Raw genomic sequence first — 121,358 nt, forward strand, 5'->3', positions numbered from 1 at the left:
AAAGTTTTATAAAGAGATGTATCTCCGTAGCCACCATGGCCGTCATGGATCGACCAATCGTGGCGCCAGTCTGTTTTGTGGCACAGAGAGACAAATCTGTGGTACGGCGCCGCTCCTCTATGCCTCAGGGGGGAGCCCCTGGCCCTGGTCCAGTTCCTTCAGCAAGTGACCCGCTGCCTCATATGCTCTGCCATTCAGACATGATGTAACACAGTGGCTTAGTTGGCAGAGTTTAATGCAGATACCTCACCTACCGAGATATAGCTGGCCAGCATCTCTTCAATCGGAGGCATCTGTAGCAAATTAGCTCAAAATAAATATTAATAATCAATCATTACTTGTTCATAATTCATAATTAGTTATGAATATTTAGATCAGTTAATAGAATTAACTTAATGTAGTAAAATTAATAGTACAATCAATTAACCTGTTTGTCCCGTGAACACTCATTGTTAATGGTTTATTAATTTTAAGAAATATTCATTTCCGGGGTGAGGGAAATGTTTTTCTTACTGTACAGTACTATTCAGAATAGGTAGTCAAAATAAAAAAATCATAAATTAAACTTGATTGCAAGCAGAGAATCAGAACCAAATATGTATTGTGCACAAGTTTATTAACTAAATCACGAACACACCTAATCTAAAATATACACATTCGCACAATCACACATACATTGGTAAACTAGAAAGTGACAGGATGAAACCGTAAACAGGGAATGAAGCTATGGAAAAGATTCATCTAACTATGAAAAGAACCATCAGCTTATTATTTTCAGATCACCTCATTAAATGTATACTTGCATGGCCTTTGCAGTGAAAGCATTTCGTGAAGTTCCTGAAGAAGGATTTTGATGGTTCCATGAGTCTCAGTCGATTTCTTCTGCATTGAATGAAGAAATTGTGATGAACTTGCATGGTTTGTTTGACTTTGTTCACATGGCTGGAGTGCAGATTGTGGCCTGCCAGCCCTGGGCTGGAGAGGCCACGCAGAGCAACCAGGAGAAGGGAGGAAGTCGAAAGAGTTTATGGTTGTCCATTCAGTGATGGTAAAGTTGCAGTTTTCTTCTGAGTTGGAATGAAGAAATTACAGTCTGACTCTGTTGGGAGAGTCAAGCTATGTGGTCAAGGCTGTGGTCAAGGCCTGCCGGCGCCCATGGGCCCCGGTGGGGGTCCCCACAGACATCAACCCGAAGAAGCAGCAGTAGAAGCCAGAAGAAGAAGAGAGAGGGTTACTAAATTTGTCTCTAATAAAGCCTGAGAAAAGTCCCACCTCTCCACCTTTACTTGACCAATGAGAAGGGTGGAATTTCCAAGTGGGAAAATTCCTCTGCTGGCGATTTATGGATCTTTGTTTCAAGCGTGCTCATTTGCATGTGCAGCTGGATTGATTGCTGATGAAGAAACCATGAAAGATTCTTGTAATACTAATATGTTGCGCAGCTATCGACATATCATTTACACGATCATTTCAATCTTCAAAGTACCAATTTATAGAGACCAAACATGGTATAGGTGAGGTTACATTGACCGTTGGTTCTATCATAAGATACACAGTATCAAAAAAATTATAGAATTAACCCTCATGTGGTGTTCAAAACCCTATAACACCTGTGGTGTTCCCGGTCAAAAATGACAGGCCCATAAAAAAAAGCTTATAAATCACTCATTATACCATATTTTCACCCAATCTTGGATTCAATCTTTTTGTCAACTTGTTCTCTTTCAATTAGGACTGGTTTTATATTTCTGTTTGCATCTGATTAATCATGGGCCTCATTTATCTGAGAGTAGGCATCTAATTTTTTGAGTAAAAAACAAATAATTTATGAGTAAATTTGGAAATATGAAAAAAAAAAATGAAAAAAATGGCTACTGTTGATCACACTAGTCTACTCTAATATTTCACCAGGAATTTTGTTTTGAAACTTTTGTTTTGTAAAAAATATGGCACATAGTCACACTTGTGGTGTTCCCGGTCAAAAATGACCGGCCTATAAAAAATAGCTTATAAATCACGCATTATACCATATTTTCACCCAATATTGGATTCAATCTTTTTGTCCACTTGTTCTCTTTCAATTAGGACTGGTTTTATATTTATATTTGCATCTGATTATTCATAGGCCTCATTTATTTGATAGTAGGCATTTTTCTCAATATTGCCAAAATTATTAACAAATAATGCTTTTTTCACTCAAAAACTGAGGTGCATAAGCTCGGATAAATGACTCCTACAATTAAACTGTTTGAAAATTTAATACAAAACCAGTCCTAATTGAAAGGAAACAAGTTGATAAAAAGATTGAATCCAATTTTTGGGGATAATATAGCATAACGAGGGATTTATAAGCTATTTTGTGTAGGCCTGTCATTTTTGACCGGGAACACCATAAGTGTAACAAGGTGAAAAAAACAACACAAAAAAAGTAAAAAAAAAATAATAATAATTTGGACAAGTTGTTATAGTCTCTGTGAACAAAGTCACTAAGTTTCAGTTCAATGCGATAACATTAACTAGTATTTTCAGGAAAAAGAAAATCTTCTCCAGTCAAAAATGACATGAACACCACATGAGGGTTAAAAGACACTACACAAGACAGTAAATCATTCACACAATGTTCTGGGATGCATTTTCATTTATAGATCGGTTCGTCTATAAATGAATGCAGGAAAGTCTGTTTTAAGGTCTGTTTCTGTCTTTCCTATGGCCTCTGTCTTGACCACATGACCACATTTTTAACAGTAATAAAACCATCTTATCTGATGGTAGTCATGGTTCTTGCCCTAGTTGGGGGGATGGGACCATAGATCCCAGAGTGAGCTTTAAAGATTATTTGTTAGATATAACAAATAATTGTGTCTAATTTGTCTCAGTCGTTACACATCGACACATAACCATATTCCTGCATCCCCTCCACATCAGCATAGTTTGCCTGTGAATGATGGATGCATACAGAATATGACTATCCCCAAGATGTCTGCAACTCAGTGTGAAGTTTTGGGAGTCTCCTACTCGCCTCAGCTGCAGTGGTTCCTGAACCGCTAGGTACAGATGGCTGTCCCGATTCCCTCAAAAAAAGGGACAAATTAGAGCAAAGCTTCCTCTTGGGAAAGCACTCACAATGCATGAATACAACCCCCTCAAGGACTGAACGTGCATGCTCCTCGCCCAGGCACGTAACGCACATTTTATGTTTGTCATCAGGTGTCAGGGTACACTGACACGAATAAACACACTTTCCTAAAGTTCATGCTCAAACAGACAGTCTCCCGAAGATAAGAAAGAGGACGACGTATTTCACAGGTGCCCTTTTATACTCAAGATCGCACCAGTAGTGACATCACAGGCTGCTACCTGCCAAGTTCATTGTCATTTTAAGACTTATGCTTCAGGCACTGGTCATGTTGGAGGCATTCCCCATAGCACCCTCTAGGGGACACAGCGCGAGTTCCCATTCGAAAGGGAATCAATGATAATGTCATTGAATCAACGTTATGAAGTAATGTTGGCTCATTATCACTTTTGCACTAGCAATTAACATTGAAACAATGGTAAGATTTGCAATGTTCCTTGTTCCCAGGATGCCTCCCACTGTGTAACATGGGCACTCCAGCCAGAAGCCACTGACTTCATGTGTTAGTCTCAATAGCATAAGCTTTTTATAGCTTGTGGGAACTGGCTCAGTACAAGGGTCACTCAAAGAACATTAAGAAACGCTCATTGTGAACGTGAGGGAAACAACACAACATTTTTCTCAAGCAATAAAACAATGATGTGAGGTAATCAAATGAAACACCATGGGATTGTATTGTAATAGAGCATTAATTTGAAATATAATGATAATGGCAAATTGACTTTTAATAGGTGAGTACAAAACTAACATGACACTGTATGTTAGCAAAACAGAGATGATACATGAGACCAAGTGAACAATTCCTTATATATTAGTTTTATTTTAAAATGTATAAAAGGTAACATTATTACTGTACAAACATGTCAGGCGTGTATATGTTATGTAACATAAAATGTCTTTTAAAATCGTGGAGCATAAGTGCATCATAAAATAACATTCTATGTCTTTTGTGACACCTGAGAATTATGGGTAAAATTACTTTCAGCTGTTAATTACTAGATACCAGTAGATTATACGTTTCATATACTAGTTATTGTGCTGATGTCTTCACCAAAAATGAAAAACCTAAAACTATCTGTGGCTCACTGCTGTTGACTGTACAATAGAGAAGATGCCTGTGTTTTAAACCATCAGCACATTTTCTCACACATAATTTGCACTGTCAGAGATTCCATCCAATTTCTGTAATATCATTGACCTCAGTGCACTGTATCTGTAAAAAAACAAAAGTACAACAAAGATAAAAATGAATAAATTGTTGTGTTGTTGAGGGAACAAAGAATGTTGTGCTTGCTTACTTTCTTGTCAGTTTTAAAATCTCTCTCTCTTCCTCCTCTTTCAATTTCTTGATGAAACTGTCCAAAACAGGCATTTCAAACTTAATATACTGTGCAACCTGAAAGACAATGCATTAGTGCATTAACCACTGAAATATAAGCAATGAATGTTCTGAATATAAACAAAAACCGCACAGTAATCACACATACACTACTGTTCAAAAGTTTGGGGTTGGTAAGATTTGTTTATGCTTTTGAAAGAAGTTTCTTATCCTGCATTTATCAAAAAATGTTTTATCAAAAATACATTAAAAACAGCAATGTTGTGAAATACTATTACAATTTAAAATAGCTGTGTTCTATTTGAATATATTTTAAAATGTAATTTATTCTGTGATTGGAGACAAAGCTGAATTTTCAGCAGCCATTATTCCAGTCTTCAGTGTCACATGATCCTTCAGAAATCATTCTATTATGCTAAAAATAAAATAATAATAATAATAATTCTTATTATCAGTGTTGTACTGATTCATATTTTTGTGGAAACCGTGATAAAAAAAAAGAAAGGATTCTTTGATGAATAGAAAGTTTAGAAGAACAGCATTTATTTTAAATAAAATCTTTTGTACAATTGTGTCTTTGCTGTCAAGTGAAGTAAATCAATTTAATGAATCTTTGCTGTATAAATGTATTGATTAATAAAATAAAATAAAAACATACTGACCTTAAATTTTTGAACAGTAGTGTATAAATATGCAATAGAAATATCTGTACCATTGTTATTCCACTTGAAGGATCCTAAAATTAGACTTGATATCTGGAAGTGACATTATTGTTTACTGTATCTAAATTTGAACAACAGAATGTAAGTTTGCCAGGGGAATCACGTTCTGAATGACCTATTGTGAACTTTGAAATGTACAAAATACTCACATCATGTGTAATCTCTTCACCAAGGTCCTTTTCCATAATAAATAGTCTGGCGATTTTTTCACATGGACCATGCAGCAGGCGAAATACCAAAGGGTATTCTGTGTCCTTCAGTTTTGTTCTCTCTGGGTGCAAAAGATGGGGGAAAAAATCATATAATCTGCACATTGTGGATGCTTGCAGAAACTAAACACTGTAAACTTAAGAATGACAAGCCTTACCCCCTGATGCATGAACTAGGTAGAGGTCAAACTCATCTGCCTTACTTTCAACCTGTACAGAAGTATAGAACGGAGAGGTAAAAGAGTAGTAAAGATCTTCAAATTCAGCTGAATTAGTGAAAACTTACCCGAAACTTATTAAGAAGCAAGTTAAGAACTTGCTGTGTTGTTAAAGTGCTGTTCACTCGTACATTAGTCACTGATCCATATGATGGAGTAAAAACTGATGTCTGTAAAGAAAGGAGATCAAGTTCAGCAATAATTAATAGAATATTCAATTGTTCATAAATTATGTGGTACAAGATTACTGTCAAATTTGGCAAATAAGGTTTGAAAAAACAGGCTACAATAAAATGAGCTACAATAAAGATTAATAAAATAAAATGTACTATACTATACAGTACAGTAAGTTATGAAAGGTAATATAGTCTGTGGTGATAAATTGATATATGCCATAAGACAACTGCACTTCTGTTTCATGTTTTAGCAGATACTTTTATTCACAATAAAGCTAAAATAATTGATAGTGTACATTAATGGTGTAAAAACAACAACATTCTGTTCACATGGTCATGCACCATATGAATTTAAAGTTAAAATAGTTGCAAAGCCAAAATGAGGTGTTTGTAGGCTGTGCCCTTTAATTAGCATGAGGCAGTGGTTCCCAAACTGGGGTACGTACGCATACCCCTGAGGTGACAGAGGGGGTACGCGAAACAAAACGCTGAGTTTTATCTAAGACTTAAACTCCCTTCAATACAGAAACATACCCTAAGTGAGTTCTTCGTGTTTTAATGTTGATCATATATTATACGAGCAAGAATGCAATTTTTCCCGAATATCCACAGAATTACAGATGTTACATTGATTTTATACAACAGTTCAAAGAACAAAAAGGTACTATTAAGTGACATACATTTTAAACAGTATTGTCAATATTGTTTGCTCTATTTTGCAACAAAATAATAGTTCCAATGAAAGCCACAGCAGAACTGTTGTGTGTCTGTAGTGAATGAATCTGCTTTGAATGAATCGGGAGAGTCAATGATTCAATGATTTACTCATTAAGACAGTGACTTGCCGCCACTTACTGGCGAGTTTAGTTTCATATTTAAAAGTATCACTTAATTTTTATTGTATATATAATATATACAGTATAGGTGTGTGTGTGTGTGTGTGTGTGTGTGTGTGTGTGTGTGTGTGTGTGTGTGTGTGTGTGTGTGTGTGTGTGTATACATCTCCACACCTGCAAAGGGACCAGGCCAACTTATATGACCTTCGAGGACCATTTATTAGAGAGGCAGATGACAACAGATAATAAAAGCACATGGTGCAGCCAAAGGGAAGGCCTGCACAGGAAAACACTGCCTCTCAACACCTGCATCCATCTCACAACACTGATGTACAGCATAAACACTTAGACGACGGACACTTCCCTTAACAGTTGCTGCTGTGGCACTTTATGAGAGCACCAGGCCCCTTGCCAGGCACAAGGCATGTTATCTTTCAGTGAGCACTATTGTACTATTGTCCTGAGCTTGGAGCATGGAATACTTCCAACTCATCTCTGCCTTCTGCCTGAAAGGCTGCCCTGGTGTTCTCGAAGTGAAAGCTTTATAGATAATCACAGTTCAAGTTTAACTGTGCTTATCTAGAATAATAAAGTAAGCTTACTTTGTGGTTGTAGAAATGGCCATTGATGGAGAAGCGGTTTCTTTTTATTCTCTGTGAATCGGCAGAGTTGTGGATTTTAGATCTTCTTTGGATATTCACAAAGCTCGCATCACTTCTGGTTCTCAGCAGTTGAGGAATGTCCTCCTCAGCAACATCCACACCTGAATCAGAACAGCAATCAGAGACATATTAGTATTAAGATGAGGCATTCAGAGATTAGATTAGTTCAGTTAAGAGTTATAATATATAACAACCTTCAAAATTAAAATGTTCCTACTTTTGTGTGGAGAGATCTGGATCTTTTTCATACTCACTGGGTACAGGTGTACCACTGATTTTGTTGTTGTTGGACTCTGAAGAAAACTGGTATGAAAAACTCTGTTCACCATTTTCATTCCTGTAAACAACAAAAATGTCTAATTGAACGAAATCATGATGAACTATAAGCTTTAAATTCTTTTCATGGTCAAATTTCAAGTTATTTTTCAGCAGTTGTTGTAGCAAGACTATACAATGATTTCTATTTATTTAAATGAAGTTCCCAATATTTGGAATAAACTTTAAACCCCTTATTTGTGTGATTTTATTTTCCAGCATTAAACACTATTGATTTTACATTAACATTTGATGTTAAGCTACATTTCATGTTAATTTTACTTTATATTGCACAATTTACATATCTAATAGTTTTCTCTATAGAAGTGTTTTGTCTTTTTGTATAATATTCAAGAAAAGTGTCAATAATTAACTGCACAAAACTTATGTATTTTCACTTTACATAAGGAATTTTGTATTAAATAACTATTTAATTGGACAAAAAAAGATTATTCTGATTGATTTTTCTGTGGTAGATAGGCCTATGTAATATTACAACTGATTTGACTAATGTGATCACGATGACAATCTTCTTATGTTCACATGCTAATTTTGGTTCCAGCATCGAATCAAGGTCACCACAGCTTTGAATATGATAGTTATGAGCTGATTAAAATTTCCATGATACAGATGAGTGCTGCACGTGAGCCCAAGACTCTGACTAGCTAGTTCCTCTGTCGTTTCACTAGTGCCAGAATGACCACGGGTCATCAACACAGATGACAGTATTACAGCTATGATAGAAAGTGCATTAAATCTCAAAGAAAAGTATTTATTGGATTTTAGGAAAAGTACAAAGCATTATCTATGATTCATTCTAAGCTGACAGAGAAAGATAAAGGAGCAGCCAATTTAACCTATAAAAAAGCTTTACACCCATAACTGGCCTTTGGATTGAGACGTCTATGATTGAATTAATGAAAGAAACAGATGGAGTTACGACCTAATGAAAGAAAGGAGACATCTGGGTGTGGTGTTCCACCCACCTGCTGGACTCTGAGCTCTCCGACCTCCACGCACCCGTGCAGGCATAGCGAAAGCGCTCGTTGTCATCATGCATTTGGAGTCTGATTGGCCTCTTCAGGCCCCAGGAGATGTTGAGTAAACCCTCCACGATCAGCTCGCCCTCTTCCTGCAAGAAATAATAATAATAATCATCATTAACTCTTTTGTCAGACGGAGGAAATCCTGCTGGCTCATGTCTCAGCTCGGTTTCAAGTGTACGTGCTGAAGAGGCAGTTGCAAACCGCAGAAATTCAATTGGAGACGGTGAGGTTATGGAAAGACACCTTGGGAGGAGTACAATACAGCACACGTACTAGATGTATTATTTTCGAGTGTGATTCTGAACAATGATGTGCTTACAATTCAGCAAAATTAACTATTAGTTCAGTGTTGAATGGAAAATGTCACAATGCTATAATACACATTTTATTGTAAAATATTATTACAATTTAAAATAACTTTTTTCTATTTGAATATACTGTTATCAAACAAAGCTGAATTTTCAGGAGTCATTTCAATCTTCAGTGTCACATGATCCTTCAGAAAGCAGAATGCTCAAGAAACAATTAATATTATTATTATTAACAGTTGAAAATTGTTGTGCTGCTTAATATTTTTTTGGAAACCATGATATATTTTTCTTTGATATATGATTATGATATGATATATGATTCTTTCATGAAAATGAAGTACAAAAGAACAGCATTGACTTTCTTTTGCATCTTTTGCAACAATATAACTGTCTTTATACACATTATAAATTAACTTTCAATTAATGCATCCTCAATTAATAAAATCACTCTCCTTTGAACGGTAGTGTACAATATGGCATCATCATGAGGTTGTGAGCTTTTCAGATTGGGAAGTAATATCTGGCTTAGGAAAATTGACCTCTTCTTATTAGAAAATTATTAGATAGATAGATAGATAGACTTCATGCAGTTCTTTTCAGGCAGAAACGTGCCACTTAAGCACAGTCTTAATACTATCAACAAATTACTAAGTCAACAAAGTAGATAAGTCTCTTCCGTTCAGATAGAAAAAACAATATCGTCTGACTACTACATGTGACAGAGCTAAATATACCACAGAGATTAAACTGCAAGATTAAGGACAGCTCCTTAAAATAGCTGGTTGTAATAGACGGATGTAACAGTGTCACAGCCTTCTATTTATGTACGTTTAAAATGTTGAACCTAATTTAATGAGCACCTTTATTAGCTCTACTGTATGCTATATCTTTGCTTTTAGCTTAAGGGTGAATCTGAGGTGAGAAAACATAATTTTTATGTGAACATTATAATTCATATCTCTGATATTATTACTAAAAAAACCTTAGTCAAACTTCAATTCAGCGAACCACAAAACCACAGTGTTAAAACAAAATTCCTTTATGGTGATATTTACATAATTGTATAGCTGAAAGAATTTATATGCCAACAACTAATTTCAATCCTAGGCTATATTTACTTTCAGAATTCACAGAGAACAATAATTTAATTCTCAATTGTTCAGTCCAACCTCGACAGAAGATTATTGTGATTCTTTGACTCTTTAACTTTAATCATTCAACGCAGTCACAAAGCAAGACAGAGGTCAGAGCTGAGGCCCACCAGACTTTTCCCCACTGGACCTCTGAGGACTTGCTCTTCAACAAAAACCCTCGACCAAAATAATAATCTGTAATGGCGTTGGCAGCTGCTGTAATTGTGAGTGAGCGTAGTCAAGTGTCATGTAGGTGGAGGGCCGAGTGCTCCCAGCGTCTCATTGTTACTGCAATGTAAACATTCAGGGCAGCTGCGGTCAGCTTCCTCTCTACTCTCCGCTCAGCACACACACACTTCCTGTCAGTCATGCAAGGTCAGAGCTTAGCTAAATTTAGCACCATTGGCCTTGGCTTATGGTCCTTAACTGCCGTGGCTGTATAAAAGGAGTTGAGCTGCCTCTAAACCAGAACAAACCAAACACAGACACAACCTCTCCACAACAATCACCACTCTGATGCTAGAACCTTGTCCTACAGGTAAATTTGAGATATCTGATCAACTGAATGATTTATGTTCATTAAAAATTCGACTAAACATTTCTTGACTGTCAAATCTCATTACAAATGCAGACTGCATAAATAACTAACTGTTGCTCATCTCTCTCCAGGATGAAACCCAGAAGATTACTCCTGTCTGTGGCTCCTCTACCGACAATAACGGAGTCGCACGAGGACCTCTCGCAGACCCTGGATGAATACGTGAACTCCATTAAAGAACTGGCCATGCCTGCTTGCGGCCCTTTGAGGATATCCAGGACTCAGAGGCGTAAACCCGTGGGGAAGCACGCGGGCTCTTCCCGGGCTCTGCAACCCCGCCGCGTTTCCCTCGGCCTGGATGAGGTCACGCTGAGGTTCAGCAGCCAGACGGACTGTGGCACTAAAGATCCACTGGACTGGTTGTTTGCACAGACACACTTACAGTCACACGGAGAGAATTTGCGCAGGACTGACAGCACACCTGCTGCTTTGTGGTTACTCTAATGCGCCAAAGCATAATGACATGCTGATGGGAGGATAACACTGAACGTTTGATGGATGAACGCAATGGAAGATTGAACTGAACTTCTTAATTTATTGTCTGAACAGACTTTTTGTACAAAGGTGCTAATGTTTACACCCTGTCAAAGTCATGGTTTTCTACATTCTATGCTTTTAAAAATAAATGTAAACGTAAAATGACTTCAAGAATGTTAATGTGTTCTTTGCTAAAATGTATATCTATCTATCTATCTATCTATCTATCTATCTATCTATCTATCTATCTATCTATCTATCTATCTATCCATCTATCTATAGTAGGCTATGTACGCTATATATATGCTATCTATTTATCTATGCTATGCTATCTATCTATCTATCTATCTATCTACAGTATCTACAGTATCTATCTATCTATCTATCTATCTATCTATATGTACGCAATCTATCTGTAGTATGTATACTTTCTATCTATCTATAGTATGTACTCTATCTATCTATCTATCTATCTATCTATCTATCTATCTATCTATCTATCTATGTGAGTGTGTTTAAAACTGATAAAGAAATACTAATATGACCATAGTCAAATTGTGTCTGTAATACACATAGACCATATAATATATTGAGCACTTATGATAGTGAGACAACAGACAAGGGAGAACAAAATCCATCAAGAATAATAATAAATATGTTATGGCAGTTCTAGCTTGTGAATACTACAGTTTTTCTCAGTCGCTTTGGTGCATTTCTCAAATCACTATTTACATTTGCACAACAGTTAATGCAGTTCTCAAAACAATTAGTACAAACTGCAAAACCTAGTTGATAACCTGCAAAAGCATGTCACTTGCTCAAAATGGATAGCTCATTCCTCAAAAGCAAGTATTCACGTCAATGAAAGTGTCAGTGTCATCAAGATGAAAAGTCCTGACACCATTGTTTATGAACAAGATAGTCAAATGGCTTTGTCATGTTTTCATTATGACAGTTTACTCTGTAAATGTTTTCCAATGCAAAAAAGTCAGATCTAAAAAATGCTCAAGACAGCACTATATACTATTTGCACAGCCATTTGAAAAATACAGTAAAGTTACACATTATTCAGTGAGGTAACTGAGTACAAGACACTGAATATGTATCTTTCACATTTTTACTGCATATGCTCTTTGCAGTTCTAATTTGTTCACAGTATTGTGCAAAAGAAAAAATACACCCTTATTTACAACAAACATAAACTCCCTTTGCGTAGAGCTGTGCACAACTGTAAACAATATTGCAGTACATATTGGAACATACGATATACATAGTACTGTAATCACTCATGCACATCCAGACGTTCCTCATCATTGAAAGCTGAGATTCACCTGAGAGAAATTGTTCAATTTAGGAGACATTTTCAGGAAAAAAAAATCTTTAAAAAAATGTGTAAAATTTGCTTGACAGATTTTGACAACTAGTTCAACATTTTTGTATGTAACGACTCAAGCAATGAAATGAGGACTATTAGTTTTATATGGAGTGACTATTCAGCATTCACAAGTATAGTTAATTTTGACTGACATGACATAAGCAAATGATAATGTTATAAAACAGCAGAGAGTTGTATGAAAGCAATTGATGCATGTCCAAAAGCATTTGCAATTTGTTGGAAGGAATGAGAAACTGCTACTATGATGTGCACAAATGACTAAATGTTGTGGAGGTTGAACTAACTGTTGTGCAAATGTAAATAGTGATGTGAGAAATGCACCAAAGCGACTGAGAAAAACTGTAATTTCATCTATCGCTGACAAAAAGATTTCTATACACCTTCATTTTCACAGATCAATCATTTTCACTTCCCCTAATATTATCCATCAGCAAATTATGCAAATAAAACAAGGCCAGGGGCTAAAACACAAAACTAAATCTATTTGCGGTTAGAACCACATATACTGCAGTTTCAGGTCTCCAAGGCAAATTTTTTTTATATAAGTTCAGTTATGCAGCGACCTCTGTTGGCAGCATTTAATTTTTAATTTTACAGCATGCACTGTCTGAACAGAACCAGCAGAGGGCGCTCAATGAACGCTCTATTTCTGACACTGACCTGCAACCTGTGGAGTGTGGACACAGATGAAAACATGTTGGTTAGAAAAAAAATAACACATCTTTTCTCGTATCGTGAATCATAACATTTTTCGATATGCATTGCAGAAAGAAAGAATTAAGTTTAATTTGAATAGCTTTTTAGTCTTTTTAGTGGCTTGTAGTGTTTTCCTCCCATTTCCATCGCAATTGTAGGCAGGGGCACCGCTAGAAATTTATAGGGGCCCTATGAAAGACTATGAGGTTAGGCCCTCTACCGCACCCATGCCATTAATAAAATTGATCTCTGGGGGCCCCAAAAGTGCGTGGGCCCTTAGAATCGTCCCTTAGCAGAGCCCCTGATTGTAGGCCCATCTCATTAAAAACTCGTTCAAAATAATTAGTCCAAATAAAAGTCCATGTCGACTGTGCAGAAAGGACAGAATTATAATTTCTTTCTGATCAGAATTAAGTACGTTATTTTATAGAAATTGCTCCCAAAAGTGTAATTTTTATTCTTGCACTTGATATAGTCTACTTTAAAAAGAGGAATAAATAAAAATTAAAAATAAAATGTGATGCACAAACCTGGCAAATTTTCAGTTCCAATGATTCATTTTTCCGTAGTAGGCTTAGGCTATATTAACATGTTTTTAGGACTGGTGCACCCAGATTCCTGGAAGTTTCCAAAAAGATCCCATTTTTTCAGAGCAAACAGATGTGGGTGGTCGCTGGGTTCTGCTGAGTCTAATCTCATAATGAAAGACTAAACAAACAGCCAGAAGCAATGTGAGTGGAATGTGATCTTGCAATAAAGTGTTTCTAATAACCTCTAGATGGAGCCGTTTTTGAACAGTAGGACAATTTGATCTCAATGGCAGTTATTCGGCTAGCTGTTAACCTGACTGTCTGCAGAAGATGTAATGTGAAAGTTGACAGAAATGGGAAAAAGTAATTTCTCATGTTTTTAAAAATAGTCCTCAAAAATAAATTTGGCACTGGTAAATCATCTTCATTTTATATGTTGTATTTTGTCAGAATACACAGCTCATTTTGAATGACCTTATCAACGGAGGTATTCCCATAGTGCCAGGGCTGCTACCAAGAAGGTTGCTGGTTTAAGACCTGTAAGAAGTAAACTATCATTGGGATCATGCCAACTCCTGCTATAGGCTCCTGCAATCCATGTCAGTTACTCATGTCCTTTCAGCACTCTCACTTTTCCTTTGAACCTTTATCTTTTGAAGTCTTTATCTTATGCAATCTGTCTTTCATCTTTCTCTCTCTCTATACAGATTGCCTTCAAATATTACTTGGTATATCAGTTTACCTCACAATACCTGTGACCTTGAAATGCCCTCAAGGAGCAAATACTCAGTGGAATCCGTGCAATGCGAAAGAATTTGTTAACTACTGTCACTACACATGCAATTCATCACTTAGACCCAAGATCCAGCTGTAAATCATTCCAATACAACAAACATTTACATTGCTAATACATATTTTCAACACTAATAATAATTATAAATATAGCTGCGAGCAGCAGTTGTCGGGGTTCAAGCATTTAAGGCCTTTAAGCATTATGTGTAATGCTTATTAAAAGATATTGTTTTATTTAGCAAGCATGTATCCACTTAGATCATAGATGGAAAAGACCATTTACAGCCAATACAGGCAAATTACCATAGGAAATATATGGTTTATAAAGCTTTTTAACTGTTATAGCACCACTTATTGCCCAATCTCCATTAAAGTTTGCATGCTTGTTTAGAATCATATGTCGTATGTGCTCACCTATTTTCGTGAAGTTTCGGGTATTCATTTAGGATTTATTCATAATTGGGAATATTTAATAAACGATTTGATTGACAGCAGTGGTTCTAGAGGCAACATTGTTCAGTATGAGGAGATATATCAAATTATATGAATATTATGTAGATGTGTGAAATACCACGTGATTACTGAGGCGTAAAACTCTTTAGCGCCACCTTGTGGACCATTTCTTTTAAAATTCTCACAGACCTCTAGGGCCATGAGTCGAACATGCCCACCGAGTTTAGTTCCGATCGTCCTCCATTAACCTTGTCTAATAGGTGCTCAAATTTTACTGGCCGATGGCGGCCATGTTTTTTTTAGATACATCAATGTCCTCATAGACAATCATGGCACCTTGGACAAAGACAGTGAAAGTCAATCGGACTTACGGTTGTGTGGTTTTAGACATTTTCATGTTTGTTTTTTCCCGTTATAGCGCCACCAAGTGTCTAATCGTTTTTTGTTGTTGTTTTTTTTACGTTTGAGCCGAGCAGTATTTACTACCAATCAGCCGCACTTCACTGACAAGCTGCGCATAAAAGAATCGCAGCCTTTGCCAAATCGCGTGCGGTTTTATTGCGATTAATCGTTCAGCCTTACAAAAAACCTAGAACTAGTTCGCAAAAGTACGTTTTGGATAAAATTCTAAATGGTGGAAAATGTATCCAGGCGGAAATGAAATGATACGTTTGTCCGTCTTGAGAATTCGTCAAGAATTCCATCACAAATTCCAATGATATAAGACAAGTGAGTCTACGACAAACGGTCTAGGAGTTATGAGAGATTTCCAACTTTTGATTGCTGTAGCACCCCCCTATTGGCCGATTGGGTAGATATCATGTTAGCCTCTCCCCAAATTGAGACCTACCATCTGAGTCTCTAGGCCTTACAGTTTGGCCTGCACAATCAGTTTTACAGCAGAAGAAAAATAAAAAAAAATCCTTACAATTACAAAAGTACAATAACAAAAAGTAACAGCAAGCTGAAGAAATATGTGAGTATGAGTCCTCATTCAGTCACATGAGGTTTTAAAGTAAACAATTCTGACAAAGACAAACAAAAGTCAACCAGTAACAAATAAAAGACACACATACTTTTAAGCACCGAACTTGATCTTCCAGTCTGCATTATGTACAAATGTGGCATATTAATGGATAAACTTCTTAATCCATTTATGCCATTTAATTACAAAAAGTGTCCTATTATACATATAAAATGTTTTCACTAAGCATAATGGAAAATCTGTTATTTTAGACACTATGTCTGTCAGAGTATTGGAAAATTTCTTTACTTTTGGTATCGTTGGTTAAACTCGTTCTGAAACACAAACAGCCTGGAGGGATTTTCCAGAGACTCCAACATATCCAACAGATCATAACAATGTGACAATGTGTGTCCTGTTTGCTGACAGACCAGACCAACCCTTAAAAATACTTGTGAAGATAACTTGTTGAGATAAAATTAGACATAATTAATAACTGTTTTTTTGCAATCTCGGTCGTTCACCGAAAGCAACAGATTTTGAGATGCCATTGCTCTCAAAAGTGGGGGGGGGGAATGTCACTAGAGAGAAGTCAGTTGTTTTCACTGGAAGGTTATGACATTTTGATTAAACTTTCTGAGGGTAAAAATCTTTTTAAAAAACAAAACAAAAGCAATGATGAATTCACAATAAGATCTATAACACGCATTTAGAAAATAGATCCAGCGAATTTCCATTTCATACTGATTTAAATCATCATCTAGCACTAAACTAAAAGGTTAATAGATTACAGTGAAGATTTAACCCCGTATTTTAAAATAAATATTTAATAATCTTTAATTCTCTACATTATAATGTTTTGTCTATATTTACTTATAGCACACAAACTATTTTTTGTCTTTAAATTTTACTTTTTTAAACAAATTACAATATTATAATATTAATATGGGCTATCTATAGGGTAGAGTGGGGGAAAACGCCCCCCCTTAAGGAAAATGTGACATTACAGTGAAACAAAACATAAATGTGACTAGAATTGCCATCCCGGTTTTGAGTGACTATGGCAGGAGTTATTCACCAAATATTAAAATTGCTCAGCCTTCATAATTAATTAGTATTTTCACTGAAAATATTTTTGTACAAAGGGGGCGTTTTGCCCCAGCGGTGGGGTAAAACACCCCCCAAGGTGGGGTAAAATGCCCCCTTTCTTACCAACCAGTTTGCTTCATAGATCAACAGCAAAATTAACAGACAATAGTTTTTAATCTCTAAAGGTAAAAGGCAAGTAATGTATCAACATGTATATATATTAATATTTATTTCAGCAATGTTCAAAATAGGCAAAATTAACTACCTTCCATCAGTGAGCTAACTGTGCTAGCAAGCTAGCTAGTTAATGCTCACTTGAGGTAATTTTTTCATGTTTTGTTCAAATATTTTGATTTTACCACCTAGTTATACTGCATTAAGTGTAAAACAAAGGATTTGATAGACAGAAATATTTTATTATAGTAATTATGATAGAGAAACTATGCCCCCAGGGGGGGGGGGGCGTTTTACCCCTCAGCGTAGGGGGCGTTTTACCCCACAAGCTATGAGTTTTTAAAAAAAAAATAATAATTTTTAAAATATAATTATATTCCTTATAAATAATATATGATCTCAAACTACAGACTTCACTATTCATCTATCATACATCACTGCGATATCCTGCAGAACAATATTCTCTTAAAAACTTTACTAATATCTGAAAATTATAGCATTTACCATGTAATCCTCTTCTCTTCAAATGTGTCGCTGGTGTCAGCTTATCCATAGAGATTTGTATATCCCCGTTATCAACGTAGTGCATAGCAACAGTAAAAATGTATCTTGACTACTTTTAGTGGTTATTTTGGGAAAAACAGGTGGGGGGCGTTTTACCCCAGGGGGGGCGTTTTCCCCCACTCTACCCTATACTATATTATTGTCAGGGTGCAGTGCAGACAAAAGAAGATGAGGAGTCAAAAGTTCCAATGCAAAACGTTTACTTACAACAATATAACTTGAACTGGTACAGAACGGGTAGAAGATTCAAACAGACCAAATACAACGGCACTACACTTCCCAGCATCCCTCATGTTCCCCACCTGCACACTATCGGCCATCACCTGAACACCTATCACCTGCACATCATCAATCACCATGAATACTAAAATCTTCACAGCTGTCTGTCTTTGTCTCGTTATCTTCTGTGTATTTAGTTCCTGCTTGTCTTCTGTTCAGTGTCCGGTATTGTTTGTGCTTTGCACACTGTTCCGTATTGTTGGCTCCTTTTGTAAGGACTTGTTTAATAAACTTTGATTTTACCTTCATCTTTGTCTTCAGTGGATTTCGAGCGTGACAGAATACCGGACCTAAAACGTAATGTGGGCATTTCCCGCACCCATCTGAACCCGATCGATCGCCTACTGACCTGTTTTCAGGATGGCCGCTCTATCGAGCAATATGTGAGGGAATTCCAAGAGATATCAAACCAGCTCACCTGGACAGAGGATGTCCTTAAGAACGTGTTCGGGCTTGGACTGGATGCTCCTCTTTACCAGCCAACTTCAGCTGCTACACCTTGTTCATTCGCTCTACCTAGATCATGTGCTGTTGTTGAACGGGTCCGCCTTCACTGTGGGTGAGGCGGATAATGACGCAGCCACTCAACCACCATCACCAGCCATCTTCCTCGCCACACTGCCTGAATGTCTTCACATCATACCTGCCCAGTCTGAGAATTTTCTCGTCATCCCTGCCTTCAGACCTGCCACCAGATCGGTCTATGAACTTACAAAACTAATATCCAGCATAACAGATCCACCACTGATGTCAGTGCGCGTGATGTGGGCCGCGGCCACGCCCAGTCTAGAGTCTCGTCCCGTCGAGACCGCCCGCCCAGAGTCTCGTCCCGTCGAGACCGCCTGTCCAGGGTCTCGTCCCGCTGAGACCGCCCGTCCAGGGTCTCGTCCCGCTGAGACCGCCCGTCCAGGGTCTCGTCCCGCTGAGACCGCCCGTCCAGGGTCTCGTCCCGCTGAGCCCACCCGTCCAGGGTCTCGTCCTGTCGAGACCACCCTTGCTGGGTCTTCTTGTCTTACCAAGACTGCCTCTCCAGAGGCTCGTCCTGCCGAGCCTGAAACTGTCCATGTCAGGCCCGCTGAGCCAGAGACTGTTCACGTCATGCCCGCCGAACCAGAGACTGTTCACGTCAGTCTTGCCGAGCCTGAGCTTCACATCAACCCTGCTAAACCTGAAACTTCTGTCCCCGAACCTGAGTCTTCTTTCCGTGTCTTCCAACCCAGCCTCCCTCTCCCATCTACCACCTCTCAACCCTTCTTCCACCAGCCCCTGCCTGTCAGCCCCTCAGCTCCTCTAACCACCTTCAGGGAGGTGGAGTTGCCATGGGTCTGCCGGCCTACAGCTCCAGCCTGGTCAGTGGGTCCCTGGTCTCCGCGTCCAACCTTTGCGACCAGGACTTCGCCTTAGCCCGATGGTCCATTAACATTCCCTTGGCTCCTACCTCCCTCAGCTCCATCGTGGCCCATCTGGTCACCAGTTCCGCCAGGCTCCCTTGTCCCCCCGGATCCACCTTGGTCGCTCGTCAACCTTCCCTCACCTCTGGACTGCACTTCTCTGGCTTCGCCTCATCCCTTCGTCCCCCCGGCTCCGTTGGACTCCTCACTCCCTCTGTCTCCACCGTGCCTTTCTGTGTCCCCGCCTGCACCTCAGTCGCCAAAGCCGGCGGCCCCGCCATGTCCCGCCGGATCCTCGGTGTCGCCTGATGGTCTATCTTTTTGGTTCCGGGAGGGGGAGGTACTGTCACACACCTCAACGGCACAACAATTCCCAGCATCCCTCATGTTCCCCACCTGCACACTATCGGTCTTCACCTGAACATCTATCACCTAGGGATGGGGAAATGAAGCCTCATGAATCACTGAGGCTTTCCCCTGACTGTTCCGGGAAAAGATTCAAAGCTTCGAGAGTGTCGAGAACAGCGCCATCTGGTGCTTATTTAAAATAAAGCCGCCAGAAGCCTGTGTTAGAAGCTCTGGCAGATGAAGAAACCTCAACACATTCCATAGTTTCAATGTTATGTGTACAAATAAAAGCCTTACATGTTTGTGTTTGATTTGGGCTGCGTTCAGCCACGACAAAACGTTGCACAACGTTTTTTAATAAGAAACGGTGATGCGTTGAACACACTGTTCTGATGACGCAAGAGTTGCAACTATGGCAGCTGAGAAGGCCATTCTTTGTGTTCTTTGTGAAGAATTTTCTGAGCCTGATGAAGTCGGTATAAATATGTGTTTAACCCCCTGGGGTCGGCGGTATCGCCGGCGATACCAGCTCGCTTTTTTTTTTATCAGTTCAAAAGAGATTCATTTTGCTCTGTTGACTTTGATATTACAAACAAGTTTCATACATCAATCGATTCTGTTAAATGTGTATTATTTTTGTGTATAAAAACAATAAAAACAAAGTGTTGTGCTTTTTGCCAAATAAAGAAAAATAAACACGAAGCGAGTTCTGCCTTCTCTCTGTCAGTTAAGTCCATTCTGAAACGCGTCCGAAAATGAACTGTAACTCAGCGAATACTCAGTCAAACAGGCATACAGACACACAGGCATGAAGCTTGAATTCTCTTCTTTTAAATGAAGTAATTTATATAAAAAACAAATATTCTCATCTTGTGAAATCTGTATTAAAAGAGAGCGATTCCAGTCAAGCTCATTAGAGCTCATTCAAATGTAATGTGACCATGCCCCGGAGAGCGTGCGCTATTCAAACGCAAATGAATGAGGCAATCCACGCAAACCTGTGAACGCCCCCATATCAGCTCGAGAAAACACAAGTTTATTCAGATCATTACTTGTTTACACAGTCTCGCAGCGCTGTGAGGAATAATAATAATAATGGAAAATGTACCTCAGAAGTGCGGGTATTTCGAGGAGCAAGGATCCGACTGAGCTGAGGAATACTGTAGGAAATTTTTTTTCCTTCTCAAGTGAATCGCGTTTCTGTTTGTGAATGAATGAACGGCAGAGATGCGCGCTGTTTACCACAGCTCGCAAAAAGACTGTTTAAATTTAAATCGCTTTCTGTGTGTGAATGAATGATGATGTTTTAGCAAACTGTATTGACCTTATGTAGCTCCGCCCCTTTTCAGCGCTGCGCTCATTGTCTTTTGACTTCCGGTCTGTATTTTCACAGCGTTTTGCGTGTTTATTAATGAACGGCTTGTTTTAAAATCTTCCCGGTCGATTTACATTTGTTAAGTCATCTGCTTTAAAGGAGAACTTGGTAACTTTTTTAACTTAATAAAACTGTCTAGAAATCATTTGGATGGTTAAACAACCTGTTCTGGTGATACTGGTGACTTTCCCCGCTCCCCCCAGCGTTCCCAGGCGGAAAACCAACCTTGCAACTTGGGGACTACCGTCCCGGCAAGATAGAAATTGGAAGTCTCGTGAGAAGCGAGAACTAGAACGAGAACGAGCGCGAAACACAAATTGCTTTATGGCAATTCGACATAAACAAACACACATGTATGATGTATTACCAGATTACCCACCTCGGTAGACATAGCTCCACATGATACAGTTGGTTTGCTCCGATCAAAACAAACGCACATGAGCAGCGGTAGAGAGGGGGAGGAGGCCGCCGCAAGTGAGTTTTTTACGACTGTGTTGTGAAATATACGCCCTCCCACAGCTGTAGGGGGAGCTCGTGGGGAAAACATGCGACAACAAAAGGGAAAATCAGCGAAGAAGTGACTAGAGTTCGCTAGAGTTACCGAGTTCTCCTTTAAACATTACAGTCCTCATGATAACTTTCGTTAACTTTACATTAAGTAAATCCACTTAAAAAGCTAATTACTCCTGGACAGAAATGCCATATAAATATACAGAGCGACCGCAAAACGGAAGTTAAAAGACAATATTCCAAAGATGGCGGCGCCCTTGTTTCTCTGGTGCATAAGGTCTATACTGAGATGAGTAAAAATCGACTGAAATATGTTGAAATAAAATGTAGGCTATTTGTATAAGCAACGTATTAAACTGCAAATTAACATTTATATGCCCTAATATTTCATAAAAAACAACGTTACAGTCAGGCGAAATATGAAAGACAACATTTTGTTGACTAGATTTGGGTACAGTTTTTACTGTAGAATATACTGCCACATCAAAGCTTTTGTTTAGCAATTTCTGCTCATATGTATGTATATATATATAAAATACTATTTTTGTCAAAAATAAAGTCATCAACTAAGATGTTAGTTGTTCCAATGTTGGCTATATTCAAACTAATGAATACATATGATAAAATGTAGGCCTATAATAATTTTTTTACAAAGAAAGAGTACACTTGAAATATTGTTGAAATTGTAATTATTGTTGTAATTGTAACCTTTTTAATAAAATAGCAAAACATATTTACAAGATAGATGTAAGCAAAATCTTAAATGGTCAATATGTCTTCTTCTAAATATATATTTTGTCCTTGCATTGTGGCTCAGTCAGTGTCACACCTGAATGAATGGCTCATTGGGTGGGACATTGTATTCTCAGGTGTAAACCACTCCTCCTTCACGCCCCCCTCGCATATTGGCTTTCCAAGCAAAACCTGTTTTACACAATTTAAATCAATGTATTGGTTTATGTGAACGATAAAGCAAGACTATTTTCACATAATTTTGAAGCCAGAACTCGAAGCGACAACATCCATTAGTCAAAAGTCTTATTGACACATATTTAGTATGAGTTTTGTGGTCTTATTTCAGCAACTTTATTCTCTTAAAAATACAAAAATACAAACATCTACATTCATGTTGCTCACATATTATAGTAGCCCTGTTTGTGCTATATAGAGTGAATTTACACCTTTGCCATTATCATGTTTATAAATAACTGAAAAAAGCACAAATGTCAGGGCATGTCAAAACATCCCAAGGGCCCCAAAAACACCTCAGACCCCAGAGGGTTAATACTACAAAATATGCCCGATGTTACAGTTACTGCACTTGCCGCCCAGAACAAAAGAGAACATCCCAATCGAGTGAAGGGATTTGTGGAAACTGAAATGGAAGCACACATCTTACCTAATTCAGACTAAAACACATCTATTTAGCCTCACATACTGACTTTATTTGTAGGTCATACTGTTTTAATACCCTGTATTTTCTTTCTCATTTTTAGGAAAAGCACTTAATTACCATTGTTTATTTCTATACCAAATGTCATACACTTGCAATGAAGCTAAAAATATAAACAACTACATCATTATGTTGATATCCTATATTTTTACAATAAAACTTACGACAAACATGTCTTCTAATATCCTCAGTTGTTGCGTATACCGAGCTGCATCAAACACATTTGTAAATTACTTTCCTTGAACCCATTGTGCGAGAATACCGCGTGCTTTATATACATGTTGCTGCTGATTGGACTGCAGTTCTGACACACCCACCAAACAAGAGAAAACGTATCTCAAACCCCGTTGCACACCGGTGCACGCCGTTTCCAGGAAACATGACGTTAAACCCGGAAACCGTAGCAAAACGTTGCGCACCGTTTTGAACTTGAACGTGCCCCTGGTCATTAAATAAATAAATTTTCTCTCCTCACAAACCCATCAACCAGACTGAGCCAACAATTACTCGTTAAATAAGATCTGGGGTTCGAGCCTTCTGACACCCAAAGCGAAACGCGCACGTGATTGGACAGAAAGTGAGGCTTCATTTGTTGTCGATCACGTGACTCTAGTAAACCAATACACACCCCGATACGGGGCTTCACTAGAAATCGTGTCGCATGCGCGATACGCACATCGAAGCTTCAGTGTCATACGTAACATCACTACTATCACCTGCACATCATCAATCACCATGGACACTAATATCTTCACAGCTGTCTGTCTTTGTCTCGTTATCTTCTGTGTATTTAGTTCCTGCTTGTGTTCTGTTCAGTGTCCGGTATTGTTTGTGCTTTGCACACTGTTTTGTATTGTTGGCTCCTTTTGTAAGGTCTTGTTTAATAAACTTTGATTTTACCTTCATCTTCGTCTTCAGTGGATTTCGAGCGTGACAATTATTAATATTTACAATAGGAAAATAATTTGTGTTTTCACAGAATTACAAAACTACCCCTGGTAGCCTTAGAAACATGATGTTTATTATTATTATAAACTGAATAACTAATTGACCCTACAGTAAAATTTCAGAGTATCAAAAAAAATTATAATGATAACAAAATAATAATCATAACATCATTACAACCATGGATAATGGGCTATAGTTCAATTTAGGATAGATTCTGCATAAAAATGCAGTCAATCATGTCATCTAGGCCCATTTACCCATCTAGGTTTAGTAACAAATAACAATAACAAATAAATGCGGTGATTAGTTCTTGTTTTTTCCAGCTACGTCTTCTCTCTAAGATCAAATCCTCTCTTTCTGAGAAAACCTTAGAGATTGCTGTCCATGCGCTCATTACATCGCGGTTGGATTATTGCAACTCCCTCTACTATGGCATACCCAAACACTCTATTGCTCGTCTCCAATTAGTACAGAATGCTGCTGCAAAGTTCCTCAAAAGAAAACGTAAATTTTATCATGTTTCACCTATTTTAAAATCACTGCACTGGCTACCTGTGCATTTTAGAATTGAATTAAAAATTATTCTCTTTGTTTTTAAATCCGTAAATAATCTGGCACCGAGCTATTTGTCCGAGCTTCTCTGTCCACATAATCCCACACGAAACCTGAGGTCTGGTGATCAGAAACTTTTGTCTGTCCCCAGATCACGGTTAAAGAATAGAGGAGACAGAGCCTTTGCGACTGCTGGCCCTAGGCTGTGGAACAGCCTTCCATTTTACATCAGAGCGGCTCAATCTCGACCTGTTTTTAAATCCTCTCTTAAAACCTACTTTTTTTCTTTAGCTTTTAATTCATTGTGAGCTTTTGTCATGAATGTGTGGTTATGTCTTTGTTCTGTATCTTTTGTATTGTTCAGAACTTTGGTCAACCCTGTTTGCTGTTTTCAAATGTGCTATATAAATAGTTACAAACTTGAAACTTAGGTTTGCAGAGAGTGACAAACAGCTGTACTGAGAAGAACTCACTCTAATGTCCTACATACGAAATTCCGTTCTGAGACAATAGCCTTTTGCATCACACACTCTGACTCAACTCTTCTGTAGGCAAGATTAGATCTATTAATCATCAACTAGGACTTGATTTGATCCACAGTTACTTTCACTTTCAGTGATGTTACATACCTCACGAATGCGAAGCTGAAAGCTTTTTCCTTCGTGGTAGCAGTTGTACGTTTTCAGAAGGGACAAAATATCAGACCTGAAAAAAGACATAAATGTGTTACACTGAGGGGTTTAAGTTGGGAGGTGTGTTTCTAATGTTCAGCGTGTATCGGACGTGGAACTCTTACTTTGCAATAACTTTCTCCTCATTCAGCCTCACATAGAAGATCTTGTCAGGATTCATGGTGGTGTTCCATCAATAGAAAGACTTTCAGCTAGAGAAGATAAAGACAATGGGAGAGAAAGGTAGGGAAAAGAAACAAAGTAAATAATTGGCAATAATTAGGCAGTGAGTGAATAAGGATATGCCATGTGTTGTGTGACTCAACATGATCCAAATGACCCATTCATGTCACCATGAATCTAGTGCAGGAGGACCAAGTGAAAGTAATTCCCAGGATTGAGGGGAAATCACATGGTCCTACAGTTTAGACAATGTTTGTTGTTCTTGGAGTAAGTCTTGCCTTGTCATGTCTTCAGACCTTCTGAAAGATCACAAAGCAATACTTTTTTCACTGGAAAGTTTTGAAAATTCTTCATATGGCTGTTTTCTATATTTAATAGAAATCAAAGTGATCACATCTGACAAGGTCCAAAAAGAAAGAACAAAAACACCATAAAACTAGCCTGTATGACTTTAATTATTCTCTGAAAATCTTCTTCATTATTGCAGGTCTAATCTCATTTTCTATTTCAATATTTAAAACTGTCCCGCCTCGACTGATCACGTGACAAGTATCCACACTTGTCACGTGATCAGTCGAGGCAGTTACTATTACTAATCCACTAGTAATAGTAACTGGCTTGACACATTGACTTGCCATTTTTGAATCTGGCATAGATGCAGATGAGATTCCACTTAAGGATAGGATAGGAATATGTTTTTGTGAAAAATGATTTCAGTCTGTTCCACATATTAAACTATAATATGGCTTCAGGAGACTTTCAATACAGTGAAAAAATAACAGCATATGAGTTTGGAATGACATTAGGGTGAGTAAATAATGAAAGAATTGACATGTGATTATGTGCATGTGACAACATTTTTAAAGATTCTTGCAGCAGTGGGCTTTTGGAAATTCCTATCTTTCTCATTCATGTTAAAATGACTGAGAGTAACTGGGAGTAGTGACGGCAGGAGCGGCAGCTGGGAAGTCCCTCAGACAGAGTATAAAATGGCAGCAGGCCATTCAGCACTCACACACAGAAACATTCTCATCATGACACAGATAGCTTATGCTTTGCTGGCTTTCAACCTCAGTATCCTCCTAACAGGTGAGTGTATGAGAACAGATGAAATTTCTACTTAGTTAAAACGCATTACATCTATGCAAAACTTGATTTTCAAAACGTGTTTAATTATAAATTATGTTAATCATACACTCCAATTCAAAAGTTTGGTTTTGGTAGAATTTGTAAAAATGGTTTTGAACAGAGTCTCTTGTGTTTAGGCTGAATTTATTTGATATAACTTAATTAAGTTAAATATTTTCTTATACTTTAAATAACTTTCTGCTTTCTATTTGAATATATTTTAAAATGTAATTTATTCCTGTGATGGCAAAGCTGAATTTTCAGCAGACATTCCTCCAGTCTTCAGTGTCACTTAATCCTTCACATTAACACAGTTAATTTTTTTTACTACTTACATCATGGCTGTTTATTAATTATTAACTTCTTTTTTTTTTTTACAGTCCAAGTGGTAGAGAGTCAACATGTTCCAAAGACCTGTCGGTGTCCACAGGTCAAAAACAGAGTCCAGGGACCATTTTCAGATCTCAAAGTCACTCCAAAAGGACCTACCTGCTTCCAGAATGAGATCATGTAAGTAGTCCACATATTTTACTTCATAAGATTCTAAAAATATGTGCACCATTGGGTTTACATGCTCTATTATTCTCTGTACTTTTCATTAGAGTCATACAGCAGAAGACCAATAATCAAGTGTGTCTCAATCCCGAGGGACGCCAAGGAAAAAGACTTCTGCAATGTTGGCAAAGGTAAGAGAGAGTTATCATCGAATAAGTCTGTAAACTAAAGCACAGCATATCCAAACATCACTCACTATCTCCAAATATTATGGTGGTCTGCATGTTTTAATCTGCTTGATCCATCTTTTTTCAGGATGCAAAAGGATGGCAAGGACAGTAAAAACTGCGTACGCCGACGAAACCAACGGCCAAGGAAAATAAAGAGGAAGCAGGCAAAATCCAAAAAGGCCTAAAATTCTAAACAGATGGAGATTATCAGAAGACAATTCTGTTCAAAGCCTGTGGCGCTGCTGTACATTCATATGGACTTAACAAGCCAAGGACACGAGAAAAGGCTGAACTTAGAGGAGTGCACGTGTGTATGGACGGAGGCCAAAGGAACGGCATTTAATAGACGTGTTACAACAGAGACAGCATCTAAACTTGACGTTATACAGGGATGAGCTGAGGCCTGCTATGCAAGTCAGATCAGCCAGTTTTTATGTTTTTAGACATATTTATTTGTTTATCATAAATACATGTATTCAATGATTATGTGGAAAAAATGCATTTTTACAGTTTTATATGAAATAAACTAATAAACAAGAACTACTGAGAACTTCAATGCGTTTCTCTACTTTCTTTTTTTCTCATGTGTGTTTACATAGGACTGAATTCTGATATACAATCAGCAAAGAGGTGTGCCTCAAGGTTCAGTTTTGGGACCACTTCGTTTTTGTATTTATGTAAATAATCTACCATTATTACTTCTTAAAAACTGTCAGGTTCAACTTTATGCGGATGATACTGTCATATATACATGTAATTCTGATCCTATACAAATTCAATTATCTCTTCAATCGGATTTTAATAGTTTACAAGACTGGCTTTTGGCTAATAAATTAGTGCTTAATAAAACCAAGTCATATACTATGATTTTTGGTTCTAAACATAAACTTATTTCCAAAATCTGTTCTTGTGTTATATCATGTAAAGACGGTACTCCTCTGCATAGAGTTGACACTATTAAATATCTTGGTGTATGGCTTGATTCTAAACTTTCCTTTAAACCACACATTAATCATGTTTTACGAAAAGTCAATGTTGGAATGAGTATTTTGTATCGATCTCGAAATTGCTTCTCTTATAGTGTTCGTAAGAAACTAGTTGCTCAATTAATATTTCCGTTTTTTGATTACTGTGGTTTATCAGACGGCCTTAAAATTTGATCTTGTCTCACTTAATTCGGCATATAATAGAATTTGCAGATTCGTTTTAGGATGTTCTTTTTCCACTCACCACTGTACAATGTATGATGCACTTCAGTGGCCATCTTTGAATGTGAGAAGGCAGATTCACTGGCTCCAATTTATATTCAAATGTATTTACTTTGATTATCCTAGTTATCTACAACAATACTTTGTACTCTTTTCTTCAAACCACCAAGTTAGGCATTCTGTCCAGACTTACTTTCTCGTTCCTCGTGTTAAAAAAACAATTGGTAAGAGAGCATTTATGTTTAAAGCCGTAGACTGGAATAATTTGCCTGTAGATATTAGATCCATTACTTCATTTCGGTTGTTTAAACAATCTTTATTATCTTATTTTAAAGTAGATTGCACATGCTAATAATTGGACATCAAATCATCCCAAAAATGTTTTAAAGCAATTTCTATATTTTGGTTTTTAAACATCCAGTAATTGCTATAAATCCATTAATAAAAGTCATGTGAATGTCTCAGAAATGCATTGGTCAAAAGGTGTGGGAACCCTTCAGTATGAGCAATTCATCCTAAATGGATTTGATCAAAACAATAGCGTCCCAGACCACACATCCAGCCAAGGTAAGTTCACAGGTGTTGAGAAATCACTTCTCTTGTCTTGAAGCATTTCCTTGAAATCATGTGACTCTGATCCTACTTAATATGGCAAAACAGGAAACGCATAAAGGAGGGAAAGTGAGGGAGAAAAGCAGCAGGACAGTTCTGTACACACTAAGGTGCAAACGCACATAAGAGAGACTTTCTTGTGAATGACACAGCTTTAGTGAAATGGCTTTCAGGTCTCTGCAAGGAAATATGAGCCTGCTGCTCCTGCTCTTAGTCTGCTTACACTTCATTACAGGTAGGTCTATATAGTAGCGTTTAATGTCTTATCAGGACTGTTTGCAGATTTCCATCAGATATTGGTCATGGGGGTGATGTGGGACACATGGCTTTGTTTAATTCTTTATCCGTCTTTAGAAAACAGGACTGCTGCAATATCCATTCGAGAAAAATGCGAGTGCATTGAGGACACTGGCTCAGTGCAATGGAGAAAAATCACAGACTACACAATCATACCGAAGAATCCTCTCTGCAACAAGGTTCAAATCATGTGAGTAAACAAACATCATTCCCATGCAAATTGAGGGGGATTTGATTGTGTAGTGCTCCATGAGATTTGTGACCCTGGATCACAAAACCAGTCACAAGTCGCACGGGTATATTTGTGGCAATAGCCAACAGTATGGGTCAAAATGATTGATTTTTCTTTTATGCTAAAAATCATTAGGATAATAGGTAAAGATCATGTTCCATGAAGATATTTTGTAAATTTCCTCTCGTGAATATATAAAACGTTTATTTTTGTGAGTGAATGCAGCACAATCGCGAACATAAATGGACAACTTTAAAGGCGATTTTCTCAATGTTTCGATTTTTTTGCATCCCTCAGATTACAGACTTTCAAATAGTTGTATCTCGGCCAAATATTGCCCTATTTGTTTGTCTAAAACACTTTTGCGGAAATCATGTCTAAACTTGGGTCATTCCAATCGAGTCACACCTTCCACAGATCATTTGCTGAAATCATTTATCGCCCTCATGTCACTGAAAACTCGCATGACTTTTTTTCATGTAGAACACATAAAGTGTTATGTCAATGCTACTCTTTAGCAATAAAAAAAAAAAAAAAAATACAAAAAAACACTTGGTGATCACTGCCTGTCTAAATAAACGCAATATACAAAGTGGGCAAATTACCTCTCAAAAATTGCCCTTGCCTCCAAAATCTATAGTAGGCTAATATTCAAATGCACTCTGTACTTTATACTGTAGAACTAAGTCTGTAATAATTAACATGAAATTATATCTCTTCTGGAAATTTTTAAATCCAGTTCATTGTAAACAGTATGTGAGGATATTACACAATATCTCGTGTTGGGGCACATCGCGAGTAGAGATCATTTATCTAATTGAAAGCCCAAAGCCAGGCTGTGACAAGATGCATCATATTGGATTCGGTTAATTTGAATTTGGGCATGAGGGGGCATGATATGACAAATAAAAACATTGAATTCTTTCTCAAGAAACTGGAAATGCAACAAGATTTAGTGAATACAGATAGAGTGGGATCATTTTTGATACAAGAAAATTCTGGTATTTTGATGCCAAATGGCTTAACCCCTCACAAAATACTTGTTTAAACAGCTCAAGATCCTCAATGCACTACAAAGAGGAAACTGTATTTGCCTTATGTCTAATGCTTAAGTTTGATTTAGTAAAAACGTTTACAATAGTCTAAGCAATTACCAAACAACACAAATGTTAAATACATTTTCAGTATATTTAATTTTAGAGTTCAACTGAAGTTTGTTCGGAAGGGTGGCATGAGCAAACGACTCAGATCAAGAGTTATGTATTCTGTAGCTTGAAGTGGTTTGCTCACATTTGACAACATCATGATCTCCTCCACAGACTCCAGATGTCAGGTAAACGAGTTTGTCTAAATCCAGAGTCCAAGCAGGGGAAAAAACTGCAAAAATGCTGGAAAAGGTATGTGAACAACAACTGCCCTCTCTAAGGAAATTTTACTATTATTTATAAAGAATCCACTCATAAAAAATCTTGCAAAAGTATAAATTAGACTGATTTAGAACTTAATTCAAGCAATTTCAGTGAAAACACTGCCACCCTGTGGCAGAAGTAAATCCTAGCACTAGTAGTATTTACTTCTGACACAGGGTGGCAGTACACCCAAATTCTCATTCTATAGATTCACTAGCTCCCCTCTCAACATACATTCAACACAAAATCTATGTTTGCATATTAATAAATTAGCATTCAGTAATTTAAAAATGTTTTAAAGTAACATGATCTTTATAAAAAATATGAATAAAAATACTTGCTATATGCACTACAAGCCTTGCTTGCATTATACAGATTGTCATTGCCAATGCTTTCAGGGATGGTTGAGTCAGAATAAACAGGTCTCTGGTGAATTTTAAGTGTTTATGTTGCCATTAATGATGTGCATTGATTAAGGGTCGAGAATGTGTTTTGCTCAGCTTTTCAGGCCTCCCAAATAATTAAACCCCCTCACTGTTCTATTGTCCAGGATTAAATTCATCACACAGAAGAAGACGGTCTGTCTGAAGCTCAAGAGGAAGCAGAATGGACCAAAAAGGTCCAAGAAGCATTAACTCAACAGTTCTGATATTTTCTGTGTAGAAAGACTATCTGCCTGCACTTCATCATTTACCCTCCCTGTCCTTTATTTGCACAAAATATATGAAATGTGTTATGTTTGTATATATATATATATTGTGTTTGTACTGCTCATTTCTAATAAAACCTTTTTTAAAAAATATAGTATTTGTGTATTTCATGTGATAGCCTGTATCATTTTTTTTTGTGTACATGTGACATGACACTATTTGACATAATAAAAAATAAAAAATAAATACAAATGACACAAATGTTCAGAAAGCTCCCCAATTTACCTGTATTCACCAAACTAAAATAAACAAAATGGCTCCTACTCAGTGAAGGAAATAAATCTGAATATTCTATGAAATAACCCAACCTCAACTAACCGTCCACATCAATTATTAATTATGCCATTTTAGTCTCATGGCAAGAAAACGCCTTTCAATGGACAAAAAGATATACACAATCTACTGTGTCCACCAGAAAGATTCACACTTATAAAATGAATTAGGCTGATATAAAAACAAGATGTCCTGTCTAGAGATGCTCCCCAACTCCATAAAGAAATTACACTGTGAATCCCCCAACCAATTACTGTACAGTAGCTGTGACTCTCAGCTGCAGGAATATCAAGCATATACAGTAGAGCCCTTAACCACTGCTGGATTTTTGTGCGTGACTATTTTGCAGAAGTTGGACAGATTGAGAAGACACATGAAAAATGCTAAGTTTAATATAGGCTATATATGATATGCTTCTATCATGAAAAGAAAAAAAACACATATTACAAAAATGTCACAATGCTGATTCACATCTGGTGCAGATGTAGTCTGTCAGAAGGTTCACTCAAGTTTGTTTTGACTGCTGTATAAAGACATACCTGAGAAGAGTTTCAGAAGAAGCCTAAGTAGCCTTCAAAAGTAGACAGCAGTAGGTACATAAAGCTCACCTGCAGAATTATACAGAAAACACCTCAAATAAATCCATTTCCATTAATAATGCACTCTATCTTTTCCATTTCCTTGCATATTGCCTCCTTACCATCTCATGAAACGCCGTTCCTTTGTAAGAGCTGACAGAGCCCAGCTGTTTTGCAAGACAACGTCTTATCTTCCACTTCACCCTGCTGCTTCCTCGGGGAATAGAATAATACTACTCGTTGAGAAGACTGGCAGCTATGTAAACCAATCATACGCTCCGCTGATTACCGGAGCCAATCAGAGACGTCCGTGGGCGGGAAACTTTTGCGGTTGCCCTGGGAAACGCTGGGACTGTTCACACCAATATTAGCATGTCTGTAAGATAATTATCAGGAGTCTTGCGATAACCACAAGACAATTAAACTGCAAATGAAAGGGTGCTGTTTAAATTGCTTTCGGCCCACCTGTTATATTACAACTTAATTAATGCTTTTCAAATGTAAAGCTTTAGTAAAACTTAACACGCGTATAAATGCAACGCTAGATAGTTTCTTTCAGTCTCATAACTGGGGAACATGAGCTTCCTGTTTTTAGCTCAGTCTAGGAAAATATGACACTGAAAGGTCGAATAAAATATTTGAGGAAGTAGATGCTTTAAGCTGCCAAGAGACTTCATCCACGGGGGAGGACGTATTTGTTTTAAAAGGGAAATAATTGCATTAACGGGACTGCCAAAAAAGGAAACTTATTTATGAATTTAGAAACAAATGTTTCGAATTGCAAACCCAGAACCCTCCTCAAATAGGCTACTCAAAATATTTCAGTGAGCAAATCTGTAGCCCCACCCCCTTTTTCAGCACTGCACTGAACCTTGTGTTCTGAATTTTTATATTTTATAGTAGTATTATATTAGTTTTAGTTTATATTTCCACAGCATTAAGGTAAGATCTTATGGATTTATGAACTCACCACTCGTTTTAAAATCTTCCCGGTTTACTGACACTTGTTTTGACGACAGCTTCAAACATTACAATGCTCATGGTCACCAGCTAATAACTAGGCATAATAAATATATGTGGCAAAAACAGAAGTCAAAACCACAAAATTCTAAAGAAGGATGCACACTTGTTTCTCTTGTGCATAAGGTCTATAGTGTCTCTCGGGCCTCAGCTGTGGTTAATAAGAGTAGGAGATAGAATTCTCAATTTTGGGTAAACTGTGATCATTTACTCACCCATATGTCTTTCTAAAGTATGACTTTCTTGTGTAAATTACAAAAGCAAGATTTATTGAAGAACAGTGTAACCAAACCATTTTGGTGACTATTGACTTCCATTGAAAGGATCAAAAAGACCATATATTTTGTTCCACAGAAGAAGGAAAGACATGAGGGTGAGTAGGCCTAAATGATGACAGAATTTTTTAATTTTGGGTGAACTATCCCATTTAAACTAGATTGTTGCAAGAATATGAATTATCTCATATTATTATTATTATTTCAAATATAGAAAAGACACTGTAATGCTAAATATAAAAGGAAATTATGACTCTAGGCTAGACAGTGGATATATTTAAATTTCTAGAGAAGTACACATACAACTGCACTTCTGCTATTCATCTGTGTGGAGACAAATGGAATATATTAATCAGGGTCCAAGTTCACTAAAGGGAACATAAATCATCCTAATAGTGACTTCGCCCAAAACATTTATTTAAAACAGCTTTGACAATACTAAGAGCTAAAATCTCTGAATTTAAATAACAGCTATGCTTTTTAAATGGCACCTTTTAGTTGGCATATTTACATCATTAACCCACAAGGGATTATGGGTATTTCCCATAGCTTTAATTTTGTATTTGATCACTTGTAGTTATTAAGGGTGATTTTTAAGCCAAAGAAGATCAAGAAAGATTTATTAGTGGGTTTATGTGGGAGTTTAATTCTTGTCATTCTAAAGCATCATTGCCTGACCCATTGATGCTCATAGATTTTTCACTCCAGTTATTTTGAACAATTTCTGCTCTGCAAGTCTGCGACTAGCTAATATCGCCAGTAAAATGTTGAAGCTATTCGATTTACACAGTTAGAAGCACAACACAAGTGCAATGAATTTATTGTTTAATAGACATCCATACAGGTTAATGGAGAGGAATTACCCCTGGGGGGTTGCTGTCCAGTCTTTAGACTGAAAACCCTCTTGTCTGGGTCAGTATGATGAATGGAATCTCTTAATTGTATTGACGTATGGAGAATGGGTGCAGGAGATCCAGGCTTAAGGTTACAGACTGGAATAAAAAACAGCTCTTTGACTGACAGTGTTCAAATGTTGTTTAGGGAGCTCGCTTCTTGTAAAAGAAGGATGTTAACAATTGTAAGCATGTTTTTTTATTTTTTTATCCGTACCAGGTATGATTTCCTCATGTGGGGTTGGTCAGGGTAAAATTGCAAGCACAATAAACCTTACAAGAATAGAAAATTGGCTACTTTGCCATAGACTGGAGTGAGACCATAGACGTCTCTCGAGCTGTCACAATCTTTTTTGGTGCTCTGTCGCATGACAAATCATTGTAGCGCCTCAGTTCAAGCGGAGCGCACGTGAACCGATCATCTCTTCCGCTTTACTTGTTACAACACGAAATAAACATTAAAGAACATCACAAGAAGTAATGTTGAAAGATACAGTACAACTTACTGAAATACGTGTTGTCACATGCAATCGCTCAATCTGTGTTTCAGTTGTACCTTACAAAAGTCATTCAACGCCCAAAAACTCATAAAGTCAGCAAGAACATTTAACTTAGAGAGGAGCATTTTGCTAAATATATGCACTAAATTGCATATTCATTGTATTTTTACTTAACCTTTTCTTGAATATTTGAATAAATTGGCCACAATTTAAATGTTAAAATGAAATAATGAGTAGAACCATAATTATATCATTATACATTTATTATAACGTTATTATAAAAACTTCCTTGTGTGTAATTCATATGTAAATAGCCTAGAAATTAATTCATTTTAAACCAATGATGTACCACCTGTATAGTTTACAGCATTAATTGAAAGATATTTTTCTCATATTCTAAGAAGAACTATTTGTATTAACTTTTCACATAGCATCTAATGCCTACACTGATTTATAACACCATTATCACTCACATTTACAGTGTAATCATTGGTGCTTTATCTGACGTGGTCTCCTCTTGCTCCACCTCATGGTATTCTTCCATTTCAGTATCACTACATCTGAGACTCTCAATGAAGTGCACATTTCTTGTGTCTGTTTGTCTTTTCTTGCGTTGGGCATTCTTCACTGACTGAGCCCTGTCTTTGGGGCCATGCAGTCGGCTATTGCTAGGAAAAAAAGATGCTCTTTTGCCGGAGATGACGTGGAAGAAAGAGACGTGTTCAGTGTCCCCCGTGTCTGGGACACAGACAGAAGACAGAGCCGGGTCACAATACGATGCACTGGACTCTTTAGGCAGATCTGCCTTTTTCTTTTTGCTCAATATGAAGTTAAAGAATCCAGTCACTACCAGCATAACTCCTGTAAAGTATAGGCAAAGTTTCTTAATTCATGGTAACCTGTATGCTAGTGTGTTCCTAAACTTGGTCAGAATTCACTTTTGGCAGATATTTACATATTTAAATTGTTCTAAATTATTGTTTTGATTTACAGCGAATGCTATTTCATTCGGTGAAATACAGACCCTTTCCAAAAACTTTGAATATCATGGAAAAGTTAATTTATTTCCATAATTCCATTAAAAACGTTAAACTTCCATAGATTATAGATTCAGGGCCCACAAACGATTTCAAGTATTTAGTTGTTTATTTGTACATAATTTGGGCTTCCAGCTCATAAAACCCACGAAAACAGGATTTAAAAAAATGTGAATATTACATGAAATCACACAGTAATTACACAGTGATACCATGGTCATTGAACCAGGTTTTTGTTCTTGTGGCAGTGTGGGCAGGTGCAAATCCTGCTGGAAAATGAAGGAAGCATGAAGTGCTCTGAAAATGTCCTGGTAGACGGCTGCGTTGACTCTGGATTTAATAAAGCACAGTGGACCAAAGTCCCCTTTTCTGATGAGAGCAGATTTTGCATCTCATTTGGAAACCAAGGTCCCAGAGTCTGGAGGAAGAATGGAGAGGCACACAATCCAAGATGCTTGAAGTCCAGTGTGAAGTTTCCACAGTCTGTGTTGGTTTGGGGAGCCATGTCATCGGCTGGTGTTGGTCCACTGTGCTGTCCACTCAACGCAGCCGTCTACCAGGACATTTTCAGAGCACTTCATGCTTCCTTCAGCAGACAAGCTTTATGGAGATGCTGACTTCATTTTCCAGCAGGATTTGCACCTGTCCACACTGCCAAAAGAACCAAAACCTGGTTCAATGACCATGGTATCACTGTGTAATTACTGTGTGATTTCATGTAATATTCTAATTTTTTGAAATCCTGTTTTTGTGGGTTTTATGAGCTGGAAGCCCAAATTATGTACAAATAAACAACTAAATACTTGAAATCGTTTAAGTTGTGGGCCCTGAATCTATAATCTATGGAAGTTTAACGTTTTGAATGGAATTATGGAAATAAATAAACTTTTCCATGATATTCAAATTTTTTGGAAAGGGTCTGTATATTATTATTTATATGTTTATTAAATAATATAATAATATATGATTTATGTAATAAATTGAAAGACCTGGTATTACAGCGTGCCACGCAAGCACTGGGTGCAGGAAACACATCACAGACATCATTGTGTAGTATAGAAATTTCTGAAAACCTCCAACTTTGGTCATCTTCTTCCAAAGAATGAAAATCTTCCATGTGGGTGGACAACTGCATGCAAGAAAAACAGATATGAGTAAATGCATTGATTAAAATCGCACAAGCAAGTACATGATTCATATAATCTGATTGTACGTACGGAAGGCACGTTGCCAACAGAGCGTCAATGAAATAGGCAACTTCAAAAAGCATGATCACCAGTGAGGAAAGCCTGCGGAAATACAAACAGGAGTAATGCAGTGGTTTTGGAAGAATGTAAGCTCAAACAGTTCAAAGGGGTACCAAAACATACATATGAAATCATGTTTACTCTATTAATGTTTTTGGTGAACGATTTAAATGTTAACTCTCACTTCTCGCAACGCAATCAGTTCCTGGAGAATCAATTCAAGTCCCACTTCACATGTTTTCTTATTGAGAATCCTGAATCTCACCTCAATAAAGTAAAATGGACTGTGAATATGTATTTATGTTAACTTTAATCGCTTGTTCCTCTTCATGCTTTTTATCCAGAGTAATATATTCATTACCATTCAGTAGATATTTGATCTCGCATTTTCGGGCTGTTTATGATATTCTGGTGTTCATGCATGTGAACAACCGCTTAATCCCTATGGAAATATCTCCCTGTTGTTCATGCAGAACCTCTCTGGTCTGGCTGTGAGCCCAGAAAGATCAGATAATCTGGGACAAGAGGCCCATTTGCCTCCCTCTGTGTAATTCTCAAGAGGCGCTACTGTTTTGCCAGCTATAGTTAGAAATGGAATGACAGTGGCCTTCAGTGACCATGTTCCTTATAGACTTTATGCGCCAGAGAAACAGGTGCGCAGCCATCTTTAGAATTTTGTGTTTGAACTTCCGGTTTTGCGTTAGCACTGTATATTTCAATGGCATCGCTGTCGAAAAGCAATTAGGTTAAGTGGATTTACTAGGGCTGTAACGATACACTCATGTCACGATTCGATACATATCACGATAGTGAACTCACGATACAATATTGTTGCGATACTCCAAGATATAATGTAAAAGGTTGACAAAAAATGACCTGTTGATAAAAATGCTAAAATTTGGTATTACATTGGGTGCGGAAATGAATGTGCTGGTAACCCAATGCACAGGACAATAGTGACACCGCAATAAAAATACTCATGATTCTGATGCTGAAAACCAAATTATTTTAGACAAATATCCCAGACAGCAACATAGTTTCGGCCCAGATCCGGCCCACATCTGGTACGCGTGGAATCCACATGTACCATATGTGGCCCGGATCTGGGCCAGTGTCCGTGCTGGTGTCCATATCCATGTCAGTCTCCTTGCCGGTGTCCGTCTTCTTTCCGGTGTCAGTCTCTGTGCCACTGTCTGTGCCCGTGCCGATCTCTGTGCCCGTTCCGGTGTCAGTCTCCGTGCCGGTGTCCGTCTCCATTCCAGTGTCCATCTCCATGCCAGTGTCCGTCTCTGTGCCAGTGCCGGTGCCGGTGTCCATGCCGGTGCCGGTGCCGGTGTCCGTGCCGGTGTCCGTTTCCATGCCGGTGTCAATAACGGTGCCAGTGTCCATCTCCGTGCCGGTGTCAGTCTCCGTGCCAGTGTCCATCTCCGTGCCGGTGACCGTGTTCGTGCCGGTGTATGTGCCCGTGCCCGTGCCAGTGTCCGTGCCCGTTCCGGTGTCAGTCTCCGTGCCGGTGTCCGTCTCCATTCCAGTGTCCATCTCCATGCCAGTGTCCGTCTCTGTGCCAGTGCCGGTGCCGGTGTCCATGCCGGTGCCGGTGCCGGTGTCCGTGCCGGTGTCCGTTTCCATGCCGGTGTCAATAACGGTGCCAGTGTCCATCTCCGTGCCGGTGTCAGTCTCCGTGCCAGTGTCCATCTCCGTGCCGGTGACCGTGTTCGTGCCGGTGTATGTGCCCGTGCCCGTGCCAGTGTCCGTGCTGGTGTCCATCTCCGTGCAGTCTCCATGTCCTTGCCGGTGTCCATCTCCATGTCCGTGCCAGTGTCCATCTCATGCCAGTGCCGGTGTCCATGCCTGTGCCGGTGTCCATGCCTGTGCCAGAGTCCGTCTCCATGCCAGTGCCGGTGTCCGTCTCCGTGTCAGTCTACATGTCGGTGTCCGTCTCCGTGCTGGGTTCTGTCTCCATGCCAGTCTCCGTCTCTGTGCTGGTGCCGATGTCCGTGTCTCCATGTCAGTCTCCGTGCCGGTGTCCATGTCCATGTCAGTGCCGGTGCCCGTGTCCGTGCCGGTGTCCGTCTCCCTGCCGATGTCCGTCTCCTTGTTAGTCTCCATGCCGGTGTCCGTCTCCGTGCCGATGCCCATGTCCGTGCCAGTGTCCGTGTCCGTGCCGGTGTCCATGCCCGTGCTGGTGTCCATCTCCGTGTCAGTCTCCTTGCAGGTGTCTGTCTCCGTGCCGGTGTCCGTCTCCGTGTCAGTCTCCTTGCCGGTGTATGTCTCTGTGCCGGTGTCCGTCTCCGTGCCAGTGCCGATGTCTGTGCCGGTGTCCGTGTCGGTGTCCGTGTCCGTGTCCATGTCCGTCTCAAAAATGAAAATCCTGTCCTTATTTACTCACTCTAATTTTGTTCCAAACCTGTATTCATTTTTTTCTTGTCCTGAACACAAAAGAAGATATTTTGAAGAATGTGGCTAACCAAACAGTGGCAGGTCCCCTTGACTTCCATAGTAGGACAATATATACTTTGGAAGTCACTGGGGACCAACAACTGTTTGGTTAGCCACATTCTTCAAAATATCTTCTTTTGAGTTCAGCACAAGAAAGAAATTAATACAGGTTAATAAAAAAACAAACAAAAAAACAAACAAAAAATCACTCACTGCACTGAGAACTTTATTAGAAGTATCAATGCATAATTTATACAGTGAAGTCTATGTAGTGTTTTATTTTTATATTTGTTCATTTAATTTCTTTCTAGAATGCTTCTGTTAAATACACCTACTGAAGCTGGAAAAATAGCGCACTGTTTATTTAATTTGTACATTATGTAATTTTAATCTTTGTTCTTACCTTTTAATAACAAAGAAAATAATAACAAAGATTTTATCTTAGCCACTTTGGCCTTAATGTCTGACATCCTTTTTTATTTTATATTTTGTTACCTAGTAAGGCTTTGTTTTTAAAATAGGGACATTAGTTTGTAATGCTCAGTCACTAGCAAAATAGTAAAACCAACATGAAAAAGAATCGTGATAAAATTATGAATCGTGATTTTCCGGGAAAAAAAAAAACGTGATATGATATTTTTGCCATATCTCACACCCCTACTTCTGCGCACTGTGCCTTGGCATGCGCTGACCCCGCTCTGTGATTTTACGTGGCCTACCACTTTGTGGCTGAGTTGCTGTTGTTCACAATTGCTACCACTTTGTTATAATACCACTAACAGTTGACCGTGGAATATTTAGTAGTGAGGAAATTTCACGAATGGACTTATTGCACAGGTGGCATCCTATCATACCACGCTTGAATTCACTGAGCTCCAGAGACCGACCCAGTCTTTCACAAATGTGTGTAGAAGCAGCCTGATTTTATACAACTGTGGCCATGGAAGTGATTGGAACACCTGAATTCAATGATTTGGAGGACAAGGATACAAAGTATTAATAACAAATACTATCATAAAACAATAACTGAAAATACATTAAAGGAATGGTTCTAATTCTAAAATGGGAAAACAAACTGATCAGTCTCTTAGATCTAACCACATCTTTAAAAATCACTGTGGCTTTATTTGCTCGTTGCAGGAAAAATTAAATACAATCTGACAGGAAGACATGTCTCAGAGAACTTTCATATGAATAACAATGTGCTATACCTCCCACAGCAGCTTATTATATACTCACAGGAGGTAGACGGCCAAGCTGTTGAACTCCCCCTGTCTCTGAGTCTCTACACCCACTGCACAAAGCACTGACAACACACACACACACACACACACATTAAACTTAACCTGCAGAAATCATAATCAATTAATTTACTGCTTATTCAGGTTAGTAGTTGTTGTTGAAGTTGTTAAGTTTAGGTATAAGGGAGGATTAAGTGATTTAGAAATTAGAATATGGTCATGGCCATAAGGCATTAATATTATATTAATATTATTATATTATTATAGGTACTGTATAAGTACTAACAGAAAATATGTTAGTAATATGTAAGCTAATAAGAAACTAGTTAATAGTGAGAATTGGTCCCCAAACTGAAGTGTTATCATAACACTTCAGGGGGGTCGAAATTCGGCACAACACCTGTATAACCTTTGGACTTTTCACAAAAATGGAATGCAATTCTTATTGTGGTCACTAGATGTCAGATTTGCCACACACTACAGCTTGGCAAATAAACCCAAATAAACCCCAGGTTTTGGGAGAAAAAAATTACAAATCAAAAACAAACTAAATAAAATACAATACATGTGTTATTCAATAGCCTATGTGTGAGAATTTTACAGGTCTCTGTGCAATGCAAAAACATTTTGAAACATTTTCATTAGATTTGTGAATGAAATAGGCCTACGTAAAAAGGTATTTTTCTTGTATTACAAAAAAAAAATGAGTAAATAGCCTACTCTTAGTATTATTATCATGTAATTTGTAACACTAGCTAGTTTTATTCACATTTCACCTTGAAAATGAGATTTAAAAAAAAACGTTATTTCTTATTATTTGTAAAAGATATCCTAACAAGCCATCTCAAGTCACCTTAGTTAGGCCATAGCGCTTTTTAAAATACAGATTGTTTCAAAGCAGCTTTACAGAGATAACAGGAAAATTATCCAACAAAGTTTGTTTCTAGAAGAAAATAGCATCACAGTCCAGTAAGTGCAGTGATGATTCATTTTTCTTGTAAAAAAGTTATTCATTTAGTTCATTTATAGCCGTTCTGTAGAAAACCGTGATGTCGTCGTCAAGGGACGTTTCCCGAAAGCAACGATAGCCAACTATGGTCGCAAATTCAGTCGTTATCTTATCAGCATAGTTCAACGAGTCGGTGTTTCCCGAAACCATCGTTCCAACGAACATTCGCAAACAGCATCGCAATGTTGTGTGGTTGAAACGACAAGCTCTCGAGCTGTGATTAGAAGCATAGTTTCTAGATTGCATGACATGTGGACTTAATAAATCCTTATCTTGAGCAATATGGCATTCAGTACAACCAGTGTCTTTTATTTAGAATACATACAAATGTCCTTTACGTCTTTGAGTTTGTCAAGAGATTTAAAGCACCGTTTTTGAAGACTGCGCATGTGCGAACGTGCTCTAAATAGGATAGCCTAAGAACGAGCCTATATGATTGAATCTGGAAATAAAGCGAAATAACTGAGAAAAATTAGAAATAGTCCTCAGATGCCACGTCTGTCGTTTATATCAGGTCCGGGTATCTAGCATTAATTCGATCTCAAACAGTTTCATTAAAATAAGTTATTACTCCACCACGTGCGTGACGTCATAAACCAACGTGGTTGAACGACCACTTTGCGACAATATGGTTTCGGGAAACAGTCGTGACTAGCTAGTTGATTTCTTCAACGATGCTTCGTACTAGTGAAGCATCAAGTTACGTCGTTGTACGGGAAACGCACCCCTGCTCAGTTCAGTTCTCATATATGCAGGCAGATCAATATTATTGTTGAATATTAGATTAAATGTCCCCAACTAAGCAAGCCAAAAGCCAAAGGCGACAAAGGCTACAGTGGCTAGGAACCAAAACTCCATCAGGTGTCAGAATGGAGAAAAGAAATTAAGTAGGCTAATGTGGATCTATTACTTTGCATAGTCCCATTATTATTAGTAGACCTATTATTTAATAAAAAAATAAAAACCCTGTTGGGTTTAAAGTTTGCTATTGAATAATCTTGCATTTAATATTGTTTATGTAATTGTTGGACTTAAGGAATCTAGTAAATCATCCCTACTTCTTTTCTTTCTTTTTTCATTATTTTTCTTTTTCTTTTTTTACATACACTTACCCTCTATTTCAACTTAAATGGGCCATTTCGTAAACACTGGAACAGGGCCTTTCTTTCCCTCATTTTAAAGCAGATTACAGTATGTTGGGTAATGAGCACAAAATGCACATTTCAGAATTCTAAACATTAATCACAGGGTTTAAAAATTGCTCCTAATGCATTCTTGATGCAACTGGTGCAACATATATATTTTTTCATTTAAAAGTAATTTATAGCACTTTCAGTGAAACAATGGCCAACAGAAGTATACAGAAAAGAACAGTCCTACCTGCAGCAGTCGAGATGCCAAGAACTCTGCAGGCACATTCCACTATAACCCACAAAGCCGAGCCCTTCATGGCTGAAATTAAAACGTTTTTTACTTTAGAACATTTGTTGATAGTTAACGTTCTCTTTCGACTGTTAATTTATTGGTAGTTAAAAGAGGAAGTCAGAACTTTGTGTAAGGATGGCAGCGCCACTGCAGCCCCATGGTTAGTAATCTCCTCGCCTGAGCTTGAGGGTGCCGTCGGCTGCGTCCCAGTGCAGAGTTTACCCTAGTAATCAGCCTAACAGAAAAAACTAAAACCCAAACACACCACCCTCTGCTTGTTCTTGCTAAATTCCACCTCTACTCAAGGTTATTGGACCAAACAATGAAAAAGTTTACAGTTAAAGATTACCTGACTAGGTACTAGCAAAGAGCACAAATAAGGCATGTTCCCTGAGGGGGACACACACACATGTAAATACACACTTGTGCACACAAGCCTGTTGCAGGACCCTCACAGGTTACGAGCAGTGACCTTCATGAGGAGGTATTCCACCCTCCATCCTTTTACAGCTGCTGAGGGACACATTCAAATTAAATTACGTTCATCCAATCAGCCAATTAATCAAAAATGTCCTTGCCCAAGGTCAGATGTGTTTTTACAAAGTAAATGTACATGGAGTCTCAAACGTCTGCCTGATAAGCCCTGTCCTGAACTGATGATTAATGGTGGAGAAAGCAGCAGTACTTTCATAGCCCAATCCTGACACAAGACAGATGTTAATCATTCAGCAGAGGCACTGAACAGACACCATCTCTTCCAGTCTTTAGTTACCTGTGTCAAAGGTCAGACTTTTCTCAGTCATAACAGATCACAATTGATTAGAACCACAGCATGGCGCATGACGGCATGACACAGTAAGGGTCTGTGTAATTAAATCTGATCACACATGACTACAGTATTGCTAGGATTTCAAACCACATGCGTATCTTCGGCATTATACGACACATCACATCATTTTGGTTAATATATTGACTGATTCATAATACTTTTTTTTTTATAATAAAACTGTACAAAATAATAACACCAGTGTGAAAAAGATTTGTTTTAATCTAATATACAAGTTAATACTATGAATAATAATAATAGTAATAATAATAATGTATTTTCTAAATATTTTATTATCCTATAATAATAGGCCTAACTATTATTATTATTATCACTATAAAAAGTACTATTTTTTTAAACTAATATAATTTAGTTTTATTATATTATTATAATTAATTATATGTAATTAGTATTACCAAATTTTTTTCTAGTAATAAACAAACACTAAATAGACCAATTTGTGACTTAAAAATAAATATGGTAAAAAAAAAAAAATTTAAACGGGCAAAATTATATATTTATACTTGAAAGTGGTAGTTGCATAGCTGTCAATGGAGGGACGGAAAGCTCTCAAATTTTGATAAAAAGATCTGTTCCGAAGATTAAATTCTTACAGGTTTGGAATGAGGATGAGTAATTAATGACAGAATTTACATTTTTGGGTAAACTAACCCTTTAAAAGAAAGTTGTGAACAGCAAAATGTACCATAATGTGCATATCACACATGACAGCTGTTACAACATGACTAAACACAATTGTACAGAAATTCATGGTCTACCAAAAAGACAATCAAAATCATAACTTCCTCTGGCTCTGTACAGAGTCTCCGAGGTTAAATACCTTGTTGGCCAGCTCATCCTTTAGGGAAATATATCCTGAATGTTCATAAATAAGCGGAAAATAAAGGGGATATGGGAGTAACTAGGAAAATATCACAGATGTGAACTGTAAATCCTTTTTAAAAAGGTTTATGTGGCCTGGACATTCAAGGGACAAAAGAGGGTCTCCCGAAACCAACAGATTAACTGACTTCAGTTCTCAGTAACTGAGGCCCTGAAGAAGACAACATACTATACATCCTACTGTCCAGAGTGAAATAGGCGATCTTGGCAAACACTTGGAGAGTTCTGCTCTAATTTACAACTCTGATATCCAAGTTGACTCCTGCTAAGAGGAAAAATGTAAATCCCCTAACATTAGAACAAGGCTACCTTTGTTTTCTGCCTGGGTCAACTGTTTTCCAGATTAGCAGAATTGTATTCCAGGTATGTGCATTTCTGTGCTATGTTCTTTATTCACACTGTGAATTCACAACCACAGACCACTAAAAACAAGTTTAAAAGCATGGTCAAACCTTTTAAACTAACTCACCATTATTACAACAAACGTATACTTAGGCTATATACAGAATGTGGCATGTATATATTTTCCTTAACATATCAAAATACAACATACACTATATTGCCAAAAGTTTTGGGACGTCTGCCTTTACATGCACATGAACTTCAATGACATCCCATTCTTAATCCGTAGGGTTTAATATGGAGTTGGCCCACCCTTTGCAGCTATAACAGCTTCAACACTTCTGGAAAGGCTTTCCACAAGGTTTAGGAGTGTGCTTATGGGAATTTTTGTCCTTTCTTCTAGAAGCGCATTTGTGAGGTCAGGCATTGATGTTGGACGAGAAGGCCTGGCTCACAGTCTCCGCTGTAATTCATCCCAAAGGTGTACTATCAAGTTGAGGTCAGGACTCTGTGCAGGCCAGTCAAGTTCCCCCACACCAAACTTGCTCATCCATGTCTTTATGAACCTTGCTTTGTGCACTGGTGCGCAGTCATGTTGGAACAGGAAGAGGCCATCCCCAAACTGTTCCCACAAAGTTGGGAGCATGTAATTGTCCAAAATGTCTTGGTATGCTGAAGCATTAAGAGTTCCATTCACTGGAACTAAGGCGCCAAGCCCAACTCCTGAAAAACAACCCCACACCATAATCCCCCCTCCACCAAACTTTACACCTGGCACAATGCGGTCAGGCAACCGTTCTCATGGCAGCCGCCAAATCCAGACTCATCCATCGGATTCCCTGACAGAGAAGCGTGATTCGTCACTGCAGAGAACATGTCTCCATTGCTCTAGAGTCCAGTGGCGGCGTGCTTTACACCACTGCATTCTTTCACAAATGTTTGTAGAAGCAGCCTGCATGCCCAGGTGCTTGATTTTATACAGCATTGGAACACTTGAATTCAATGATTTGGAGGGGTGTCTCAATACTGTTGGCAATGTAGTGTACGTAATAAAACATTTCTGACTGTGATTGCTTGTTATACAGTCAGAAATCTTCAATGTCTCAGATTTTGGGGATTTTTTATCATCTGCCACGGGAAAGTCCAATAAGTTAGGAAAGACATGGTAAACTTAGTCAGAATAGACTGATGATCTGTGCCGAGTTGTAGTGGGAGTAGTTTGAAAGCTAAATTAGTTTAGAAATGCTGGTCTCTGTAATGTTGAAAAAGCCAAAACCTCAGTTTGTGCAATAATACTATGTTGATTTTGTAAAGACAACATAATTGTCTCCTTACAATGAATTTCTTGTGTCATTTGTTTGGTGCTTTGGATAAATGTGTCTGCTAAATGAATAGATGCTGAAGTAAATACTGTGTATCCACATTGTGCATCCCTAGTTATGAATCTTTTTGCGCTACATACAACATCTTCTGAGCTCAGAGCAAATCATAGATGTTATTCATGGAAAATAAAATGAATGCATGCAAAAGTACCCACAAATTGTCATAGCATAACAAGACAGCTTCATTGCTAGACTATGATAAGCAGCTGGAACTGAAATGGGTTATAAACAAAAATGTAGGACAGGTACTTGGTCTATCCACCATTGTTGATTGGATGGAGGCAGATCTGAATGTGAGCTGGAGGACGTTTGTTTCACTGAAGGATCCAGCTGTGACATTTTGATTCAAATTAGAAGGTCAGAAAAATGTAAATGCATGCATGGATGCATAATTCATAATAAGACCAATAGGTTAAACTCTATTTTAAGGTGTCCTTGTTACAGTGTAATTGTACATTTAAGTACAGAATAATATTAATTAACAACATGTTCTTAATATTATGGTAGGATTAGGGTTTGGTTGAGGGTTAGTTGCATGTAATTATGCATAATTTACTGTTATTACTATAGTAAGTACATGTAACAACAAGAATACTATAAAGTGTTACTGTTTAATAACATGCATTTTAGACAATATACAGTGCAATGCATAAGTGAATACACCCATGCTAAAGTTGACTAAAAAGAGGAATAAAAAATCATATTTTGGAAATTGAACTTAATGCCTTAATTTAAAAAATTAGGAAAAATCCAACCTTTAAGGACACCAATTTTCTTTGTGAATGAATAATGTATCGTAAATAAATAAATGTTCTTCCTTAAAATACATGGTGCATAAGTGAGTACACCCCTATGTTAAATTCCCATAGAGGCAGGCAGATTTTTATTTTTAAGTATTTTTTTATTTATTTTTTTTAGGATACTATGCATCCTGATAAAGTTCCCTTGGCCTTTGGAATTAAAATAGCCCCACATCATCACATAGCCTTCACCATACCTAGAGATTGGCATGGGGTACTTTCCATAAGATCATCTCTCAATGCAAATCAAACTAGCTTTTAGGCTAACTGAAATAAAATCATGCCAATCTCTAGGTATGGTGAAGGCTATGTGATGATGTGGGGCTATTTTAATTCCAAAGGCCAAGGGAACTTTATCAGGATGCATAGTATCCTAAAAAAAAATTAAAAAAAAGACTTAAAAATAAAAATCTGCCTGCCTCTATGGGAATTTAACATAGGGGTGTACTCACTTATGCACCATGTATTTTAAGGAAGAACATTTATTTATTTACGATACATTATTCATTCACAAAGAAAATTGGTGTCCTTAAAGGTTGGATTTTTCCTAATTTTTTTAATTAAGGCATTAAGTTCAATTTCCAAAATATGATTTTTTATTCCTCTTTTTAGTCAACTTTAGCATGGGTGTATTCACTTATGCATTGCACTGTATATTCAATTCATGCTGACTTTAACAACAGAAGATGTTATGACAACGAGAACATGACAACAACAATACAACATATAAATATCAATTGCTTGTTCCTATAAACATAACAACCAGAACCCAGACCATAAATACTTGACATTTAGGTTTGGGTTTGGTCTGGTTTATATTTATTGCTGTAATATGTCTGGGCTCTTTCTGCAAAGACATATCATAATTATTTTAGTCAGAGCTGACCCACACTGAGCTCTGATGCTGTAAAGACAGACTGATTGCTGGTTAATGCTGCGGAGTCAAAGTGACCCCTAATTCATGCACTCAAAAGTTCACGTTCATCACATTTATGGGCCTTGAAATGATTTTTACTCATTTGTCCCATGCATACATAAACACATGATGGGTGTGAATGACTCCCACAGGGAATGATATATGAAATTTGATGGCCTTTTGAGGCATGTGCACTTGATATATTGCTTTACCTCAACAAGAAAGAAAAAAATCTTATCTTTAGGGAAGTACAAACATCACATATGACACTGCGCCATTTATCTTCCTAGCACACAGACGACAGACTTCTTCAGCAGCAAATCAACAGCAAATCATTTGATAGTGACAATGGTGTTAATGAGTTTGATATGGTGTCATGGAATGGTAGGCAGCCATAACATAACATTTCATCAGACAGCCCAATGTGTAATTGTGTTGTTAAGCATATGTGAGGGATCGCTGTGAGCTGTTGGAATTTCCCAGCACTGTTGAAATAACATGAGGTCAGAACATTGTGTTTTGCAAGCAGTGGTACAATCATGACTTGTAGAAATTAAGTTAAAATATGATATTTAGATATAAAAATTATGATTTGTATAGGAGAAAGTGTAGATGAACCATATTGTTTAATGTGTGTTTCTGGACTCCCCCTCGTTTCCCATTCTATAATGAGATCTCCGCCATGGATCTGTTATTCATCACGGCCTACTGGGGTACATTTAATCTTGATTACAATGGCAATTTTATCTCGCTTTATAAACACCTCATGAGATGTATTCTTGTTCAACATCAAACTTCTCTGCATTCAGAAAGACCTTTGCTTTTGTTGTTGCAACACGAAGTGAAGAAAAGGATAATTTTTTAGAAGGTTTTGTACTTTAAGTAAATAATATCAAGATGACTGATCATTAAAATACTGCAGCCTTTTTTCTATTTTTTTATGCTATACACAACCCAGCCTGCACAAAGAATATGCATGTGCATATTCTGTATATAAACTTACAGACCTTAAACTTTTGAATATACAGTACATTTCATAAATGATTTTTAATGTTTGTGAAAGAGGTCTCTTATGCGCCCTCAAGTTGTTTATTTAATCAAAAATAAAATGAATAAAAACAGCAATATTGTGAAATATTTTTTACAATTTAAAATAACTGTTTTCTATTTTAATATTAATATATATATTAATTTATTCCTTTGATGACAAGACTGAATTTTCAGCAGCCACTACTTCAATCTTAAGCGTCACACGCTTCTTCTAAATCATTTCTTATTATTATCTATAATGAAAACAGTTGTGCTACTTAATATTTTTGTGGAAACCATGCTAAACTTTTTTTTTCAGGATTCTTTATGAATATAAAGTTTGAAGGAACAGCATTTATTTGAAACAAATTTTTTGTAAGATTATTAATCTCTTTTCTATTTTTTTTAATTAATTTAATGCGTCCCTTTAATTAAAGGATTACTAAAAAAAAAAAAAATCTGAAACTTTTGAACAGAATAGTGCATATACACTCATCTAAAGGATTATTAGGAACACCATACTAATACTGTGTTTGACCCCCTTTCGCCTTCAGAACTGCCTTAATTCTACGTGGCATTGATTCAACAAGGTGCTCATATTGATAGGATAGCATCTTGCAGTTGATGGAGATTTTGTGGGATGCACATCCAGGGCACGAAGCTCCCGTTCCACCACATCCCAAAGATGCTCTATTGGGTTGAGATCTGGTGACTGTGGGGGCCATTTTAGTACAGTGAACTCAATTGTCATGTTCAAGAAACCAATTTGAAATGATTCGAGCTTTGTGACATGGTGTATTATCCTGCTGGAAGTAGCCATCAGAGGATGGGTACATGGTGGTCATAAAGGGATGGACATGGTCAGAAACAATGCTCAGGTAGGCCGTGGCATTTAAACGATGCCCAATTGGCACTACGGGGCCTAAAGTGTGCCAAGAAAACATCCCCCACACCATTACACCACCACCACCAGCCTGCACAGTGGTAACAAGGCATGATGGATCCATGTTCTCATTCTGTTTACGCCAAATTCTGACATACCATCTGAATGTCTCAACAGAAATTGAGACTCATCAGACCAGTCAACATTTTTCCAGTCTTCAACTGTCCAATTTTGGTGAGCTCGTGCAAATTGTAGTCTCTTTTTCCTATTTGTAGTGGAGATGAGTGGTACCCGGTGGGGTCTTCTGCTGTTGTAGCCCATCCGCCTCAAGGTTGTGCGTGTTGTGGCTTCACAAATGCTTTGACTGAAATAACCACTTGTTACAACCGAGGTATGCAGCAAAGTTGCTCTTCTATCAGCTTGAATCAGTCGGCCCATTCTCCTCTGACCTCTAGCATCAACAAGGCATTTTCGCCCACAGGACTGCCGCATACTGGATGTTTTTCCCTTTTCACACCATTCTTTGTAAACCCTAGAAATGGTTGTGCGTGAAAATCCCAGTAACTGAGCAGATTGTGAAATACTCAGACCGGCCCGTCTGGCACCAACAACCATGCCACGCTCAAAATTGCTTAAATCACCTTTCTTTCCCATTCTGACATTCAGTTTTGAGTTCAAGAGATTGTCTTGACCAGGACCACACCCCTAAATGCAACGAAGCAACTGCCATGTGATTGGTTGATTAGATAATTGCATTAATGAGAAATTGAACAGGTGTTCCTAATAATTCTTTAGGTGAGTGTATATATACAGTATATACACTATATATTTAAATATATGCACTATATATTTATATAGGCCTATATATATATATATATATATAGCCTATGTGTGTATGTGTATGGGCATATATATTATATGCCTCATGTATTATATGGGTCTCACTGACCTTCGCCTTTGGAGGGAGATGATAAATGAGGTCAAAGGAGCCCATTTGATCACTTTCATATTGACACTTTGTAACCAGAAATAAGCATTGTAGTCACTAAATACTTGCTTAGTCATCTCTAAAACTCACATTAATTTGTTCAAGACCAGTTTTCTTGAAACCTGATCTGAAACTATAGTTTCATTAAGATGTACCTTCATACAAAAACACTGCATTTGGTTTCAAATGGTCAACATGTAATATTGTGACCTATAAATCTAAAAACTTCCAAGCTTTATGCTTTGAGACACTGACACATGATTAGTAAGGCATTTCATGCGTTTAGCAAAGTTGCAACACTGACACTATGTGGTTGCAGAAGAAATTGCATTTATTGAATTAGGCCATGCATAAAAAAATAAAAAGCCTTTGTAATATTGCGCTACATTCAGACTCCACTGGTTTAGTTACAGGAATTCTTGTGATCATCCATGAGAAATGCTGAGAGGATGCAGGAATGGGTCTCACTGACCTTCGCCTTCGGAGGGAGATGATAAATGAGGTCAAAGGAGTGTTGGCATCGGCTGATGACATGAGGAGCATCAGCAGTGTCTGTGAAGCTTCATGCTGAAGGGAGCAGTGAAACTTCAGCAGTGAGTCACAACCACCACCACAAATATTCTTCCTTGTTATATTCTATAGCTGTGATCTTCTCCCAAACGCAGCTCTATCATACTAAGATGGTATGATCATAACTGATCCCGGACTAAATAACCCATTTCATCTCTTCCATTTCCCAGCCAACAGGATCACAGAGTAAATTACCCATGAGTCCCTCAAGGTACAGAGGGATTTGGATGGCTCTCGGAAGGCTTATCTGATGAGTCAGTTCATAGTGGGAAAGAGAATTAATTCCTGTTATGCATTAGTAAAAAAGAAAGTAATCTTATTATTTGAAACTGAAGTCATAGTTCATGCTGTTATGCAAATCTTGAAACGAAATATAATGAAAATGAACAAAAAACATCTGTTCTGCATCTTCCTGAAATATATGGGCTGCTTTTCATTTATATTAAAAGTGTGAAATACATAACTTGATTAATGTGAGAGTAATAATAAATAATTATTTCATTCATATCTTAAGTGCCCACTTTAACTTAACTAAATAGGGGGGAGGGGGTTCTTCACAATTAAAGTATAGGGAAGTCATACCTTAAGTGCACTTATGATATTAATGAAATGTGTTTAACATGTAACATAATTACTAAAAATTGGGTAGCATAGCACCCCTTTGCAGCAAAGTGTATCAGGTGTATCAGGACAACTAGATTGTCCCAGTGTTCGAATCCCCTTCATTTGCACTCTGGGCGATCCTCATGCAGCTTTAGTAAGTAACTGGCCTGAGCCCCTCTCATTATTTCTGATTGCTCCTTTCTTTGTCCCTCTGAGCAGCGCCCCATAAAACTCAATGAGTGGAGATAGAGCCTGACAACCATGGTGTTTTTGTGGGGCCCTCGCTGCACTTCAGCTGGATTAGAAAAAGTGAATGACTGCAGAGCCATGCCGTGGTGATGAGTATCTCCTTGTGAAGGACACACAAAACTAATATCCCACAGCTGGGATCCATTAGATCACCAAATAAAACAAATTGGTGGGGTTTATCAGCACTTTCGACAAGAGCAGACATTGCATGTCTACCGTACTGAATAAATCTCTGTTATACTTCAGACTATCACATTTAGAGCTTCTTGGGATTATAACAATCCATGAGCGAGTCAGAAGAGCACATAGGGTGCACTGCACACACATGCATTTCTCAGCTCTGATTTACTCCAGTTTAAAGGAGTGCACCGTCCCATTCTCAACATCCCTGTAGGTTGAGTTGAAGGACACCAGAGGAATTTTTCAAAGCATTTGACATCTGAAACGTTCCCTGCCCGTATTAACAAGGGGTGCTCGTCCAACTTCTGACTTTGTGGTTATTTTTTTGCTGTTTTTTTTTTTTGCTCTGATTTGCAGGAAATCATTACAGCTCTTGTGCAAGATGGTAAGCTCATCATTATGTCAGTCAGGGCTTAGCTTTAAAATGAAGACATCTGTTCTTCTGACAAATGGAATATAAATAATGAAGTCAAATAAAGGCAAGCACAATGAAAGTCATATTAAAGCAATAACATTTATAATTTTATACACCGATGACTGCAGAAACGGAACAATTATTAACAACTTCACTGCACGTTAATGCATATTGCATATATATATGCAGAAATGGTATTTACAACAAACAAAAAAAGATAATAAAACAGTTGTGTTGTAAAATTTATAAGAAACATTTAAATATAGCACAACATATAGCAAAATGTGACTGACCATGCACATTTTTTACGAAAATACTTTAGATATTTAGAAATTATTTTCTATTTTTTAATCAAACTTTTCTTTCAAATTGTTACAACGATAAAATAATTTGAAAAATTTGAAAAAAAGCCTTCATATTAGCGGTCTCAGACATTTTAAGTTAATCATTTCCAGACTCTAAAAGCTGTAATGAACACCATAGTAAGATTTTAAAATTTGTATTATGTTTTTTAAAAAGTCTTCTCTTCAGAAAATGGATATATTTCATGAAAGTCATTTATACATGGCCAGCTACATCTAGGAAAACCATGTGTCAAAGGAGTAGCATCAATCTCTCACAAAAAGGAAATGGAGGGGAGATTCTAGCCATGAGGTGAACAAATAGCTTTTAAGAGCCCATAGATCTTTTCTCTCACTGTGGTCGTTTTTCTTGAGAACCATTTTGTGGAATGCAATATTTCACTATAGGAGTCATAAGTTACACTGTAATACACTACCTACTAAAGTTAGTAAATAATATGTAATAAAATAATTTCACAATTTAAATGAGAAACAGCACTGAATTAGTATGATGGAAATGTACAGAATTATCCATATCCATCAGAATTGGTTTCTGTAGACCTAAGCTTCTGTTTGAAGGTGTTTGTGCAGAGAAAGAACATTGCCTCATGTTCCTGAAAGAGAAGAACCGTACAGTAAAAAAATTACCCCCTAGACTATTGTGTTTGTTTAGTAATGACTAATGGGGTTTCAGTAAATTAATACACTGGAGCAAATCCCGCTGTGCTTGTGTAATAGTTCTTCAGAAATGTGTGGTGGAGTATTTCTGAAAAACGTACTAAAAGACCTTACAAATGTATATATAGCAAAGAAATATTGAAACATGTCTGCAGCATTCCAATAGACTTGATGACTTTAACAAGTGGATTTTATAGAGATGTTGCATGTTTATACTCCATTGCACCTCATCTTGCCCCATGTCACATTACAGATAGTGGTGATAAATGAGTCAATTAGCTGTGGGCGGATTTCTGGAGTCTTGGATTAAAAGAGAGTCATGGAAGACTGTAATGAGCCAGGCTTCTGTCATTGGACTGATTTGTCAGGAAGATTAATGAGTGTAAATGAGCAGCTTTTTGTGTGGAAGTGTGTAATACAGTTTAACTACAGCTATCAGACAAAAGAGCTGCTTCCACAACAGATGCAATGATTAATCTGCATTTATTAAAGGATCTGCAAATAAAATCTAGATGTAATTTGCAGGTAAAAGCGAATTGCTGTTTATCCGAAAGCTACACTGCCCCCTTTTGGAGACTTTCAGAAAGGTGACGCTCTCCGGAGAGCAGCATGATATACAGTATCATTACCATTTGCAATTTAGCGTATTCCTAGCTCAGCACAAAGTTGATTAGGACCCATGTGTATAACATACACCATAATTCACCTGCGAGGTTGCCAAATCCCTGTCATGACAATTATAGCCATAATCTGAAATCATGTAACGGACTGTTGCACCAGTGCTGCATCTTTATGTCTCAAAACAGCCAGTGCACATAAAGAGAAAACACTCTCGTAACCCACATGACCTTGAAGCTGCTATACCAATAAAGCCAGAATGTAAGGAACCTCCCGGCCAGTGCATTTGGCTCTATGTTGTGAATTTTATGGATCATGTATGAGCCAGACTGGAGCCTGCTAAAGTCAGTGGCAGCTGGAAGCCACTAGCACAGTTGTTCTGCCAGTGTGGCTGTCTTTATAGACAAGAACATTTCTGAATAGAGCCCGGTGAATTCGGTCATGGCTCAGTGGTGGTCCAGGATTCAGATTCTATGCAGCAATTAATCAGGATTTGAAAGACAATTTACCAGACTGCCTAATTTCAACTGCTTGACCTTAAACAATGTATTCGTTTATTTGCTTCCTGTAGATCTAGTGTGACTTTGCTCAAAGACAGTTTAATGGCCTGTAAACATGATGCATTATACTTGTAGCACAAGTGCTTTACAGTATGTCAGAAACACCTATGCTAATAAAATAAAAAAACTGAGTTAGTTATGAAACCACAGCATCTAGAGTTTTAGAAAAGTGACTCCACTCTTGTCAGGACATTTAACATGCTAATACCCAAACATTTAACTCAAACCAGCTGCTATTATTCTCTAAACTTACATTCTATAGAAAAGCATGCCTGAAAAACCAAATACTGGCTATGAATCAATAACAAAGCATTTTTCCTTAATGAAAGGAACAGTCAAAACGTATAGCATGAGCCGTGAAAAATAAAGAATCCACTTTGACAAACGTGTAATGAGATCAAACCAGGAATTATAGTTTTACCAGACTAAATTGGTACCATAGGTCCAATAACCATAGGTTTGGTTACCCTTTTTTTTTTTTGCTTAGACTCTAAAGTTACAGTTGAACTAGATTACGCAAGCATTCATGTGAAAATGATGGAAAACACCAGGCTCATAAAAGGTATTTGGGAACAGACCAACAGTGCTGCATGGACTTCATTGCACATAGCTCTTCAATAGAGTTCTTTAAAAAAAATTATTGAAAGAATTTTGATGTTTGGAAGCATGGAAATGGATGTTTGGAAGTCTATGGAAGCAACCCTATACTCTCACTCTGAAGGGAGCTGTTACCTTCAGACTCTTGATCTAACCCTAATCTTAACCATAACGGTTCCTGCTCTCCATGACGAGGTTATCTAATAAGATAAGTTTTCTTGGATAGCTTTGCACCAAATTTGAATAAAGCCTCACATGAGTGTAGTGGATCATAGTGGAGCACAGATGAATTAAATGTCACACAGAAGTAGTAGCCTATTTATAGAGCTCTTTACTTTGTCTGCCATGAATTTGTAATACAGAACAAATGTTTCAGAGCTTTTAAGCACTTGTTTTTTCCATGTCCTAATATTTTTAGTTCTGGGTCTACAGAAATTTACAGGGTGATGCTCTACAAATGTTTTAGTTCTGTCAAGAGGCAGATGGAAGAAGTCACTGCATGCGCATTACATTAAACATGACAGAAATACATTATGTGTCTATAATATATGATGCTTCATTAACCATAGCCATAAAAACTCTATCATTTATCAGGAAGGACTTTCTGGATAAACATGTGTGAGTGCAACACTGAGGTTTGCTGAATTGCTATTCCCTTCACTTAAACTTCACATTATTTCTGTCGTACAGTATTTATACGATATTATATTTCTATGTTCTGTCCAGTTTTACAAAGGCATTTCCTTTTCTTTTCAATCAATGTGTGAATACCTTGACAAAGACTTGTAAAATCATCATTCTTAAAGTGCTGTATTGTTTTTGGGAAAAACAAAAAGTGACATGACCTGAAGGCCAATATGGTAACCCATACCCGGAATTTGTCCTCTGCATTAAACCCATTCAAGTTAGTGCACACACATTAGGAGAACACACATTCCGAAGGTCTATAAGGTTCATCCCAAAGGTGAACACAAATCCCGAAGGTCTATAACCCTGTGTGCTATGAACATTGATGTCCTAGGCATAAAATATAATCAGACTCACAATCAAAACAGGAAACTGAATATGAATGACTTGACAACAGCGGTGAGTGGCTTCCTCTGGAGTACATCTTTATGACCTTGACAAGGCCGTGAACTCTGATCACAGCAGCATGGCAGTCAACATTTGCTTATGACGGGGTAAAAGGAAAATATTTTCACAGAATAAGGTTGCTTAGACCCATTCTCCAGAAAGTAGAACATTACTTACAGATTTTTGATTCATGGCCACATTAGAAATCAAAACAAACAAACAGAAAAATGTATTTCTGGCATCTAAAACCCTTTTAAACTTTAAAGTCAAGCAAACATTGGGGGATGACCAAGGAGACCCCTGAGATTATTTTTAGGCATTAAAATCGAATGTGTTTTTTGGAAGGCACGCCGAGCACACAATAAACAAGATTTCTAAATTGTTGTTTGATTTGCAAATACTCTTATGTAAACTCTTGTAATTTTTAACCTAAGTCTTAGATGGCTTAATTAGCCACCAACTATTTGCACTTTGATGGAACATAAATCATTTTTTTATGCATTCCCTTTTTTTTTTAAGAACTTACTGTACTGGTGAACCAATAATATCTCACAGGCCGATACCCTGACAGAGCCAACAGCTACAATACAACACATGTTTTCGCAGACGGAGGACTGAACTGGCCAGTAAAGAACTCCCACCTGCATAAGTTTGAATACACAGATTTAAACACTGACAGAATAAATGGATGGGAAGCCAAGAGAAACAAACAGACAAGAAGAAGCGTATGGAGCCAAGGCAGTGGTGTGGCCATCCGCAGCTCATCTCTCACACTCCCGCAGAGCCCTGTTGAGCAGAATGACAAACACAAGCCTACGAAGATGAGCCACTGGGGCATTGAAGCCTATTATTACACATGGTATAGATAAACATTGACCATGTTCTCCTGTTATTTCAATGTCAAAGTAAAGGTTTATTCCTGCAGCCTATAGACGGTGGTTTTAATGTTACCACAGGAGCCTGATGTCTTCCCACAGAGGAACAGAAGTCCTGCAAGGCTGTGTGGTCATGTCAGCAAAGATTTGATTAAGATTAAATGGTGTTTTCAGGTGATAATTCGTATGTATTAATTGAAACCAGATGAATTTTAAGACACAGTCGACAGCTGCGAGTGTTTTAAATCACATCTGAGCTGCCACATACTTAAAAGTCAAAAATGATTTATTCATAGTACCTATTTGAATATAAAAGCACAATGAATATATAGAGTCTAGAAATCCATGCAATTTTTTGTGTCCATAACCCAATTAGTAACAGTAACTACTCAAAATGTGTTTCATATGAGTATTTCAATGTTAATATTATTTTGTTTACATTATTCCAGATGCCCTGATGCTGAGTCATTACATGACAAATGTACTCCATCTGTCTTATCTGGGATGTCTGCTGACGCATTTTTGCACTTCTCAGACAATCCGACATTGCATGGAGTTTTGTCACTTTCATGGGAAAACTGCTCTCTTTTCAGCCATGAATTCTGCTGGACTGTGATAATGCAATAATCAGCCTGTCACACGCTATGAGTGTAAAATCCAAAATGAGGCTTCACGCTTACAATATTTAAACAAAACTTTAGATTGACAAGCCACACTACCCTATTCCTCGCCAATACTGGATGCATGATTAACTGCTTTGCTTCATAACTGTAAAGACGGTTTAAAAAATATGAGAACATTTTTAAAAAAGCATGCCACTCACTTCAATCCATCTCAAAAATGTAGGTAGAGGATCGTGTGGGAAATGTTCCCAGATATGCCGTTTTAAATCCAGTCTAGGCACATTGGAAACATTTTCCTGTACTACATTTTTGCAAAAAAATCCCAAACATATATTGCTCAAAAGGTTTAGATTGGTAAAAAAAAAAAAAAAAAAAAAAAGTATTTTCTGCCAGCAAAGGCTGTATGTTTTTAATCCAAAATACAGCAAAAACAGTAATATTTACAATTTAAAATAACGAATATGAACACTGTATTTTAAAACGCATTCCTGTGTTGGCAAAACTAAATGTTCAGCATCATTACTCCAGTCTTCAGTGTCACATGATCCTTCAGAAATTATTCCAAAATGCAGATTTGCTACTCAAGAAACATTTATTTAATGTTAAAAATAGTTGTGAGCAATTTTATTATTATTTTATGAAAAGTTCAAAAGAAAAGCATTTATCTGAAATGGAAAGCTTTTGTACCATTATAAATATCTTTACTGTCCCTTTTGATCAATTTAATGCATCCTTGCTGAATAAAAGTATTCATTGCTTTAATATATTTTCCAAACAAAGCAAAATAATCTTATTGATCCCACATTTTTGGTACAATATAATGTTACAAAAGCTTTCTATTTCAGATAAATCCTGCATTAATATCTTTCTATTCATGAAATAATCCTGAACTGAAAGAATCCTGAATCATAACTGTTTTCAACATTGATAATAATAAGACATGTTTCTTGAGCACCAAATCAGCATATCTGTCACGGTTGGCTAACCGTGGTCTGTTTGTGTGTGTATGGTTTTGTGCTGATTGTCATCACCTGGACTGATCAACTGATTACCACCTCATCAGCACCGGCACACCTGTTATTCATTTAGATCTGTATATAAGCATTGTCTTTTGTTTTGTTAACTGTCGGATCATTGTCACTGTCACCTGCCTTTGCTTCTTGTCTTTGCTACCTGTGATCCTGGATTACTGTTTTATTTGTGTAAATAAATCTACATTTGTTACTTGCATTTGCATCCTCACCTCTACGTGATAGAATGATCTGACCAAACATGGATGCAGCAAGTACCGCGGCTCTCTTGAAGTTTATTAATCTTGACGCCTCTCGCAGAGAACAGCGTCGGGAGAGAGACACCGAGATGAGATGCGCGGCACGGGCACTGGCGACACAGATGGAGGAACTGGCGTGACAGATGGAGGAACTGGCGTGACAGATCCAGGGTCTGAAGAGTTCTACCGTGACACCTATACCACCAGTTCCTCTCACACCTACGGAGTCGAGTGATCGAACGGAGACGAACCTACTTATCCCAGAGAGATATGCGGGGGAGATGAACCTACTTATCCCAGAGAGATATGTGGGTGAGCCCAACGTTTGCAAAGACTTTATTAATCAGTGTGATATGTATCTGTCCAGGCAACCCAGCATGTTCGAGACGGAGAACTCTAAAGTGGCGTTTGTATTGACTCTGCTCACTGGTTGAGCGGCATTGTGGGGAACTGCTATATGGGAGAACCGGGACCCATGTTGTGCTTCATTTCAAGCGTTGTCGACCGAGATGAGTAGGGTTTTCGATGGTGTGGGAGCGGATTTCCCTTCCTTAGAGATGACATCGAGGAGGAGGTCTCACCTTAATAATTTTTTGGGGGGGAGTAGTGAGCACCAAGCTATGCAGGCTGTAGAGCCAAGCTGGCCGTCACCATGCTCAATCCAGTTCCTAAGATGGCCGTCACCATGCCTGAGTCTGTTCACTAGATGGCTGAATCGCCTGAGTCTGTTCACGAGATGGCTGAATCGTCTGAGTCTGTTCACGAGATGGCTGAATCGTCTGAGTCTGTTCACGAGATGGCTGAATCGCCTGAGTCTGTTCACGAGATGGCTGAATCGCCTGAGTCCGTTCACGAGATGGCTGAATCGCCTGAGTCCGTTCACGAGATGGCTGAATCGCCTGAGTCCGTTCACGAGATGGCTGAATCGTCTGAGTCCGTTCACGAGATGGCTGAATCGTCTGAGTCTGTTCACGAGATGGCTGAATCGCCTGAGTCTGTTCACGAGATGGCTGAATCGTCTGAGTCTGTTCACGAGATGGCTGAATCGTCTGAGTCTGTTCACGAGATGGCTGAATCGCCTGAGTCTGTTCACGAGATGGCTGAATCGCCTGAGTCCGTTCACAAGATGGCTGAATCGCCTGAGTCCGTTCATGAGATAGCAGTTCCTGTCATGGCTGAAAGGTCCAAACCCGAGTCCCCTGAGCTTCCTGTTTCGACCAAGTTGGCTGAACCTGAGTTCCCTGAATTCCCTGTCCTGACCATAAGGCATGTATCTGTATTTCCTGAGAGTCCTGTCAAAGCTGAGATGGTCACCCCTGAGTTTTCTGTGCCCTATCGGTCAGCCAACATGACCGTTCCCAAGCTCCATCGACTCTCTGCCTTAGCCAATATGACCGTTCCTGAGTTCCCTAGTCTCTCTGCTCTACCCAAGATGGCCGATCTCGAACTCTTTGAACACTTTGCCTGGCCCAAGATGGCCGATCTCAAACTCTTTGAACTCTCTGCCTGGCCCAAGATGGTCGATCCCGAGCTCTTTGAACTCTCTGCCTCATCCAAGATTGCGACTACATTTACATTTACATTTACATTTAGTCATTTAGCAGACGCTTTTATCCAAAGCGACTTACAAATCAGGACTAAATTAAGCGAGTCATCATGAAGAGGCAAAAGACAACAACAACGCAAGAAGTGTTCAGAATACGAAGTTCAGGCATTATTCAGAGTAGCATAAACATGATAGGTGGGATTTTAAGGGAAAGGTTTTTTTTTATTTTTTTTATGAGTTTAGGTGCTCATGGAAGAGATGGGTTTTCAGCTGTTTTTTGAATGTTGTCAGGGATTCAGCATTCCGGATAAGGGTGGGGAGAGTGTTCCACCAGCATGGAACTGTGAATGAGAATGATCTGGAAAGTGATTTTGTGGCTTTCTGTGATGGAACCACGAGACGTCGCTTGTTGATTGATCGTAGGCGTCTGGTGGGGATGTAGGCTCGTAGGAGTGAGTGAAGGTAGGAGGGAGCTGAGCCTGTGATAGATCTGTAAGCAAGCGTCAATGCCTTGAACTTGATGCGAGCAGCGAGAGGTAGCCAGTGCAGAGAGATTAACAGAGGGGTGACGTGGGCCCTCTTGGGCTCGTTGAAGACAAGACGAGCTGCAGCATTCTGGATCATCTGAAGAGGTTTGGTAGCACATGCTGGAAGTCCGGCCAGAAGAGCATTGCAGTAGTCAAGCCTAGAAATGACCAGGGCCTGGACGAGGAGTTGTGTTGCGTGCTCAGTTAGGAAAGGCCTGATCTTCCTGATGTTGTGCAATGCAAACCTGCATGATCGAGCTGTCTTTGAAATGTGATCTGTGAAGGTCAGCTGGTCATCAAACGTTACTCCCAGATTTCTGACCGACCTTGATGGGGTGATTGATGATGAATCAAGCTGGATGGTGAAGTCGTGCTGTAGAGACGGATTGGCAGGGAGGACGAGCAGCTCAGTCTTTGCCAGGTTGAGCTGCAGGTGATGTTCCTTCATCCATGTGGAGATGTCTGCCAGACAGCTCGAGACCCGTGCAGCTACTGTGGGATCATCTGGTCGAAATGAGAGGAAGAGTTGTGTGTCATCAGCATAGCAGTGGTAGGAGAAACCGTGTGCCTGTATGATGTGTCCCAGTGATGTAGTGTAGATGGAGAAGAGGAGGGGACCAAGAACTGAACCCTGGGGAACCCCTGTGGTCAGTTGATGTGCTCTGGATACCTCGCCTCTCCATGCGACTTTGAAGGACCTACCTGTGAGATAGGATTCAAACCAGTCGAGTGAAGTTCCTGTGATGCCCAGTGATGAGAGGCTGGACATAAGGATCTGATGGTTCACGGTGTCGAAGGCAGCAGACAGATCAAGGAGAATGAGGAGTGAAGATTTGGAAGCAGCTTTTGCAATCCGTAGGGCTTCTGTGACCGACAGTAATGCAGTCTCAGTTGAATGCCCTTTCTTGAAGCCAGATTGGTTGACATCCAGCTGGTTGTTTAGAGACAAGAAGGATGTTACTTGGTTGAAAACAGCTCTTTCAAGTGTTTTTGCAATGAATGGTAGGAGAGAGATGGGTCTGTAATTCTCTACAAAAGATGTGTTTAGCGTTGGTTTTTTAAGCAGTGGAGTGACCCGAGCCTGCTTGAATGCTGTAGGGAAGGTGCCAGTATGGAGGGATGAGTTGATGATGTGTGTGAGTGCTGGTAGAAGTGTGGGGGAGATGGCTTGTAGAAGGTGTGAGGGGATGGGGTCTAGAGGGCAGGTGGTAGGGTGACTGGAGAGGAGAAGTGTAGATACTACTTCCTCTGTTAGCGGCGAAAAGGAGGACAGAGGGGTATTGGCTGTGGAAGGGGTCGGTCTGGGTTCCTGTGTGTGTGGAGCTGAGAATTGACTGCTGATAGTTGTTGTTTTGTTGGTGAAGAAGTTTGCAAAATCATCGGCAGTTAAGGAGGAGGAGGGTGGTGGTGGAGGTGGACAGAGGAGTGAGTTGAATGTCTTGAAGAGTAGTCGTGCGTTGGAGGAGCTGTTGATCTTGTTGTGGAAATAAGAAGATTTTGCAGCATGAACATCAGCAGAAAAGGACGAGAGGAGAGATTTATACATACTCAGGTCAGATGAGTCTTTTGATTTGCGCCATTTCCTCTCCGCTGCCCTGAGTTCGGTCCGGTGTTCACGAAGAACCTCAGATAGCCAGGGGTTAGAAGGAGTAGCGCGTGCTGGCCTGGAGGAGAGAGGGCAGATTTTGTCTTGAGTAGAGGTTAGTGTGGAGCATAGGGTATCCGTTGCAGTATTCACATCCAGAGATGAGAATTGTGAGGGTGGGGGAAGAGAAGAAGACACGGCAGAGGAGAGATGGGAGGGGGAAAGTGAGCGTAGGTTTCGCCTGAGGGTGACTGGTGGTGGGGTTGGTGGCGCAGGGGTAGCGAGTTGTAGACTGAAGGTGATGAGGAAATGATCTGAAACATGGAGAGGCCTCACCAAAATTACTGAACCCTCTAACCTGGCTGTGAGGCCTTTCGTGTCTCTCCTTCTACGCAGGTTCCTGTTGCCTCCAGCGCCCCCTTGGATTCCGGTTCCAGTCTGGCTTCCTGCTTGGCCGGTTCCATCTTGGCTTCCTGCTCTACCGGCTCCGCCTTGGTTTTCAAGCCCTCCGTCCCTTCCCCAGGTCCACCTCCGTTCCTCCACCCACCTGGACTCTTTTGTTCGGTATGGAGTGTCTGGAAGCCACTCCTTAGAGGGGGGGTACTGTCACGGTTGGCTAACCGTGGTCCGTTTGTGTGTTTGGTTTTGTGCTGATTGTCATCACCTGGACTGATCAACTGATTACCACCTCATCAGCACCGGCACACCTGTTATTCATTTAGATCTGTATATAAGCATTGTCTTTTGTTTTGTTAACTGTCGGATCATTGTCACTGTCACCTGCCTTTGCTTCTTGTCTTTGCTACCTGTGATCCTGGATTACGGTTTTGGATTTATTTGTGTAAATAAATCTACATTTGTTACTTGCATTTGCATCCTCACCTCTACGTGACAATATTAGAATGATTTCTGAAGGATCATGTGACACTGAAGACAATTCAGAAAATTCAGCTTTGATCACAGGAATAAATTGCATTTTAAAATACAGGCTATTCATTTTCAATTGTGAAATTATTTCACACTTTGCTGTATTTTGGATCAAATAAATGCAGCCTTGGTGAGCATAAGAGACTACTTTTAGATTTTATTTTTTTAAATCTTACCAATCTAAAACGTTTGAATGGTAGTGTAATTCAATCCAGTCTCCAGGTGAGATAGCAGCTGTAAAACAACTTGACCTTTTTTACACAAATTATGATCTATACAGTCTATACAAAGACTTGGAGAAGTAAGCTTGTAAAAATGAATACGCTATATCTAATCAATAAAATTGTGGCAACAGATTACAAGCAGTATTATTAATTAAATTTAACAAATTAGAATCGAATAATTAATCAAATGAATTCCTTAAAAGGTAACCATTTAAAATGAGTAAAATGTAAAAAAAAAAAAAAAGATTGCCAACATTGAAGACACCTGATGTTAACAAGCAGAATCACTGAAGGAGAAAACCGTAATTTTAAGTCACCATTATGGTGATCAGTGTTTGTTTTAGTTGGGCTCTTGACCCTTAAATCATTTACTTTAGATTTTGTTTGGCTGCTGTACCTGAGTTATAAAAGCCAGATAAACAACGAGAAAAGGTGATCTGATGGTGTTGGTTGTGTTTTAACATAATCATTATTTCACAATCATTTGACCTGAATCACTGAACTCATATAGAGCCCAAATTCTGAGTTAGGTTTACTTTATTAATTATAGCAGCTCTGTTCTTGTACAGCATAATATTTTTAGCCTTTTCAATGAAATCCATATGAACAAATCAATCAAATAAAAAAAACTTCAAAAAAAAAGTTAGGCACCAAGACATCAAGAATTTGCGTATGAATCTCAGCAATGATGACAAACAGATCACCTCTGATCATAAGCTCATTATTTATTCATGTAGCAATGTATGATGGGAGCCATGAATGAGTTTTGATTGGTGGCACCCAGAATGCACTGCAACATGCTTTATAATTGTCACCATTGTTGAGATTCACAGGCTGATTATTGATGTCTGTGTGTCTAAAAACTAAATCAAAACAAAAAAAAAATTTTTTGTATATGAGACACGTTTAAGAAATCTTTGGATTACATCGTAAAAGTTCAAAATATTATGCTGTGCAAGAACAGTGCTGCTATAATTAATAAAGTAAACCTAAATTGGTAAATTGGGATCTATATGAGTTCAGAGATTCAGGTCAAATGATTGTGAAATAATGATTATGTTAAAACATAACCAACACCATCAGATCACCTTTTCTCATTGTTCATCTGGCTGTTATAACTCAGGTACAGCAGCCAAACAAAATCTAAAGTAAATTATTTAAGGGTCAAGAGCTCAACTAAAACAAACACTGATCACCATAATGGTGACTTAAAATTACGGTTTTCTCCTTCAGTGATTCTGCTTGTTAACATCATTTGATTAATTATTACTCAATTCTAATTTGTTCAATTTAATTAATAATATTGCTTGTAATCTGTTGCCACAATTTTATTGATTAGATATAGCGTATTCATTTTTACAGTGTACTTCAGCAAATGTTTTTGTTAACACTATCTGTTAACTGCTGCAAAACAACATTAATAAAACTGCCAAATTCTCACTAGACATTTCTCTTTGATTGTGCCCTGAAATGTGTAAGAACCAAAGTAATATCACCTTTCAGAAATGTTGCCAACAGGCACGTATTTCAATGAGCCTGCATGGGTTGTTTATATCTGAAAGATAGGCTTTACTTGTAGTCTAGCTTAAAATAACATTTTAGTCCGAAGCTGTTGTATTTAAATGCAGTACAGGATTTATTTCCTACAACAAATTCTAGGTTTTCCAAAACATACTTTTTAAGATGCACCAAACAAAAATGTGGGATTTTTGCTGATATTTCACTATAGACCCTTTCTATCTGTGGAGTGCTCACCTTACCAATGCACCAGGAGGCCCCTGACCTGTGTCCTGGCCCTATGGCCCCTCAACTCCTTTGAATAATGGCCAGGGATCCCTGGAGGATGTGAGATCACAGCCTGCAGGATGTTAGTCATTAACAAAGACCCAGTGCTACACTCGGGGACCAGGCATAATTGTTTTTCTCTCACCCAGTTTAAGGAAGGCACAGCTGGTCCATGCAGATACATAATAATTTATGGTTTTATGAATGCTGATTGCAGTTTGGAATCTTTATAGCTCTCATTAGTATTTCAAGTTGTGTAGACTCATTCAAGAATGTAAATTAATGTAATTCAGTTCACAATCAATCAATCTACGTACTGAATATATAAACGGTATCTAAGTATATATATATGTACGTATATATGTATGTATATTTGTATATCTATGTATGTATCTATGTATGTAACTATGCGTCTATGTATGTATCTATGTATCTATCTATCTATCTATCTATCTATCTATCTATCTATCTATCTATCTATCTATCTATCTATCTATCTATCTATCTATCTATCTATCTATCTATCTATCTATCTATCTATCTATCTATCTGTCAGTCTGTGCCTAAATTCACTTGAGGGCTTAAAACGATTACAGGTTTTTCTATTTTTAATGTATTGAGACAAAATAGTATATATTGCTTACTGACCAATAATCCACAATAATCCTCTTGTACAAATGAGTGAACCACAACACATGAGAAAGATGACAGTTCTGCCCATTAATGAGGTTTATTTATCCATGTGGTTTTTATATGACTATAAAACAGCCAGCAGCCCTGCTCATCCCACCCTGATGTGATGAAGTGTTCAACCACTTCCCATGGTGCCTGTTTCAAAGCCACACTGTCTCTACTCTGAAACGTTATATAGGCTATATATTCTACAGTGGGCCCCTAAATGCTGCTTATAAACCACTGAGTGACATCTATACTTGAAATGACAAGATCTTTGATCACTTTTAACATCTTTTAAATGTTGTGCTGAAGTGTGAAGAACTAGAAAACGTTGAATGATTTGGCAAATGAAGTACCCACACTGGCATACTCCTCCGGGAGATAAAGTAAATGAATGTTGTCAAGGATGCTTGGTTGTAAAAAACAAAACAAAACAAAACCTGGCATTAACCATTCAGCGATGAGATGAACCCTCAGGATTTGGTTCACTGACTGACAAGACACAAAGCAGTAGTGGTGTTAAAAGCTTGTCTCGTTCTCTGAGCAGTAAAACGATCAGATTCTGACAGATCCACTCTGAGTCAAAGACAGGAGAATGTTAACATCTCTCAGTCTCTTAGCATTCCTTTCCTCTTTAAATGTGGTTTAATGGCTGACCCCGCTGACTGCTCCGGCTGCCAGAGTTTACGGAGGAAATTGAAGCCTCGCTGTGGTTCACAAACAGAGGCTTCTCTCTGTGACACCAACAGTTAGGGATCTCCTTTTTCAAGCCGTGGTTGAGTCCAAACACCTCTCCAATTGCCTGGTAAACTCACTCAGACAGCCAATACTGCAAACCACAACATCTTGGAAACATTTAAAGTTCCTTTTGGATGTTCAGCTTTGTGTTTATGTCGAATGATTTTCACATTATTAGTCATTCTTCATCTTCTTTTGCCAGCAGTTTAAAATACATTTCGAAAAGCATCTAACAGGTGATTGAAGAAAAGTTTTCTGTGCAATGATTACATGCACTAAAAAATATTTTGTCTTGTTTTACAGTAAATACACGGTAAAAAATATTGTTGGTTTCAACGCAAAAATTAACCACATTAAATACGTTTAAGTTGATTTGACCAAAAAAACAAAAACAAAAAAACTTAAAAAGGAAATCCGGTGTATATATGTAACATTTATTATATTTGATAGACTATAGAGAATATATACTAAGTTTATACATTTAAGTAAATATACATTTACATTTTCTTTAACTATTCCCCCTGTTTTTTGAGCATAAATTATGTTTAAAACAAAATAAAACAAAAAAATAAAACATTTTCACCAATGGGATTTGGAAAAACAGAGAGAGAGAGAGAGAGAGAGAGAGAGAGAGAGAACACATGAACAACATGTTTTTCTGAAGAGGTAAAATGTTCCTCCATAATTTACCACACTTAAATGTTCATTGGTTTTCATTTACATTGCCTACTTGTACAAACACTCATAACATATTCCATCATACTCCTGCCAGCTGCACAAATATGAATTGGTGGACCTTAAGGGAATATGAATTTCATTTCATGCAGAGTCATAGCATCAGCCATGGGTCAGAGGTCTTAACCTAGCCAAACGGTCGCTTTCAAGTCTCTAAACGCAAAGAAGCGCTTTCTCAACTACTTCTGGTAAATTTTGGTTCTCGCAGGAAATACATGGAAAAGGAATGTTTTCCTTGGATTTGAATGAGTAAGTTATAAATCACTCAAAGAGTTACATACAGTTGTTTTTAGGTTAAGTGATAACAGTAAAGTTTATTCAGTGCGTTGTCTCAGCAGCTGTTTATATAACTGTTTGTGAAACCATATCACTTGCCAGAATCAACAGACAAATAAAACCACTACATCAATTGTTCATTAAACTGAGTTACTTATGGAGTTTACTTTAGTGCAGCATCTTTAATCACAATTGACAATATGACACGTTTTAAAAATGTGTGAGATCTATGATAAAATCTAAAAGGTTAAAACCACACATAAAACATCAGCCAATGACAGTTTTTTTGTGTGTATTTTACAGTAGCATTCTACAGAGAAGCAAAAAGTGCGCTACGAATCCAGTATAGACTTCAGAACATCAAAGGAGTGTTAAACATATCCTAATTCACGTACTGAACCAGCTTAAGGTCTCTCGTGATGAAAACAAGCTCTCTCCTGCACTGGTTTAACTATCTCCTCTTTCTGCACTCATCTCCTTAAAGGCTTGTCATCATTAGCTGTGTTTATGAAGGCGTCTGAAAAAAACGCTCTCTTACCAAAGCACTTGTCTGTTGCTTGTCACCAGGTGGAAAGTTTATCTGAGATACATCTGGAGATAGAGCTCAAGCTGTCATTGTGCCCCGAACACATGTCATTCTGCAGCCTCTGGGCCACAGCTTGGTCATGAGCGCGAGAACATGGCTATTAGCCTAGTAAGCTTTCACAGCAGGGAAGCACGCAGACACACTCAGCTGCTGCTCATAAAGTCCTAAGTAACCTGTTCTTTTAAAATTACACTCACAACAACAACAAAATCCCAAACCATGGCAGATCTTAAATGGTAAACAATGGTTTGGATGAAATGCGAAAACTATGATACATCAATGGTTTTGTTGGAAAATTAAAATATGTTGAAATGAATGCGTTGCAATTGCAGTTGTTTATAAATACTGTAAAATGCTACAGTAAAAACATGTTAATTGGTTAACTGTAAGTTACCCTACAATATACGGTAAACAACTGTAAATCACATTATACGTAATTTTAGTGTAAATACTGTCAAATTTATGTTTTTTTGCAAAAAAAACCAGTAAAAAGACATTCCCAGAAATCCCTCCATTACACATCACGTGACAAAAAAAATTATAATTATTTTTGTTATCAGTAAAGTACATAAGTGTGTTTTGTGTTACATTTTATTTTAGTGTCATGTGCGTTACCCTGATGGTGTTTTGTCTTTGTATGTATGACCCTGTGCACAGTATATATGTATATTTGAATATTTACCATTTACCGTTTTATGATCAAGCCGTGTACGATGAACTTTGATTCACTTGTATTATTGTGGTGATTACATATCGGTACATTTTAAGGTAAAAAGGCAGCTTTTGTTAGTTAAAGTATATTAGAATTATATCAATTAATGAAATATACAGTTATGAGTTCAGATTTTTTCACAGTTACTTACTAGCAACCACATCTTGTGTACTTGTATACGTTTCAAACAAGATAAATGTAAGCAAAACAACACATAAGGTAAGACTTTTTCAGAGAATATATATTAATAATAACAACATTATTAACAATAAGTTAACAATAATAATAATACCCACAATAGCATGTTTAAACTTAAGTAAATATATGTAATATCTAAAATAAATACATATATTTATTCTTTTAGAAGAAGATGGTTTTTGAGTCTCAGACGAGGTTGCTCAATATCAAGCACTTTCCATAATCACTTGCTGTTTATATTACAGGCTCCTGGCCAGTTAAACTGTACAGGCTAGAAATAACACTGCTGTTGCTGTTTTTACCATATTCCCTGTTGGATCTCAGAATTGGATCCATTATCTACTGTACTACACATTGGAACTGAGCTTTGCATGACAAAAAAAGGAAGTGTTTTTAAATTTAGAACAGGACCTTTGTTTCATTTATTGGCATTATGCCTCTGAATACTGCATAGTGGATTATTTTCAGGGGCTGTGATCCTATAACGTTTATGCATAATGTTTATGTGATAATGGGATTCAAGTCAGTGCAGCTGAAAACCAGGCCCGCTTTTCAAAGGTAGACCTGCAACTGAAAACAGCATATTATTTCAGAAGTACTTGACCATTATAATGTGCTTCAATGGAAATTAATCAGAAGTAAATTGAATCTAAAGATCTGTGTGAAATAAAAGCATCGAGGCCGAGGGGGTGTAAGAAATACAAAAAGGAAGAAAAGGCGACGGCTTACTTTACATTCACCCGAAGCGCCCCAAAAACGCACATCCAGCCTACTGCTACAATGGACGCTTTTGTGACGCGAGTCAGGGGTTAACAGAATTCTGTCAGCATCCGGAGACGACCCCTCTCGATGCAGTGAAGTGCTCTCCCTGCATTTCAGTCCTGTGTTCTTTATTCAGACCTAACAAGCAGGACTCTTTTTGTGTGCGGCAGGCCAACACCAACACCCTTTTCAACAAAACCTCGCCAGCCAGACACATTTCTACAGCTTTCTAAGCCATCAAAGAGTTAATAGAATTAGAATTAACTCAAAAAAGAAGAGTTGATTCGAATTCAAACTCTTCAATATAACAGAATCGTCCGAGAAAAGTGGATTTGGGAAAATCTCACTGTGACTTTGTCCTACTTTTTGTTAGGTTTGTACAACATCAGTACAAAACTTTGGTTTCATTTTATTACATTGCTCTTTTTAGCATGCTGGCTTTTTCAACACTGTATAAATACAACATATGATGTATATGGTAGGTGTAAGTAAGGGTTTTTGCTGAGGCCAGTGGTATTTCTCATTGAAAAGGAAGGCCTTTGTCAACACCCTCTGCTTGCCAACTGCCACTATAATCCTTTCAAGACATGGGAACATGACGGGATTTTTAAGTTGCTTCTAAAGCAAGAGGGGGACTGATTGCAATGGAACGCTAAGCTCTTTGTAGAGACGGTTTTGCTCTGCATGCTTCATCGGTGGCAAGAGCTGTTAAAAAGCTCTTCTCAGTGATTGGGGATTTCTGTCACTGTGAACATTTCAATATTTCAATATTATTTATTTGCAAGCTTTTTTTTTAGGTGTAGGTGTACTGAACATTACTTATGACATTTCACAATTATTTTTGTTCCAATAGAAAGTGGAATAAAAATATATACATATTAAAAAAATATAGATGAAATATATATATAAAAAACTTTAATTATATAGATATAATAATTAATATACAATTAATATATATTTTAACGCACATATACACGTATATATACACATTTTATAATATATATCAATTATTTATTATATATAATATAATATCTATTTTTCTTTGTAAAAGAAAATATGTTAAATGTGAGTATTCGGTAAATGAAAACAAACAAACTAACAAACAAAATCCAATCAACATTTTTTAGGCCTTTCAGTTGTAAGTTGAAATATTCCATGTATGTGTCAGCTAGCCGGACTTGGTGTGTGGTGAAGTTTTCTCTGCTTCATGGTCCTGTTTGTGTAGCCTGTGGTGGGTTTACGACCTCTGGACCGGAAAGGTTGCCGAGCTTGGGTCCATGTGGCCGTGTAATGATGGGGTAACTTAGAAAGTTCACTTATTTATGGTTCCCTCCCTCTTTCCTATGATGGCCACATCAAAGAGCACCTGCAGGGAGGCAAATTGGTGTTAAGTGGAGGACCTCCTGTGGATGCCTGCCCTCTCCATCATGATAAGAACATGCAGAAATCTGGATAGGATTTTATGGAGACCTGCCACACAGGAGCAGGAAAGTCTCAGCTCATGCCAGAACACCGATTCACCCCGAACTGCACTCATGTCCAGCACATACAGCTGGATACCCCCTACAGATACGCCTCCAGGAATCGCCCTTGCTTGTGCCCTAAACTCTTAATTAGAATAATTAAAGGCCTTTCCCTCCTCTAAACCCTGAATACATCCCATCAAATGATCGGGAGAGCAGATAAGCTTCAGTGTTGAGCAGTGTAGGAATTCATGCTACAGTTCAACTTGTATATCATTATATTATATTATATTATATTATATTATATTATATTATATTATATTATATTATATTATATTATATTATATTATATTATATTATATTATATTATATTATATTATATTATATGTGTGTGTACGTATGTATGTATGTATGTATGTATGTGCATATAAACTGCTAAAACTATATCTATCTATACACAGACACATTTTATCTAAACTATTATATACATATATATACATTTTTTCAATGATATATAACTAAAATATGAAAATAAATAAATGAATATAACTTATTTTATAATGGTATATAAAACCAATTATAAAATGAAATATAAATTACATAATTACATTTATAAAATTGTATAAATAAAACTTTTTTTTTTATTAAATTATGTTTCATTGGTTCATGTATAATAAAGTTGTAAACTAATCTCACCTAATCTGTTATTTTTTATTAAGGACAAGAATTGAGTAAATGAGGTTCTGATTGAATTTTGCCTGTAGGAGTGATCTGTTACCTTGGTTATTTTCAAAAGGAGTCTGTTTCGCAGGAAACCCAATTTTACTTGGTAATTTTAGATACTAAAATGCCACTGCAGAGCATGTCATGCGAGTAAATCCAGAACATTTGGCAAATTCATTCCTTAATTTTGTACAGCAAAATTGGTGATCTGCTGATAAAGTGTACAATAACACGAGCGCCTGAAACCTGAGCGTGTTCACGTCAGCAAGATAATCACACACTTTTACTGCCTCTCTCTCGAGGCTGAGAATATATGCTGGCTGGCTGATAGTCCCTCATGCATCTTTTCAAGCCACCCAGAATAAAGAGTCCTCAAAGAAAGAAGAAAAGAAATGACTGTGGAGTTAATTGAGAACAGAGCGCGGCCGGAGCGGCTAATCAAACACAGCTCTGGCAACAACCTTCGCTCAGCTGAGCCCAAAACATTCTCTCTCTCTCTTTTTCTCCTTTCATTGACTCAGCCATGGTTCACCCCATCTTAAACCTGGCCAGGACATCTGTTGAGTAACATAACCAGTGAAAAATTGCACAAACTGTGGAGAAACAAGCAGAGCAACAACATCAAGCCTATTACAGTACTATTACCATCAAAAAAACACCTGTGTCCTGTACGAGAACCACAAAGACCTGAGGGGGCATTCACTCACAATTATAGATTATGTAAACAACATTCACCAAAAGTCACATGGCAAAACACAATGAATCATAGTAGCCATTAAGAAACAAAGGCAATTAAGGTAACACAAAGGTCAAGCAACTGAAACTTGAAGTCCCCTACTATAATTTAACAACTGCTCTATGTCAAAATGTTCAGCAGAAAGTGTTTCACCTTTACATAATTAATCAATTAAGCATAAGCAAAGTGAATTCAGCAGGACTTAGTTTACTTAGCGAGAATCATAAGCGTTTTAGTTTTTCATCAAGTCATGTTCCCACCTCTAATGATGATTTTATTTTTAAACATGTTTCCATTGAGATCATTATGTGCAGTGAAAACAGAACAGCTTCTTGCTCGCCATGACTGACAGCTAATGCCTGTGGACGCTGGAGCATCTGCAAGCCCTCTTAAACGCACCTATGCCGTTTGAATCTTTGAAATCAAGACGAAAATGTTGTAAAGTTTGAACAGATGTCGATTTATGGCGCAGACGGGGCTTGTAAATAAAGTTGAAGTGTCAGCTCTGAGAAAGAAGTTTGATGGACAGCAGCATGTCTTTAGTGATGGCCACTGCGGTGTGCTCTATACGAGAGTCTTTTACCTCTTCACTTCCAACTTTGCGCTGACACATGCTGATCCCATTCACAGAGTAAACAAGAACTCTCTGTGGCATTAGTCACGGTGTTTTACCAACAGATGACCGAATTCATTAAAGTTTCTCGCCTGAGGAGCTGTAAGATGGCATCTTTGCTTGTTTAAACTATTTCAATTACTATTTGAACCCTGTATTCCAATATTTACTGAGAAAAGATACCAAATGAAGAAAAATATGTTGCAGAATAAGTAAATCTTTGAATATGTGTTTTTTTGCAGTCAATACATTGTTTATTTCAGTTCCATACAGTTCACAGCAATCCATTTTGCAATGGAGTAGACTAAAACAGATTCTGTCATCATTTACTCACCCTCATGTCTTCTGTGGAACACAAAAGATTGCAGAATGTCTTCAACATTTTGAAGAATGTTTCAAACATTTGTGTCCATACTATATAAGTCAATACAACATCCCATTGACTTTTACTATATGAACAAGATGAAAAAAGATAATTAAATAAAAACAGACTTTTTAAAAACATCTTTTTGTTTGTTCTACAGAAGAAAAAAATGACATAAATGAGGTTGAGTAAATGATGATAAATGAATGCCAAAATAGTATCCCGTTCAGACAGTCTATTAATCATATCTAATAAAAATATGACACAGTAAAGAAAGCGGAAGGAATCATAAGAAGTTCCACGCATCTGTGCAGAAAGTTTATAGAAGTGAAAAACTTGTTTATTACCATTTATGGAAATATTGGCCCACCAAAATCATCCCTAAAGGGATTCTGCATAATTTATCTGGTCCACTGCATTGTTTTTAAATAACACATAGCCTATAAACAACTGATATTTACATGCACATTAAACATATTAACTAAAAATATGTTAAATTAATAGTCCCAATTATTATAATACAAAATAATACATTGAACTGATTTCTTCTGAGATTTGGTACAGTTCTAAAAATCAAGTTACACAAAATGTAGGCTACTTAAAACCTTTTCTTTTTGGGTTTTAGAGAGTTTCAAAGTTATCTAATCTGCTAAGTGCAACTATAAGGCATGACGACATTAAGATATTATAAACTAACATGATTTTCTGTAAAGCTGCTGTGAAACAATGTTGTGAAAAGTTATACAACTAAAATTGACTCGACTATGTTAGCATAAAAGAAACCAAAATGCAAAACCAAATATGCAGACCATAACAGATGAGGAAGTTTACTTACTGATTGATATCAAAATCTTTTGGAAATCATCTCTGAAACTGAGCCAGAGAGCTGAAGAGGAAGCTATATGCGATCACAAAGTAAACATTTACATTTACATTTATTCATTCTACGGACACTTTTATCAAGAGCGACTTACAAGTGAGGAATGCTACAAAGACATAATATGGATCTCCTTAGAGAACAGCCACTCCATAAAGACATTTTTGTCATTTTCCAGCTCTTTGTGGCTCAGGGATCCATGAAGAAAGACACTTAAGGACTAGCCGCAGTATAGCGGCAGCATGTCTGGGTCGTACTTCACCTAGACTCGCTCCGCTGCCTCTGTAGTGCCACTGCCGCAATCTACCAGTCAGCAGCTTTAAAGAAGTCACAGACTGATCCGTGATCCCGAAACATCCTTACAAGTAACTCATGTGACCTGCTTTCAAACAAATAAAAGAGCCGTCTAGTCGTAACCTTTTTTCCTGCTCTTAGAAGTCAGAGGATTTTAAGCAAGAAATTTTCTTGTTCATTCCGCTGCCTGAGGCACATGTTGGGCTTTGTGGTTTTAAGTTTCAAGTGACAAAATAAACTTGTCTGCACTGTCTAGGCAGGCTTAATATTTATGAATGACTAAGACTACAGTTTGTGTTCTTTGCCTCACTGCTGTTTCTATTTCTTGGTGTCATTAGTGCAACATTTGTGAGTGCCTGAAATCAAAAGTAATGTTTAAACTTTTAGCATGAGATTTGACTCATTGCAAATAACTTATCGATAGCATGCTTGAAGCTATTTAGATTAATTTCAACATTTTTATTACTTTACTGGCAAACATAGAAGTTTGTGTTTACTCATAATGTCAGGCTATCAGGACATGGCCCTGTCCTGTTCTTAACCCCTGCAAGCAACCCTGTGCATTCCACTGTTTGATTTAGAGGAAATTAGGAATCTGGTCTCATATAACAGGATGCATCGGTTCATGACTGCAGAGGACAGGCTTTCAATGCAACGGGGCAATCAATGTCCTCTCTGCAGGCGGGACCTCTGGGTTTGGTGCTGTTGATTGATGTGTGCAAAAGATCCCTTTTCCCTGATCTACTCCCACAAAATGCTCTCACACCCCACTGAGTGTCCATAACCTGCTGACTATCTCTGTCATCACCCTGACAAAATCCAGCTTTAACACACTGTAAAACAGGAATGCTATGCAAACAAATAAATGAACACTGGCAATTCTAATCACTCAATCTTTTAATGTTAGTGGATGCTTTTTGTAAACTCATGTTATAGTTCATATATTCATAATCGTCTAATGTGTTGAAAAATTATTAAGAGTAGTTATGTCAACCATATGAAAGATGACTCCAGTGCCTGCTTTGGCTTCTTTGTAGGCCAGGTGGCAGGTTCTCAGACAGCGCTGAACCGTCCTGCCAAAATTCAGGCTTTTACGGGGATTCTAATTCTGCACCAGCCCTCGGTGTTGAGCAACCACTTATATAAAAGGCACAAAAAAGAGACAAAGAGAACAACAAATAAAGACATTGGAGATAGGAATGAGGGGAAAGTGAAAGCAACACTTAAGTAAAGTCTCACAAAATTCTAAAACAAAGAAGAATATTCACACTACAAGATTATCTATCAATATCTATTCCTCGATCAAAAGTGACAGTAAATACTTTTGCATTGTTAAAAAAGAAACTATGTTTGACAGAGTTCACATACACAAAATCACAGTTTCCACAAAAATATGGAGCTGTACAACTGTTTTCAGCATTAATTAAGAAAAAAATGTTTCCTGAGCATCAAATCAGCATATTAGAATGATTTTTGAAGGATCATGTGACACTGAAGACTGCAATGATGCTGAAAATACAGCTTTGCCATCACAGGAATAAATCGCTATTTTAAATTGTAATAGTATTTCAGAATATTTCTGTTTTTAGGTTATTTTTAATCCAACAAATTCAACTTTGGTGACCTTCTTTCAAAAACATGCAAACGTTTTACCGACCTTTGAACAGTATAGTGTATGGAACTGGAGATAGATAACCAATATTTCGCCTAAAATTAAAACACTAAAATCAATAAATTCAGTCAAATTAATGCTGCATAACATCACAACATTCTTCAAAAATACTGAATGAAAATTTGACTTTTGCCACATTTGATTTATACGCCCGATATACATCCAGATCATTTAAAAATAATACATCTAATTAAACAGTATTATGCATGCTTAATGTATATGAATTGAATAAACATAATACTAATTTAAAATACTAAAGGTTTACAGTACATCTGACTTCTGAGAGCTGTTCTTCATGAAGAGCCCACCAATCAGAATTCAGGTTCTCCAGTTCTTCCCATGGGATACTGATGTCGAGAACTATTGGAGCACTGCATTGTCTTTATCATCAAGTGAAGAATTGATGCTTTCTGTGTGTCAGCAGTGAAAGGCTGTCACTATTTTTTCGTATGGTTCTGCTCCATCTGTTGATTGGCCCAACTGGTGGTCAAAGCAGGAAAAAGTTTGTGACAAAACAGAGGAGGTAAAGGAGCAGGCACAAAGACACAGCCGGCTGGTCCCTTGCCACTTTAGACCAACAATGAACCAGCAGAAGTGCCCCCCGCTGGGCTTGATACCTCAATGGCTCCCTCACCCCAGGATGAGTCGAGCATGTGAGCCCTAATGTGGAACTTTAAAGCCTCACTCTCATAATGTGTTCAGCCAATTCGTTTTCAGCATGTTGTCTCACATGCTTCTTATGATGACTAAATACTATAAAAAAAAAAAAGAATTATATATAAAATACATATATACATATACACACACACACACATATATATATATATATATATATACATACATACATACATACATAAATGTGTGTGTTGTAATGAAAATTACTAATTATAACATATCTAATAAAAATAACGGTCACACTTTAGATCAGGGTCCAATTCTCATATTAACTAACTATTAACTATAACTTTTGCCTCAATAAACTCCTAATTACTGCTTATTAATAGTTAGTAAGGTAGTTGTTACGTTTAGGTATTGGGTAGGATTAAGGGATGTAGAATATGGTTATGCAGAATAAGGCATTAATATGTACTTACAAGTACTAGCAGCCAATATCCTATTATTATGCATGCTAATAAGAGACTAGTTAAAGGAGAACTCCGGTCAATTTTAACATTGAGCTCATTTTTTTGTACATTTGGAGTGCTGTCAGTACAGAGAACAACGACAAAAATCGGTGTTGCCTACACCGAGTTATTCTATTTTTAAAATTTGCACCCTGTTGACTTCAATGGGGCAAGTTTTAAACCTGCTTTTAGCCTCTTAACATCCTTGATGTGTCATTACAAGTGCACAGGTCATGTGAGTGATTCCTTCGGAGTGAACGCGAGTGAATCTGACTGCAGTAGATGTGAAAGATATTAATAAAAATTATGTTTATTCAGCCAGCGCACATACCTGTATTTTCTTCCTGTTTTCGGTTGAAGTCCACAGTAGTCAATTGTCGAGTTCACGCGCATAGGTTTAATATCTTTCACATCTACTGCAGTCAGATTCACCTGCGTTCACTCCGAAGGAATCACTCACATGACCTGTGCACTTGTAATGACACATCAAGGATGTTAAGAGGCAAAAAACTGGTTTGAAACTTGCCCCATTGAAGTCAACAGGGTGCAAATTTTAAAAAGAGGATAACTCGGTGTAGGCAACACCGATTTTTGTCGTTGTTCTCTGTACTGACAGCACTCCAAATGTACAAAAAATTTTACAGTTCTCCTTTAATGGTGAGAATTGGACCCTAAATTAAAGTGATACCAAAATAACACCAATATGATGCAGTAAAGGACACTGAAGGAATCATAACTAGTAGTTTCACGCAGTGTGCAGAAAGTTTATAGAAGTGAAACATTTTGGCCCACCAAAATCATCCCAAGAGGGATTCTGCAGAGATACTTAATCTGGTCCACCAAAGAAATGTGAGAATGTCATGCCACTTTGGTCTGTTTGATGCTGCAGTGCTGTCTTACTGTGTCTGATTGTATCGTATTGAAGATTTATGATTCAGCCAGGCATCTTAGTGTGGTTGAACAGTTGTGAACGATTATGGAGAACAGTAAATCTCAGTGCCGCGCTCATGCTTCAGGGGAATGGAGCAGGTTTTTCATGTTTTTTTAGCAAAGTGTAGCAAATGCAATGCACAGTGAGGGTAAACTGAGATCAGCTAACAGACTTACCTATAGTCATCTCAACAGATGCCTTATGAAAAAATTACCACCACACCAAATTACCACACTAGCCTGCAGTTTCAGATCATACTTCTCACTTTCTGATAAATACTCTTGTGATTGGTGTTGAGGGTTTATGTTGCGCCCTTTAAACTCGGATAACTTGGAAAACTAATAGCTTCTCTAAACCTTAGTTACTTTCCTGAATTGTGTAATACGTTTACGTAATAAAGCTGGCAATGCATCAGAACCTTCTGGATGAATCTCCATGTACAGATCATACAGGACCATTTGTCCCTGACAATTCTGTACTAACAGGATATGGTAGTTCGATAAAAATGGCAGGGACATTACTTGCAGATTGAGCAACGCTTGAGAACAATGTTTACTGGCATTAGCGTGAGAGCCCTGCATGTTTTGATTAGCTTTCTTGCTTAAACCACAAGCTTGTTAGAGCAAAGACAGAATGTTAACAATGGAGATCACATCATCGAGCCAAAAGGCTTTACGTAAGCTTAAATTATACAATTGATATTTTGGAGATTCAAATAAATCCACCGTTTTCAAGGAAGAAGTGTTGTTTCAAACTCATTTCATTATATAAAATTATGAATCCTGTCGGCTTTACACATTGGCCTCAAAATTCAAAGGATAAAGATTGTTTCAACATGAAATTCTCTAGTGGTATTTCTCATTGATGTGACAACAATACACTGCCTCCTTCAAAGGAATAGTTTGCCCAAAAATAAATAATCTGTTATCATTTCGTCACCTTCATGTCATTCTAAACCAATATGAGTTTTTTCTTCGTAAATAGTAAATTCTTTAAAGAATATCCCCACCATCCTATTCAATATAACGTAAGCAAGACCCCAAGACTAAGTGATTAACCTCAAAAATTTAAAATGTATCCAGTCAGTCAATATTAATGCATTTTACTGTATTTTGTTCAAATAAATTCAGCCTTGGTGAGACTTCTTTCATAAATATTTTTTTAAAAATTCTCACCAACCCCAAACTTTTGAACAGTATATAGTGTAGTGTAAATGCGCTATATTTGAAGGCATCTAAAGTCATTCAATGGCTTTGAGAAGGAACATTATTCTAAACCTTTCTATTCCACAGGGGGGAAAATAGTTATGAGGGTGAGAAGATGAGAGAATTTAAATTTTGGGGGAAATTATCCCTTTAAGCATAAACCTTATCAGAAAAGGTCCAGTTCAATCGCAAGACTGTAGAAATGTGACAAACACTGCAAATTTCTGAAAAGTGATTTTACCAAAGAAAACCAACATAAAACAACCACACCTTCAGGCAACAAGTCTAGGATACACTGTGATTTCTTAAACGTGTGGTAAACACAGGCTAAATTATTTTACTTCTGGGAGAAACAGAGACCTTTTCGCATGGGATGACACCAAAGAAATTTTTTCAGTGAATCACAAACCGCAGCCAAGAAACAATATCTCTCTACATTAACCGTCAATGATGGGAAAGAGACCGCCGCTCACACAAAGGTTTAAAATGTCTGCTCTTCAGCCATTATTTTGTGACTGTGTGTGACATAAAGGTCCTCTCAAACCTCCATAGTCATTTTTGCGGTAGCGGTTAAACTTAAAACGCTACATGCAAGATCCTAGACGGTGCGTTGTGTCCTGTGGGACAGTGTTTCCCGCTCTACACCCTTGCTAGATGCACATGTTGCCTAGATTACATCCCGATTACATCTATTGAACAAAAGCTATGGCATAAGGTTAAAGTCTAACAGTCTTTGCAATTAAACAAAATTCACGTGGGCACATTTAAGTGGGATGAATTTCAATTGTTGTTCTAATCTGATTCATCTTTGATTTCATCCTCTGCTGACTACAGGAAAAGAGTGCTTGCTTGCAGAAAGGAATATTCCTTTCAGTGATCCCTACTGGAAGATTGTCAGCACAAACACTGGCCGTGAGATAAGTAAATATGTGTCAAACATCTGCTCTATCTGCATTCAGATCTCTCCGTTTGCTCTCATTCCCCTCGATCAGCTAATTTGATTCCTCCCAACTCATCTTCATCAACTGTAGTTGCCATAGAGCCAACAACAAAGACAAGCGTAATGGGATTTTTCCCTCTTAGCACAAAGAGCAATAGCAGATGTTGTGCACACAGTCCCACACTACGGTTAAACAACTATTCATAGCCGTAAGACTATGACAAAACCTAAAAGGATCAACCTAATTCTATTAAAAGGACAAATTGAGCAAGAATCTTATTTTTAAAAACTGCTCTTATGTGATTCCTGTTGCAGGCTATGAGCAATCCTCTTGTTTAATTACCAGCTATCAGCGTTTCGGGTCGTCTAGTCCCACTCGGAGCTGCATATCTGCAGCCAGCCCCCTAATTTCCATCTCACTCTGTCAGAGATCTGTGCGAGGTGTACAGGACAAACAGTGCAGAGGCATCCTGCCGAGAATCCATTCACGACACTGCCCTGTGACTCATTACCAACATAAAGGAAGAAAATCATGGAGACATTTACAATCTGTCTCCCTAAGATGGAAGACCGGGGTTAGTTGTCACATGGAGATGCTGTCACAAGGGTAGGATCTCAGTGACTGAGGTTTTGAAAAAATATACAGGTGTTTTGTGTCGTTTCAAACACCTTACAGTCTTAAATCTGAACAATTTCTCCATTGTCATCACATTTTGAAAAAAATAAAATTCAGGGAAAAGACAGTTATATAACAAAGATAGATTTTAACCAAAAAGAGAACTGCATTTTCAAAACAAGGACATTTTTCAGAAATGTCAAGTCAGACATTTTGTTACATTTTCATTTAGGCAAGGTGACAAATGTTGTAATTTGTATAAAGTATAAAACAATTCTAATTATTTTTCTTGGTCAAAACAATGGTTTATGTTTTTGTTGCCTTCTACGTTTTATGTTTAACGAATTTTATGAATTTTTCATTATTGTTTTACTATTTAAATTGAGCTGAAATGTCTACTATACTGTAGGCTATAAATAGAAGTGCCTGTGTATGTAACTTTTTTCTGTGCAATAATGTTCCACAGTTTTTTCTAAGACTTTTTAGAAATTTACCTACACAGAAACTATCTTTCAAAAATGTGAGAAATATTCACATAAATGTAAAATAAAAAAAATGGTTCGCAAATGTAAAAAGTGTGACAACTAGCCCCTAGATCAGAGGTCTCCAACCCTAATCAACCAAACCTGAACCAGCTTTCAGGTGTTCAAGGTATGCGTGTTGGAGCAGCGTTGAAACTGAAGAATGCAGGAAGGTAGCCCTCTAGGAACAGGGTTTACAGTGGAACTATTTTTTTATTATTTAACAACAAAAAATTTGATGATGGGTTCAAAAATCATAGTACTCTTTTAAGAGGTTTGCTTTTTTTTGGCAGTCGTGGCCTAATGGTTAGAGAGTCAGACTGAGTTTGATTCTCAATACCTGCAGGAAAAGACTGAGGTGCCCTTAACCCCCAATCGCTCTCTGGGCGCCACAGCAAAAATGACTGCACACTGTTCCGGGTGTGTGTGTCCATGGTTTGCTACTCACTGCTCCTATAATCTGTGTGCACTAACTTGGCTGGGTTAAATACAGAGGACAAATACAGAGTATAGGTTACCTTCATGTGTCACTTTCATTATGAGTTCTATACAGGGATTTTTTTTTTTTTTGCCAGATTGACAACTTGCACAGCAAATCAACATGGTGTAAAGAAAAGCATTTAAAAATTTATGTCCTTTAGCCAAACCATTACTATGAAGCAGGATTGAAACAATACCCTAGCCATTAAATACCTAAGCAACCTAAATTGAGTTGTTTCAATACAAAAAAAAATTGGTTAAACACAATATTGACATAGATATGGTCGCCCTGATGGCTGGTATGTCTGGGTGGGACTCCATCACTCTGCAGGCGGATGGGGGGCATGGAGTCTGCCGGGCTAGATTTAGACCCTAGAAGGCTCTTCTCGTGTCAGTGATAACACTTCTGGTTTCCCCTGTTGGCTGCATGTTTACTTAACTCAGAGGTGCTCCACAGCAAGAGCCCCAACCCTCCATGTGGGGGGCAACTAGGACGGGGCAAGATCTGAGGATGACCTGACACCTCTTGTAAATGGAACTCCCCTCATTACAGTCAAATGATAATCGAAAGGGTTAATGAGCTTTAATCCAAAATTACTTAATGAATATTCCTATTCTGAGGCTTTGAAATGCTCTATGTGAGTAATGAGGTTCTAACAGTTTAAGATGATCTTTTTTAACAAATTTATTCTTAAAGATACAATGGATCAGTTCATTCTGCTGACCCACGTCAGTACAATCACTTCATTCCTCATGAGATCTGCACCGTAAAAAGTTAGACTGTTTCTATGCAAACTAAACCAGCATATTACCATCGCAAAGCAAATCCATCTGCTATTATTCAAAAACACACAGCTGGTCTATAAACCAAAGAACTAAATGCACTAATGCCTTAAACTTCTCTGACAGCTTCCTTTTATGTTTGCAAATATGTTTAGAAATGCTGAAAATGCAATATTTTTGAGTGGACTAGTTAAAGATTACACTGGATGTTATGGCGCAAACTGTTTACGAGATCATTTGGATTGATTTACATTTAATAAAAGCATTCAAATAACCTACAGGTGGGAAAAAGGTTGAGAAAAAATGAGATTAGGAAAAAAAAGTAAGCTAATTCATAATTACAACATGCTTTGTTTTCTTTTGATCTTCCCTCAGATGTTGCCCGAGAGTTTAGATACTGAGTTATGCAGATAAATATAAATACAGGGCTGCTGATCTGATGAGGCTTTAGAATTGAAGTGAAAACCATAAAACTTCTACTTCCATCTCTTGTTATCCACTGGCCAACTGGGAGCGTGCCTGCAGAATCTCAGGGTGGGTGTGAACTCTCCCACCGGTGGCACCTTGTAAAATGACATCTGCATTCACCTCCGGGCTTTTGAAGAAAGGAAAGCTGAGCACTCAAAGACTTTAAAGGCATTAAAAAGTTTGTTTAAACACACAGTGACGAAAACTTAGAATGACAGCAAGATAATAGAGACAAACATTTAAAAGCTATAAAATAATGTCCAATGTTGTTTTTTCTCCATCTCAAATCCTTCCCACATTTTCTCAAACGAAAAGCTAAAAGCTCTCAAGATTGAAGCAGAAAGGCACAAAAAAGTCAGTCTGGCATAAAGTCTCAACTGCCCCATCACTTATTAAAGTAATTGACTGAGAGTGATTAAATGCGTGCCAACACGTGTACCTCTCACTGCACTGGCACACACGGGCCACTTTTGAGTCCTTCTGCACGAGAACTCTCCCCTCTCCACTGGAGCTTCGTTACGGGACAAAAGTCTAGCACGGCACAGCTATATCCATGGAAACTGAGAAAACATCTGTGTCCTGTTATACACACTAATACACCCCCTCCCCATCCACGTCACCCCACTCTGATTTAACTGGAAGGCTTGGTGGAAAATTCTGGCCCAATATAAAACTAATTGTTTGCTTTCCATTTCTCACTTTCTCTGTTTCCTTTTAAGAGTAAGATGGAACAATAACACTGATTTATTTATTTTAATTACGTTTCGCATCACTATTTGATTGCTTTGCTAATACAAGGGATGCAATTTATTAATTTCCAAAACCGTCATTATGAAGATAAGCTGTGAATTTGTATTCATGTAAATTAGGCTATTTCAGTCTATAGAACTTAGAGTTTACCGTGACTAAAGGCAAACAGATGCAGACTTTTGGCTTCTCTGTGAATAATTTGGTGGTTTCTGTGGCTGAATTTGGCAAAATAAAGAAATGCACGGTAATGAAACGCTGAATGCACAATGTAAATAGATAAAGACTTGAGAAATGTAAAGGTCAAAGACATCATTAATCATGGATGTTATTTAAAAATACATTAAGAAATACAATGCATACAAATGACTTAAATTCAACCCTTCTGTGGTGAATGGTTTTAGTTTATGATTATTTTTTTTTTTGTGGGGCGAAAATTGTCTACACAGCGTAACTACGCAGAAGCGGTAAAAGGTATATTAAAAGCTCAAATTCTTGAAAAGGTTTGGCATAACTAGTTTGAATGGCTTATTGTTATTTAAAAATAAGCAGTAAAGCAATACTGTTTTAAATAAAAGAAATGTAACTCAATCTGTAACCTAGACTGAAAGCACTTTGTTGTTAAATCAAAATGTGCTGAAAATATTATAAATGTTTTTGCATTTCTAAGAACTTGGCATGTTTTGAACTATGTTTTTATAAATGCATGCTCACATCTTGGCCCAAAGTTTTTGTATGCACAATATCCATCACCAAACTCCAAATACTAAATAAATCATGAATAAAAAAAATATATCTGTTTGATAGAAAAAGTAAGTACTTTAATTTGATGCCAGAATAGAGGATATCTGCAGTGCCAAAAGCTGACAAATAATCGTGGGAACACCCACTTTCTCCTTTTGAAGGTAAGGGGGGTCGGAGAGGGTGTCTGGACTAGAGGCTGTGCGCAAATTTAACTCAGAGACACAGTTGCTGCTGTCACAGTTGCTCCTGGATTCTACATTGTGCGGATCTCTTCTTCACACTGCAAACATGGATCTGAAAGTGATCGTAGTATTCGCTTTGATGGCGGTCGTCATTCATGCACCGGTTTCAAATGGTGAGTTATTGTTTAATGGATACTTTGCATTGTGCATAAAGCTTAGATGCATGTTTTGACACACTATTTGGCGACTATGCAATTTCGTTCATAAAAACAGTCGATGCAACTATTGCAAAGTTAAACATATTTTTCGGTTTATAACGTACACATGTGTAAGAAACGACGCATATTTCAGTGCATTTGCATTTACAGTGAATTAAATGTAAAAGGTTTTTTTTTAGGCTAACTTCATGCCTATGTATATTAATATATATATTTTACATAATAAAAAAAAAAAAAAAAAAAAAAGTAAGTTATTTGGTTTGATATTTCAACTTCATAAACGCACGTGATTTTTTCCAAATATAGTAAGTAACAGACTGACGCGCATGCGGTCGGGAGAGAAGAGAGGCTCTGGCACGGCGTTGATTAATGTGTGTATTTGTCGCCCTCTTTGTTTTCTCTTAATTACTCACAAATTAGAGGATAAAACAGAACCGCAGAGATAGCGCCAGTCTTTACTTCAATCGAGCCAGTGCGCGCGGCTCTAACGATGGTTTGCGCGTTTACATCACAATGAAAATAGATTACTAGAGATGTCATTAGCATTTTACAAGTGGACTAAAGTGGATAGAGCTCCGTTAAGTCGCAGGTAATTTACACCTCTGGACTCTTGTGAGTGGGCAATGTCCGTTAAAGTATTAGCGTTCATGCACCGTGCCGTCTTCACTTACAATGTAAAGCTGCTCGAGCTGTTAAGTCTCTGCTTCCTTGAGCGAGTAACAGGTCTGAGCTAAATGGAACAATAATCCCAGCGCTGTCATACAAATCACTCGCTTTAATGTGCAAGAACGTGAAGGCTATTAAAACAGCGTCCAAGTATGTGCGTGCATGCACGTTACAGTTCATACAGCATAGCAATGCCCACTTAAATACTTTTTTTTTTAACTAAAATATAGGTTAAACCATGAGTGCACTAAACATTTATCATCAAATCTATTCACTTGAAGTGCTTTATAAATGCACCTAAAATGTCACTTACCTCTGTATATACCCTATAATAATATACACTGAATTTCAAAGGCATATTCATTCATAATAATTTATAGAGTGCATAACATTCAATATCATAGCCCTGTAATATAGGCCTAATATAAATATGCATTGCTAAATGAATCTCGTTTAAACTTTCGGTTTTCATAGAAAAGCCAATAGAGGAACATGCACCCTCAGTCTGAATACTGTGCTGGTTGTTATTAGAGAGTGTTGCAATAGTGAATTGGAGGCTAGAGCATGATTACATAGTGGATTTAGAAATTTAAACCAAAGTTTCGTTTTTAGTCAAGGATGTTGTTTTCTTTTACAAAGCGCATGTGGTGTGAGCTCAAGATTAAATTGCAGGGCAGAAAGTGATTTGCATTTTCTCATCAAACATCATTATTCATCATGATTTCATCCAACGCTCACATGCACCGAATTACAAGAATTGCAGCAACAGCTGAATTGAGTTTCTCTTCTCTTTTTCTCTTAATTCTTCTCCAGCCAAGCCCATCAGCCTGGTAGAGAGATGTTGGTGCCGTTCCACAGTCAACACTGTCCCACAGAGAAGCATTCGCGAGCTCAAGTTCCTCCACACACCCAACTGCCCCTTCCAAGTCATGTGAGTATCTTCTCTAAACTCTCTCTTTCCTACTCGCTCAGCAGCTCTTCATGACCCAGAAACACATCACTTCACCCCATCAATCTCTAAATACTGAAGGGATGCTGAATGGGCCAGGAGTTGGCCTCCCCTGTCTGGCATTATACCGTTGGACAGGCTCTCACAATTGCACACATCCAGCGGGAAATGCTATAGGAGGGGGTAGGACCTTTAAGCATGGATGCATTTGTATTTTGTACAGGAAAACAGCATCATAGGGGTCCGAAAGAGTTCCTCTTCAAGCTCTTTCTCACACATGTAAAGGGCTTGAATGACGTGCTTAGTCACACACCATAGCCTTGCATGCTGATGAGAACTATCCTCCCTGTATGTTTTCACCTCTGTTGAGTGAAGTGTTCAAAATAGCTGCTCTATTTGGATTTTTAACAAAGATTAATGGCAGTGGCTTGTCAAACTCCATTACAAATGTCACTTATTTTCCATACCATAAACGCTCACCAAGGCGTAAACAAAGACTTAAACCGTGTCAAAGGGTCAGCGAGATAAAAACAGCTGGCTAGACTCAAAAATCACAAGCCGGCAAACGATTGCCACAAAAGCCATTGGCAAAGCCCTGGAGAGCAGATCAGAACCTGAATCCCAAAGCTCAAGAGCCCTTGATACTTCAAATCTGCACTGATGAGTGATGCTGGTAACACTATCTACCAGTGTTTGCTGTTGGCCTTGGCTTGCTGTGAGGTAATTACTACCTGCTGTTCGCAGTCCAGACCCTCTCCAACTCCTGCTGACTAGATCGAGATACACCAACAAATGCCAGGCCCTGATAAACTGCAGCTACTTCAAAAGAGTGAGCTAACCAAATTAGAGGGGATCTGTGAATTGAAGATAAGAACTGATTACTTTAATGATACCGATATGATGATAGTGGACACTTACTTTAAAGCTAATCTTGTCTCAGAAGAATGTTCTCATCCTCATCAACTGTTCAAGTATTTACATCATGTAGTAAGAAGAGTAATATCCAAAAATGCACACTGAGTTTACAGCTCCAAAAACATTTATTAATAACGGTCAAAACGTTGCACTGTTTATTAATAAATATTTTTGGAGCTGTAAACTCAGTGTGCAGACATTACTCTTCTTACTTCAGTGATTGTCATCTTTTTGTCCTGCACCTGAACCCAATTAAGGTTTGGGATGTGCACACTTTTTTTGTACTTTATATTATGTAGTGGCGTTCATTGTGGCTCCTTTAGGAATGTGTTACTCACAGGATTATGAGAACAACTCACACAGTTGCGAAGTTCAGCAGACCGTTTGTGTGTGTGTGTGTGTGTGTGTGTGTGTGTGTGTGTGTGTGTTTTTGTTTATATTACATTGTGGGAACCAAATGTCCCCACAAGGATAGTAAAACCTGAGATCACCTCCATTGTGGGGACCAGCCAGCGGTCCCCATGAGGGAAATGGGTTAATAAACATACTAAATTATATATTTTTGAAAATGTAAAAATGCAGAAAGTTTTCTGTGATGGGTAGGTTTAGGGGTAGGGTTAGTGTAAGGGGACAGAATATACAGTTTGTACAGTATAAAAACCATTACGTCTATGGAGAGTCCCCACAAAGATGTGTGCGCCTGTTTGTGTGTGTGTGTGTGTGTGTGTGTGTGTGTGTGTATATATATATATATATCACATCCAAATCATCACATGAACTATAATGTATGCCAGAAACCCTGGGTTTAAATAACTTTTCATAGTAAGCATTTATAGCAACAACACGCGCATCCAAAGCAGACAAAAATGTATAAAACATTTTTTTGTAAACATTTGAATTAAAACAAGATGCTAATAATAATAATTATTACTATTATTATTATTACTACATTAATCCATATCGATTTTCTAAAAAGTTTCAATTATTTATGTAATAAATTAATTTCTATTATTAATACAAATACAATATTATACCGTTAACACTTTACAATAAGGTCTCATTTGTTAACATTAGTTAATGTATTAGTTCATCTTTGTTAACGTTAGTTATTAAAAATACAGCTGTTAATTGTTTGTTCATGTTAGATCACAGTGCATTAACTAATGTTAAACAAATTCAACTTTCGATTTTAATAATGTATTAGTAAATGTTGAAATTAACATTAACAAGGATTAATAAATGATGCAGAAGTGCAGTTCATTATTATTTCATGTTAACTAATGTAGTTAACTAATGTTAACTAATGAAATCTTACGGTAAAGTGTTACCAACATTTTTTTGTCGTTAAAATTCAAAAAATGGTATTTTAACTTGATTCATTTTTACTTTACATTGGAAAGAGTTTAATGATTTGTTTGTGTCTGTTGTAGACAATTGAAAACAAATGGTCCACCTGTGCTGACAAGACACCTATAATCTAATCTTTTTGCTGAGAGCTACAAGGAAGATTGTGATAACAATCTGACAATCTGTTAAGACCTGTAGGGAAATAGGGAATGCAGATGCAAGAAAAGAATACCTAGGGTGATGAGAGAGTGCAGTGTAATATCACTTACTAGAGAGAGGAGTGACTGAGAACCAACTGCTTGGCTGAGCTTGAATGCACAACTGTTCTGCTATTGTATGGCTGATGCTGACTATGGGGTTTCTATTGTATTGCATTCAAAATCTGCTCACAATGGGCTCTTGGAGCTTTATACTTAGCAATGATTGCTTGCTTATACTGCAATTTGAACGTCTAAAAAGTTCAAATTTCAGCACCGTGATTCGAACAAGATATAATGAAAACTTACACTTTTCACCTACAGTGCCAAACTGAAGAGCAACAAGGAAGTGTGCATTAACCCAGAGACCAAGTGGCTGCAACAGTACCTGAAGAATGCCCTGAACAAGTAAGGAAACCTTCTTGACAAACAGGAGCTGAGAAATGGGAGAAACAGGAGAGGAAATACAGGGCCACAATGTTTAATTTGTTTTATAGCATTGTTCACAAATGCAATATTTGCCTTGCAGAGTCAATTCCAATTAACCAAATTAGACTTTTAGACAAATTAAAATTAGACAAAATGATGTATCGCATCAAACATCAAAGCCTCAGTGTAATAGTTTATGTAGTAGTCTCTGTTGACAAAAAGTCACCCGCACTTTAAAATACTGGTCTTTTTTGTATCTCACACATCTCTAAATGCTCACAAAAGCCGTTCCCGCTTTGTTTCTCAGATTTCTTTTGAATGTGTTTGTCCGGTTATAGTGCTCTGAAATATTTCTCTAAAGTTGATGTGCAAGATTAGCAGCTACTGCCGAGCTAATGAAAAACATGTTCAGGCTTTTGCGGCCTTGCCTTTAAAAGTTCCTCCGCTGATTGTTATCGTGAATGTCCAAACAAAGTAAAACAAGCTTTTGTTGTTCTGAATTCATGAGAAGAAAGACATTTCCCACATCTGATCATGAGCTTGATGTATTAGATCATGGGACTGGTCGTCTTTCATTTCACTGCTAGCTGGAAGATTGAATTTGAGAGGGGGTGGGTGAATAGAAAGCTTATGGATGTATGGCAAACCATAGGCGCTGCCTTGACTGGTGTGTTTCTACCTCTTAAACAAAAAGCATTGTCTAAAGGGGTAGAAAAGTGTGAACTGTCCGGTCTGCACAACAAAACATTCGTAGTAAGAGATGAACGATGGCTCCTTGAGGCTGAACACCCATGAATGGTCTCTGGACGCTAATGAGCACATACTGTGCGGTCTTTAGTACAGCTCAATAAGTGAAAAAGGAAGTTGTACATCTGCAGGTAGTGAGGGAGGTTTCTGCCATCTGCAACACCTCTGGTCAATGAGCTACTAAACAGCTCAGACATTCCGGTCATGTGACTTACTTTAAAAAAGTAATTTAAAAAAAGTTAAGAAACTTATCAAACCTAATATTTTGCGACTAAGTACTGGAAGCCTTCTTTAGGCCAAACTCAACAATTCCAAATAACTTCAATTTTTCAATTACATTAAGTTTATTAACTTAATTTTAAGGCAACCGGTTTCCTCACTTTTTTAAGTTAAGTCAAACGATCACTTTTTTACAGTAGTTAAAAAAATTCGCTTCAGCTTGAAATTAGAAGATTTTCAATAGTGGCAGCTTCAGCCCAATTAAAACTAACTACATGCAGTTACTAATAGAAACTGCCTATAAAAAGTGCAGACATGTCTGTTACATTCTTGCCAGAAGCATAATTTAGGTTTATTGTTTTAATCACTGTGGAGATAAAGGCTATTTAAAAATGTCCTGCTACTATTCACGAGTTTAAATAAATGTAATCAAATAAGTTCAATGATGGTGTGTGACTTGTCACATTGTAACATTTTGCGTCTCTTCATTTCAGAATGAAAAAGGCCCAACAACAGTCAAACTAAGAAGTCTGCCAGATGACCCGGGAATCTGACAGCCCACCGTCACAGATATGTACCTTGTAGACCTCTGGCATGCTTGCTGACCCAGCACTTAACCTGCCAAATATGCATCCCCAGTAAATGACTCAGCAAAAGACCACCAGTCCATCATCACCACCCATGTAGTCTCCTCTGTTAGCGCCAAGTGCAATTATATATGTATGACTGTGTTTTTTTTTTTTACGTATGATATGTATATACAATGTTTTTTTATATCGTCTTAAAACAGTAAAGAGATATTTTTGGAGTCGTGTTTGCTCCTTTGTTTGTTGTGTTATGTTGGGTTAGGCAGAACAGCATTGAGATAATGAGGTATTTTGGAGCAAACATTCAAAACTCTGATTATATAATTTTAATCTTAGATGCAAAAGAAAATGTGACTTCACATTAGCAGGAATGAAGTTCTGAAAATTCATATGCATGCAAGTTCTTTGACACAAAAAGAAGGGCATTGATTTTTACCTTGATTTTTGTTATGTATTTACCTAGTTCATAATTTAGATATCTGTAACAGCATAAACTACTTGTAAACGTTATATGGCATATACGGAAAAGATTCACTTGTTTTATTCTTGGAAAGGGTTACTTTGCCAAACAAATATTAACTATTTAGACCTTGCATGAACCAAGACAGTTTTTGAATGACTTTGGGGAATGTAATTAGCTTTACTGGAAGGCATTCGTGGGCCAATAGAGAGTTGGTACAAAAACATCTATTCACGCTCAGCAGAATTATGACATTAGAGACAGTTGTGCTTCAAAACACATCAAAGAAAAAAAGAGGTTGGAGAATTTATAGCCAAGTTCTGGAAGTACAAAAAATTGTAGGCATGATAATGTTTTAAAAAAGCAGTGTTAGTGGAACATCTGAGGTAGACCTTGAGACAGAACTAATTGACGTAATTACTACCTATATATATAACAATGCACTTTATAATCCCTTCTGACATTTACGGGGAAAAAAAATCTGATTCTGGATGATGTCCACTACATAATGAATAGTTCTAGAGCCTAAAGTTTTCTGTGTTTAGACATGGTTATGACTGTATGCCAAATTTATTAAACATTTGTATCTTCAGCATCAGATTTTATTATTTTGAGTGGGTTTGTTTTTAAATATTTTGTGGATTATTTCACATCTACGTTTAGGAAACAGATTGGCCGATACCGATTACCGATAACCCTTTGTATTTGAAAGCCGATAACCGATATATTGGCCGATAAATCTAAATCAACATTTTTTTTTTAAATTTAGAGCCTGATTGAAAAAACAAAAGTCTTACCATTAAAAGCCATGACCCAAGCACACAATTATAACGTTCTCATTATAATTTTATGATGCCTGTATGACAGACTTGCGCTGCACTTAACCTTATTTTCGATAACGTTAACATTAAAAATGACCATATAACGGCCGATACAGATATGGTGGTCGATATATCGTGCATCCCTAATTTTGAACACCTAAAGCTCCTGTTTCTCTTGGACAACTGTTTGGTCTAGGAATACACATTCAAAGTATGCCAATGCCTTGTGCCTCTCCAAAGAAAATTAGTGTACGGAATTTGTCTGTTACTACTGCCAATTTCATAATGTTGAGCTGTTAAAAGCACCAGGCCTCATTTACAAACACAACCCTGGGGCACAAAATCTATAAGGAAACATAATGCCTACTCTGTGCTTCCACTGGAGTCTGTGTACTGGGTAAAGGGTTAGAGCCCCCCGCTAGACAGCTGCATTCCTATTAACATGGGGATATCTTGCAAAAATATCATGTACTTCTTAGAAAAAATATATTTCAGAATGTGGTTAATTTTTTTCTTCTAAAAAACATGTCCCAATGTAGTGATGCCATTCAATTAAAATTGACCATGATTTCATGAAAAAAAAGTAAGGGAAGCTTTTTCATTTACATTCCATCAAATTGTCACTATTTTCAACACTGTATAGTTAACTGTAGCATATACTGTCCTTCCATTCCTTTTCCCCACTTAATGTGAAGATTACTTCTATGTATATGGCAGCTTATGACAGCATAAAGCACATTTGTTGTTCTTTCTTTTGTGTGTCTGTACATTGGTTTGATTTAGTCCCTAAAGTGTTTATTTTGAAATAAATCATTATGAAGAATTCTGTATGACGTTTTACTAATGGATGCGTATGAACATCAGTATTGCCACCTGTGATTTGGTTCACACCAAGAGAAAAGGGGTAACCTGCCACCTATATGTCTCCAACCATTAGAATCTAGATGTTAAATGAGGAAAAGGGAAATTAAGATTTCAAATGGGGGTCAAGAATTGCAGGCAGACTCAAAAATCACACCTTGATTTCACACAGCTCTTATAAATAATCCTGGGAGAACTTTTTAGATTTACATGAGACCCTGAATGACTTTTTTCACTTGTCCAAACATACAATGAGTATTACTGTAAAATAAAATATTTGACTTGTACATTTTATAAGCTGTCATATTCAATTTCCCTTAAAAATGGAAAAAGAAACCCAATAAAATCCTTACTCTCAGAAGAAATAATCTCTTGCACAGCAGGGAAAATTCAGTCATATTATAGCTTCATATAGCCGTCAAAATCAATATTCGCAATAAGGGCAAAATAAATTTATAATATTGCCAGTCATAAAATCTGGTACAGAGCTGTTATGAAACACGTATGCTCTGATAAGGTGCAAAAGAGATTAAATAAAAATTATATTAAAGATACTGATTCAAAACAGAAATTGAACTGATGATCCTATAGCGTGCTATAAAAGTACATACATCTTGTACCACATACATTATGTCATTTGTATAGCTCATATAAGGTCAGATTTGTTTAATATTTCTAATACCTACAAAACAGATACTATGAGCAAATTATGAATCAAATTAAGATGATTTACCACATACAATAATTTAAAAAAGACAAAGGGGATGCAAAACTAAACAATATGCGTAATGTGATATGAAAACTGTAGAATGAGAAATTACCAAAAATGGTAAGAGAGGTAAATTGTTCATGCAAGTGAAAGATATTTAACATAATTCAGAATGAAAAACATAAAAAAAAAATTGTTACAAGTTTTAGAATTTAGTGGACAATTAGAAGTTTTAGTTCAACGCAACTTCTGACACCAATCTCACAAAAGCCACAAGCAGCCACTTAAAGGCTAATTTGATGCCTCTAAAAGATCATACTAGTTGTAAGAAGTCTCCAGTGATTAGCTGATAGATTCAGCAGAGGTTAAATTAAAGGAAAAGTTTTACATTGAATACAGAATCTCAAGTTTGCCTGAGCAACTCCGAGTAAGAATAATAGACCAAGCTACTTTGAACGAGCATAACAATTAGGACACTTAGGCCGCATTTATACTGCAGGTCTTGATGCCCAGTTCCATTTGTTGACAATCAGCTTACATCTTTTAAATGTGACTTATATGTGATATCTGCATTTTACACTATACACTTAGCAAAACAACCAAAGGCAGATGTACTAACCCAGAAAAGCTTAGGTTGAAAAGGAAGTAAAAACAGTGCGATTTGCAATGGACGCAGACGAAACGATAATACAAGACTTTGCTTTGCCCACACTGAGTTGAGCCTTCGTCCTCCATTGCGCCATTGAAAAAAGTCATGTGGTCACGGTTGGTGACCATCTGAGTTCACGTCATTCGGCAGAATTGACACTGTCGCTTCAATGAAATACGACTCGCATTGTCAGGGGAATATACAATCTGTCCACTTACATGGCAGATGCACATCTGATTCATATCAGATTTATTTCCAAATATAAATGAGGCCTGAAACTGATTGGAATCCTTGAGCTTTTTTCCTGTTTACATTTTAACTGTAATTGTTTTTTTGTTTTGTTTTTAGTACAATAAACTTGGATGTTTAAGTCATTTGAACTTACCGGTGAATTACTTTAAACTGACCTAAAAAAAAGTGTTGCATCTTGTATAACTTATAGAAAAATTACTATCACTTATTTTGATCAGTTAAAGCAATGTTGTCGTAAGTTATTAATCATACCATTTTTTACAGTGTTCGTTACACGAATTGGGTCACTTGTAATGTAAATGTGACCTTACAGTTAAATGCTTTCTCAGACTTCTTGATGAAATCATGTGCAAAAATGCATAGAAATCCTTCACAGAAGCCAAAGGAATTATTAAACCAACTGGAAAGTCATTACGTGTTCATTAATTCTTAAAACTTGAAAACCAATGCATAGTGAAAGTGAATTATTTAAGATTATTGATCAAGTTGTCATTGTGTGGTGAACTTTGACATATTTATGTCAGATCTACAGTCTAAAGTTATTGTGTAAATCTGTTTGAGGATGCCTCATTTTACAGCCTATCATCAACTACATGGAATGAGTTACAGTATTCAAAGAGGAAGCTACAAAGATATCATCAACCAGATCAGTGGTTTTGTGTGTTGCTGTGAAGACAGATAAGATGAAGTGAATTATGAGTGTCAGTTTAACTACACCGCAGGGGATAAAGAATGTACTTCAAAAGGTGATACAAATATTGTAAAGTAAAAAAAAATATATATACATTTTTATATTTTTATAAATTATATATATACACAGTGAGGAAAATAAGTATTTGAACACCCTGCTATTTTGCAAGTTCTTCCACTTGGAAATCATGGAGGGGTCTGAAATTGTCATCGTAGGTGCATGTCCACTGTGAGAGACATAATCTAAAAAACAAAACAAAAATCCAGAAATCACAATATATGATTTTTTAACTATTTATTTGTATGATACAGCTGCAAATAAGTATTTGAACACCTGTCTATCAGCTAGAATTCTGACCCTCAAAGACCTGTTAGTCTGCCTTTAAAATGTCCACCTCCACTCCATTTATTATCCTAAATTAGATGCACCTGTTTGAGGTCGTTAGCTGCATAAAGACACCTGTCCACCCCATACAATCAGTAAGAATCCAACTACTAACATGGCCAAGACCAAAGAGCTGTCCAAAGACACTAGAGACAAAATTGTACACCTCCACAAGGCTGGAAAGGGCTACGGGGAAATTGCCAAGCAGCTTGGTGAAAAAAGGTCCACTGTTGGAGCAATCATTAGAAAATGGAAGAAGCTAAACATGACTGTCAGTCTCCCTCGGACTGGGGCTCCATGCAAGATCTCACCTCGTGGGGTCTCAATGATCCTAAGAAAGGTGAGAAATCAGCCCAGAACTACACGGGAGGAGCTGGTCAATGACCTGTAAAGAGCTGGGACCACCGTTTCCAAGGTTACTGTTGGTAATACACTAAGACGTCATGGTTTGAAATCATGCATGGCACGGAAGGTTCCCCTGCTTAAACCAGCACATGTCAAGGCCCGTCTTAAGTTTGCCAATGACCATTTGGATGATCCAGGGGAGTCATGGGAGAAAGTCATGTGGTCAGATGAGACCAAAATAGAACTTTTTGGTCATAATTCCACTAAACGTGTTTGGAGGAAGAAGAATGATGAGTACCATCCCAAGAACACCATCCCTACTGTGAAGCATGGGGGTGGTAGCATCATGCTTTGGGGGTGTTTTTCTGCACATGGGACAGGGCGACTGCACTGTATTAAGGAGAGGATGACCGGGGCCATATATTGCGAGATTTTGGGGAACAACCTCCTTCCCTCAGTTAGAGCATTGAAGATGGGTCGAGGCTGGGTCTTCCAACATGACAATGACCCGAAGCACACAGCCAGGATAACCAAGGAGTGGCTCTGTAAGAAGCATATCAAGGTTCTGGCGTGGCCTAGCCAGTCTCCAGACCTAAACCCAATAGAGAATCTTTGGAGGGAGCTCAAACTCCGTGTTTCTCAGCGACAGCCCAGAAACCTGACTGATCTAGAGAAGATCTGTGTGGAGGAGTGGGCCAAAATCCCTCCTGCAGTGTGTGCAAACCTGGTGAAAAACTACAGGAAACGTTTGACCTCTGTAATTGCAAACAAAGGCTACTGTACCAAATATTAACATTGATTTTCTCAGGTGTTCAAATACTTATTTGCAGCTGTATCATACAAATAAATAGTTAAAAAATCATACATTGTGATTTCTGGATTTTTTTTTTATAGATTATGTCTCTCACAGTGGACATGCACCTACGATGACAATTTCAGACCCCTCCATGATTTCTAAGTGGGAGAACTTGCAAAATAGCAGGGTGTTCAAATACTTATTTTCCTCACTGTATATATATTCTTCAGTGTCAATATTTTGTTTGTATCATTGTTTGCAGTATAACCATTTAACTTTCCTTTTCAATGAAAACTTTTGATGCTTGAATTGTGCCATCTAAAGCAAAAAAAGAGGCAAATTATTCTTGTCACTGACATACTTAAAAATAAATAAAATCTCAGTTTACATATTTAAAACTGCTGCTACACTACTACTTGTTTAACACAGCAGTCCAAAAGATTGGCACATTTAGGATGGCAAAAACACTGATTAAGTCCCAAGAGAGCACAAAATGATAAATTAACATTTGAATGTACAAAACAAGTTCTGTGAAACAATAACAAAAAGCTGTCAAAAATATTTTTAAAACTGAAAAAGGGAAAGTATCAAATGTACATAATGAAGCATAAATGTATAATAAGTCAACATTTTATAATCTATTTCATTACATTTCTAGAGAAAAGGCGACGGCACAAATACTAACATTCATCATGTCTGGAATATTCATTAAAAAGCTTTTACCGCCATCTAAACATTTGTACTCTATTTAGAGGAAGGAAATACATTACACAAGTTCAAAGAAACAAAGAAGTGTGTCTGTTTTACATAGTCATCACCATCAAGCTTTTAGCTCTGCTAATTTCCAGTTTCTGTAACTTTATGATCTCACAAAACAAGCAGTAAAGGTTCTACAGTAACATGTGATATAACCGATAATATGTTTTGTCAGTATCATTCCTGAGAGAAATTAGAACCTTTTTTTGAGCATGCGCTGGAATTATTATAAAAAATGAGCATGGTAAAAATTATTCCTACATTACCCTTGTTCAAATCAGTGATAGTTCACAGCGGTTAATTCTCATATGGTTTCTGCATCAACCCCTGCGTTACATTTTGTCTAATCTTTCAAATTGCTTGAAAACCCTTCTAATTCGCTCCCTAGAGGACAAACAGCAAGGGCTACTGCACTTTCTCATCACAATCTCTCTGAAGTTGTACGATGTGGCCTATGGCCATTTAACTTACTCCATATCATTGCCTTATTGCAAGCATGTGCTCAAATACTTACACAAGGCTGTGTGACAACCACTAAGTCACAGTCCACCGGGGAATCGCTGCGCATTGGCGAGCACTTATTGTTTCAGTATCTGATGACCCTTTATGATACAGCATGCAAACGCTTCTCTGAAAAAGGGCAATAATGATTCCGGAATGGCTCCATTTGAAACTTTTCCTGATTGTACATAGCTGAAAGCCCATTTAATGCCTTTAATTGTGCTCACACTGGATAGAACCTACAGAGACATAAATCAATTCTAGAAGGAAACAATTCTGCAGAATTTCTCGAGGGAAGAGCAATGACTGAACAGTATTCTTGTACAACACATCTGCAGTCCCTTCAAAATATGATAAAACAGCCCCAAAAGGTTGATTTAGCTATATCTTTCATGTGTTAATGGAGGTTATTATATTTAATGCCACACATTTCCATAGTATAGCTAAGAGTCCGAGGGATTATACAATTGTAGGCTTCAGCAAGGGTGAACAGAGGTTGGCGAGAGGTCTGAACTTCAGACAAAGCAATGCACAGACAGATTCTTTCGGAGTGACTCAGGCTCTGATGGAGGCTCCCCATCCTCCAACCATGTGAAATCCCTCTTTCAGATGGCTGGTGTCCTTTTTGATCACAGATATTCACAAGACAATACAGTCTATTTCATGTGGTGAAGCGACCAATAGAAAATGATTACTGAGGGGCCTAACAAGGGGTGAGGGGTCCTGTTTTTGCTTCCCTACACACCAAAAAAAAATTTCTGCAGCCACATTGAAATGACTCTCTATTCACTCATTCCACTGTACTTCATAACTAGCGGTAATAGTAGAATATATTCTTGTGCTATATCATGACTCAAAATCTCAAGAGGATGAAAAGTGAGGATGGTGAGGCCCTATAGGTGACTAAACCACTGCTGTCTAGACTAAGTACAGGTGGTCTTATGTGATTTTTTGAAACATCATCCACTGAAGTTTTAAGAATCAGAAACAGGCAAAGATTCTATTCCAAAGTCATGTTTGCCTTTTGGACTGTATTATGCCTGGTCACGAAATTACCGTGAAGACTTTACAAGAAGGTCAAATTTGTTAGCATTAGTTAATTCATTAGGTATCACAAACTAACAATGAACAATTTTTACAGCATTTATTAATACACCATACTGTTGAAAAATCTGGGGTTAAGAGGCTTTTTTTAAAGAATATTTTTTATATTAAATGATTTTGAAAAGAAATCTCTTATGCTCACCAAGGCTGCATTTATTTGATCAACATACATCAAAAACAGTAATATTGTGAAATGTTATTACAATAAAAAAATTAAAAAAACACTGTTTGCTTCTTTAATATATCTTAAAATGTAATGTGATGGCAAAGCTGAATTTGTTTACAGTCTTCAGTGTCGCATGATCCTTCCAAAATCATTCTAATATGCTGATTTGCTGCTCAAAAAACATTCATCAAATGCTAAAAACAGTATGTTTTTGTGGAAACCATGCTAAAAAAAATGAAGGAGTATAAAAGTTCCAAAGAACAGCATTTGTTGACCGCGTAAAAGCCTTTACTTTCAATTTTGTTGATTTCAATCAGTTTTGACCAATTTAATGTAACCTTGCTGAATAAAAATATGAATTGTTTTCAAAAAAAGAAAATCTTACTGAACCCATTTACATTTACATTTACATTTATTCATTTAGCTGACGCTTTTATCCAAAGCGACTTACAATTGCTATATATGTCAGAGGTCGCACGCCTCTGGAGCAACTAGGGGTTAAGTGTCTTGCTCAGGGACACATTGGTGTCTCACAGTGGATTCGAACCCGGGTCTCTCACACCAAAGTCATGTGTCTTATCCATTGCGCCACCACCACCCCCAACGTTTGAACGTAGCGTGGATTAATGGAAATGTATTATTGTTCAGGGTTAGTTCATGTTTGTTAATAATAAATTATTTAATGTTAATTTATTCCATTTGAAATGTAAAAATGTATTAGTATAATGTAAAAATGAACATTAACCTATGTATTTTTAATAGTCAATGGCCCAACATGGCAATGGCCTGAATGCTTATTGTCCTTACAAATGTTTGCATTATTTCAAACTTTTCTAAATCTGTGCTGCAGACAATGGGACAGCACAATAAACACAAAGGCCAGACGATATTATCTGTCTTCTCCAAGTTAAACATAAACTTATGCATGACCAGCCAAACTCAAATTTTTGGATTCCCTCAGGTTTTGAAAGCGAAGACTTGAAGCTGTGAAAGTGTGGACAACACAACACAGAACGTGATGTTCAGCCCATTCAAAATGAATGGTGATTACTGCAGATGAAATGAAATTAAGATGACAGATGTAGAACATAGGCACATGATAGACTGGAACATTAGTTTCATAATAGAGCTCATTATATGCAATTTCATTAGGTTCACTTTTACATTTTTCAGTCTTTATAATAGGGCTGCAGCTGAAGAGATGTGAGTGTTTTTGTTTTTTGAACTGGAATGACCAAATGGTGTTGAGTTTCTTTATTTTGGAGTGATATTAATCAAAAGACATGAGAAGCCAAGTTGGGTCAGAGCTGTACTGGCACAAACATACTTATGTAATCATGTATATGGCTGTTGATCAGTTCATCTATACAGGTTTCAGTTGTGAAAGAATAAGTTTGAGCTGATCCTTATGAAATTCCTCTGGATCAACAAAACCAACAAAAGTGGTTAAATCAGCAAAAGGACCTTTACACTAATAAAAAGCACTGACACGGCTGGGAAATGTCTGAGACAGTTGGAAAAGAGAGAGTGCAGGGCCGGTGATAATTTGTAGTTTATTGAAGTGAGCTATTCTGGGAAGAAATGGTAATAGGATGCTGTACATATGTAAGGGATTATAAGAGAAAAAGAAGTAAAGTGAGATGTATTGGACGAAGAGTAAAAAGATCTAATCAATATAGGGCTACATTTTCCAAGCTGATTTATAACTAAACTAAACTTAAAAAATAAATAAAATGAAAATAAAGGATATGATACATCAACTATAATTTAAAGGGGTGGTATAATGCCCTTTTCACAAGATGTTAAATAAGTCTTTGATGTCCCCAGAGTGTCTATGTAAAGTTTTAGCTCAAAATACGCCACAGATATTTTTATATACCATGTTAAAATTGCCACTTTTTGAGGGTAAGCAAAAACGCACCGTTTTTGTGTCTGTCCCTTCAAATGCAAATTAGCTGCTGCTCTGCACAGAGGGCGGAGCTTCAAGAGCTTGTGTCCTTTTACCACACACAGACATGCACTTGAAAGTCAATGGAGAGACTCAAGAAGAAGTAACAACATGTAGACAACATTTCTGAATGGTTAGTTGCTGAATTTATGTAGCTTATATGTTTAGTTATCTTCTAGTCATTGATTAGCATATTCTGTCTTGATAATCTATAAATCGCGTTCAGGGGGCGGGGTTTATGTAAATTTTAGGGTTGGTGATGTCACTAACCCGGGAGGAATGTCGTGTAGTCCCTACCAGTCGTTTGTTGTAGTCCTTAAAAAGCAATCTCTTTAAAAGAAAATATCTCCCTCTGCTTTGAAGTTTGAGCGTTGTAACTTTGCAGATGTTGTTTATGCTCAAACAGCAACATTACACACTAAATAAAGTTAGAAAAGTGAAATCATATTCAACCACCCCTTTAAAGAAACATTTGTAATTTGTTTTACTTGCAAAATATATCTCATTAGGAATACACAGATACACTTTTAAAGATACTTTTGCGACTAGATGGTGTAATGGTGCGTTCAAGTCATGTCGAAAAGATCTTGTTCATGAGTTGAATGCACATGGTCGTAAATATGAGTGGGAAGCTCGGGATTTTCTTTAAAGGGTTAGTTCACCCAAAAATCTGTCAGTAATTACTCACCCTCATGTCGTTCCAAACCCCTAAGACCTTCGTTCATCTTCGGAACACAAATGTTCATTCATTCATTCATTCATTCAAGATATTGTCCAACTTTCTGTCCCTCCATTGACAGCAACGTCATTGCAACTTTCAAGGCCCAGAAAGGTGGTAAAGACATAGTTAAAATTGTCCATGTGACTACAGTAGTTCAACCTTAATGTTATGAAGCGATGAGAATACTTTTTGTGCGCAAAAAAATTAGTTGGGGGCTTGTCAGTGAGAAACATGACAGAATACCACAATATAGGTATTTAGCAGTGACACTGTCAGGCTTTTTTATTAACAACAAAATAAGCTAATTCCCTGCAAAAAAAATACAATAGCATTGTAATATAACAATATAATATGTAACTAAGTTCACAGTGCCTTCACAAATAAATTTTTTTTTTTTAAATGTTAAAAAGTAAAAACACACCTGATGCACATTCTTAATTTTCTAGAAATAGAGTTTAAAAACCTTGCTGTATTTACTATAATTACAACACCTACCAACAGGGTTGATCATGTAACTTGATCATGCTAACAAGCCAAAGTAAAAATAAATAAACAAGCCAAATCTAAACCAATTAAACAAATTAAACCGCTGTATACACTCTTACCTCATTGGTATATTTGGTATAGTACTATCTTGGTAGATCTGAACAAGTCTAATCTCTAATCTTTTACAATTAAGCTGTCTTTTCACAGAAAAGGAGTTGTACTGTTGTGAAAATAAAATGGTTACGTATGAAGAGTTTTCAACAAAACACTACCCGGATCCCTCACATTAATATGACCTGAGTCTATTGTATAACTAATAAGCAGAGACAAGCTACTGGAACACATTTTACGTCATTTACTTTTTGGTCTCATTCATGCTCTGCTGTGCATTCAGCATTTTAACTGACGCACTGGTTACCATCCAGATTCACCATGTATTCATTACGCACAGACAAAAGCCAAATAGATTTCGCAATCAAGCACTTAAGCTTTAATATGATGGGCTGCTTTTAAAGATGCATGTGTCTCTTTTATGTTGAAGCCAAAAATAATAAAATTGACTCCTCAACAAGGTGTGGACCTGCGTAATCAAACAAGTATTTAAGGTACATAACAGCATGCGTTATTGTGATCGGACAGATAAAAACACCTTTTGGGCTTTCTGAGTACTTTTGCAAGTTTGCATTTTCTCAAGGAATACTGTTTATTTTTTCTGTCAAGAATGAAATGATCTGCCATAATGGTTCATCACGTGTCTGCTTTGGTATGCTTTTAATGCTTTGTAAGGTTTTAATTTAATCCATTTGGATTTAGTTCCTTTTCCAATTGTTTTGTATGATCTCATACTCATAATTGCATACTTTATACGACTATGATAGGTCTAATGTTCGCCATTGCTGTAAGTTGTGCTTTGCTATACCAATTATTACTTAGTTGTACATTAACTGTTACTATTTTTTCTGAGTTTGTGGCTTCAAGACTCTCTACATGATTGGATCTACATAGCAAAAAGAAGTGGGGTCAATGGGCACATGAAAATCCCCCAGATGGCTCTTCATATAATGAAATCCCTATGCATGTCAATCTCTCAATGAAAAACCCCTGACATTTTCACATTGATTCTGACAATGGGGACTAATGGCATGGGTTCAAACAGAATACACTGGCAATATGCTTTAAAGAACTGCAATCCTTTTCTAGTGTTTCACCAGCAGTGGAAATGTGTTATTAGGCTGTAGAAACGGCTCTTTCTCTGTTCATTCTGATTGTTAAAAACCCCCCTGAGGACTATGCAAGTCAATGAGAACCAAACTTTGGCTTATGAACTTTTTTTTTATATTCCAAGGAAATCCTATTTGTTATCACAAATCAATGGTAAAGCCAAACCACACAACCAAACAGTTTTTTTTTTGAATGAGAAACAGACAGAAACAACTGTCCAGATGAGCAATGTTTTGTGGAACATCCCAAAGAAGGCCAATCAAATCCATTTTCATTAGTCCTACAAATACAAGGCAGAACATAGTGCTGTTTAAACATGGCACCATCACTAAACTGTGTATTATGTTTCAAGCACAAATATATTGGTAAAATCATTAGGGATTTGGATCTAGAATCACTAACATGCTTTAACACTTTTTCCTGCTCAATTGAAAGCATGCACATGCAAAACACACTCATGCAAAAACATGAGTGTCTGAAGAAACAGCCTGCAGATGTTTAAGTCCTTCATCACTTCCTGCCCCAATGAGACGCCACCAGGTTTCCAGGCCTAATTAAAAGGTAATTGAGTTGGACCAGTTAAGATCTACCTAACCACTGAGCACACATTCCAGACATGCATGTTTCACCTCTTGAAGAAACAACAAAAAAAAACTTTGATATTTAGAGGCGTGCTGTTTTGTCTTGGGTGGGATTACTTTGACAAACAACAACTGCAGAGTCATTTAGTTTCAGAAGACGAGTCCAAAATGATTAACCTTAAATCTCACAGCGTGAAGGATGCAGTCTGAAGGCGCTCAAAATTATTTCTGCAATTTTTAATTTAAGTAATTTCAAGGAAGATTTCAGCCTCTTTAACCATAAATCACAGCAGAAAACACTTCATAATGGTAGGAGTCATATTATTCACCATGAAAATCTTCTAACTCAAACCCTCAGGGTTTCTGGTGAATGCGGACTTGGAAACTCCCCAGTACAAGGCTTTGTTCAAAATGGAACTAGAAAATTACGTCAACTTTGTATTGAGGACATTTGAATTATGGATTCTCAATACAACATTCTAGAAAATGTCTCACGAAAGAACATAAACACTATTTCCAAACTTGGACTGAGAGAAAATATATGAGTCAACTGTTTAGAGCAAACAAAATACCTCTACATTGAGAAATTAATAATACAATGAAAATGAAAGAGCAGGGGAGAGAAAGACAGAGAGAAATGAAAGAAAGAAATGAAATGAAAGGACGGAACAAGAAAGAAGCAGATAAGATTCAGACGAGAGAGGGGGTGGGTAACATTAAATCAAGATGGAAAGCAAATACATAACTTGGCAGACTCTTGGGAATTAGGGGAAAGAATATTGAAACTAGAAATACTGGAAGAAGTCAAAAAAGGTTCAAGAGTATAATACAGACACATTTTAGGGGTGAGAAATAGTTTTACCCCTGCAGTTTTACCCCAACAAGAGGAATAAATTCCAAGAACATTCATTCTCTGATGTTCTCCAGCAGTAAATCTACCCGAGCTCACCATTTAAAGGTTTTCATATTTTCAGACTCGCACATTAAACTCAAAGCTCACCCACAAGGGTCAAATAATTCATTCCCTTTCACGCTAGACAGCTATTTAAAAATAATTAATGACCAGTTTAAATATCCGCCTAAAATACTCTCGGGTTGAAACACCTGCAGTTCTTTAGTCCCAGATATCAGAATCTGTCTGTGATGCACTGTCGTTACTTCACTGCAGTGCTTTAACCAATTTAAATGCAGCATAAAAACATTATGGAATACATTATAATTCTTTATAGATTATATGAATGATATCCCTTGATATACCATTAATATTTTAATATTTTATATTTAAATATTAACCCTATGCATTATGTGATTTCTTTATCTTGTTTTGAGATTTACACTGCATTAACTTTCATGAAAATAAGCTGAATGTATAAACAATCCCCTATACAGGTGGAAATACTTGACTATATAAATGTTGTACTCTCGCTTGCTGTTGGCATACATAAAAAAAAAAAAAAAAAAAACCTGTGCAAAGGGTATAATTTCCTGAGGTGAGAGAGCAGTTCACACCATTGCTGCTTTATTATTCCAAAGGTGAGAAGTATGTACTTTAATTTGATCCTGAGAGAGCAGGAGGATATTAGTTACACAGGTTTTATTGATGCTCAATGAAACTGACGGAACAGTGTGTGCGATAGTCACATTCACACCTGTTTTAGTGAAACACAGGATAATTAGTTAAATGTGAGAACCTGCTTCAGAATAAACTTTCTGAATAAACTTCTAACACAATTGGTTATTTATACAATCTTCAATGAATAACAACCCTATAGCTGAACCCTTTGGATAATATTATAACATAAAAGGAAATGGTTTATTTAGAGCAACATATGCTTTGCACAAGCTTGTTGCCTTAAATTTAGGCGTATATATTATACAAATATTAGGGATGCACCGATGTATCGGGCAATAAAAGCAATTACTTTCACTATCGCCCACTGACGGCCAACAGCCGTTGATCAGGGCCGATTATATGCTGTCAATCAAAAAGGGGCGGAAAAACGTGTCTGAATAAATTGTCTCGTATTGAATTTAGGTTTGCCTACGTGACAATTAACGCAAAATGGCGACATTAAAGGAGAACTCTGGTCAATTTTAACATTGAGCTAATTTTTTTGTACATTTGGAGTGCTGTCAGTACAGAAAACAACGACAAAAATCGGTGTTGCCTACACCGAGTTATCGTCTTTTTAAAATTTGCACCCTGTTGACTTCAATGGGGCAAGTTTTAAACCTGCTTTTAGGCTCTTAACATCCTTGATGTGTCATTATAAGTGCACAGATCATGTGAGTGATTCCTTAGGAGTGAACGCGGGTGAATCTGACTGCAGTAGATGTGAAAGATATTAATAAAAATGATGTTTATTCAGCCAGCGCACATACCTGTATTTACATCCTGTTTTCGGTCGAAGTCCACAGTAGTCGATTGTCGAGTTCACGCGCGTGATCATAAGTACTAAACCTATGCGCGTGAACTCGACAATCCGAAGGAATCACTCACATGACCTGTGCACTTGAAATGACACATCAAGGATGTTAAGAGCCTAAAAGCAGGTTTAAAACTTGCCCCATTGAAGTCAACAGGGTGCAAATTTTAAAAAGACGATAACTCGGTGTAGGCAACACCGATTTTTGTCGTTGTTCTCTGTACTGACAGCACTCCAAATGTACAAAAAAATTAGCTCAATGTTAAAATTGACCGGAGTTTTCCTTTAAAGCAGGGTCTATTTGACCCAATGGCAATGAATCACCCGTAGTTCAAGCCAGGGTTGCCAGATCTGTAGTTTTTCCCTTGACCAAACATAATATTTATAGCGCTTCTTATCCAGTAATCGCAGAGCTTTATACTTTGTTTTGATAAGAAAAAGTCTCAGCTTTCAAATTCTGTCAATTGTATCATGAAATTCAAACAATAAATAGCGTTAATAAACGTGACGTGACAGATCGCTGTAGCGCCTCAGTTCAAGTGGCAGTGTGGAGCGCAAGTCTTTTCTTCCAATTTATTACAAGTTATAGCACAAAAAAAAAACATGCATGCAGTCCAACTTACTAAAATGTATCACCTCTCATGTAATTGCTCAATCAGTGTTACGAACATAGGCTACATAAGTTTTGATTATTTTTAATAGTTACACCTTATTTGTCATATAGTTAAATTATAATAAAATATTAACAAAATTCATATATTTAAAAAATAAAATGTATTATAAAGTTATATTATAAATATATTTTTATTTAATAACATTATGGGCCCTATCTTGCACCCAGCGCAATTGACTTTGTACACCGACGCATGTATCATTCCTATTTTGAACCCGCGCAAAGCGGACTTTTCCCTCCACAGATGCACATCGGTTAACTAAGAAATACACTTGCGCTCCCCGGGGCGGTTCAGCGCAAAGAGGAGGCGTGTTCCGGCGCAAACGTTCCCTCATGCTATTTTACAGGTTTAGAAAACAATTGCGCCACTGACCGAAAAAAAAAACAGTTTAAAGTCAGTGGCGCATTGCGCATGTTATTCATATGCTATTTTAAGGGCGCATGCTTGGCCTTAATCAATGTTGCATGTGCACAATGTGCATACACTTTGATTCTCTCATCTACACACAGACGCAGCAGTTATTTTTGCAAATCATACATTATTACAATAGATAGATAGATAGATAGATAGATAGACATTTTATTATAAAAGCATACATCTAGCTTACACATTTACCCAAATTATCATACGCCTGTTTAACCGAAGTTAATTTGGGTGTGTTTCTCCATCCCCAACGTCCCTGAAGGAGAACGTCGGTCTCCTCGGCCTTGAACCGCTCCTGTCGTGCGCCTGGCAAATCCGCCGTTATAATAGGAATCCGCTTTAGAACAAGCGCGCCTGCTCTTAAAGGGAATGTGAGATGTCGCTCTGATTGGTTTATTTCACGTTACGCCCAAACCACACCTATGAATAATGAAGCTACTTCAGACCAACCCCTTTTAGATTTGCGCCAGACGCAAGAGTCATTTATACTAGCAACAGCGCCAAGACCCGCCCACAAAGTTACTTGCGCTTTGACACTTGCGTTTCAGATCGTTAAAATAGTGCCCTATGTTTTAACAATAAAAAAAGCATAAAACTTTTGTTATTTAATATTTTCTAAATATGTATGATAATTGAGAGTATATGGATGAATTATGTAATACTAAATGATCAGTGATATTTCAGGACTGATCAATCTGAAAAAAATCATTTAAATGACACATTCAATAGCGGATTAAATATTCAATGGCGGATTCTACAAAGTGGAAAAGTTCAGGTTCTTTTTATTAGATGCTTGTAACAAGACCATAAAGGTTTCCAGTGAATTCCTGAATGACAGTTTCATTCTAGCTCCCTTAGTGCTGAGCTAAAGCAGAGATTAGTAATCAGCCTGAGGTCTGACATCAAGTCATCCACAACTAGTAACTATTTTTCACAGATCGTATGATTTTGACAACAACGAATCTCAACTAGAAATGCAAAGAACAGATAATGACCAAATGACCCATTAATGCCCCACACTGAACAAACAGTTGTGAAAATATTTCACTAAGCGATTGCTTCACTGAGAGAGATTAACGAGCAGCCACCCCACTGAGAACACTGAAAGCTGTTTATGTTGCTTGTTGTTCTGGGCTTTGAGCTCATTTGTGCTCTTGACACTAAAACCGGATGAGACCGCAGAGATCAGATACTTTATGATAAATGTGTTCTGAAATACACACTGCTTCCTGCGTGACCTGCTTGGATCGGTTCAAAGGCGATCATGTGGCTACCGATAACCAAACTGCATCAAGAAAGCCATATGGAATGCATTGGAAGGGTTCTGTAAGCAAAACACATCAGATGTTTACAATAATTGTGGAAAGAACACTTCTACGCTGCTAGCAACCAGAATGAGATGCGGCAAACACAACTGACTACTAATTTCTCAAATGGTATTTTGCAGAATTGAAAAGCGAGAGCAGCTGTGCTGATTAAAAGCCAAGTGCACACTACAAGACAAAAGCTTTTCAACATTCTTCGTAGAAGTTTGTAGAAATACAATATGACCAACGTATTATTTTGAGACAAAAAAAATACACAAAAAGCTTGTAGCCTGTACTTCCAAACCACTGATGTAAAACTCTGGTTTTTAACAGGTTAAAACAATGAAATTATAGACCAACCAAATGTACGACCAACTGACGGCAAGAAAACGGTCATTCTATCTCCTAAATAATTAAAAAAAATTAAATTAAACCTGTATATATGGGGAATTTAAAGTAGCTGAGTTACAAACACAGAAAAAGTCTACTCTAAAAAAAAGGAGTAAAAGTAAATAAGTAAATATGGTAACACTTTATTTTACAGTGATTGTCACACGTTACATGTACTTACTACAGTAATAACAGTAAATTATACATAAGCAACAAACATGTTGTAAGTACATAAAGTACATGTTGTAAGTACATAAGTACATGTTGTTAATCAATATTACTCAGTATTGTATAATATGTATGATATACTCAGTATAATTACACTGTAACAAGGACACTTTATTTTACAGTGACTGTCACAAATGGTACATGTACTAACTACAGTAATAACAGTAAATTATACATAATTATAACCAATAAACCTTACTGTAAGTACATGTTGTTAATCAATATTCCTCAGTATTGTATAATATGTATAATATACTCAGTATAATTACACTGTAACAAGGACACCTTAAAATAAAGTGTAACCACAAATATTATATTTAACAAAACAAAATGTCACATTCAAATAATAAAATCAATAATACAATATAGGCTCTTACATACTGTAAGTCTGCGACTAGTCTGAGAAAAAGAGCTCCAGATTGTGACCAACATTAAAATGAATGGTTATGACGGCTGTCAGGAAGACAGAAAGACTTTTATTAAAAAAACGTAACTAATTTAATTCTGTTCCTCAGATAACAGCCCGTAGTCACCATTCAACACTGTATTTAAAAGAGCAGTATTAGAATGTGATCCAATCACTTTAAACATTCAAAGGGTGATAAGTTTCACTCTTGCAGTGTGTGCTTCACATTTTCAATGTTCCCCAGCTTAAGGCTTAGTTTGTTTTGATTGCTGTGTGTGTGCAGAGGAGAGGAAGGTTATGATTTCACCCTGAACGGCAAGAGGTCAGGAGAGATGTGTATTTGTCTTGCTCTGTATGCGAAGTCCGGGGATGTTATTAATCACCAGTGTTTTACTTTAATGGAGTTGGGTGCTATTCATCATGATCGCCCACTGAAAGTTACCTGTTGAGAGTGATTAATTCAGAAAGCGGCCACCGGAAGAGGAATGAAACCACTCGACAACTCTTGTTATTTCAACAGAAGTGAGGGAAAACATATTAGAACCATCACTTTTGGAGATTTATTATGTTTAATCTTGAAAAAAAAAAGCTCAAAAAAATGTTTAAGCCTCCCGGTAAAACACCTCTCTTTATCCCATACAAGAAATTGGGAGGAAGTTTAGACTCCTTTCAAGCCCCAGCAAAATATCTTGGGGCAACCTCGTGTATGGGACCTCCAAGCTCTCCTGACCTTTGCCTCTGTACGTTTGGGCTATTAAAAACACCAATGCTCAGGGATTTCACACGCTCATAAGAGGGCCTCAGAGCAGAAGCTTGTTTTCCTGAGTGAGATTCTCTTTAAAGAGCTTTGTGCTGGTCTAAAGGTGTGAAGGATAATAAAGCAGGGCTTACAGCTTGTTTAGTAAGGCTGCAACCTTTTTAGCAGCATTACAAATTGGACCTGTATTACTCAGTGTGCTCAAATAGAAACATTTCACTAAGCCCAGCTGAGTCAACAGCGTCAGGGCGGGAAATCCAGCTACCTGATAGAGGTCGGACAGGAAGTGCTGCAGAGATGACCAGCAGGGCACACTGAAGGTACATTTATTTATCCAAACTCCTTCACCAGAGTACAGAAGGTCAAATTCATCAGAAGGAAAGTTTGACTTTCATAGCAAGAGATTCAAAATATATATTATATTTAACAACTTACAAAATGTACAAACTGACCAATGTGTTCTCACTCTATTGATTTCCTGATACTCTAAACATGAGTAGATCATGGGGAAAAGACCAACTGACAGAATAATATATTCTCAGCATAAAGGGCCCCACACATTGTATACACATACCTTAAGCAAGCAAAACTAAATCTAATGTTGGAAGGGGTAACCAGTGTGCCACATATATTTTTCTCTGGCCCCATGGGATTAGTAAAGATTGTAGTCAATGTTTGGTCTTATCTGATAGAGACTGATGGATTTTGGTTCTCTGTCAAGTTTTACTTGCAAATTCCATGTTCAGCATTTTTTTCTTTGTGAAAGGTCAAAGAATAAAATAGATGAACACATTACTGCATGTGCAAAAACACAATGTAGAATTATCAGAAAGCTTACAATAAAAATGACTGGGTTTGCAGTTTTCACAGAAATCTCTTGCTGAAACTACGCTCAGCTTTTAGGAACCCAGGAATGGTTTGAATGATTTCACTTGATTAACTAGCTGTGAGCAGCAAACCCAAACCCAGATTCTTTGAAGAAATTTATACAGGAATAGAATGATTGCACAAATAAAGCAAAGACACAGCCAATTGCTATATTTCACCTATACAGGAAAAAAAATCAAATTAACCTCCTCTTATTTATCAAGAAGAAAAAATGTGTTTTGTGAATATGAGTAGAGGTAGACATGCTTCAATAGAACCTAAGCCCTTTCTGGCACATTCCCAAAGAAATGTGCACGGTCCTGTGCGGTTCTAGATGAGAAATGTACTCCATCCCTGTGGCAAAACATCTGGTCCTCACATATGAGTTGAAATCTGTAGTGTTTGGAATGGAAACCCAATAGAACATTTGTCCCCAACTTCTCACCTCTCATTTACATGAACAGGATCTATTCTATCAGATTCAGCTAAACAGATTCTATAGCTTTACATTTTGTCTCTGAGAATCTCTTTACTGGCCAGTGCCCTGAAGGCCTGACTGCTGTCAATGGGGAGAATGAAGGGTGGCGACTATATTCTGAACAGTTTATATGATATAAAGTATAGAATGAAGACTTCAGTGCCCTGAAGGCCTTACATCAGTCAATGGACAACTGTATACATCACTATACAGTGGTTTCCATTTTCCATTTTGTCCGAATATAACATGTCATATCCTGACCCGTTGTCACTCTAATTATCAAATGTACCAGTGGAAAACTTGTAGAGTGTAGTTGGGTTCATTTTATTTACAATATATTTAGTATATTATATATATATATATATATTTTTTTTAACTTGGATTCAGAAAAGAAATACATTCAGAAATGCAGCTCACTGTAGGTTTTGGAACAGGTCAAAAAGTTATGCATAGTAATGCGTAAAAACATAGTAAATTATGTTCCTTAAAGGGATATTTCACCACTGGAAAGATGAATGTGTATTTAAATTCTGTCATTTATGTAGTAGAAATGTGAAATTATTTTAGAAGTTGGTGCCTTCTAGACTGAGAAAAGCCAGAAATATTTTTTTTGGCTCATGTGGATGAAAGACAACAAGAATTCCCAGAATTCACTTGCTTCGCTGCCCTACGAGGCCACTCCCAAGCCACGCCTACCAGTTACAGAGGGCAGTATCGGAAGAAATTATACAACTAGGCTACTAGTTGACTCGAAACTGAAAAGATGCCGTTTTATCGTGAGATCCCACCCCCTATGGGCGGGTTGAAAACATGCAGAACTAGCTCCTACTACTGGCTGTAGTCTCTAAGCCTGGTTAAAACCAGACCATTCTCAGTAGTAACTGAGTTATGGTCTGGCAAAGCTTCATTAATAACTCATTTCCAAAGGGGCGTCACCAACGGACGTCGCTCAAATGCCTCTGGGCGCAATTGGATAGACTTAAAATCAATCAGAGCGATCGTCATCGTGTAAAGCCATATGCTGCGTCCCAATTCGCCTAAGTTACACTACGCCATAAAAGTATGTACTCTTTTTGTGAAGAAAAGGTATTTACTTTTGAATGTGTAGCAAAAAAGTAGGCAAGCTTTGGGACATACTACTTCGTCATCTTTATCGGACGGATCTGTCGCGTGCATCCTGTCATGTAAACTGGCCTGTCAATCATCTTGTCACAGTTAAAATCCTCTATTAAATCTAATTTAATTTCCTACCGTTTCAGAGAGAAATGTAGTAGCACATTCATCTGCCAGTGGGTCTTTCATGGAGACTGTCCTCATGTGTTTGCAATTTGAATATAATAATGCATTTAAAAGTTGGTGCGCTTCACCAACGGACGTCGCTCAAATGCCTCTGGGCGCAATTGGATAGACCTAAAACCAATCAGAGCGATCGTCATTGTGTAAAGCCCGCCTCAACATTTCTGATTGGTGCAGCGATTTCGACGGATTAGAAATGGGCGTGAATGAGCTCTTTGCCAGACTACTTGCAGAGCAAATCTAAATTTGCCGGAAGTTGTCTGGGTTTTCCCAGGCTAGTAGTCTCTAGCCTCTGGCCAAAAAAGCCTCCGATGACGCAAAATGACGATTTTTGCGTCATCGGAGTTTTTTTTTCCAGACACACAATACAGAAATCTCTCATCTCAGGGGGACATGAGGGAGGGAAGCAGTCATTCGAAAATGCTACCGGGTTTCTACTGATACAAAGCTTAATGCTAATCAGTGAAGTATCCCTTTAAGTATGTTATAGGCAGTCTGCTTGAACTTTGTTCTCACTGCTATGTACAAATGCACTATTTTTTAAGGATAATGTGCAAACATACAGTGAGGAAAATAAGTATTTGAACACCCTGCTATTTTGCAAGTTCTCCCACTTGGAAATCATGGAGGGGTCTGAAATTGTCATCGTAGGTGCATGTCCACTGTGAGAGACATAATCTAAAAAAAAAAATCCAGAAATCACAATATATGATTTTTTAACTATTTATTTGTATGATACAGCTGCAAATAAGTATTTGAACACCTGTCTATCAGCTAGAATTCTGACCCTCAAAGACCTGTTAGTCTGCCTTTAAAATGTCCACCTCCACTCCATTTATTATCCTAAATTAGATGCACCTGTTTGAGGTCGTTAGCTGCATAAAGACACCTGTCCACCCCATACAATCAGTAAGAATCCAACTACTAACATGGCCAAGACCAAAGAGCTGTTCAAAGACACTGGAGACAAAATTGTACACCTCCACAAGGCTGGAAAGGGCTACGGGGAAATTGCCAAGCAGCTTGGTGAAAAAAGGTCCACTGTTGGAGCAATCATTAGAAAATGGAAGAAGCTAAACATGACTGTCAATCTCCCTCGGACTGGGGCTCCATGCAAGATCTCACCTCGTGGGGTCTCAATGATCCTAAGAAAGGTGAGAAATCAGCCCAGAACTACACGGGAGGAGCTGGTCAATGACCTGAAAAGAGCTGGGACCACCGTTTCCAAGGTTACTGTTGGTAATACACTAAGACGTCATGGTTTGAAATCATGCATGGCACGGAAGGTTCCCCTGCTTAAACCAGCACATGTCAAGGCCCGTCTTAAGTTTGCCAATGACCATTTGGATGATCCAGAGGAGTCATGGGAGAAAGTCATGTGGTCAGATGAGACCAAAATAGAACTTTTTGGTCATAATTCCACTAAACGTGTTTGGAGGAAGAAGAATGATGAGTACCATCCCAAGAACACCATACCTACTGTGAAGCATGGGGGTGGTAGCATCATGCTTTGGGGGTGTTTTTCTGCACATGGGACAGGGCGACTAAACTGTATTAAGGAGAGGATGACCGGGGCCATGTATTGCGAGATTTTGGGGAACAACCTCCTTCCCTCAGTTAGAGCATTGAAGATGGGTCGAGGCTGGGTCTTCCAACATGACAATGACCCGAAGCACACAGCCAGGATAACCAAGGAGTGGCTCTGTAAGAAGCATATCAAGGTTCTGGCGTGGCCTAGCCAGTCTCCAGACCTAAACCCAATAGAGAATCTTTGGAGGGAGCTCAAACTCCGTGTTTCTCAGCGACAGCCCAGAAACCTGACTGATCTAGAGAAGATCTGTGTGGAGGAGTGGGCCAAAATCCCTCCTGCAGTGTGTGCAAACCTGGTGAAAAACTACAGGAAACGTTTGACCTCTGTAATTGCAAATAAAGGCTACTGTACCAAATATTAACATTGATTTTCTCAGGTGTTCAAATACTTATTTGCAGCTGTATCATACAAATAAATAGTTGAAAAATCATACATTGTGATTTCTGGATTTTTTTATTTAGATTATGTCTCTCACAGTGGACATGCACCTACGATGACAATTTCAGACCCCTCCATGATTTCCAAGTGGGAGAACTTGCAAAATAGCAGGGTGTTCAAATACTTATTTTCCTCACTGTAAATATTTCTTTATTTTCATCAAAACGAATTGCAGCAAGTGGGCATATTTATGAAGTGATCATACAACTGAGTCTCTTTGTAATAACCTTTTCCATGTACATAAATAATATATTAAGGAGTGGTCTATGTCTGCTGTTCTACTCTGGGACATTTAGTTATCCAGAAAAGAGCTGCTATTCCCTCCACACTTGTTGTGAGTTCAGTCAAATTATTAGTGCACTGAATTTGACATACGATCTGATTCGTCGCAAAATCAATTTTCTCTGAAAGCTTTGCCAAGTCACAGCAGAACCCAGAGTTCACATAACCTTCACTTGATTAGATTCAACTAAAAACCAGCAAGACGGTTGAAAACCCCCAAAAAGAAAGTCCCACTAGGTTTAAATGATCGTCTGCCAAAAAGGACAGATTGCAAGAAATAAACTCTTGCTGCTAAAAGTAAATTAGGAAGTGCAGCGTAAGCTGACATTATACAAATGTAATGTCACCAGGCCTAGAGCATGATAACAAGGGTCCTGGGAAAAGGAAACCACTCAAGTGGTTTTTCCTGCAAAGATTTTTTTTTGTGAATGAATGAATGAAGGTACAGCTCGGAATTTACAATGATCTATTTGCACCTAACTGGCACCTTGACCAGGTGCTGACAGCAGCCACGTTGGGTGCCGAGGAAGAAAAACAAAGAACGAAGCCAAGAACATGCTCCGTTAGTAATGCCAATCCAACCCATGTCAACATGATTTCCTTCCTGACTGCCAGAAAACTAAAAGTACACATAATGTACTCCTCTTAGTTACGTTTTATTGAAATAAAACAATAAAGGTTGACAGTCATGTAACACACAGAGCAGGTAAAGCTTTTGGGGCTTGGGGACTTTCTCACACTGTGTTTGTCTCAAATCTGTCCAAAGGAATCCATTCCCAAAATCCTTAGTGGTCAGTTTTGGACATTCTGGTACACAGTAAATGAACATTGCATAACTAGAATGTATGCTTGACCCTCCAAAGAACCATTAATAATTCCCTCCAATGTCGATTTACTGTTTATTTTTGATTACGCTAACTTATTTCTTTATAGTCCTCGGGCGCAGTGAACCTCTAAAATGTCAAAGGCAAAAGACACTTTGCTTTTGAAATCTTAGACCTTTGCCATACATACCTTCTAAAAAATTCGGCACATTCTGTTCACGTTTTCAAACTATTATTAAATGTGGCCAGCTGATTCTTGACTTTATTACTCCAATTCCTGATGTTCCACATTGCACAATGACCCCTCAAAAAAAAATGATAAAGAGCATTATGTTTCTCCCAGAGGAGATTGTGCAACTGATAAAAATTTAAGTAAGATGCAAGATCCATCACAATATGTCTTACATGACCTGCAGTTGATTTCTGAAAGCTCCAGGTTTCATGCACAATATATAAAATGATAAAAACAAAAGCAATTGGACGTTTCACGGGCTGTGACTCTGTCAGGTGGGATTTGTAGCTGGTTAAACTCGTTTAAGTGTTAAACAGCTCTTCCCCCTGGGCCGCTAAAAGAAGGTTGCACAGCTTCAACCTTAATTCTGTATGGCATTACAACCCTTGTAGAACATGGCTTTATTGTGTTGAAACAAATTAAGTTTGAATCCTTGAGGTCTACCTGAGGTCTGCTCTCTCTAGTTGCTTAACTGACAACACAGTCTACATCTACATGCTGGAATAATGCAGCATCCTAAATATTTAGGCCAAGATAAATTGTGTGTGTGTGTTGAATTAAATTAAATTAATAATTCAATATAGCATTATCCACCCTTGTGGGGCTGGAACCAGCAACTGTACACAAAATCCACTGGTTATGTATTATGAACGTGCCAGTTCTAAACACGCAGAAGCATGAACAAGATCTAAGACAGAATGTGCTCTTTATACTTCCAAAATATTTTTTTTCTATTTCATCATCCAAGATTAATAACATAAAACGTCAGTCTACCAGGATTTTTCTTGTGCTTGACAAAAGCAGCATCTGTTTCCCAGCATTCAAGCGGGGCACACTGCAAATGTACTAATGCTGGAAGTGAGGACAGAACTTTGGATTGGTGCTTGGTTGAACTTTTAAGGTCCCTTGTAAATGATCTGTGACTGCTCATTTTCTGATTTGGCCCCCTGAGTTAAATAACATCAACCTCAAGACCCACGTATGCGCTCTGCCCTGGGCCAGACAGTCAATCTGTGAGCCTTCAGTCTCTTCCAGACTTTAGAAAATATCAGTGGCTCCACCAGCTGACATGGGCAAAAGACAGAACGATACGGGGAGACAGTTCTTTTGACCCGAGACCTTTGTCTCTCACTAACTTCTGGGAAAACAAAAAGCCCAAGTCTTGATTGGAAGCTCAGGTCTGTCCCTGTTCAATAGCATAGACTAATTGTCCAAACCCAAGGTCAATGCTTGAGAAAACAGCCAAGAAAAGAAACACTGACCTTTTCGAACTGCAAAGACACCGCATCAGTTTGTTTTCCTCAACAAAAGAACTTTTTACAAAAAGGATGTAAGCATCAGACCAGGGCTACTTCTGTGTTGCAACCTACCACAGTTACATTTCCTGTACTCTATGCATGGGTCTCCATTGGGACGCTTTATTTTCGCTGAATAAGTCACTGCACTGCTGTAAAAAACAATGCCACACACATCTGTTTGTCTCATTAGTGATAATAGAGGGGCAAGTTAATATCAGGGCACTGAACTCCTCAAGTTTTTCACTGCTGCTCAAGCATCAGCACTTCTAAATGATGAAAACCCAAGTTCTCTTGCTTACTGTAAAACGCTAATTATTCTCATAAATGTAATAGCAAAGCCTGTAATTACTTGAGCTTGCTGTAATGCATCAAGAAGCCTCTTTCCCCAATAGTGCTACTGTACATGCTTGTGTTTATGACGGAGACCTAA

At 37.6% G+C, this 121,358-nt stretch overlaps 6 protein-coding genes across 7 annotated transcripts; 3 read left to right on the plus strand and 3 right to left on the minus strand.

The window, feature by feature from the left end:
* Window positions 1-3,931: 3,931 nt before the first annotated feature.
* Window positions 3,932-32,962, minus strand: rassf4a (Ras association domain family member 4a). Of its 2 annotated transcripts, XM_084391136.1 has the most exons (12): window positions 32,841-32,962; window positions 32,680-32,748; window positions 25,489-25,575; window positions 25,322-25,397; window positions 8,600-8,745; window positions 7,553-7,635; window positions 7,239-7,399; window positions 5,693-5,794; window positions 5,565-5,616; window positions 5,347-5,468; window positions 4,435-4,532; window positions 3,932-4,349 (listed from the first exon to the last, which is right to left on the minus strand). In XM_084391136.1, the coding sequence occupies exons 3-12, from the start codon at window positions 25,542-25,544 to the stop codon at window positions 4,280-4,282; spliced, it is 966 nt and encodes a 321-aa protein (XP_084247262.1). In that variant the 5' UTR covers window positions 25,545-25,575; window positions 32,680-32,748; window positions 32,841-32,962; the 3' UTR covers window positions 3,932-4,279. The 2 variants fall into 2 exon arrangements, with proteins under 2 accessions (XP_084247262.1, XP_084247263.1); XM_084391137.1 differs by lacking the exon at window positions 32,680-32,748 and having other exon boundaries at window positions 32,841-32,925.
* On the plus strand, window positions 26,432-27,949 carry cxcl-c13b (CXC chemokine 13b). The gene is made up of 4 exons (XM_084391138.1): window positions 26,432-26,635; window positions 27,055-27,184; window positions 27,277-27,360; window positions 27,485-27,949. Exons 1-4 carry the CDS (start codon window positions 26,536-26,538, stop codon window positions 27,582-27,584), a joined length of 414 nt encoding a protein of 137 aa, XP_084247264.1. The 5' UTR covers window positions 26,432-26,535; the 3' UTR covers window positions 27,585-27,949.
* cxcl18a.1 (chemokine (C-X-C motif) ligand 18a, duplicate 1) lies at window positions 29,284-31,951 on the plus strand. The gene is made up of 4 exons (XM_084391140.1): window positions 29,284-29,454; window positions 29,574-29,706; window positions 31,068-31,145; window positions 31,708-31,951. Exons 1-4 carry the CDS (start codon window positions 29,382-29,384, stop codon window positions 31,790-31,792), a joined length of 369 nt encoding a protein of 122 aa, XP_084247266.1. The 5' UTR covers window positions 29,284-29,381; the 3' UTR covers window positions 31,793-31,951.
* Window positions 32,963-34,871: 1,909 nt separating the features above from the next.
* tmem72 (transmembrane protein 72) lies at window positions 34,872-43,989 on the minus strand. The gene is made up of 5 exons (XM_084392108.1): window positions 43,760-43,989; window positions 41,369-41,435; window positions 37,661-37,732; window positions 37,433-37,572; window positions 34,872-36,267 (listed from the first exon to the last, which is right to left on the minus strand). The coding sequence occupies exons 1-5, from the start codon at window positions 43,827-43,829 to the stop codon at window positions 35,882-35,884; spliced, it is 735 nt and encodes a 244-aa protein (XP_084248234.1). The 5' UTR covers window positions 43,830-43,989; the 3' UTR covers window positions 34,872-35,881.
* Window positions 43,990-61,863: 17,874 nt separating this feature from the next.
* LOC311280211 (uncharacterized protein) lies at window positions 61,864-64,648 on the minus strand (the record flags this gene model as incomplete). Its single annotated transcript, XM_084392184.1, has 3 exons — window positions 61,864-63,103; window positions 63,302-64,498; window positions 64,543-64,648. The coding sequence occupies 3 exons, from the start codon at window positions 64,646-64,648 to the stop codon at window positions 62,304-62,306; spliced, it is 2,103 nt and encodes a 700-aa protein (XP_084248310.1). The 3' UTR covers window positions 61,864-62,303.
* Window positions 64,649-87,269: 22,621 nt separating this feature from the next.
* Window positions 87,270-94,617, plus strand: cxcl12a (chemokine (C-X-C motif) ligand 12a (stromal cell-derived factor 1)). The gene is made up of 4 exons (XM_084390715.1): window positions 87,270-87,458; window positions 88,983-89,100; window positions 91,902-91,985; window positions 93,467-94,617. The coding sequence occupies exons 1-4, from the start codon at window positions 87,392-87,394 to the stop codon at window positions 93,495-93,497; spliced, it is 300 nt and encodes a 99-aa protein (XP_084246841.1). The 5' UTR covers window positions 87,270-87,391; the 3' UTR covers window positions 93,498-94,617.
* The last annotated feature ends 26,741 nt before the right edge of the window (window positions 94,618-121,358 follow it).

This window comes from Rutilus rutilus, assembly GCF_951802725.1.
Source record: "Rutilus rutilus genome assembly, chromosome: 20".
NCBI lineage: Eukaryota > Metazoa > Chordata > Actinopteri > Cypriniformes > Leuciscidae > Rutilus > Rutilus rutilus.

Excerpts from the sequence above, each read along its gene's own strand:
- rassf4a (XM_084391136.1), bottom strand. The coding sequence starts at position 25,544 with ATGAATCCTGACAAGATCTTCTATGTGAGGCTGAATGAGGAGAAAGTT. Across the intron at positions 8,746-25,321 it reads TTCAGCTTCGCATTCGTGAG|GAAGAGGGCGAGCTGATCGT; the intron begins GTATGTAACATC and ends TATTTCTTGCAG. Across the intron at positions 4,350-4,434 it reads ATTTTAAAACTGACAAGAAA|ATACAGTGCACTGAGGTCAA; the intron begins GTAAGCAAGCAC and ends GTTTTTTTACAG.
- cxcl-c13b (XM_084391138.1), top strand. The coding sequence starts at position 26,536 with ATGGCAGCAGGCCATTCAGCACTCACACACAGAAACATTCTCATCATG. Across the intron at positions 26,636-27,054 it reads CCTCAGTATCCTCCTAACAG|TCCAAGTGGTAGAGAGTCAA; the intron begins GTGAGTGTATGA and ends TTTTTTTTACAG. Across the intron at positions 27,185-27,276 it reads TGCTTCCAGAATGAGATCAT|AGTCATACAGCAGAAGACCA; the intron begins GTAAGTAGTCCA and ends ACTTTTCATTAG.
- cxcl18a.1 (XM_084391140.1), top strand. The coding sequence starts at position 29,382 with ATGGCTTTCAGGTCTCTGCAAGGAAATATGAGCCTGCTGCTCCTGCTC. Across the intron at positions 29,455-29,573 it reads CTGCTTACACTTCATTACAG|AAAACAGGACTGCTGCAATA; the intron begins GTAGGTCTATAT and ends ATCCGTCTTTAG. Across the intron at positions 31,146-31,707 it reads CTGCAAAAATGCTGGAAAAG|GATTAAATTCATCACACAGA; the intron begins GTATGTGAACAA and ends TCTATTGTCCAG.
- tmem72 (XM_084392108.1), bottom strand. The coding sequence starts at position 43,829 with ATGAAGGGCTCGGCTTTGTGGGTTATAGTGGAATGTGCCTGCAGAGTT. Across the intron at positions 37,733-41,368 it reads AGCTTGGCCGTCTACCTCCT|GCTTTCCTCACTGGTGATCA; the intron begins GTGAGTATATAA and ends GTATTTCCGCAG. Across the intron at positions 36,268-37,432 it reads GTGGCACGCTGTAATACCAG|GAGTTATGCTGGTAGTGACT; the intron begins GTCTTTCAATTT and ends TATACTTTACAG.
- cxcl12a (XM_084390715.1), top strand. The coding sequence starts at position 87,392 with ATGGATCTGAAAGTGATCGTAGTATTCGCTTTGATGGCGGTCGTCATT. Across the intron at positions 87,459-88,982 it reads TCATGCACCGGTTTCAAATG|CCAAGCCCATCAGCCTGGTA; the intron begins GTGAGTTATTGT and ends ATTCTTCTCCAG. Across the intron at positions 89,101-91,901 it reads AACTGCCCCTTCCAAGTCAT|TGCCAAACTGAAGAGCAACA; the intron begins GTGAGTATCTTC and ends TTTCACCTACAG.